Source organism: Arvicanthis niloticus, chromosome 26 (assembly GCF_011762505.2).
Source record: "Arvicanthis niloticus isolate mArvNil1 chromosome 26, mArvNil1.pat.X, whole genome shotgun sequence".
In the NCBI taxonomy this organism is placed as follows: domain Eukaryota; kingdom Metazoa; phylum Chordata; class Mammalia; order Rodentia; family Muridae; genus Arvicanthis; species Arvicanthis niloticus.
Window position 1 is genome coordinate 32,989,005 of NC_133434.1, and position 121,896 is coordinate 33,110,900.

A 121,896-nucleotide genomic window follows, 5' to 3' on the forward strand; every position below is an offset into this window, starting at 1 on the left:
CCAAACCTGCTTTCCAAGTTGTTATGCCAATTTGCACTCCCACCAGAATTGCCTAAGGTTCTCGGTTCTCTAGAGTCCACTAATACTTGGTATTATTAAGGTTTGATTTGGTTTTTTTAACAGGGTCTTTCTAGATAACTGATCTGAAACTTGCTGTACTGACTGGTGTTGTGTGTCAGCCTGACACAAGTTAGAGTCATCAGAGAGAAACGAACCTCAGTTGTGTGGGGAAAAAAATCTATTCACGCAGCTGTCGGTGGGCGGGCCAGCGGCTGCATCAGCAAGGTTCCAGGGTTCCAAAAGCTGGGAATCTGGCGGTGAAACCAGGGGACACGTGAAGTCCGGTTTTCCAAACCTTTATTGTTCATGGCATGTTGAATGGATATAGATGGTATGTGCTTCCCCCGCCAAAAGCCAGGGGAGCCGGACTTTTATAGGGAGGGGAAAAGGGGAGGGAATAATTTAATTAGCTACGCCCCTGGCCTTTTGATGATTCATTAATATTTAAATCTCTGGAGATGGAGACTTGTTAATCACGCCCTCTACCTGTGTGTTACGTAACCGAAGGTGGCAGGTTAAATGGAGTTACCTCATCCAAGGCCCAACACAGTTGAGGAAATGCTTCCATGAAATCCAGCTGGAAGGCATTTTCTCAACTTGTGACCAATGGGGTGGTGCTATCCCTGGGCTGGTAGTTCTGGCTGGGCAAGCTATATATAGAAAGCAAGCCAGTAGTAACCAACAACCTTCCATAGCCTCTCAACAGCCCCCGCTTCCAGGCTCCACCCCTGCTTGCGCTCATGTCTTGAATTCCAGTGATGGATTGCCATCTGGAAAGGGTAAGCCAAATAAACCATTTCCTCCCCAACTTGCTTTCTCGTCATGGTGTTTTGTCACAGCAATAGAAACGCTAACTAAGACACTTCCAATGGAGCCTCAGTGGCATTAAAGTAGCAATTATGCCTCAGCCTCCTAAAATGCTGGGATTGCAAAGATTCCAACAGGTATGAAATACCTGTTGTTTCATTTACATATTCATGATGACTAATCAGCATAGTAACATTTCTTACAAACACTAGGATGCCCCTTTTGTAGACGAAACATCTGTTCATCTAAGATCAGAAGGACAGCTAGGCAGATCCTGAGGCTGACAGCAAGAGATGCTGAATCTGAAAAAGAATGTTGTGTCAGCTTTGACCCAGCCTTGAATTAATGCGGCATGCAGTGCTATTCTGCACTCAATTGAGGCCTCAAACTGATAAGAATTAAGCGGTGGCTTGTATGCATGGCAATGTGTTTGCTCACAGATTCACAGATTATGAGATACCATGAAAACACGAGGACTTCTGCCCTCCTCAGACAGTCATGTCTAGAAAGGAGCTTTTGCAGAAGAATGGAGTCAGAAATTTATGTAAATGAAAGAATGCTGATGGATTAATTCACAAAACACTCTCCCTACAAGAAAACAGCCTAGGGAAGCAATCTAACCAGTGGGTTTCAGAGTACCAGCACAGAAAAGAATAGGGGCAAGCGTCTACATATTTAACAATACAGATAAATCGGTCACAGGATGCGAACAGGACGTGACCTTGGACCAGGGTTTCTGTCTCTCAGCGGTGCTCAGATGAACACTGCCAATGTCACCTCACAGACAGTTCTATTTTCAGCGTTTCCAGACCTGAATGTAAGCAGCAGGGTCCATAGACTGGGGGTGGGGTGGGTTTGCATGGAATTGAGGTGGACTGGAGAAGGCCAGGCTGCGCTGGCATTCTCGATTCTCTCTGATTGGCTCTTCGGGAGCCCTGGAAACATTCGTTAGTTATCTTTTCACCCTGCTGCCTATCTCACTAGAGAGGTCTCCAATCTCTTTTCAACAAACTGTGCTTTCCCTGTAGGAATCTATACTGCTCCTGGGATAGTTTGTGTGTGGATCTCACCGCACAGGTGAACCCAGGACCACGTGATCCCTTACCTTAAGAACAACTATGAAAAGAACAACACAATATAACGGGACGAAGTGATGAGATGATGTAAGCATTGTGAAGTAGCCCTGAGCTACTACTGTACAAGGATTAGCTGAACACAATCACTGGGGTAACTGGACAGTTTATCTAATAATTAAGATGGCTACTGACTGTTGGGTTGGTAACAGATACAGCATCGGTGAAAGATGATCCGCATCGGGGCAGGATAGACCAAGACAGTGTCGGATCTCATCTCTCTTGGAACTTACGAACTGCTCGTTGCATGAAAATGTCCACGTAACGCTTGTGACCAAAGATAACTGTGGGAAACTGAAATTTGGGGAAACAACGCACGGCAAACGCTACTGCGTTTCCCCTCGTGGTTCCTGTTAAACGCCCATAGCTTAGGTCTTTACGCTAAGGGTTGAAACCAGAGCCTTGCTCATGGTCAGCTGGGCCCTACCACGGACCCTCGAGTTCCCATGTGATTTAAAATAACAATGGGCTTTTTCTTTACTCTCTGGAACATTTTAAAGCAGTTTTGAAGCTTTTCTGGTGAATCAACGTGGCCTGGGGATTTTCTGAGGGATAATTGTTTTAGTCTTCTAGGTCTATTTTGGTCAGTTTTGGTAAAAAGTGTTTTCCTAGGAAATTATGTTTTTCTGATATGCTTCTCTAGACTTAAGAAAAGTAGTATACTATTTTTATTTAAGTCTTCCACAGTTTCATATATATGTAATGTATTTGATTACATCACCTTCAATATCCTCTCTTATGCCCCTTCTCTTTCAACCCCTTCTTTTTCCCAAGTCTCCTTCCTACTCCCATGTCAGAGGCATGTGTGTATGCCCATGCACGCATGCACCCGGTGCATTTAATATGAGCTGCTTACATAGACACCAGTGAGAGTTTATTTATTTTATCAAGGGCAACTTGCCAGTGGCTACACCTTTGTGGAATATGACTCCCCTCTCCTGAGCCTCTATCTTCAGGGAGGGGAGGGGGTTCCTCCCCTGTACTTTTAATTTCTAAATATTTCTTAAATTCTTAAATTTTACATATTTCAATGATTGTGTCCTCACTATTTCTTTCTTTCTTTTTTTAAATTGGCTAGGTATTGAGTTTGAGGCCAGCCTGGGCTACATGAGTTACTATAAAAAGAAGAAGAGGAAGAAGAAGAAGAAGAAGAAGAAGAAGAAGAAGAAGAAGAAGAAGAAGAAGAAGAAGAAGAAGAAGAGGAGGAGGAGGAGGAGGAGGAGGAGGAGGAGGAGGAGGAGGAGGAGGAGGAGGAGGAGGAGGAGGAGGAAGAGGAGGAGGAGGAGGAAGAGGAGGAGGAGGGAAGGAAAGAAGAAAGAACTAATACTATAGGTACAGAAATTTATCAAGACTTGTGAATTATAATCACAGAATTCTATATCTAAACCTTTCTCCTTTTCTATCTTTGTTTTGTTTTGTTTTTTGTTTTTTGTTTTTTTTTCTAGACAGGGTTTCTCTGTGTAGCCCTGGCTGTCCTGGAACTCAAAATCTGCCTGCCTCTGCCTCCCATTAAATTAAAGGCTTTTTTATCTTTTATTATTCTTTTTTTTTTTTTTTTTTTTTTTTTTTGACAAGGTTTCTCTGAGTAGCCCTGGCTATCCTGTAACTTGCCCTGTAAACTAGGCTGGCCCAAACTCAGATCCTTCTGCCTCTGCCCACCAAGTACTAAGGTTAAAGATATGCAGCACCATGCCAGGCTGCAAGCATTCCTCAAAGGAAAGAAAATAATGAAAGCTGTTTTATTCCCTTCTGTCTTTCCTATCTTTCTTTCTTCCTCTTCCTCCTCCAAATTTTTGTGTATGTGCAGTATATATGTGTATGTGCGAATATACGCACCCACATGTGCATATATGAAGGCCATGGTTGGGCATCGATCATTGTCCATCTTTTTTGAAACACATTCTCTCACTGAACCAGATGCTCAGTAAGCCCTTAGTATCCCCCTGACTTCTCCAAGTACGAGACGACAATGCTCAGATAATCTGGCTGCAGCCTCTTCAGTAGCTGGGACCACAGGTGCTGCATGATCAGTCTCACGTCTTTAACTTAGGACAACTTTCCCATACCTGTTCCCTCCTCCCCCCCCCCCCGCCCCCACCCAGTGAATGTACTAACTTTATTTTTAAAAGATAAGTGGGGGCTAGCAAGATTGTTCAGTGGATAACAAGCCAACCTTGCTAAGCAAAGCTGACAGCCTGGGGTCAGTCTCCAGAACCTACAGATAAAAGGAGAAAAATCAGGACCACCACCACAAACCCACAGTGGCATGCACACATGTGCACTCCACAATACACAAATAATAAGGAAAATCACTTAACAAAGATACCTGGGATGGAAAGATGGCTCAGCAGTTCAGAGCACTTACTGCTCTTACAGAGGACCAAGTTCAATTCCTAGCCCCAAAAGCAGGCAGCACACAGGTTACTCCAAAACTTTTTCTGACCTCCACAAAACAACCTGCACTGACATTTACATGCCTACATACAGACATGTGTAAATGTAATTTATTTATTTATTTATTTATTTATTTTTGCTTTTTTGAGACAGGATTTCTCTGTGTAGCCCTGGCTGTCCTGGAACTCACTCTGTAGACCAGGCTGGCCTCGAACTCAGAAATCTGCCTACCTTTGCCTCCCAAGTGCTGGGATTAAAGGCGTGTGCCACCACCGCCCGGCCTTAAATTTTTAAATAAAAATCTTTTTTTAAAGTAACAGAGATGTACACGCCTTTAATCCCAGCACTTGGGAGGCAGAGGCAGGTAGATTTCTGAGTTCGAGACCAGCCTGGTCTACAGAGTGAGTTCCAGGACAGCCAGGGCTACACAGAGAAGCCCTGTCTCGAAAAACCAAAAAAAAAAAAAAAAAAAAAAAAGTAACAGAGATGTAAAGACAGATTGTAAGAATGAGCCTGGGAGCTGAGGCGCAGCATCTGTCCGTCCACTTTCAATGCACCTCTCCTCGCCACCATTTTCCTGCCCATCTTAAACGCCAGGTCCTACCGTCTACAGACCACCCGGTAAATTTGGCCCAGCGTTCCTTGCATACTATCGCGCACATCATTTCTTTTCTCTCTCAGCCATTAAGCCTTTACCTGATCATGTGTTTAATGTGGAGACTCGCAGAGGAGCTTGAGGAGAGGCCTAAAAGCCCTTTCTTCTAGGAAGCGGTGGGAACTTAGCGCACAGCCAACAGCGACATTCTACATGCGATATGCGCTCGGCACGCTCTGTTACAGGAGTTCCTGGCCATAAAAAGCTGGCACTGAGTCCAAGTGACCGCTCACCACCTTAAGAGAGAAGTGCTGCAAACCTAATTCATTTTGGCCAAAAGAGAGGAGAGAGAAATCTTCAACTGGACTTTGTCTTTCCCATAGTAATGGCACAACTTATAGACAGGATAAAAGAGAAGCCAACATTATACAGACAGAGCTCATCTTTGTCCTGGAAGATGTCTAACTTCCAAGTCATGGCTCCTGCAGATGGCCACCTTCACGGTCCATGTTGGCCTTTCTTAGCCACTCCCTAGAGAAGAAAGCACAACACAGGGGTGGCTCTACTCTTCTTCCCCTTGTAGAGAAGAAAGTCCATCCAAACGAGGATTGCAAACTACTAAAAGGTTCCAGCTACCATTTATTTTTGAAAATTACATTTCATTTACATAAATCATTTTAATGTAACTATTCCCTAGGTCATCTTTCTTATTGCTTTCAAGATTTTATTTTCCTGCTACTGTGTGTGGCTTTACTAGTCTGTCTTCTCCAGCCCATGACAGAATTCTAGAATCTTGTGTGGATTTTTGCTTCAAGAAAACAGGGGGAATGCCTTCTCCATCAGAGTGTGTGTGTGTGTGTGTCTAGGAATAAAACCTGGGCTTTGCCCATGCTAGGTAAGTGGCCTACCATTGAGCTACACACTGAAACCTGTCATAGCACATTGTCTACACATCTGGTGAGGTTGTAAGGTTCCTGAAAGCAAGATTTTACGTCAGGCTTTCTAAATTTCTGTGTTCTGTGGACATCCTAAGTCTTCTTATGGACATAGCAGGACGGGGAATTGAGAAACTCCCCTGGAGAAACGGGAGATGTGAATCCAAGACCTTGCACAGCTCTGTGAGCTAGGGTCTAACAATGGGCAATGGGCACAAGTAGGTAGGCACACCTTGTTTGCCTGTACCAAGGGGGCAGGGCAGAGGAAAACAGAGATAACTCGGAGAGGAGGCGAGTGAGCACGCTTCAAGGCTGGTGTGAAGGATGGTGAAGAAGACTGGTGGATGCTGGGACAGAGCAGGGACAGTTTTTCTGCCATGGCCCAAACTTGACATTTGCCCAGACACGTGTGTGTGTGTGTGTGTGTGTGTGTGTGTGTGTGTGTGTGTGTGTGTGTTACTGTTGTTTAATTCATGAGTCTCTGCTTTCTTTTTATCCAGTATCTCACTCTAAAGCACAAGCTGATCTGGAATCCACTGTGAAACTTAAGCTTGCTTCAAACATCATCACCCCCCTGCCTGTTTCTAGGGCTGGGATTGCCAGTGTGTGCAATTTTACTGATGCAGTATTTGTCGTCGGTGTATTTCTTTCTTCTTTATTTTCTTAAACATTTTTAAAGATTTGTTTTTTTTTTTTTAATTTTATGTGTACACTTGTGAACCTCATGCATGCCTGATGCCCATGGAGCCAGAAAAGGATGCCAGAATCCCTGGGACAGGAGCTATAAACCACTGTAAGGGGCATTGTGGGTAATGGAAACAAAACCCCTGGTTCTGTAAGAGCTGCTTTGCAAGAGCAGCAAGCATTCTTTTTTTCCCCCTTCCTAATAAAAGTAGAAAATCATATGAGCTTAGATTTTCTATGTATCTTTTTACTGCTTATTTAAAGTGTTATTTTAACTTTCCTGAAAGATAGTTGTAACCAATAAAAAAAGTTTTTCTAGTCATATGAAATATAAAGCTTTCTCTTTTCTTAGAGTTACCATCGTGATCTAGAAGCTTTTGTAAAAACAGAATGCTATTATTTGATCTTCTGTGTCTTTATATCATTAACCATTTGATTCAGTAATAAACAAAGAACCTGCTGTCTCTATGTCACCCAATGCCCCAACAATTGCTGCATTTAAAAGATCACAGTGTTCTTGTGTGACAGTACAAGTGATTTCTAGGAAAGATATTACAGTGTCAAGTGTCACAATGTCCTCCTCAGTGTGTCAATATGGAGGAGACCCACAGGTACTGGGCCTCTGCAGTACCTGAGTCTGCCTTCAGAGACTTGACACTTCACTTTCTCCTGATGTCTTTCCCAGTCTCTGCTTTCCCAGAAATGTCTGTTATTTTTGCCTCTCTGTCTTTGCTCAATTTAGTTAACCATACCCAATTCATTGCTTTGAGGTTTGTTTGGGTTTTTAAAAACTTTTTTATTGAAAACAAATATATACAATGTATTTTTATCATAGTTCCCCTCCCTCACCCCTCCCAGACACCCCTACTGTGGGGAGCCAACAGAAGGCAGTTATCATCCTTGCAGCCATCTTGAGCCATATACCCTGATTACAACAGCCTACAACAGCTGAGCACACTCTGATAACATCTTGTTTTAGATACCCAGGATCTTCCCTTGAGTGTGTGAGACTTAAAGGTGTGATTTAGAGCCAGACTTAAGGTGTGATTTAGAGATAATACCTAAGGGCCTGACTTAGAGGCATAGCTTAGAAGTGAGACATATAAAAGGTGAGAGGCAGACAGAAGAAATTATTATTAGGCATTATTATTAGGTATTAGGCACTTAGCACTTGGAAGAAGTAACTTGGAATTTGGAGGCACTAGGGACTAGGAACTAGGGACTAGGAACTCAAGACTTGGGACTTTGACTAGGAAAAGAGACTGAAGAATAAATGGGATTGAATCACACTCTGTCTGGTCTCCATTCCTCGAGTCCGTCCTCACTCTCTCTCTTGCTGAACCCTGATTCTCCGACCGGAGCAGCCTGGGGCAGTGCGGGCTCTAACAATTTAGCCCCCAAGGCTTTTGGCAGTGTGGGTTCCAACATTGACAGAGTGGTCCCTGACATTTTGGCGCCCAACGTGGGGCAGCTTGAACCGAAACACCCTACCTCCCTGCTTACCCAATTTTATGTTCTCTCTCTCTCTCTCTCTCTCTTTCTCTCTCTCTGTCTCAACACACACAAAACCCAAAAGAACACAAAAACATAAGCCAAAACAAATAGCTCAAAGACCAATGAGACAGCAATGTCAAAACAAAGAAAAACAAAATGTCTACAAAAATATCATTAGTTTGTTTTGTCTTGGCCAACTACTCCTGAGCATAGGACCTACCCTGAGATGTATTTAATATACCCAGTAAGACTCACTGGAGAAAGCTGATTTTATTTTATTTTATTTTATTTTATTCTATTCTATTCTATTCTATTCTATTCTATTCTATTCTATTTTATTTTTGCCAGCAGGTATGAATTACAGGGAGCTTCTTGATTAGGGGTGTGAGCCCATGTTCACTTCTCCCTCTCAGTGTTGTCTTGAATCTATGCAGGCCTTGTGCATGCTGCCATAGTCTCTGTGGGTCAGTCCTGGTGTTTCTGGAAGAAGGTTGGTCGGGGTCATCTATCACCTCTGGTTTTTACAATCCTTCTGCCTCCTCCTCCACATAGATCCCAGCCTTGAAAGGAAGGTTTTGATGAAGACACCTCATTTAGGACTGGGGGTTCTTAAGTTTATCACTCTCTGCACGTTTTCCAGTTGTGGGTCTGTGTTCCCGTCCATTACAAGAAGAAGCTTCTTAAATGAGGACTGAGCAAGGCACTGACCTACAGGCAAAGCAGTTTGTCATTAGGAATCATTTTATTGCTATGTTCCGCTAGCAAAACAATAGTATCACTCCCCCTTAGGCCCATGGCCTATCAAGTCAGGTTCTTGGCCTCTTTGGCTGTGTTAGGTATGGGTTCTCTCTCATGGACTGGACCTTAAATCCAATCCGAAGGTGGCTGGTTACTCCACAACATTTGTGCTGCTGCTGTGCCAGTGTATCTTGCAGGCAGGTCTTCGTAGGTCAAAGAGAATGTAACTGGAAGATGTTATTATCTTTCTCCTCCAGTAGTGTGCAAAGTACTTTCCAGGGCCATGAGCTCGGGTCAGTAAGGTCATCAGTTCAGCTTCTCGGTGTTCAATGACATACCTAAGTGTTGTCTTCAGAGCAGGGCCTTAGCATCAAGTAGTTAAGAATAGCCTGTGATGCTTGTGGGTTTCCATGAGGCCTCTCTGACCAACAACTCAACATGATGTAACCCATTCCTGACCCTGGGGGTTGTCGGTGGTGGCATAAGATACCTAGTTGAGGCATTCTCTCCCCTATTATTTGGTGACTTTACTTAGTTTCCTCTCATACATGTATATATTTTAGGAAGTAAACCTACAGTAATGTTTACATGTAGTCAGTCTCTTTCCCTCTCTCACACCCTCTCCCTACCTCCCTCCCTCTCTCTCTTTCTTATTTATTTTATTTAATTTATTTATTTATTTATTTATTTATTTATTTATTTATTTATTGGAAACAGAGTTTCTCTATGTAGCCCTGGATGTTTTGGAGCTTACTCTGTAGATCAGGATGGCCTCAAACTCAGAAATCCACCTGTCTCTGTCTTCAGAGTGCCGGGATTAAAGGTGTGCCCCCACCACCTCATGAATATATGTTCTTTTCCCCCTCCTTAGGGGGTCCTCTCCTTCTCTAAAGTCCCTTACTTACTAGGTACCTCACCTCTATGGTTATTCAGAGTGTAGCACACATATCAATGGCTTGAAAGTTACCATCCACATATAAGAGAAAACTGTTTCAGACCGCTCTGCCCCACGCTCGGGGGCTATCAGTGTTGGAACCCGCACTGCCAAAAAGCCTTGGGGGCTAAGTTGTTAGAGCCCACACTGCCCCAAGCTGCTCCAGTCCATGGGTCGGGGTTCAGCAAGAGAGAGAGTGAGGACAGACATGAAGAATGGAGACCAGACAGAGTGTGGTCTGAACACTCTGAATAAACAGGATTCAATCCCGTTTATTCTTCAGTCTCTCTTCTTCTCTCCAAGTCCCAAGTTCCAGTCCCTAGTTCCTAGCACCAAGTCTCAAGTCCTATTCCCTAGTTCCAGCTATAATAAGTCTCAAGTCCTTATCCTAGTTCTAAGTGGCTAGTCTCTTTCCCAGTTCCAAGTTGCCTCCAAGTTCCAAGTCTCGAGTTCTTCTGTCACTCTTCTGTCTGCCTCTCGCCTTTTATATGTCTCACTTCTAAGTTATGCCTTTAAGTCTCACACCTTTAAGTCTTAAGTCTTATCTCTAAATCACACCTTTAAGTCATGCCTTTAAGTCTCGCATCTTTAAGTCTCACACACCCAAGGGAAAATCCTGGGTATCTAAAACAAGATGTTATCAGAGTGTGCTCAGCTGTTGTAGGCTCTTGTAAACAAGCCTCTTGTCAGGGTATATGGCTCAAGATGGCTGCAAGGATGATAGCCGCCTTCTGTCGGCTCCCCACAGAAAACATACAATATTTGTTCTTTTGCTTACCTCACTCTGGGTGTTTTTTTTCTAGCTCCACCAATTAACCTGAAAATTTTATAATTTCTTGACAACTGAATAGTATTCCATTGTGTAAGTGAAGCACATTTGAATTATCCACTTACCAGTTAGTAAACAACTAGGCTGTTTCTAATTTCTGACTACTATGAATAGAACAGCAATACACATGGATGAGCAAGTGTCCCTGTGGTATGGTCCAAACTTGAGGTAGACCAGTTCCCAGCTTTTTTGTTTGTTTGTTTGTTTTTGTTTTTGTTTGTTTTGGTTTGGTTTTTGGTTTTTTGAGACAGGGTTTCTCTGTATAGCCCTGGCTGTCCTGGAACTCACTCTGTAGACCAGGCTGGCCTCGAACTCAGAAATCCACCTGCCTCTGCCTCCCAAGTGCTGGGATTAAAGGTGTGCGCCACCACTGTCCGGCATCTTTCCAGCTTTTTAAGAAACTGCCACACCATTTCCATAGTGGCTGTACAAGTTTGCACTCCCACCAGCAATGGATATGTGTTCCCCTTTCCCACATCCTTGTTAGCATGACCGGTCATTCATTTTATTGTTCTTGGCCATTCTGACTGGTTGTATGAGATGTATCTCAGAGTAGTTTTGATTTGCATTCCCTTGATGGCTAAGGATGTTGGACATTTCTTTAAGTGTTTCTCAGTCGTTTACATTTCATCTTTTGAGAAAACCACTTAGTTCTGAACCCCACTTTTTAATTGGATTATTTGTTTGTCTTGATGTTTTACATTTTGTGGGGCTTTGTTTTATTTTTAAGTTCCTTATAAATTGTAGATATTAACCTCTATCAGGTGTATAATTAGTAAAGATCTCCCATTCTGTAACCTGCCACTTTTCCAGAATAATAGTGTCTTTTGTCATTCAGAGGCTTTTCAGTTTCATGAGGCCCCATTTATTAGTTGTTGATTTTAATAGCTGTGCTATCAGTGTCTGGTTCAGGACGTCTTCTCCTGCGCCATTGGGTTCAAGACGATTTCCCACCTTCTCTTCTAGCAGAATGAGGGTATCTGGTGTTCCTTTGAGGTCCTTGATCCACTTAGAGCTGAGTTTTGTGCGGGTGGTGAATGTGGATCTATTTGCAGTCTTCCTCATCCAGATATTTAGTTTGACTAGCGTCATTTGTTGAAGATGCTGTCTTTTCTTCCATGTGTACGTTTGGCTTCTTTGTCAAGAATCAGGTGTCAGTAGGTATGTGAACTTATGCCTGTGTCTTCAGTTCGATTCTACTGGTCACCATGCTTGCTTTTATACCGATATCATGCTATCTTTATGACTGCAGCTCTGTAGTACAGCTTGGACTTCAGGATGGTGACTTCTCCAGCAGTTCCTGTAGTACTTTAGCTGTTAAAACAATTTTGTGTTTATGTATGAAGTTAAGTTTTTTTTTTTTTTCAATTTCTGTGAAGAATTGTGTTGAGATTTTTGATGGGGATTGGGTTCAGACTATAGATTACTTTTGGTAGAATAGCCATTTTACAAAATTAATCCTTCTGATCCATGGGCATGAGAGAGCTTGCCACAATCTGGAAATTTCTTCCTCAATTTCTTTCTTCAATGTCTTTTTTTTTTTTTTTTTTTTTTTTTTTTTACAGGGTTTCTCTGGCTGTCCTGGAACTCACTCTGTAGACCAGGCTAGCCTTGAACTCAGAAATCTACCTGCCTCTGCCTCCCAAGTGCTGGGATTAAAGGTGTGTGCCACCACTGCCCGGCTCAATGTCTTTTTTTTTTTAGGAAAATTTGTTTTTGGTTTTTCAAGAGGAAAAATTAATCATTTTTTTTTCTTTCTTCAATGTCTTAACATTTTATTATACAAGTCTTTCACTTGCTTGATTAGAGTTATCCAAAGATATTTTATTTTTTGAGGCTATTATGAAAAGTACTTTTTCCTTGATTTTTTTTTCTCTCTCAGTTGTATACAGGAAGGCTACTGACTTCCGTGTGTTAATTTTGTAGCCTGCTACTTGTATTGGCTGTAGAAGTTTTCTGGTGGAGTTTTTAGGGCTGTATCATCTGCAAATAAAGATGCTTTGGCTTCTCCTTTTCCTTTTCATATCCCCTTGATCTCTACCAGTTGTCTTATGTTATAGCATTTCAAGCACTATATTGAACAGGTACGGAGAGAGAGAGTGGACATCCTTGTCTTGTTTCTGATTTTAGTTGAAATGCTTTGAGTTCCCTCTGTTTAGGTTGATGTTAGCTGTGGCTTGCTGTGAATTGCCTATATTATGTTGAAGTTCATCCCTCCTTCGTACCCCTAGACGATACAGATCTTTTATCATGAAGGGATATTTTGGATTTGGACAAAAGCCTTTTCTGTATCTAAGGAGATGATCGTGTGTTTTGTGTCTATCAGTCTGCTTACGTGGTGGATTATGTTTATTGATTTACATATGTCATCATCCCTGAAACTCTGGGATGAAGAAAACTTGATTATTGTGGATAATCTTTGTTGTATTTTTGGATTTGGTTCTCAAGTATTTTGTCGTGCCCACTTGTCCAGCAAGGAAGACGCGAACAACCGGATCCTTCTCAACAGCCTTTATTGTAGAAGTGCTCTTTTAGTTTTCAGGGAGAGACCTCGAATGCCCAGGGCGAGCTGCTTATATACCTGAGGGGGGGGGGAATAGCGCGTGGAGGTGTGCGATTGGTCAGATTGCAGTGCCTCATAGCATACCATATCTGCATACCCTGCCCGGGAGGGGGTGATTGATCAGGATCGTGGTACCCTATTGGTACCTCATTAGCATACCCCGTTCGGGAGGGGCTGCCGCCAAACTGAGTTGCGCATGCGCAGTGCACTGGTAGCTGATACCAGAGGCCTAGGCCAGCGCCATCTTGGCCAGCGGAGTTGGGTCAGCGGCCTACAGTATTTATTGAGAATTTTTACATATTACAGGGATATCAGGGGTTTTTTTTGTTTGTTTGTTGTTGTTTTGTTGTTGTTGTTGTTGGGCCTTTGTGTGGTTTAGGTATCAGGCTAATAGTGGCCTCCTAAAAGGAATTAGAAAATGTTCCTTCAGTTTCTATTTTGTGAAATAATTTTAGGAGTGTTAGTGTTAATTCTTCTCTGAAGATAAGGTAAGGCAGAATTCTGTTCTGAATCTATCTGTCCGTTGGCTTGTTTGTTTGTTTGTTTGTTTGTTTTGTTTTTCGAGACAGGGTTTCTCTGTGTAGTCCTGGCTGTCCTGGAACTCACTCTGTAGACCAGGCTGGCCTCGAACTCAGAAATCCACCTGCCTCTGCCCCCCCAAGTGCTGGGATTAAAGGCGTGTGCCACCACCGCCCAGCCTTTTTTTTTTTTTTTTTTTTTAAATAACCGCTTTTATTTCACTATGGTTTATGGGTCTGTTTAAATTCCTTATTTGATCCTTACTGAACTTTTGCAGGTTGTGTATGACTAGAAATTTAACCACTTCTTCTGTGTTTTTCAGTTTAGTAGAGTACAGATTTTTAAAGCATGTTCTTATGGTTCTCTCACTTTCCTTGGTGTCTGTTCTAATACTCTTTTCATCTCTAATTTTATTCATTTGGATCTCTGGCTACGGCTTTGTCTTGTGGATTTTCTCAAAGAACTAACTCTTTGTTTCACCGACTCTTTGTATGGTTTTGTTGTTTTTAGTTTCAATGTATTAATTTCATCCCTGACTTTGATTGTTTCTTGCCATACAATCTTTTTGGGGTGTTATTTCTTTTTGTTCTAGAGCTTTCAGGTGTATTGCAATCTCTCCAATTTCCTGATGTAGGCACTTAGTGCAGTGTGTGTGCCTCTTAGAACTGCTGTCACTGTGTCCCACAGATTCCCGCATGCTGTGTTTGCATTCCTTCTAATACTTTTTGTTTTGTTTTGTTTCTCGTTTTGGTTGGTTTGGTTTAGTTTTGAGTCAGTTTCTCTGTCTAGCCCTGGCTGTCCTGGAACTCATTCTGTAGACTGGGCTTGCCTCAAATTCATAGAGATCTGCCTGCCTCTGCCTCCTGAATGCTGAGATTAAATGCATGCACCACCACTGCCCAGTTCATCCAATTCTTTTTTTTTTTTTAAATGTCTTTAATGTTAATATGAGCCACAGACAGCTATACAAACCCCTACTGCTGCAGGGCCATGGTCCCAGATGTGGTCCCTGAAGGCAGCACAGTCTGAGCCTCACCATGGCCTCAGGTGGCAGCCCAGGCTACTCCCATCAGACTGTCACCATCCTCTCATCTCCAGTTCCTCCTCTCTTCATCGTGCACAGATCATTTTTCTTCTCTTCCTCTCCCATCTCTCCACCACATACTTGCTCAGTGTAGCGGCAACCACTCACCAGCAGTGACACATCAGCCATGGCCTCTTCTTTTGAAAGATAAGATGATTAAATGTTTATCCCACTTTAAGACTCCAAAGGAAATAGATCCCTGGCCAAAGCTAACACTGCACAGAAAGACTGTAATTCAACATTGAGTCGCAGTGTCATGGTTGAGCCTCCACCACAGCCAACTAGAGAGATGAGAAAATTAGGCCAATGATGAGAAGCCAACCCAGCAGGACAAGTCAGTCAGCTGCGTTCTCCACTCTGCAGGTCTGCTCTTCTTCCTGGTCGAGGATGCCCCTCTGGCAGTCACAATGACTCACATAGTTGTTGGTTTTCTCAAAGGAAGAAGTCGTAGGCCCTCTAGCACTTGTGTTTGTTGCTGGCTCATTTGTTTGTTTGTCTTTTTTTTATTTACATCTCAAAGGCTGTCCCCACTTCCAGGTTACTGGCTTTATTGATGGACAGCGTAACTCACCATATCCCAAGAAACAGGAACAGCTACCGCCTTCAAGTCTCCAGTTCCACCTTTCCTCGAAGCACACAAACCTCTCCTCTCCTCCTCTCCCATCTCTCCACCACCAGTTCTGCCTCACCCTCCCTGCAAGGCTCGGTCACTGCCAGCAGTGCCACGGTGCTTCAGCCGCACTCTCGTTTAGTTCTTAAAAGTTTTTCATGTTGCTGGGCAGTGGTGGCGCGTGCCTTTAATCCCAGTACTTGGGAGGCAGAGGCAGGCGGATTTCTGAGTTCGAGGCCAGCCTGGTCTATAGAGTGAGTTCCAGGACAGACAGTTTTACATGTCTTTTATGATTTTTCTGTCTTGACCCATTTTTCATTCAGTAGTGGGTTGTTCACTTTTAATGAGTTTGTATACTTTCTGTTGTTTTTGATGTTGTTGCTGAAGATATCCAGTGAAAGGAGAGGTTCTTGCGTTAAGGTCTTGTTCCCCAATTGGTTCGTGACTTGTCAATAAAGAAGGCTGGGGGCAAGGGGGAGCAATTGCTGGATGCAGGGTACAGGTGGGGCTTCCAGGTCCCAAGAGGGAAAAGGAGATGCAGGGAGAGGGGCTTTTTCTGCCACGCTTTGGAACAGAGAAGAAAGCAGCAGTCATGTAAGGTCTTGTCGGAGTGGGGGGCGGGCGGGGGCGCTAGCTGATGCAAGCTTCTAAATTTAGGGCAGAGGGAGAGATGGAGATAACAAATTGATAAGGGCCGGGCATTTCTAGGCAGGAGGTATCTGTGCCCAGCAATTGTGCCTAGAGGCAAGTTCTAAAGATAACGGAGCAGTGTGTGTGTGTGTTTTATACGAGGATTCAAAGGTCTCGGGAGTGGGCTGGTAACGCGACCCCTCCAGGAACAAAGGCGGGTAGGAAAGAGAAGCTGGGTCGGAGCTGGCAGAGCCGATCTGGAGCTAAGCCAGGAGGAACAAAAGCAGCAGCTCCCGGGCAAAGGCGGTAGCGTGTTTTTAAAACTACTCGCGATTTCCAGCTTCACTACATGGTAATTAGATAGGCTGTAGGGTGTTATTTCAATTCTCTTATATTTTTTTCTTTTCCCCATTAAAACAGAGTTTCTCTGTGTAACCCTGGCTGTCCTGGAACTTGTTCTGTAAACCAGCCCAGCCATGAACTCCAGAGTTACACCTGCTTCTGCCTCCTGAGTGACGGGATTAAAGGCATCTGCCATACCACTGCTTGGCCAGTTTTCTTATATCTGTTGAGACTTGCTTTGTGTCCAAGTATGTGATCAGTTTTGGAGGAAGTTGAGGTGCTAAATAGATAATACTTTTTTTTTTTTTTTTGCTTGGGTATAATTTGATTTATAACGTTATTTAATTCTAGCATTTCTGTTTAGTTTTTGCCTGTATGGCCTGAATATTGGTGAGAGTGGGTACTGAAATCACCCACTAGCAGCGTATGAGAGTCAACATGTAAGCTTAGCTGTAGGAGCGTTTCTTTTATAAACTTGGTGCCCTTGTGTTTGGTACATAAATGTCTAGAATTGCAATAGCCTCTTGGTGGATTTTTCCTTTAATGAGTATTTTCTCAAAGCTTCTGATTAGTTTTGGTTTGAAGTCTGTTTTGCCAGATATTAAGATGGCTCCACCTTTTTTGCTCCTTGGGTCCGTTATCTTGGAATACCTCTTCTCGTCTTGTTACCCTGAGGTGATGTCTATCCTTGATGGGAGTGAGCTTCTTCAATGCTGTTTTCTAATCCAATATGTTAGTCTTCTTATTGGGGAATTGAGACCACTGCTATTGAGTTGTCAGTGAATGGTGTTTGTTCATTCCTGTTACTTTGTTGTTATGGTGTGAGTTCCTCCCCCTTTTCCCTTTTGATGTACTGTTCTGGGATTATTTATTCTGAGTCTTCTTGGGTATAGTTGACCTCCTCAGACTGAAGGTTTTTTTTTCTAGTGCCTTCTATAGAGCTGGATTGGTAGGTAGAAATTACTTAAATTTGATTTTATCATGAAATGCTTTCTTTCTCCATCTCTAGTGATTGGTAGTTGTTTTAGGTATAGTAGTCTAGGCTCCATCTGCGGTCCCTCAGGGGTGAAGAAAATCCATTCCAGCCCTTCTGGCTTTCAGAATCTCCATTGAGAAGTCAAGTGTTATTCTAATGGGCCTGTCTTTATGTTACATGGTCTTTTTTTCTCTTGCAACTTTTAATACACTTTGTTCTGTACATACAGATTATTATGTGACATGGAGAAATTTTTTTTTCTAACTATTTGATAAGCTATATGCTTCTTATACCTTGATAGGCATCTCCTTCTTCAGACTGGGAACTTTTTCTTTTATAATTTTGTTAAAACATATTTCTTCCCTGTCTCGAAAAACCAAAAAACATATTTCTTATTTTTGCACTAGGCGGTGGTGGCACATTCCTCCACTCATGAGGCAGAGGGAGGTGGATCTCTGAGTTCAAGGCCAGCCTGGTCTACAAAGTGAGTTCTGGGACAGCCAGAGCTACACAAAGAAACATTGTCTTAAAAATCAAAACAAAAAAAATTTTTTTTTGCGATGGAGTCAATGCTGGGTATATTAACTACTCCAGAACAGGCCTTATATTAAGGAGCAGTTGCCCAAGATATAATGGACTCCACATGAGTTTTCTGTGTGTATGTGTGTGTGTATGTGTGTGTGTGTGCGCGCGCGTGCACATGCACACACACTTTTATTTTGTTACAGTTTGGTGAAAGGATTTTTTTCCTTTCTATTTCTTTTTGAGTATTGTTTTATTTTGTTTTCTTGCTTTGTTTGGGGGGTTTTATTGCTGTATTAGGCTTTTTGTTTTCTGTGAGGTTTTTTTTGGTTTTTTTTTTGAGAAAGAACTTAAATTTGGGTTAGTAGAGAGGGGGAGAGGATTTGAAAAGACTTGGGGATGGAAAAGAGTACAATGAAAATACATTTAAATTTAAAATTTGTTTTAAATAAGAAATATAAGAAAAAAGAATAAAGAAAACGCCTAACACTATTTTTTTTAATGTTCCTTTGACCTGGGTTTCTTCTCTTTCCTCTATTCCTATTATTTATAGATTTGGTCTTTTCATGGTGTCCCATATTTTCTGGATGTTTTATGTCTGGATTTTTTTTTAAGATTTAGCCATTTTCTCTGACTGATCTAGCCTGTTCTTCTTCGTTGTCATCAACACCTGAGATTCTCTCATCCAAGTTTCGTGATTGGTTGGTGAGACCTATCTCTGAGGTTTTTGTTTGACAACCTAAATTCTTCCTTTCCAGTTTTATTTTAGTTTAGGTTTTCCTTGGCAATTCGATTTCTTTGTTTAATTCTACTTTCGTGTCTTGAATTGTGTTTTCATTATTTCGTTCAGCTGTGTTCTCACAGACTTCGAGGGATTTATTTTTATCCTGCTTAAGGTACTTGAACATTCATAATTGCTATTTTGAGGTCACTGTCCTATGCTTCAGCTTTATTGCATTTTGGGGGGCTCACTGGAATAACGTTACAAGCTTCTGAAAAGATGCACACAGTCCTAGCTGTTCATGTGTGTGGTTTTGCACTGGGATCTAGGTGTCGGCATTATAATGCCTGAGGTGTTTCCCGGTATCGCTATCTGGGCTTGTCTTTGTTGGGTTGGGGTTTCATTCTTTGATTGATGTTGCCCTCTCGGGATCCTGGGATCCTCGGCAGACGTGATGGCTGTGGGGGTTCTTTCTAGAGAGGCTTCTGCAGGTTCTTGGGTGACAGAAAGGAATGGAGATAGACTAGAGAGAAAGGCTGAGATGGGTCCCTGGGGACAGGGATCTGTCACGTGTCCTCAGAGAGTGGAGATAGGTGGAAAAGGGAAACTCCTAGTACGGGACTATGAGTACGTTTGGACTTAATAATGGGGGCAGGAGGATAGAGGAACTGCCTACCTGAGTCTCGGCCCAGTGCGGTTACTGAGAGTCCCTGATAGAAAGTATTTCTGAAGAAAGGTGAAACAAAGGAAAGGGGATTGAGCAGAAGAAAATGCTGAGGCCAGGTCTGTACCAAGAGGTGGAGTATGCAAGCGTTCTTTTTCTGTGTGCTCTTTGCCACTGAGGCATCCTTCTGGCTCCAGGCAAGCATTCTTAACCGCTGAGCCAAATCCCCAGCTTCATTTCTTTTTGACAACCGAGTCCTACAAAAGTGTAAAGATGCTAGTCAACTGTATTGCCACTATTGCTATTTCATGAGGTTCTGCAATTTAGGTTTGTATTACACTTCTGATTCAAGAACTGCTTAACAAAATTTCCGAAAATCCCTAGGTAGAAGGGTGTTTCGCTCTTCATTGTATTATAATCCATTCTTTTACCATACTGTCTTCACAGAATGTTTATACAGTAGCTATTTTTAAGGTAGTTGGGGTCTTAATATGTCATAAGTGTTCACAAATGTTTTCCTCTGTCATCGAGCAGGCAGTGCCCTGAATCACCAGGTCTCAGCGCAAAACTCCTTATGGGACAGTGGAAGCTGATGCTGCCTGATCAATTCTAGCTCCCAGCGGCTCTCTGCACGCTCACCCTTCTAATTTTATTGGGCTGTCTCCTTGAGCTGGCTTCAGACATTTATCTCCCATTTACATGTAAATTGAAGTTCAAGGTATTCTTTCTGTGTCTGATTGATGCTGTAGGTGAAGGCTGGGGTGACTTAATTGGTTTCTGTTGTTGCTCTGTATGGTGTCTGAAGGATTGCTGAGGGATTTAGAAGGCTGATTCTACAGGAATGGGGAAGCTTTGTGGTTTCTTTTTAACATATGCTTTTGCTGTTATTTTTTTCTTATTTTTTGCTCTCTACTGGTTTAATCGGGTTTTCTTTTTGGCCTGTACCTTTGTATGGATGTTGGAGTTGTAGTCTATTTATGTCCTCTTAATAGTAACCCTTAAAGTGCAGTGTGCACCTGTGTTCTTCTATGCCACTGCCTTCTTCCCCAAACAATGTAAAGACCTTGGGATGTGTTGGTGCCAATCATCTCCCAACCACAGAACTATTCTTTCAAGAAGCAGCACATGCCAGGCTGAAAGAGGAGCAAACAAAGGAAATGAGGAATCAGGAACTCTTGTTTGAATGATTTGCATTTTTTTCTGGGGTAGATAGACAAGATACAAATTTTAAACGTGGTATGTTGCTTGGTATAAAGTATTAGGGAACCAAAACTAAAGAACAGTGGGTGCTATCAGTAACTTCTCTGCTGCGGTGACCAAATACCTGACAGGAAAAAAAGTTTTGTTTGATTGTTTTTTTTTTTTTTTTTTTTTTTTTGTTGTTGTTGTTGTTGTTGTTGTTGTTGTTGTTATTCGAGACAGGGTTTCTCTGTATAGCCCTCCCTGTCCTGGAACTCACTCTGTAGACCAGGCTGGCCTCAAACTCAGAAATCCACCTGCCTCTGCCTCCCTAGTGCTGGGATCAAAGGTGTGAGCCACCAAGCCCAGCTTTTATAGCTTTCTGCTCCACTTTCAGAAGGTTGCTGTTTATCTTAGCAGGGAAAGCACCCATGAGGCTCACAGCAGAGTATCTGGCTAAAGGCAGACTGAGAGGCAGAAGAAGCTAGGCTGGAACCAGGATGGGGTATGGTATCCCTTCAAAGGCCCACTGCTTAGGATCTACTTTCACTATTCACACCCTGCCTCCTACAGGCTCAGCAGCTTTGGGAATATCAGCACTACAAATGGAGACCGAGAGTTTGAAACACGAGTCTGTGCCTGACATTTCATATTCAAATCACGTATTAGTCAGGGTTTTCCAGAGGAGTAGAACTTAGAGAATTTATTAGAATGACTTACAAGCCGTGACCCAACTAGTGCGTTAGCTGACTCTACCAATGGGAGGCCCAAGAATCCAGTGATTGTTCAGTTCACAGGGCTGGGTGTCTCAGCTGCTCTTCACTGTACTCCAGAATTCCAAAAGAGTAAGGACTTCTGCCAGGAAAGGAGTGGACTTGTCAGGGAGAACAAGGGCAAGCAGGCAGAGAGACAAGCTTTCTTCTTCCATGTTCTTTATATAGGCTTCCAGAAGAAGGTGTGGCCCAGATTAAAGGTGGATCTTCCCACATCAAAAGATTTAGATTTAAAGATGAATGTTTCCACTTCAAAGGATTTAATCAATGAAAAAAAAAAAAATCCCTCACAGATGTGTCCAGCCACTTGGGTTTTAGTTCATTCCAGACATGGTCAAATTGACAACCAAGAAGAGCCATCACAAACCACACAAGGCCAGGCAGTGGTGGCACACACCTTTAATCCCAGCACTTGAGAGGCAGAGGCAGGCAGATTTCTGAGTTCCAGGCCAGCCTGGTCTACAGAGTGAGTTCCATGACAGCCAGACTACATACACAGCTACACAGAGAAACTTTGTCCAAAAAAAAAAAAACAAAAACAAAAAACAAAACAAAACAAACAAACAAACAAAAACCCTCACAAGTAGGGGAATAAAAATGTGCGGTGTGTTGTTTGTGGGGTAGTGGTGCATACTTTTAATCCCAGCACTCAGCAGTCAAAAGTAGGTGGATCTTTGGCGTTCAAGGCCAGTTTGATCTACATTGAGAGTTCCTGAACAGCCAAAGCTACATAGAAAGACTCTGCCTCAATAAACAAACAAACAAATAATGGCAGTGTTGGAGACATGAAAAGCCACACAGCCACACTAGAAGGATGAATATGAGAGCAAGGAGTGGTGGTGCACACTTTTGGTTTCCTCTCTTAGTAGGTGGGACCAGGAAAAGCAAGAGTTCAAGGCCAGCCTGGCTCTTAAGAGAGTTTGAGACCAACCTGAGCTGAATAGTGTGTCTAAGGCCGTCCTGGGCTATATGAGGCCTTGTCTCAAAAGCAAAACAGAAGGAAAGGAAGGAAGGAAGGAAGGAAGGAAGGAAGGAAGGAAGGAAGGAAGGAAGGAAGGGGAAGGGAAGGGAAGGGAAGGGAAGGGAAGGGAAGGGAAGGGAAGGGAGGAAGGAAAGAAGGAAAGAAGGAAAGAAGAAAGGGAGGGAGGAAGGAAGGAAGGAAGGAAGGAAAGGAGGAAAGGGAAGGGAAGGGAAGAAAGAAGGAAGGAAGGAAGGACAAGAAAGAAAAGAGTAATTTACAATTAAGGCCTAAAGGAACTGAAAGCCCTAGTTATGTTGATATCTAATCAAAAAGAAGAATAGCAGGAGAAGGAATCCCACAGGGCTTTGTGGTGTGTTTGAAGAACTGGGACCCTGCCTGTGAGCTACCATAAAGGGATGAGAGCATCCTGGTCAAATATAAAGCCAATGTAGTAACAAAGAAACAACGCAGAACCTTGTTTTCCACAGAAAAGGTTTTGGCTTTTTTTTTTTTTTTTTTTTTTTCCTGTACCTAGTGCAAGTTACAGAGCCCAGGGAATCACACAGAAGAGGCCATAGCCTAGCCCTAAGAATCTGGCTCTTCTTTAATTTGTTTCTGTTTGTTGTTGTTGTTGTCATCCTCATCGTCGTCTGGTTGGTTTTTAAGACAAAGTCTCAGCACATACCTCTGGCGGGCCTGGAACTCACAATGTAGACTAAGCTGGTCTCAAACTCACAGAAATCCACCTGCCTTTGCTTCCCAAATGCTGGGATTAAAGGCATGTGCCTCCCCATGCAGGCCCCTGTGTAATTTTAAATCCAAAGTTATATACCTGACTCACATTATTGTTTTATTAAAGTGCTGCTGTAAACTGCACTGAATGATTTTAATTTTTTTTTTCCTTTTAGCATTGTGAGTTGAAAACTCTGCATGCCTGTAGGAAAGTAATGTTAGGTAAGGGATCCCTGCTGTGCTCCAGAAACCTGCTTTCTCAGACTACAGAAACACACCAGAGCTGATACATCTAAGCATATAGAAGGAAAGACTAGTGGAGAGACTGGAAGGTCTCCAAAGCAAAGAAACGTGGTGACACGAGGTGGTTACTGATTGATTCTTTGAGGCTGGCACAGCATGGTCCCTCAATATCTAAGAGCAGCAGGGAAGAGAGTGTCCTTACTCTGGTCGGTAGAGCCTGTTAGTACCGCACAGCCCGAACAGGACATACGCAACGCCCTCTAGTGGGCTATGACAACACCTGCACCAGGCCAATTAGAATATTTCATTTCTCACCCTCAACTTCTGCCAAAGCTCTGTGCTCTCTCTCTTCTCCCCTTCCCACAAAAAGGGAAGAGAAGAAGGAGGCGGAGGAGGAGGAGGAAAAGGAGGAAGAAGAGAAGGAGGAGGAGGGGGAGGGGGAGGAGAAAAGGAAAGAAGGAAGGAAGGAAGGAAGGAAGGAAGGAAGGAAGGAAGGAAGGACATTTCCACTCTTGTCTGCCAGCACTGTCCTTGTAGCCTGATGAGACAGTGCCACTTCTATGCTCAAAAACTCTCAAAAACTAAGGATAGAATAACTTCTCTTCTAAGCCAACGTCCTCACAGTGGAATGATGCCATGGCTCTTTCCATGAGACAAGCTTTCTGATTGAGCCTGGGAATAAGTTGGTGGCCGGCCAACTCCAGTAATCCTCCTCTCTCTGCCCGCCTCTCCACCCCTACAGATGCTGTGGTTTGTGGCCACAGGTGCATGCACGGCCACACCCAGCTTCATTTGTTTGTCTATATGTAGGTGAGGTAAGGATTTAGTTAGTTAAAATTCAGGTCCACAAGTTTGTACAGCAAGCACTCTTAACTGCTGAGCCATCTCCCCAACCCTCTCCTGTCTGCCGTCTTCCCCCTATCCCCTTCCTCTCTTCTCAGCTTAGGTTAGGCTGGCTGGCCCAAGGATCCACCTGTCTTTGTCTTCCCCGGCTGAGAAATGAGCACTGCCACACAGGCTCTAAGCCTAACCCTAGGCCTATATGGGCTCTGGGGATTGAACTCAGAGTCTCATGCCTGTACAATAAGCATTTTACCAACAGAACCAACTCCCTGGCTCTCAGCCCCTTACTCTGCTACTCCAGCCAGGCTTGGCTGCTTCCTCTGCCATTTAGGCATACGGAGTATGCTCCAGCCTCTGTATTTGCCATGGATTACTTCCTCCTCCCCTTCACTGCAGCACATCACCTTCTCACCATATTAAACAACAGCAGCCCTCTTTCCGGCACACTGTAACCCCTCAGCTAGAGTCGCTGTGTCCTCTGGTATTTGACGGTTGACATTCTCTGTGTTTATCTCCATATTTATATACAGCCATCCCTCACTACTCAAAGGTGACTGACTTCAAGAGTCCTCAGACTAGCCTCATATAAATCGATATAATATTTACACATATTCTATAAATACACCCTCTTCTTTAGTTACTTAAAATGCCTGACAGCACAAAGGCTGTGTCAGTAGCTCTCATACTGTGTTGTTTAGGAAGTAATGAAAAATTCAGGACAGGTGCATCTTTTGAATATTTGTGATCTGTGATTTGTTGAATCTCCAGATATGGAACTTGTATGTATGTATGTATATATGTATATATGTATGTGTGTGTATGTATGTATGTATGTATGTGTGCATGTATTTATGTGTGTACATGTGTGTATGTATGTATGTATGTATGTGTGCATGTATTTATGTGTGTACATGTGTGTATGTATATATGTGTGTATGTGTGCATGTATATATGCATGTAAATATTATGTACATAGATATTTACACGTGTAATTGCTTATTACCTGTCTCTCCTAGAGGATAAGCTTCAACATGTACACGTGTATTTTATGTATTTTACCTTTTTAATGCGTGTGTGTGTTTGTGTGTGTGCATGTATGTGTACATGGTATGTGTATGCAGGCATGCACACACCATAGTGTATATGTGAAGGTCAGAAGACAAGTCTGTGGAGTCGGTCATTTGTGTCTCCTTTTCCTGGGTTCTCGGGATTGAACTCATGTCACAGTTGTACAACAAATGCTTTATATATTGAGGCATCTGTCCGGCCGCACGAGTGCGTGCGTGTGTGCATGTGTGCGTGTGCGTGTGTGTTGTGAGTGCAATGTTTCACTCAGTAGCTCACTTTGGCTGTCCCGGAGCTCACTGTGTAGCTCAGGTTGACCTTGAATTTATAGCAATCCTCCTGCCTCAGCTTCCCAAATGCCAGGATTACAGATATGAGCCACAATTTTCTGGTTCAGACTTAATTATAATCACATTAAACTATCTTGAATTTTTTTGTGTGTGGAGGGGAATTTCACCTCTAAGAGACTGATAGATATAAGAAGAGTATATTAGTAACCAGATCTGAAAAGACATTATAAAAGCAATTATGTTGATGCAAGAGTAGACAACTCAGCTAGTAGAACAGAATAGATTATATAAGAACTGATGCTGTGCCTCAATTCGTAGGGTTTGCCTGGGTTTAATCCTCAGCACCCAGACATAGTGGCGTCATGGCAGCCTTGGTGACATAGTGAGTTTGAGACTGGCTTAGGCTATATAAGACTTTGTCTCAAAAACAAAACAAAACAAAAATAATAGCACAGACAAGGGAACTTTTAATTCAGTGAGAAAGGGCATTAAATAATAAATGATCCCTGTATAATTTACCAGGAAAATGCTCTCATCTTGTTACCATGTACAAACATAACCTTCATACAGATTAGATGACGAGAGAGCTGGTACTTATTGAATGCCTTTCTAAGCTGAGAATATCATGAATTTGTTCCCCCGCACCTATCAGCGAGATCAAAGATCAATTTCATCATGGCTGTAACTTCTAGTGCATGGTCTTACTCCTCAGACTTTCAAATGTCCATTTCACAACGAGGCTCAGAATGTCAAACTCAGGCAGAAAAAGATGCAAAGAGAGAGACTGGTGGTAGTCAAGACTGAGGTGCTGGGTCTCAGCACAAGGAAGGTTTCCACAGGGAGGTGGGGATAATAGCAGCAGCTACCCAACTGAAAATGCCAGATCCCCAGAAGAAGAGGATACAAACCCCATGGTATTGGATTGAAATAGGAGGGAGATATTAGGGATGGAGTCATTGCTTCGTGTGACGTAAGGTGTGCTGGATAATTTCATGTCAACTCGACACAAACTATAGTTATTTGGGAGGAGGAAACCTCCACTGAAAACTGCCTCTATAAAATAGGGCTGTGGGCTTTTGGATTGTTTGATTGCTTTTGTTTTGTTTTGTTTTGTTTTTGTTTTGTTATTTGTTTTTTGTTTTTGTTTTTGTTTTTGAGACAGAGTTTCTCTGTGGTAGCCCTGGCTGTCCTGGAACTCACTCTGTAGAGCAAGCTAGCCTTGAACTCAGAAATCCCCTTGCCTCTGTCTCTCAAGTGCTGGGATTAAGAGCGTGGGCCACTACCACTCAGCTCCTTTTTTTTTTTTTTTTTTTTTTAAATTAATGATGGATGAGGAGCAAGCCAGTAAGCAGCACTTCTCCATGGCCTCTGCATTAGTTCCTGCCTCCAGGTTCCTGCCCTGCCTGAGTACCTGCCTTAACTTCCTTTGGGTGGACGTGTAAGCCAAACAAGCCCTTTCCTTGCCAAGTTGCTTTTTGTCATGGTGTTTCACCACAGCAATAGTCACCCTAAGACATAGGAGATAAATCGTGTGTGTGTGTGTGTGTGTGTGTGTGTGTGTGTGTGTGTGTGTGTGAGTGCAGGATGTATGTCTCCTGGATAGGTTGTAAAAGGGCAAGCAACAGTGATATCCTGAAGCTTGGGGTCTGCTTAGCACCCACATATTTGAATCTGACTTGTAAGAAACCTGGCTGACGACATCTTCAATAACCCAAGTTCTCAAAGGCAGCCCGAGTAACGTGGACACTAACACTGTGCACTGTCAGGAGGGTACATGGGACGAAGGGAATCACTCCTGTGATGTTTCTGCTACATCAGACAAAGGCAGATCAAGGGATGATGTTTGAAATAGCTGGCCTGCTGTCTTCAAACGTGGCCATGAAGGTCAAGGAGAGAGTGGAAAAGTGTTCCAGACCAAAGGAGACTAAAAAGGGATGAAAACCAAAAGCGGCCAGTGATCCTGGCCTGGGTACTTTTCCCAGAATGTCCTTATGACAATTATCAAACTTGAATGGGGTCTGTGAGTAAAGTGTCATTGTCAATGACCTAGTTTTGATATTATATTGATGTGTGAGAATGCTGTTTCTGGAAAATACACTAATTTATCTGCATGGGAGACAGGGTATGTGGTGATGTATTCTTAAATAGCTCAGAGCAAAACTATTTTTACACTAGCATTGCAGTTTTTCAAAACCATGAAATTATTTCATAATACAAAGAAAAATGGGAAAAAAGTCTTATTTTCACCATCAATCTAGTGGAGGGAAAAAAATCTAAAGTAAACTTGCACAGCTATGGATATTATGTGTATATACTTCAACACAAAGTAATCAATTTTCAGGAGAAGTGATTTGATTATACTTCTAGGGGGGAAATGAGTTAATCTGTTTTCACCCATATCAATAATCTATGTTGCCCAACCTCTTATCACCCATGCCAATAATCCATATTGGCACCCATAAACCCATCCTAGTGTAATTGTGACAGGAGGGTCCATAAGTGAAGACCGCAAGACACATGGGTGTGCTTGTACCACTTACGCTATTTAGATCAATACATACTCTGTAACCTGGAAGTTAGCACACCTGTTTCCCAGAGTGTAGTCTCTGCTTCAGTTGTGTCTTTCCCAACACTATCAAACATCTTCTTTTGTAACATAACTACCTTATGTTAATAGAATAAAGCAGATGGCCAGTGTGGTGGTGCATCCCTTTAATCCCAGCACTCAATAGACAGAGGCAAGTTGAACTCTGTGAGTGCAAGGTCAGACTGGTCTACACATAGAGTTCGAGGCCAGCCATAGCTACATAGTAAGAAAAATACATACCTGCATGCATGCATGCATACATACATACATGCATACATGTAAAAAAATGAAAGAAGGAAAAAAGAAGAAATAAGTTAGAATAAGAAATAAGTTAGAATGCCTGAATGAGACCCTAAAAACATTGGAGCTACTGACATTTCCCTTGCGAAAGAAGGAGGGGACTCAAGCTGACTTTCATGAGTCCTCTCCCCAAGGATATAAGGGTTAAAAATTGCTGGACTGAGCTGAGCCTAATGCCACAGGCATTTAATCACAACACTCAGGAGACAGGAAGATCTCTGTGATTTTGAGGCCAGCCTGGACTGCATAGTGAGTTTCCAGACAGCCAGGAATACATAGTGAAACCCTATCTCTAAAAAAAACCAAACCAAACAAACAAAAGCAAAAAAAAAAAAAAGCTAGACTTGGGGGAGCTGGAGGTTGCTTAGTGGTTTGACCACCCATAAGTTGTTCATTCTCTTATAAGTAAGCCCTCATCCGTGCTGCTACAAATAATCCCAGTTAAACGCATTGGTTCTTTAAGCTAGATCTTAATGGCATTGATTCTTTGGTCCATCATTGATAGGGATGAGTTGACAATTGTTTACATTTCCCCAGGGGGAAAGATATTGTAATGCGTCATTGGTCTCTAGTCTGATATAAACACAGGACGCCATGCCAAAAAACCTCCTATATCCTTGGATAGTGGTGTTGGCTCCAGAACCTGGGCACAGAAAAGGCAAATATAAACCTCAAATATAAATCTTTTCATCTGAGGATGAACCCCTGACTCCAGAACAGATGTGGTCTAGTGTGGTCAGTTCAGGTGGTTTCCCCAAGGAATAGAATCAAAGTCTCAGATTTGAGTTGCTCTCTATTGGCGGAAGGCTTGTATTTGGGTAGTACAGTAGCTAGGTCAGCCTTAGGAAGTGCTGTTGGTCCTATGGGTGGCCCCTTTACTGGGCAGGAATCTCTATAAGAACAGAACCAATTCTAGTACGTACGCTATCATGGAATAGCTTACACAAAAAGGCTGGGTAGTCCAACAGTAATCACCCCTTTGCTGGAGCAGGCAGAGAACTTGATTTCTGCTTAGTCCACAAAGCCAAACGCCTCAGCATCCATTCTGTCACTGAAGGTCTGGAGGATTCCTGGAGAGTGCCACAGTGGCATGCTGAGCCTGATGGCAGCGTGGGAGCAGGGACAAATCGCAGGGAGAATTGAAGGTGATGAGTTGATGCTGTGTTTAAGAAATCTGTGTGTGTGTGTGTGTGTGTGTGTGTGTATGTTCACATGTGTGGGTATGGGCATGTTCATGCCTCAATGCTCATGTGAAGGTGGCTAGAGGACAACCTTGACTGTCAGTCTCAGTCCACCTTGGTTGAGACATGGTCTCTTGTGTGCCACTGTATCAGCCAGGCTAGCTCGCTAGTGAGAGTCAGAGTCTTCTCCTCTTTCCACCTCCCCATCTTGCCACAGGAGCACTAGAGTCACAGATATATGCCACTGTATGTGGCTCTAAGGAGCTGAACACAGGTTCGCAGGTTCCTGGCAAACACTTTACTTACTAAGCCATTTCCCAGCCCCTGTCACTACTTTTTCCCCCTTGGACTTCTTTATACCTGGGCATTCAGTTGGAAGGACCTACTCACTGTGAGGGCCAGGTTGTCCCTTATCAGTTACCCTCTCTGGAAACAGCTTCAACAGGCCAGATTGGGGCTGTGTCTCCTGAGTGATTCTAGATCTTATGAAACTGACTATAAAAATTAACGATCACAGCCTCTGTCACTATGGCCGCTTTACCCATGTGCCCCTTCATGTCAGCAGGGGGTGGTCGACAACAGAGCCTGGCTAAGGTCAACTGGCTTAACTACTTTGTCTTCTTGGGTGTTGTGAGAGTTAATAGTGTTGTTGTACACTAATGTTTGGCTACCCTCTAAGCCAAACAGCCACCATCTCTGTGAGTTCAGCTGTGCCTGATTGCAAAAGATCATCACAGCTGTGTTTGTTGACAGTTGGCATTCCATAAAGAAGAAGAGGCCAAGGAGGATCAACAGGTTACCCCCTTGAATATCCAGCCACTCCTTTCAACAAGTGTTATACAATTCTGCCCCAATTTCATACGGTTTGGGGGCGGGGCTAGAGTATAAAGGCTAGAGATAAATTAAAGAAGAGGATGAGCTCTATGCAGTCATGGGGGAACTGTCATCTTTTCTGGGTACAGCCCTCCCAGTGTGACTGCTTTAAGGTTACCAATGCCCCTGCCTGTAACCACCTTCACCCATAGTTCTGCAAAGAAGCCCCAAAACCATAAAGATTCTCCAGGGTACACTTTGGTGGAATCTAATTCTGGTTTCTCACTGGAATAGTACAAGTGGAAGAGGGGGGCTGTATTTTGTCCCCCATTATAGAGAAAAGTCTCATAATTGTCAACTTGACAAGGGTATTCGTTACTTTTCTATCTCTGTGATAAAATATCATGGCTAAGGAAACTTACAGAAGGAGGGGTTTATTTGGGGCTCACAGTTCCAGAGGGAGAGGATTCCAGCATTACCATGGTGGTAGGGAGCACGGCAGCAGGCAGGCAGGCATGCTGCTGGATCAGAGAGCTCACATCCCAGTCCACAAACAGGAAGCAGAAAGCACATTGGGAATGGCTCAAATCTTTTGAAACTTCAAAGCCAGCGGCCCTTGGTGACACACCTCTTCCAACAAGGCCACACTTTCCAGTCCTTCCTGTGCTGGCTATTTTTATGTCACCTTGATGCCAGCTAGAGAGGAGAGTGCCTCGGTGGAGAAAATGTCTCCATCTGATAGGCTGCAGGCAAGCCACTAAGGCTTTTTTCTTTTTTAATTAGTGACTGATAGGGAGGGCCCAGCCCATTGTGGGTGGTGCCATCCCTTAGGCTGGTGGTCTTGGATTCTGTAAGAAAGCAGGCTGAACAAGCCGTATGAAGCAAGCCAACAAGCAAATTCCTTTATGGTCTCCTTATTGGCTCCGATCTCCAAGTTTTCGCCCTGTTTGAGTTCCTGTTCTGACTTATTTCAGTGATGGACTGACTATGGATGTAAGTCAAATAAATCCTTTCCTCCCTATCTTACTTTTGGTCATAGTGTTTCATCATAATAATAGTAACCAAAACTATGACACTTCCTAAACAGTTCCATCAACTAGGGACCAGGTATTCAAATATATGACCTTATGGGAGCCATCTCATTCAAACCACCGTAACAAGGCCTAGATTTATGTAGTCGAGAAACTACCAAGTATGCAGAGTTAAGGATTACCTAGATTGGGGCTGGAGAGATAGCTCAGTGGTTAAGAGCACTGACTGCTCTTCCAGAGGTCCTGAGTTCAATTCCCAGCAACCACATGGTGGCTCACAACCATCTGCAATTAGATCTGACGCCCTCTTCTGGCTTGCCTGAAGACAACTACATATATGTAAGACTACTCATATATGTAAAATAAATAAATAAAATCTAAAAAAAAAAAAAAAAAAGGATTACCTAGATTAGGTTAACTTCTGGGCATGCCTCTGAGGGGTTATATAGTTAGGTTGATCCAGGTGGGAAGACCCAGCTTAATGATAGACAGTGCTATTTCATGGTTTGTGTTTTTGGGGTTTTTTTTTGGGGGGGGTTGTTTTTTTTTTTAATTTTTGTTTGCTTGTTTTGTTTTTCGAGACAAGGTTTCTCTGTGTAGCAAGGTTTCTCTGTGTAGCCCTGGCTGACCTGGAACTCACTCTGTAGACCAGGCTGGCCTCGAACTCAGAAATCCTCCTGCCTCTGCCTCCCAAGTGCTAGGATTAAAAGCATGCGCCCCTACTGCCCGGCATGGTCTGTGGTTTTTGACCGAATATAAAGAAGAAATCTGAGCACTCTCATTCATCACTCCACCTTCCCAACTGTAGACACAATGTGATCCTTCTAGGGACTGTCATAATTACACAGTGTCTTCCTGTACCTCTGATAATCCCTGGTATTATAAATTCTGCTGAATTGTATGAAGTCTTAACCATAAAACACTGTGCATCCTATAAAAATATAATGCTTTGGGTTTACTTTGGGACTCAGTCAAAGCTGTCAGTCTTTTTGGCACCTGATGGATAGATTGGAGCAGAGTTAGGCTTTAGATCCTGAAGAGACTCGTGTGTGTGTGTGTGTGTGTGTGTGTGTGTGTGTGTGTGTGTGTGTGTTATAACTACAGGATGCAACAACTTATCTTTTACCTTGAAGGGGATATCCCAACATACCTCCAATAAATGGACTCTTGAGATGGATGTAGCCAGCTCCTGACTCTTCAAGGGAAATCCTTCTGAAGTCAATGCATCTTACTAAGGCCTTGATCATGCTGTGCACATCTTTCTCACATGGGTCCTTAAGAAGATCGTGTGAGAACAACAGATCAGTGCGATACTCCATAGTACATCCAGAGGATATGAATCATTCCAGACCATATTATGACGTAGGATAGGACTCGTGACCCTGGGGGGGGGGGGTGGAACTCTAAGGACAGATTTTAGTTCATTTCCTGTAAATACAAATATTATTCTTCCCCTGGTGGGCTACGATTTAACACGTTTTCTAAATCAATGGTAAGATAGATTTGAGGTGAGAATAATCTCTAGGAAATCTGTCACTCCTGGCAGAGCAGCTGAGGTCAGGATAGTAAAGAGCCTGGTTTAATTTATGGTAGTGTGTGGTCATCCTGCAGAGTTTATCTGGTTTCAATAAAGTCAAGAATGTTAAATCTGGGCTGGAAAACGGCTTAGTAGTTATAAGAGCACTGGCTGCTCTTCCAGAGGACCCAGGTTTGATCCTCAGCGCCCACGCGGTGATTCACAGCCAACTGGAGCTGCAGTTCTAAGGAACCAACACACTACCTTTTCCTGGCCTCCACAGGCATCAGGCATACATTTGGTTCACAGACACACTTTTGGGCAAAACATCCATACACACAAAAAAAAAAAAAAAGTTTAAAAATTTAAGCAAGCCAGTGGTGGCGCAGCAGCTAAGGTAGCCGCCTGCAGAGGGCAAGCCCGTGCCCTCTGCTCTCTCTTTCCCGGTTCGAATCCCACTTACCCTGTGTGACTCTGCCCGAGTTTAATGGGGAAAAAAAATTTTAAAGAATGTTAAATCTGACAGATATGGGTAGACCTCACTATTCTGTGTCCTTTGTAGGCCTAAGGTTGGAACTAATCCTGTTATTCCTACTCCTGGCATTTTCTTATATATCAGATATTGGTTCACTTCTGTTCAATCCCTGGTCACACTCAGGGACTAGGAAATGACTCCGTGAGACCTGTGACCCAGTGGACACACCATAGATGAAGCCGAGGCAGAATCCCAGCTGTTACCAGGGCTCCATGTTGTCGCTTAAGTCCTGACAGGGAAAAGCCATGGTGATTCCTCAGGCTGCTAGTGTCAGCTCACCAGTGTGAGCTCACTGCTCCTCAGCATCCCAGCCAGCAGCACTTGACACCCACAGGCACTTCCTCTCCGGCACTTACACTCTCCTAGGTGTGAAGTGGGCTCACTTTGCAGTTATAATTTACATTTCTCCAGTGACTAATAAGATTAAAAAGCTTCTCACATTTACCAACCAGTTGTCTATCTACTTTACAAAGTGCTTGTACATGGCTTTTGCTTTTAACGTAGTTGGTTCCTCTGTCGTATTGTAGTCTGCATATTTTTCAAAGGGTAGCACTCTGCTATAAATGGCACAGACTTTGCTCCAGAGTCAAAAACTGTGAATTTGTTATAATGAATTCAAATAATCGGCCTTTTTAAAAATTGTATTTGTTGTTGTTATTTGTGTGTGTGTGTGTGTGTGTGTGTGATGTGTGTGAGTGCAGGTATATGCATGCTATGGCACACGTATGAAGATCAGAAGATAACTTTTGGCAGTTGGTTCTCTCCTTCCGCTATGGAATTTGAGAATTAAACTCCTGTTTGGGAGTGCTTTTACTAACAAAACAATTTCATTGGCTTACTGATCTCTTTCTTTAAATGTTTTTGTTTTCGTCTCATTACATATTTTAAAGATACATATCATCCTGATCATGTATGTATTAAAATAAAAATATTCTGTGAGCCACTTAAATCACTTGGATAACACCCTTAATCTGTGGTGGCCTACTGGAGGAAGCGCAGACTGCCTAACATGAACCACGTGATCAGGATCCTGAGAGTTCTGCAGCATCTTCTAGCATCTCCCAGCATCTTCCAGCGTCTTCCAGCATCTTCCAGCCCCCTCCTCTGCACTTACACAGCTGGACTTAGACAGTGGCTCTCACAAAGCACAGCATTCTCCCTACCCTTCCTCCTCTAGACAATGGTGTGTCAGTTCCTGTGACAAACTCCTCTTCTCACCTGCCCTGATTTTCTTTAGACAAACCCTTCCTCCGCATAGCTTAGCACTTGGGGAAAACCACTGTGCTCTGAGCTACAAGAAGGCCATTCTGATCACACGATCCAATCACAGTTCTGCCTGTCATGCAAATGGGGACCAGTTCTGGCAAAAGAGTTGTAAGAGGTTCCTAAGAAACTCATCCTTGCTCCTGCCAAAGAAAACAGAAAGATTTCTTACACTGATCTCTCCAAGGACAATTCTGACATACTCAGGACAGTGAGCAAAGAGATCTGTCTGACAGAATATGAGCCTTCGATGCCATGGAGTGCTGACAGTCATCGTACAGGTACAAAGGACAGCTTTGTGTTTGGTCTATACTCTTTAAAAACCTTTACTACATCTTTTTATTGGTGGGGCACATTCAAATTCAATACTTCTTAAGCTTGGGCTGGTAACAACAGTGATTCACATACTCTTATGCCAAAGTAGTTGGTGCCAGTGTCTGATCTCCCAGAGTGATCTCTCTCTTGGTGCAGCAGCCGTGCAGGCATACATTTACATCATGGTGCCATGAGGTGGGTGTAGCCTGGATCCTTAAGTCACCAAGCCCTGAAGAGCTTGCTTGAACATGCACCTTCCCAAGAAATGCCCATCTTTGTGTGACCAGGAACTGAGATTCAAAGTTCTATATGTTAGAACATAATTTAGCCAACCCTAACACAATCCTCCCAGAAACAGGCTTCATACATTTCAATATCAAGGTAGAGTTTTATTATTTACAAATTGGCACATTGTGGAATATTCTAGAATTCCCCTTTGTTATGTAACGAAGTGTCTTTTGAGATTTTCTACATCAATGTATAGCTCACTCTCTTTACAATTTACAAAGTATGTCATGAACGCACTTCAGTAGGAGATACATTTCTTGAATGTTTTTTTAGTAAATATCACATCCATACTGTATAAAATTAAAGGACTTCTAAAGACTGTGTGTGTGTGTGTGTGTGTGTGTGTGTGTGTGTGTCCCTCCCACTGCTATCTTGAGTCAACAAATTCCCTTCCGAAGGTAACTGATATTTTCTGTTCCCTGTATATTTCCAGAGATGTGTCATGCGCAGGATGTTTAAATAAACCCCTTTTTGCTTGCGATCTCAAAATGATAAGGTCACATTTCAAAGTTAAGCACAGGGCCACCAACACAAAATATGCAAAGATTACAGGAAGCCAGTTTTCACTCTTAACTCACCACCCACTCACAGCCTACCAAAGGTAAAGGAAACATAGACAATTCAAAGTTTCTAGAGAAGGCTATTAGTGTGCTGAGTCATTGCCACCACCCCTAACCTCGCCCTTATGGTGTACACAACCTACCTAATAAAAGAAGTCTACTGGGATACGCTAGTAAAACATATATGCCTTCCAGTTTGGTAAGCATAGTGAGCTCGTGTCTTAGTTATGCCTCTGAGATGTGGGTGAAAAAACAAACTCTAATGCAAGTAACCTATGCGTAGAGATAACCATAGTTTAGGATGTAGTAGGATTCACAGTCAAGGACCAGAAACCTATGTTCTCTAACCAAAATAGTAAAAGCATGCCAGCCTTGCTGGGGCTGTATTCAGTCTGTAGGGTACTTGCCTAGTATGCACAAAGCCCATGGCTTAATCACGGCACTGTATAAAATTGGGTGTGATGGTGCCTACCTGTGATCTCAGCACTCCCAGGGTAGAGGCAGGAGGACCATACGTTCAAGGTCATTCTTGGCTATATAGTAAGACTTCTAGCTCATTGTTAATGAGCATTCTCTCCTTTAAAAAAAAAAAAAAAAAAAAAAAAGGCTTATTCCCCACCATCCTTTGCAGTTGCTCTAACCTTCTGACTAATATCTTCACTAGACCTCAGTGTGGATTCAGCTTAGTATGATGGATGCCTAGCCTATCAACACCTATGGGACTCTCTGTGTTTCTATTCTCTTTTGTCACTTTGATGCAAATGGTGAAAAAAATGGAACTAGTGTCAGAAAGAAGGAACCTGAATCCAAGGAGAAGAAGCTGCCCAATCAAGTCATGGGCCTGTCCAGTACTACCGTGTGAGCAGGCATCACACCCCTGGGATGCCGAGACACCGTATTGTGGATTTGTCCCTATCAAAGAGGTGAAGTTGTTTCAGCTCGGGAAAAGCAATGTAGAATCTTGGAAAGGGAGAATCGCAGAACACATAATCTCTATAGACAACATAAAGGATAGCATCTACGTAAGCCATATGGGGAATGTTCATGGTTAGTTTGAGTTTCTGACTGGGAAGAATAACATCTTAAGAGCCAAGGATAATATAGCCGTGCACTGCAAACAAGCTTCCCATTCACAATAGACCACAGTGGCCCCATAAAATTATTATATAATGTCACCGAGGCGTCAGGCATGGTCAGGTTCACCTGCAATCCCAGCACTCAAGAGGTAGAAGCGAGAGGATGGCAAACTTAAGATCAGTCTGGACTACACAAAAAGACATTTCAAATCCAAGGGCAGGGTTGTGTGGTTTAGTGGTAGAATGTTTGCCTACATGCACAAGACCCTGGGTTCAGTACCTAAGAACATGTACATGTGTGGGGCACACACACACACACACATGAGCAAATGAACATACACACATGCAAACATATGTTCATAAGGTGAAAAGTTCCTATGGTGTGGTGACCTTGTAGTCATGAAAACATTGTCATACATGTAATACTCATGTGTCCATAGTGGTGCTGGGGTAAACAAGGCTGCTATGCTGCCAATTGTATCAAAATATACATAAAATTATGTATGGTAAATATAATTCACAATAGCAATTGATCATGTTGTCAGTTTATGTATTTACTATACTTTATAACTCTTAACATACTATGTCTTTTATTTATTTATTTATTTATTTATTTATTTATTAAAGACTTGCTTATTCTTGGGCTGAAGGGTAGGGATGGCTCAACAGTTAAGAGCACTGGCTGTTCTTCTGAAAGACCCGGGTTCAATTCCCAGCACCCACATGGCAGCTCACAACTGTCTGTAACTCCAGTTCCAAGGGATCTGACACCCTCACACAAACACATATGCAGGCAGAACACCAATGTACATATAAAATACAAATAAATATTTTTTAAAAGATTTACTTATTTTATATATATGAGTGTTTTATACCTACATGTGTAGAGGTACATTCATGACTGGTGCCTGCAGAGGCCAGAAGAGGGCATCATATCCCCTGGAATTGGAGTTAAGGGTGGTTTTTAAGCCACCATGTGGGTTCTGGGAACAAACCACTCAGGTCTTTTGCAAGAACAAGTGCCCTTAACTGCTGAGCCGTCTCCCCAGCCTCCTATGCTTGTTTTTGTAAAAGTTCCAAACAGTATGCCATCTGACATTTGTAACAGCCCCAGACATTTCATGTTCAATAGATTTCTTGGTCTCATGAAAAATGTGAGCCCAATGTGGTAACACGGTTATTGGTAGCAAGACTGTATCAGAAAAAGAAAGTTGGATGTGGTGGCTCACACATGTAAACCATGTAAGTGTTCAGATGTGGATCTAGGTGGATGTCTGTTGCTCTGATAAAAGCAGCTTAGGGAAGGAAAGCGTTTATGTCAATTTACAGCCCATCATCAGGGAAAGCCAGGGCAGGAATATGGGGATAGGAACTGAAACAAAGACCATGGAGAGACATTAGCTACTGTCTCTCTTTCCATGGCTTGCTCAGCCTACTTTTGTATACAACCCAGGACGACCTCCCTAGGAATCCTACCACCCACGGTGGGCTTAACCCTCCTGTACCAATCATTCACCAAGAAAATACCCCCAAAGACATGCCTACAAGCCAATCTAACAGAGACATTTTTCTCAGTTGAAGTCACCTCTTCCTAGATGCCTGAAGCTTGTGTCAAGTCAATAAACAAACAAAACAAACCAGAGCTAGTTAGATATGCACTCTATAATATTCAAACAATGATTTAAAAAACCTAAATATTCATCTCTCAGAGCCATACCAAATGTTAAGTGATGTGTGGGAAGTCATGTGTATCTCATAATTTAGCTCATTTAAATTTTTTTTTTTCGAGACAGGGTTTCTCTGTGTAGCCCTGGCTGTCCTAGAACTCACTCTGTAGACCAGGCTGGTCTCGAATTTATAGAAACTTATCCGCCTTTGCCTCCAGAGTACTGGGATTAATTTTAAAAGGCATGCACCACCACCACCCAGCAGCTAATTTAATTTTTAATATCAGTTTTGGTTTTGATTTTCATTTTTTTTTCCTGATGGCTGAGAGGGGTACAAACTGAAACCTCTACATTAAAAAGCTATACTGTACATATTTCCAAAGTTATTGTCCTAGTAAATGTGGTCCTCTATCATTAGACAAGTGAATTGGAATAACCACCATGGGATTCTGAAGTACAGCGCTGTGAGGGTGTGATTATTTGATCATTGCTTCAGTTCATTGAGAAAAGAAATACACTAGGACATTACCATCAATGCATAGCTGTATTAGGCAGGGTTTGCTAGAGGAGCAGAACTGAGTGTGTGTGTGTGTGTGTGTGTGAGAGAGAGAGAGAGAGAGAGAGAGAGAGAGAGAGAGATTTATTAGAGAATGACTTACAGGGTGTGGTCCTGCTAGCCCAACAATAGCTGTCTCCCTCAAAAAGTCCGAGAATCCAACAGTGGTTGAATTCATGAGCCTGGATATCTCGGCTGATCTTCAGTACAGGTTGAAACAGAGAAAAAGTAAGCTCAAATGCGGGTAAGGGAGTGCCTCAGCAGCAGGAGATACAAACTTGCCAGCGAAGGTGGGCGTTCCAACCTCAAATGATCCAAACAAGAAAAAAAAAAAAAAAATCCCTTACAGATAGATATTCCCAGTTGCTTGGGATTTTAGTTAATTCCAGATGTAGTGAAAAATGACAACCAAGAATGGTCATCACAATCTCCATTACTCACACAGGGAAGTCCCTGCACCTCTCTTGGAGGTATTCCAAGGGTCTCTCTTAAGATAAGGTCCAATCTAGGTTTCTCTCTTGGAAGGTTTCTGGTGTTACATTGTTCACAAATGCGCAGGCACGAATGGCTACATCTTCTGCTTGAAAAGTTTTTTGCCAGTGACACCAGTTCTTGAGGAGGAACCCCATTTAAAGTTTACTAGTGCTACTGAGACAGATGGGAGGTACTCACCTCTCCCTTGAACACTGGGGCAGGAGTTCAGCACTTTTAAGCATTGTTAAATACTATCAACTACTGTGAGCTATTAGAATCATTAGTTTCTGAGCCTTTGTTAAGTCTTTACTGTAAACGCCCTTTCAATGCTTTCTGTGAATGGCTAAAACAGTCAAGAGCAGGCTTTTGACAGGCCCCTTCCTTTATGCCTGGTACCCTTGAATGGGGAGCTGTCAACCGTGCCGCCCTTTATTGGCAGCCTGGAGAGTCTGGACACTTTACAATTTCTCTGCGGTTATTTTGCCAGCTGCAGAGGATCGTTATAATGACAACTGAAGGACTCTGCTGGGAACTGCTCCAGACAGCCTTGGAGAGCAGAACTCCAAGCCAGGCAAAGCTTGGCGAATTCTAAGCAACCCTGCAGCCGTTTTCACCTAAGCCAGAAGGGAAGCACTTCCTCAGAACCGAGGCTTGTGCAAACACAGTTCTTCATTTGCTTGAAGGACTATGCCAGGATAGATGCAAATGTCACCCTTCATTTGTGTGTGAGTCTTCTGTGATGGGTGCACATGCCCTTGCCACACTCCCCTTGTGGTTTTGTACGCAGGCTGTGTGGCTCAGTCAGTTCTTCGGCTGGGAAACACCCTCCTGTGCTGCCCTCTGGTGTTAGAACATCAGAATAGTTTTTTTTCTCGGCAACTTTTGCTTATCATTAGGAGAGAGTGCCTAATGATAGTAACACAAGGACCACAGAAGCGGCAGGATGGCAGTGTTGGCAGCTGCAGCAGTAACAACAAGAACTCGGAAGCAACAGGGAGCAGAGGTAATGGAAGCAGAAAGAGTACAAGAAAAAGTGGAGAGACAGAAAGATGTATGAAAACCAAAGAAAGAGACACCATAGGCTTTGGTCACTGGAGTCGATCTGCTTCAAGGGCAAAGAGACACCCTAGAACTGAGAGATCTAACACTCGTCACTATCCAGGACTAAGAGTCCTGGCACTCTAGTCCCAAGACCTGTAATGCTAGCCAGTCAAAACTGAAGTCCATGTCACTGTAAATCAGGACCCCTTTGAGCTGTCAAACAACCCTTTCACCTTGGTAACCTAAGACCATCGGAAAATACAGGTATTTACATTATGATCCATAACCGTAGCAAAATTATAGTTATGAAATAAGAACAAAATAGTTTTGTGGTTGGCAAGTCACTGCAGCATGGGGAACTATATGAAAAGGTCACAGCATTAGGAAGGTTGAGAACCACTGTTGCAGAGCATGAGACAGCTCAAGGGCTGTCATGACAACAGACATCACCTGAGAGGCTGCTGGGGCACACTGCTGCCTCCGCTCGATGCTCCTGGAAGCCAAGGATCACAATAGAAATCAAATGTCAGTGCTTCTAGCAGTTCCGACTTGGGCATCAGGAACTACCCAGTCTAGTTACCAAAACCTGGAACAATAGGCCGCTAACTCTCAGGCTTGTAAAGGAACGTTTCACTGAAGCAGAAACAGGAGAAAGGATGTTCTTCTAAAGCAAGCACGGGAAAGGACATGTGACGAAATATTCTTAGCTAACAACACACATGTATTGGTCTGCCTTAGTTGAGCTGCATTTGTCGGGACTCCATAGAGAGAAATGCACCAAAAAACTTCTGGTGGTATACTATAGTTTGTTGCTGCTTCTGCAGACTCGGGCTGATTGGATGCACGAGAGCTGAGGCAAGCTCTGTGCTGAGGCAGGACGCGTGATGTTTGGATGGTGTAAACAGGAGTCCACAGAGTAATGAAGACAGAGCTTGGCTTGCTGGTACAGCTGGCTGGGCAACACTTGTGGGTCTTGCATCTTTGTTGATTTTTACTTCCCTGAGAAAGGCAGAGCCAAAATCTTCTCCTGGTTTTCCTACTGGTCCCTCCTGCTAACTAGAACCGAGGCTGAGGCCTAGCTGTCTCTCCTAGGTCCTGTCACCACTGTTACATACCCAACTCTACCAAACTGGACAGCTGGTATATTTGTGAAGTGTTTGCGAGTGGATCGAGCTGCCACTGCTGACCTGTGAACTGAACTGCTGGTTTCCAGACAACACAGAAGGGAGTTGCTCCAAAGAACTGTCCTAAACAGGTCCACTTCCTCCGTATCCTTTCTTTCCCACGACCTCTGATGGGTGGTGGGCTACAAGGGAGATTAAAGCATTGAAGAACCATCACTAAAAATAGGAGTTGATACACAGGGAAACCCTGTCTCAAAAAACAAAACAAAACAAAACAAAAAAAAGAATTTGAAATAATTAAAGTTGCAGCAAGTTGAAAAGGTTTTGAGAGACAAAGGTCTGCTAAAATATGGCAACTGATCTGCGGAAATCTGCAGTATTGCAAAGAACAACTAAGGTACAGTTGAAAGAATAGCTAAGCCTGACGTTCCGTACAGCTTCAGAGTAAGTGTCATGAATATAGGAGAGGGGCTTGGAACAGAGAGAAAGATATCAGTGAATGCTGATATGTGTATCTTTTTATTATTATTATTTTATTTATATGAGTACACTGTATATGTGTACTCTTCAGACTCACCAGAAGAGGGCATCGGACCCCATTACAGACGGTTGTGAGCCACCATGTGGTTGCTGGGAATTGAACTCAGGACCTCTGGAAGAGCAGTTAGTGCTCTTAACTGCTTGAGCCATCTCTCCAGCCCTGTGTATCTTTTAAACAGCAACAACTTTTGGCGTTGTTTCCAGTTACAAGGAACAATTTTGGAACGAATAAGTCAATTTCTGAGGGAATTAGATAAAAATAACCATAACCGCACCTGAATGCATAGATAAAAGCCACCCTCAGGAAACTAGGCAGTCAAAGCCTTGTGCTTCATGAGAAGAGCAGGAAAGTCCATGGCTAGGAAGAGACTGCCAGAGAACCAGAGGCAACAAGAACAAGAGAATTTTCCTTCAAGAACAGAGTCTAATCTAGGAACTTCCTCCTGTGGTCAGGAGTGGTAGCTTGGTAATATGATTAGTAGTAATTCGCTAGTAGCAGTTCACACATACTTGAGGTAGCACGGCTGAGGCTGTCTTGTTTACCCTTCTTTAGACAGGTGTCTTTATTGCTATTTTCCTGGCCTTGCACCAACAATGCATGGTGGGTGGGTTTATTAACGGTAGTAAGACAATCGCTGCAATCTGGCCCTTAGTTCAAAGGAAACTCAGTCAGATCAATTAGGAAAAATCAGGGTCTCTCTGGGGATGGGCGTAGACTTGGGATTGAACTCAGAGCCTCACACATGCAAGACAAGAGCTGTACCACCAAGCTGCTTTTCTGGATCTGCTTTCTAGATTGTTGAAACACATGCCATCATTGAAAGGATTTTTCTGCATCTCCCTTAAAGAAGGGTGAGTATTTCTGAGGGATGGGCCGGCTGTAGCACAGAGCCTTCCTCATCTATCAAAGCCACTCTTCCTGTTATGTTAGGCACAAGAAGACTTTCCATGAGGTCTCAATGTAGCTAAGTTTTATAACGACGTGATGTGTGCACTCTTTGGTGAAGATATGGCAGATCTCGAGACGAGAGGAGTAGAAGCTAAAACTGTGACAGTTAATTTTTCTTTTCTTTTCTTTTTTTTTTATATATATGCATTGGTGTTTTGTCTACACATATGTCTGGGTGAGAGTTGACATTAAGTTAACTATTACGTTAACATAGTTAAGACATTCCACATAGAGACTCCCTCGCTTTGCAGTGGGCGAAAGGAGGAAGTTGTAGAAGCACAGACGTAAATGCCATTCTTCTAGCACTTGGATTTCAGAAGTGAAACTGTCTGGCAGCAATGCCCATATTAGGAAATGGCTGGTTGTTAGATGGCTGCAGTGTTAAACTAAATAATTTGCCCCCTTTTATGATGTGTGTGAAGGGAATTAATCAGAATGATTTTTTAACAGTTCCTCTGTAACCACCCAATTCTCTTTCACATCAGATCTCAGTGTAGTTATAAGTTCATAGAAATCAAACTTCACAGTGAGTATGATTTACGTGTGTAAAACTAAATTGAAAAAGAATTAAATTAAAACTTGCCTTCAGCTAAGCAAACTGAAATCCCAGTTCAGTTTTGTTTTTTTTTTTAAAACTTGGACTTCTGACTCAGGTTCCCAAATGAGCTTATCCGTTTCTCTCTGGAATTGGGTTAAAAGTCTGTATTGTTGATTTGTGTGAACCTTATTCAATATGTCTTCTTTCCGTAGAACAGCAAGCAAAGGCCCGGAGGACAGACAACTTTTTAATTTCTGTGGTATTGAATAAATTTTATTTTAATAGGATTTTAGTGGCTCAAGATCAAAAACACAAGCTCATGCTGGTGAGAATGGGGAGCAAAGGGAACACTCCTCCATTGCTGGTACAAACTTGTGTAGCCACTTGGAAATCAGTATGGTGGTTTCTCAGAAAACTGGGAATTGATGTACCTCAAGCCACAGCTAATCACTCCTGGGCAGGAGGTAGCTCAGACCCAGAAAGACAAACATGACTGGCCCAATTGTCATCAGAGAGGCCTCATCCAGCAACTGATGGAAACAGATGCAGAGACCCACAGCCAAACATTAGGCAGAGATTGGGGAATCCTACAAAGATTGGGGAAGATGAGGGAAAAAGGACTGTAGGAGCCAGAGGGGTTAAGGACACCACAAGAAAACCCACAAAAATCAACTTGGCTCACAGAGACTGAACCAACAACCAGAGAGCCTGCATGGAACTGCCCTAGGCCTATGTTATAGCTGCGTAACTTGGTTTTCTTATGGGACTCCTAACGCTGAGATAGCAGAGGCTATCTCTGACTGTTTTACTGACTTTTGGGATGTTTCTCATCCTGGATTGCCTCTTCCAGTCTTAATAGGAAGGGAGGTGGCAAGTCTTACTGCAACCTGATATGGCATGCTTAGTTGATATCCCTGGGAGGTCTGCCCTTTTCTGAGGAGAAACAAAGGAGGAATGGATGGGGGTGGGGAAGAGTGCAGAAGAGAAGTGAGGGGGAGAGACTAGGAGGAGAGGAGACAGAGGAAACTGCAGTTGAGATGTAAAAAAAAAAAAAAAAAAAAAAAAAAAAAAAAAAAAAAAACCCAAAAACAAACAAAACAAAAAAAACTTTTAAAAATTAAAAAAAAATTGTATTGTTCATATTATGTGTAGCTTCCTTTAGCAAAACCCTAGGAATAAAACAGCATTAATTTTGCAAAAGGTGCATATGTGCTGTGTACAATAATGGAGACAATGAATTAGTCCACAGAAGCACAGCAAACCAAAGCAAGCCCTTCCATTCTGTAATTGGGGGGGGGGGTCTTTCCACTGAACTTTCTACATAGTAACCTGCACTCTCTGATATCAGGGTTCTAAAACATCCACCTCAGGAGCATTGTGATTTTTGAGATTAGCCTGGGCTACCTAATGAGATTATGTTTCAAAAACCACATTATGGGCCAGAGAGCTGACTCAGCAGTTAAACCCTAGCTGCCCTTCCAAATTCCCAGCACCCACATGGCAGCTCACAGATGCACACACATACCATTTAGTGTTGGTTCTTGAAAATAAAGATTTCTTGTTTTAAAGACTTGTTTTTATTAATTTTGTGTAGGGGTGGGTGGGTGTGCACGTAGGTATGTGTACATGCGTGCAGATGCCCATGGCTCTGACCTTGGATCCCCTGGAGCTGGACTTATAGACAGTTATGAGGCACCACGTGGTCACTGGGAATTGAATTTCTGATCCTCTAGAAGAGCACCAAGTCCTCTTAACCTCTCAGCCATCTCTCTATCTTTGAAAATAAAAAGATATGGTGACCGGAAAGCTCAAGCCCATGTAGGTATCTGTGGACACAGTTACACCAGTTGGTTAAACCCGAGATAGTCCCACCCAACCAGTCAGCCTCACTGCCAGGCTGCCCTCAGTGAATACCTCTTCCCTTTACCCTCAATAACAAACACTTCATTGGCCTCCGTTTTTACCAGGGCTCCATTGGTTTGGAGGGACAGTTCTATAACCAGCTATTCTGTTCTAGGACAGATGGTTTGAATTGCTTCCTAGTTCCTTTTGGCTCTGACAATCTGTGGGACCACCTTGCTCCAGGCAACACGGAAATCTAGATGAATGTTACAAAGACAGCTTTCAATTAAATATCAAGGAAAGCGAAACAATACGTTGTCACTATAAAAAAAAATTTTTTTTATCCCATTTTATTTACTTATTTGAAAGTGAAGCTGTGGTTCACCTCTTACTTGTGGAGTTCAGAAGACAACCTGCACGAGTTGGTTCTCTCCTTCTACAATATGGGTTCCGGAGATCAAATTCAGGTCATCAGGCTTGACAACAAAAGTCTTTACTGGCTGGGCCATTTCTCCAGCCCTAACACAGCACAATGTTTTAAAGGAAGGCTGTTTCGTGTTAGGATTTGCCTTTCATTTGTCCTGTAGGTCTGACTTTTTCTATTCCCAGATAGAAGAGAATAAGGTCAAACTCCATCAGAATGTTGGCAAACCTCAGACTAAAGCTTGGAAAGGACCTTGGCAGGGAAGAATGTGCTGGGGGTGGGGGTGGGGGTTGCTTGTTTGCTCATGCTCAGGGTTCATCACGGACATCAGGACCATCACTAACACACACACATACAAACACACACACACACACACACACACACACACACACACACGCGCATGCACGCACTTTTGAAACAGGGTCTCATTCTGTACCCTAACAAAGCTGGACTGGAAGTTACTATGTAGCACACCCAAGCCTCAAACTCATAGCAATTCCCTTGCCTTAGCTTCTTAAGCCCCTAAGCCTGACGGGAGTTGTCACTTGGAAACACTTTTCAAAGGTTAGCTTTGGCTCTCAGTAGGCACCAGTATTTTCCCAAAACTGATTGGCTAATGCCTGCATTATCACACAGGCAGATCACCAGACACCAAATACCAAATGTCTAATTTAAAGTCCAAACAGTTCTTTGAAAGAGAAGACTCCAAGAGAAGGCCTGATGGGACATCCCCTTCCTGTAGGGTGACATTTTGGAAGCCCACTGAAGCTGCATTTAATATTATTGAGACTCCACCCCACACAAGGATGCCTTCCTTGCTGAATGTGTTAACTTGATACAAACTTTCAGGAACCCCTAGTCACATTCTTTCTCTGCACAGGTTACTATTAATACTACTTACTCAACAGAGGCTTAACACATGCCAGCAGAGGCTCCTGAGGGCATCCCTTGATCTCATGACCGGAGGAAACCTTTATACTTTACTTATCGTTTTAAGTTTCCATGATGGTTAAAGGTCCAGCAACTTCGCAACAGTCTTTTCCAGTCTCATCAGGGCAATTAATCCCAGAAATATCCTTTGAGGACCAACTCAAACTGAAGAGGCAATAACTATTCATTTCAAAGGCAACGCATTGTGTATGTCTCTTTGTTTCTTAGTTCTCTAATTGTTTCTTGACTACGTCAATGAAGACGGCAGAAGGCAATCGCTGGGTGAACGGAAAGAGGTGGGTTTTCCAGGTCCCAGGAGAAAGAGAAGGGAAAGAAATAGAGAAGGGTTTTTCGGCCAGGCTTTGGAGAGAGGAGCACGAGCCATGTAAGGTCTGGGGGCTACTAGAACCGGTGGTGCCCCCCCCCCCGCCCCCACCACTGGCAGAATTCTAACAGGATAGTTGATGAGTTTAGAGCAATAGATTCTTCGCACAGCAGTTGTGTTATCTGGCTGGTTTTAAAATAATAAAACTGTCTGGCATTTTCTATCTGCTACGATTCAGGTGGGCAGGAGAGAGGGCACAGCCACGGGGCAGTCGTTAGAGGTTTGGCGGAGCCAGCCCCGTGAAGGGTTGCAGGAGCTATTGCAACACCCAGGGGTCAGAGAACCAGCTGACCATTGGTGAAGCCATGTCGTGTGTGGGACTAGAGGCAGCTTGTTCTCGGAGCCAAGCTGAGAGCGCGGTAATAGCATGGCTTTTTAAAACTACATGCTAGTCCGGGCAGTGGTCACGCTAGCCTTTAATCCCAGCACTTGGGAGGCAGAGGCAAGTGGATTTCTGAGTTCGAGGCCAGCCTGGTCTACAGAGTGAGTACAAGACAGCCAAGGCTATACAGAGAAACCCTTTAAAAAAAAAAAAAAAAAAAAAAAAAAAACCTACATGCTACAGGTCCCCAAATTAACACCCACTCATATTGTACTTTTGTCTTAACTACTGCACTAGGACAGTAGATCTAATAACTAGATGGTTACTAAGTGTGCAACGTGGATACTCTTTTAACAAAAGAGATGATTCCTATCCTGGATAGGAAGGGGCAAGATCCTGCAAGAACTCATGTCATTCAAACGAATAGTGTAAAACCTCCATTTCTAAAATTTCCCCTTTATAATTTTGGGTCCAGACTGATTGGTAACAACTAAAACTATGGGCTGAAGAGATGGCTCGGCAGTTAAGATGGTTGCTCTTCCAGAGGTCCTGAGTTCAATTCCCAGCAACCACATTGTGACTCACAGCTGTCTGATGCCCTCTTTTGGTGGGTCTGAAGACATTGACATATACATAAAATATATAAAATCTTAAAAAAAAAAAAAAACCCACACAAATAAAACCACAAATATGAAAGTCACAGATGAAAAGAACAGCTGTAATAAAATCAATGAAAATTATTCAACTGACATGTGAGAGACACGATGTGTAAAATTTTCCTTCGTATGTAACCACTATGCTTTTTTTTTTTTTTCCAAATAGATAGAACTGTAATTAGATTGGATGGGAGGCAGTCTGAGAATGGAGTCCTATAAGGGAATTTCTGAGTTCTTGTTTTAAAAAAAAAAAATGCAAGAAAACAAGGGTCTTGTGATCTCAGTTTCTTCAGAAACACGGAATTATTTTGGGGATGTGTTTTAGTGCTGATCCCAGATGTAATGGGTAAGAGTAAGTTTACTTCAGTTTATTCATTAAGACAAGCTATTGTTATTTGCTTACATGCCTCTGTGGAAAAACGTGGTTTTGCCTTGTGTAGTTTATCCTTGTAATTATACTCTCAGTGGAGTTTCTTAAGCCTCGGGGTGTAAACTGTCTGATGCTCTGAATAAAGATAGCTTATTGTGTGAGACTTTAGTCTGCCTCATTTTCTAGGCTCCATTCTCTCAAGTTCCACAGCCTTTAGAGTGGCAAACAGAAGGGAAAAAATTGAACATTTAATGGGGGAAATTAATGTTACTGGGCCAAAGGTATGAGCGTGAAAGGATGTCAGCCGCTCAGTTCCTTCAGTGTTTAAGGAGTTCCAAGAAGTGAATCAACCATCTATCTTGACCAATTTTTTTCTTTGCTGCAGAATGACCCATCTCAAAAGGTTCTGGTTTAATCATAAGACAATAAATGGCTTTTATGAGGCTGGAGAGATGGCTCAGCGGTAAAGAGGTCCTGAGTTCAATTCCCAGTAACCACATGGTGGCTCACAACCATTTTAATGAATCTGATGCCCTCTTCTGGTGTGTCTGAAGACAGTGACAGTATACTCATATACATAAAATGAATAAAATCTAAAATAAATAAATAAATAAGTAAATAAATAAATAAATGGCTTTTACGTTTTCATTAGCCTGGGAGTTTGGTGGGGAATTCTGGTCTCAGCTCAATCAAGCCTAGATGGTCTAGAACGGCATAACTCTTGTGTCTAGAGGTTTGCAAGCCATTTGTTCTAAGGGACCACACTTGATTATCAGCAACTAATTAATATCAAATGGAGTTATATTCTTGTATTTGTCAGTTGGAAGTTATATGACAGTAGGAAAATGCCCAGTAACATGAAAGGGTTAGCTTCTGTTATCATGGTTCAAGCATCTTTTCACATCACATTTGTTAATACCCATTTAATGTGAATACACTTTCACTTTCTTCACACACACCAGAAGAGGGCATCAGATCCCATTACAGATGGTTGTGAGCCACCATGTGGTTGCTGGGAATTGAACTCAGGACCTCTGGAAGTGCAGTCAGTGCTCTTAACCACTGAGCCATCTCTCCAGCCCTTCTCCCCTATTTCTAAGAGAGGGAAAAAGAACACTTTTCTGTCTCAGCTGCAATAGAGAAGTTTTAATCCAGCAAACAGGACTAAGTCTGTGTGATCCAGATGGAATACAGACAAACCCTTAGCACACAACTTTAATCCCTCTGGCTGGAATCTTTTAGTACACACCTTTAATCCCAAACAGTGATGTTTAATTGAGGGGCAGACAAAATAAGTCTGAGAAAGATTTGACAGAGTGAATCAGAGTTAGGATAGGACCAACTTTCAGGAGGAAAGCTATTTAAGAGCAGAAGAGAGAGAGAGAGAGAGAGAGAGAGAGAGAGAGAGAGAGAGAGAGAAAGAAGAAGAAGGAGGAGGAGGAGGAAGAGGAAGAGGAAGAGGAGGAGGAAGAGGAAGAGGAAGAAGAGGAGGAAGAGGAAGAGGAAGAGGAGGAGGAGGAAGAGGAGGAAGAGGAGGAAGAGGAGGAAGAGGATGAGGAGGAGGAGGAGGAGGAAGAGGAGGAAGAGGAGGAGGAGGAAGAAGGGAGGGAGGTAAGGAGGGAGGGAGGGAAGAAGGGAGGGAAGGGGGGAGAGAGAGAGGGGAGGGAGGAGAAGGAGAGGGAGCGATCAGATCATTGAGTTGGGAGCTGAGGAAATGGGGAGCCAGTGCAATGAATGCAGTGCAGTGGAGCTGAGCTCTTTTGTGAGTTCATGCAGTAGAACATGCAGAGGCAGTGGAAGCTAGAGAATGAGAAGGAGCCAGATGATTAGAACAAATTGCCAGAGTTAGTTTGAGGCCAAGTAGAGCAATTCATCGAGAAGCTGAGAGAAGCCAGATTGAATCAGCCAGCTTGGAGAGGAGTTTTGAGCCAGAACAGATGATTTGAACCAGTCACCCAGAGTTCAGAACTAGAAATGGTGAGCATATTCAGCAGTAAGCCTCTGAGGCGACAATTATTACATCAGGCAAATAAAGGTTACATTTACAAGGTAGTCACATCATCCAGGTTGCTTTGGGAGTCCACTACTATAACCTGAAGAGGAGCTAAAATCAAAAGGATCGGCAAGACATTAGATCTTCCTAGGGTCCTGCAGACTATGTGATGGAATCTAAGTCTTCAGCTCGAGAGCAATGGGAAGCCATAAGATGCTTTAGAAGGAAAAAGATCAAGCATTTTGGTTGAGAAGACAACAGCAATACTTCTAGTTTTTTTGTTTTGTTTGTTTTGTTTTTTGTTTTTGTTTTTTAACTTTCTATTGATTCCTTGTTGAGTTTCATGTCATGAACCCCAGTCCGGTTCATCTCCCCATTGCCTCATATCCACCCTTCACCCTTGTAACCTTCCACCCCCACAATAAAAACACACAAAACAAATAAAACCTCCCAGAATAAATTAATAAAAGTAAAAACAAAGTACAGAGAGCGTCTCATTGTGGAAGCTATAGTATGTCACAGTGTGTCCCACAGTAAACTTCTGTCCACACATCTTCACTTACAAATGTTCATTTCAGACAATCATTGGTCTGGTTTGAGATTTCTTTCTTTTCTTTCTTTTTTTTTTTTTTTTTTGTTTTTTTTTTGTTTTTTGTTTTTTTTTGTTGTTGTTGTTTTTGTTTTGTTTTTCGAGACAGGATTTCTCTGTGTAGCCCTGGCTGTCCTGGAACTCACTCTGTAGACCAGGCTGGCCTTGAACTAAGAAATCCGCCTGCCTCTGCCTCCCAAGTGCTGGGACTAAAGTCGTGCACCACCACCGCCCGGCTGGTTCGAGATTTCTAGCTTCTATGACACCATCAACACTGGATTCTCTCCAAGACTCCTCTTGGTTATCCTGTTGTTGCCCTGTGTCATGGAGGTCCTGAAGTTTTGGATCAGTAGGACTGGCCCTTTCATGAGCCCCAACCGTTCACAGATTGTTGGGGTCCAGGAGTCACCCCACAAACTACGCAAACACCAATCTCAGTCAGATAGGAATAGTTTATTGAAAGAACACCCTAAGAGTGATTGATCAGGGCCATAGCTCAGAATTCAGGGCTTGAGGCTATGACCCAGAACAGTTTTCTATGTCAGCTTCTAAAGGCTAAAACCACAATGAGCTCATACACAGGTGCTGGAAGTTCTGCCCAGAAGCCAAGCCATTCTAGACATAACAGCTCATATTGACCTTTATTTTTTTGTTGTTGTTTGTTTTTTGTTTTGTTTGTTTTGTTTGTTTGTTTTTTTTTTGAGACAGGGTTTCTCTGTGTAGCTCTGGCTGTCCTGGAACTCACTCTGTAGACCAGGCTGGCCTTGAACTAAGAAATCTGCCTGCCTCTGCCTCCCAAGTGCTGGGACTAAAGTCGTGCACCACCACCGCCCGGCTCATATTGACCTTTAATTCGAGGGGTCCTACATAAAGCTTTGTGGGATTTCCTGAGATTAACAAACCTCATAGAGAACATAACAGTGTATGCATGCGGTCAACATGACCCTACTCTGAGTCAATTTATATTTCCGTGTCAATGACTAGCAGGGATATTACAGCAACAATATGAAATAGCTGGCGGGCACGGAACAAAATGGCTACAGCTATGCTGGGGGGGGGGGGGGGGGAGGCCTCAACAGATAATATATTTTGGAGCATGCCAATTCATAGGTCTGGATCTGGGCCTGGGTGGTAGCTGCACTGATCAGCCTACCAGGCCTCCCTTATCCTCACCACCAAGGTGAGCTCCCAGGCTCTGCTCCAGCTAGGCCACCCAGTAGTGCCATCAGCAGGAGACAGGGCCAGCTCGCCTGCACTCATGCCTCCAGAGCCAGCTCCACTGTGCTACCTAGTCAAGGCAGGAAGTCCAGGCTCCCAAGTAAGTGCTGCAGCCTGCAAGGGGCTGAGACTGTTCCCTCACTCTCACATCCTCTGGGGTGGCTCACGAGTGCCTTTGCCACCAGGGTCATCTCCACTGTGTTGCCAAGGTAAGGTGCAAGGCCCGCTCTCCAGAGTGCTCCTGCTAGTGAGGGGCAGGGATAACTCTCCTTCTTCCATGTGCTTGAGGCCAGCTCTCCTGATTACCACAGGTGTGGGGTGGCATCACCACCAGCCCTCCCTACCCCGACCCTACTCCACTCCACCCTCACACCAGGTCACAGCAGACAAGTGGCAGGGCCAGGTTCCCTTTGATCATGCCCTCAGGGCTGGCTCACCTGTGCCCCCATGTGACCAGGGACAGCACTACTCTGTTGTCCAAGTGAGGTGCAGTGCCTGATCTCCCCGGGGCTGCAGCTGGTAAAGGGCAGGGATAGTTCTCTGCATTCATGACCCTGTGGGCAGTGGGAAGGGGAGGGACATCACCTCTGTGACTGTGCCACTCCAAGGCAGATGAAAGGTGAGGCCAGCTCTCCCACACTCACGCCCTCAGGGCTAGCTCACCCACACTCAGGACCGGCTCCATTGTGCTGCCTGGGCAAGGCCCAAGCCCACTTTCCTGAGTGCTGGCGCTCCCTAGTGAGAGGTAGGACAGGGGTCTCCAGAGCACTGTAGCCAGTGATGGGTGATATCAGCTTTTTACAGCCCCTGGACATCCACACCCCCAACCAGGGACGTCCTCATGTTGTCTAGTGATAATATGAGCCACAGACACTAACACTGACCCCTGCTACTGTGTAGTAGCCTTGGATCTAGACGTGGCCCTCAGTGGCAGTTGGAGCTGGAACCTCACCACGACCCCAGGTGGCAGGGCTAGCCACTCACAACAGGCTCCTCCTCTCCACCCTTAAGTCTCCAGCTTCATCTCTCCTCTCAATGCTCAGGCTGCTTCTCTCTCTCTCTCTCTCTCTCTCTCTCTCTCTCTCTCTCTCTCTCTCCTGTCTGACTACCACACACTCAAACACTGTGGTGGCTCCCACTGCAGGCTGGTCACGCGGCTGGTGAGCCCCTTCAGTGACATTCTCCATCCTCTGTGAGTGTCTATGGCCTGCCTATGCCATGGCTAGAGGGCAGGTCTGTAGGTGGCATGGTGGTCCGGAGGTCTCTGCCAGGATATGCTTGTAGTGAGAAATTTTCCCTGATTGTTGGGGGGAGCTAAGGTGGGAGGAGTAAGGAGAGTAAGAGGAGGAGGAAGGAGAATAAGAGGAGGAGGAAGGAGAGTAAGAGGAGGAGGAAGGAGAGTAAGAGGAGGAATAAGGAGAGTAAGAGAAGAAGGAAGGAGGAGGAGCTGGAAGGGGACAGTTGTAGGCACCATGGATGACCATGCATGTACCAAGAGCAGTCCTGGGTAACAACTTATATCTAGGTTAGTTAATTGGGAAACACCTCCAATTGTGTGGGCATCTTGTTATTGAGCATTACCAAACATATAAAGCCTTTGGATAAGGAGACCACATGGAAGATTGGCAGAGCCATCTCCCATGCTGCCGTCTTGTGGGTGCCAGGGCCGGTGGCCATTTTGAGCTATGGCATGCGAGTGGCCTCTGGCCGCTTCCAGCTGGGGAGAGCTTGGCTTCAGGCCGTGGCACATGGCGGCCTGAGCTAAGCAGAGCTGCCGCCACATAGATAGTCAGCCAGTCCATCAGCCTTCTTTAAATACACAACATATGCTGTGTGGTGATAGGCAGGGCCCTGTGTGTCTGTGGCCTACCTGTGCTGTGGGGCAGAGAGCAGGCCTGTGGATGGTTTTCCCTACCCATACCGTGTGGCATGACTGAACACAGGTCTGTCTTCCTCCTCTCACGCTGTGCTGCTTGTATTTGGTTTGATTTTTATGATTCCTAGGCAAAACCCAGCTTTGGCCACCAAGCTAGGCCATCAAACTAGGATGAACCACACCACCACCCAAAGTGCTTCTTCGCCCATTGCCAGAGGAGAAGACGTTTAAGTTTTGGCAGGAAGAATAATGAAATATAATGCTTTAATCACAGAGTGTTAGGTTAAGGAAAAGGCTTTTTTTTTTTTTTTTTTTAAGTGGACACAGTTTTTTTTTTTAATGTATTCCTGTAAGTTCATGAACTGGACATTGATCATCAATGCAATTGTGTTAGTAGGTGAGGATATTACATCATGATGGCTCTGCCTCTGTGAACAGATTAATGTTACTGCATTGAAAGAATAGGTAGGAGCTGGGCAGTGGTGGCGCACGCCTTTAATCCCAGCACTTGGGAGGCAGAGGCAGGTGGATTTCTGAGTTCGAGGCCAGCCTGGTCTACAGAGTGAGTTCCAGGACAGCCAGGGCTACACAGAGAAACCTTGTCTAAAAAAAAAAGAAAGAAAGAAAGAAAGAAAGAAAGAAAGAAAGAAAGAAAGAAAGAAAGAGAGAATAGGTAGGCTTCTTACAGAACCACGTTTGTGCCTTTCTTGCTTTTTTTTGCTCTTCTTTTTACCACGGGATAATGAAGCATGAAGGCCCTAGAAAGGACCGGTCAATCTTAAGATGTCTTCACATGTGTACATACACAAATATATGTGGAGGTCAGAAGACAACCTCAGGTATCCTTTTCCCTCTGTGCTCTCCATCTTGTTTTTGGATCTAGGGTCTCTCACTGGCTGGGGACTAGAATTTGGCTTAGGTTCACTGGCCCACAGCCCCTGGGATGTACGTATCTCTCCTCTCCAGCACTATGATTACAGGCACACACCACTGTTCCTAGCCTTCCCCTGACCCCCATGGGTTCTGGAAATGGAACTAAGGTTCTGCTTGTGCACCAAGGACTTTAAAGATAGCACTTAGCTATTTTCCCAGCACCCTGTGTATTTTCTTTGTTGTTTGTGGTTTTGGTTTTTCAAGACAGGGTTTCTCTGTGTAGCTCTGGCTGTCCTGGAACTCACTCTGTAGACCAGGCTGCTATCAAACTCACAGAGATTTACCTGTCACTTCCTCCTGAGTGCTGGGATTAAAAGCACGGGCCAACAATTAAACTGCCTGGCAGTTTGTTGTTTTTTAGTGAAGCACCCAGCCTCGGGGATTCTGTTACAAAGCAGAGTAAGGGGCTGGAAGTAAAGTTTAGAAGCAAAATGTTTGCCTTGCAAGGATGAGGCCTAGGTTCAATCCTCAAGACAAAAACAAAGCAAAACAAGATATACTAAGAAAGTGGGTGACACATTAATTTGTTTGAATATTGAAAGATCCAATATTGTAAGAGGCTAAAGGGAGGTTTCTGCGAATTAAGAAGAGGAACTTAAGACTATACAAAAACATTTTGCTTTGAAGAAGGAGAAGGAGGAGAAAGAGAAGAAGTAGAAAACAAAACAAACTTCAGACTGGAGATGGGTTGACAGTCTGTGCAAGCATGGGGCCTGGAGTCCAAATTCATAAAAGCTCAGTGCTGTGACACGGCAGAGGCAGGAAGCTCTCTGGGGCTTGCTGGCCACCAGCCTACTTGCAGATTCAGTGAAAGACTCTGTCTCAAGGCAATAAGGCAGAGAAGGATAAAACATCACATCCAAGGTCCTCTTTCTGGCCTCCATGCATATAATATTCCCCCAACACAAAATTAAAAACCCTAACAACTAAAACGTTTTCCTTTTTGTTACTCTTTTTAATCACCTCTCCAGATTTTTCTACTTTCAAGGGTCTAATTTTGTGATTGACTTGTTTCACTCATCAGAATGTCTTTATTATGTTGTAATACCTAATGCCAAGTTGTTACATATATCAATTCAGCATTCCTTTTTCTTGCTAATCATAGATCTGGTAACATCCCTCAGGTGCACGGTGCAGTTCTACCAGTTAGTTAGTTGGGCTCCAAACCTGATATCTTTCTTGACTCTCCTCTAACCTACACAATCAGAATACCAGCAAAATCCTGGCGGCTTTACTTTCAAAATAGACCTGAAATCTGACCTCTTCTCACCATCTCTAATGACATCATCTATTTCAAGACACCATCATCTTTCTTTAGGATTATTGCTTTTATTTCTCTCTCTCTCTCTCTAGCCTTATACTCTATTCTCTGTGCCACAGCCATAGTGGTTCTTTTAGAGATTGAAATAAGATCAAATGACCTTTTGGTTCAAAACTTAGTAGAGACTGGCAAATTGTTTCTATAGGCTATAATAGTCTGCATGGTTGAATCTCTGGCTTCTATCTTATGGAATCTCTACTACTTACCTCTCGGCCATAAAAGTCTGTTTGCTATGAGTTTGTGTTTCCTTGTTATTCTTAGTATCTCCCTTCCTATTAACCTGTCACATTTGTGTTTTTACCTCAGAGCATTCTAATATGCTATCTCCTCTGCTCGAACGTTCTTTCTTTAGCTTTCCACTAGATATGGCTCACCCCTCTCAAGTCAGCCCCATTTTGGTTTAAGAGCTCCTTATCAATGAGTTCTTCTCCAGCATCTAAAAATAGAAGTAGCCTGACACCATTGTTTAATCTTTCCCCTGCTTTGTTCTGCATAGCACTTATGTGACACAATGTATGTTGCTTTCTTTCTCCAGAACCAGTAAAGATCACTGAAGGCAGGAAATCAGTTTTGTTTACTGATCAACAAATACTCAACCGAGGGCCTGATCAGGCATGTACAAGGAATTTGGTATTTTTGATTGCATAATTTTAAAAAGGGAAAGACAGAATGGGAACACATCAGAGCAGTTTTCTAGATCTCAGGGCATTCTACATTTTCTGTACTTATATGGTAAGGTAATCAGGGGAAGTGGTGTGTGAATACAGAGTCAGGGATTCACAGAGACAGTGAGGATCATACTGAGCAGAATGAACTTTGAAGCCATTGCTTAGAATTCATTTTAAATGGACAATGTAATTTCAGTCTGTTCAATCAGATCATTTTCTATGACAAGATACAAGAATAAAAATGATGTAAGTCTCTTCTGGGTCTCTAGAGGAAAAGGAACATTAGGGTGGGATTGAAAGATTGGGGTTGTAATGATGTGCCATTGAATCCTGAATAAGAAGGAAGGAAAGGAGGTTCAGATGTAAGAGATAAGGTAGAGGCTCTCAGCAGATCAGAGTTTCTGATAAAGTTGAGGAAGTGTTATGTTACAATTCTTCAGCCAGGAGGGAGGAAGTGGCTCAGTGTGTCACACACTAGAAAAAAAAAAGAGTCATTACAAGTCTTCAGGAACTGAGGAGATGGATTAGTGAGTTAGAGCTTGGCACCAAAGAATAAGGGTCTAAATTTGTATATCTAACACCTAAGTATTAAGCTAGGTGTGGTGGGCACCTAGCATTTCGGAAGTAGAGACAGGGTTCCTGGAGTTTAACGGTCAACTATTCTCGCTAAATAGGTGAGCTACCTTTTATCAAAAAAGAAAAGAAAGACAGACCTGGCAATAAGGTCTAGGTTTTGGCTGGGACTGGAAAACTGGTTTAAGACCCAAAATTAAAGCAGGCTGTACTCTGGATCAAGGGCAATGGTCGGTGAGGAGAAAGTTAATTGACAGATGTTCCCTAGAGTCAAGACTCTCAGAAGGTGCCAGCCTGGTCTACAAAGTGAGTTCCAGGACAGCCAAGGCTACACAGAGAAACTCTTGTCTCGAAAAACCAAAAAAAAAAAAAAAAAAAAAAAAAAAAGCCTCAGAAGGCAAGGTTTTGTTGTTGTTTCATTGTATAAGGGGTGCCAAGATTCAGCTCCTACCTTTGGAGCCTGGATAAAGAAAATATTAACCCCTGTGACCAGGGTGGGGTTGGGCATGAATGGAGGTTGTGTTCCAGGACCGAAAAATTAATACAAAAAAGTGCTTTAGAAAAAAAAACTAATAAGAAGCGGGGATGCTTGATGAAGACCGGCTGAAGGAGAACACGCTTTGCTCCTTTCTTTCACTTATTGCCAGCAACTCACAACCAGGGCAGCCAGAAACCACTGTAAGCTGTAGTCAGCCCTGCTCTTTTCAACTCCCCGCGAAAGCGCTCACGCCGGAACTCCTCTGTGTCTGCGCTCTCCCATTGGCTGAAGCCTCCGCCCGTCTTAAATAGCTTCCGCCCACGGCTTCAACCAGAAGGCGGTCTTTAGGAGTTACTTCCGCCTCGCACTACCCACCCCCCACCTCGTTCCCTTTTTAGCTGCTTCCGGCCTCGGGCCCCGCCCCCTTTCCGTGGGGCCCCGCCCCTACCTGCCCCTCCCCCGCCCGGGGCTGACGGCCCGGCCCCGCGGCCCCGCTTCCGGTGCGGGCCCCGCCCCGGCTGTGGCCCCCAGCTGCGGAGGAGTTGGAGGCTCAGCTGCTACTCTGGGGGCTGAGCGGCCGCCTCCTCCCTACCCGCGAGCCCGGAACGCTGCGCATAGGTGAGCGGCGCGGGTCTTCGTTCTTTCTGCCGCGGCGGGAGCGGGGCTGTGGCAGGTGGAGGGGACCGAAATGGGAGCCGAGGCAGGTGTGTAGGGGAGACGCGGGCCAGTGAAGCCGGGGTCCGCTGAGAAAAAGTGAGAGAGCACCGGGAGGAGCCCGATCCTCCCCGTGCCCTGAGGAGTGGTTTGAGATAAAGAGATGGGAAAGGTAAGGGATCCCCCTTGGCAACCGCAGAGCGAGCTTAGATGGGGGGTAATTGGAGAAGAGCCGGGAGATTGGCAGACGGGGTTTGGTGGAAGTAAAAGTGATACGGCTCCATTGGGTGGGAGGTAAAGAATGGAAAGACGGGCTCGAGGGGGGTCGGGGACAGAGCAGCTGGAAACGAAGGTAAGGGGAATGGTCAGCAAGGCCAGGCTCAAGCGGCAAGCAGTCCGTTGCTCTCGGTATGGAGGTCTGGGAAGTTTAGAGAACATGAGCGACGGATGGAAGGATGAAGTGCTTTAGATTTCCCAGACGTAAATTCTCTAGATGTTAGTAGTATTGTTTGACTCATTGGCTGTTTAGGGATTGGGATGAGACTGACTCCGTGCGAGAGTTGTAATTGAGTTGTAAAACGGAGTCATCTCTGTCTTAATAAAGACGCAGTCGGACACCCCCATCCCCTGCTGAGGACAGCGTACCGAGAAGGTGGTGCCAACCAGACCAGAAACAGTTGTACAGTGGCTGGCAGGAGTTGGTTGAAATATTCCAGTTGTGTTGTTTTGACTTTAATGATTATAAGAATATTTCTAAATGACCAGTGAATTGCTTGTTATTCTTTTGTATGCGTTTTGTTTTGGTATTTTTGTCCCCGAAGTGGTTTTTATTTTAAATGAACACTTTTGCCAACTTTCAGGCTTCCCCACAGTATAAGAACTAAAGCAGAAAGAAAGTATTGCTGCAGGCGTAATTTATACTTTCCAAACTGCCGAGAGGAAGTACAGCCAGTGAGAGGCCAATTGGAATTTGAATCTTTTCTCCGCCTGTGAAAGAAAACTAGAACCAAGTGCTTCTAAGAAACAAAATGAGATTTGTCTAATATTGTTTATTGTAGCTCTGGTTGTTTTTTGAACTTGCCCCCCTAGCTTTGAAAATTGTGCTCCTTAAACATGTAAAAATTTATAAATCAAAGCCATTTTTTTTCTTGTTAGAGATTACTTCTCCCATGAATTTTTGAAGATGGCAAAGGTTTCATTTTCCTATCTTCCAGCTCAATCCTAAAACCCTGAGACAATGCAGATATCAAGTCCCAACCTGCGCAGTGCAGCTCCCCCTTTCATGTGGCAACAGAATTGCACACCCTGTTGCCAGTCCTCCTCACCCTAAAATTTGCTCTTAGGAAGATTTGTGAGAAAATATAACTTAAGTGAGGTGTGTTGAAGGGGAAGCCTGGGAAGAGTTAGAAGTGGGAGGGTGTGAAAGGGATTTGTGTTTGGAGACAGATTGGTAAGAACGGAGATAAACCTGCCCCCAGGATACTTTGGGACTGGAAGCCTTTTCTTACTGTACTCATAGAATAAATATAGTAGAAGTGAATCAGAGAGAAAGAGGATGTGAGGAGATTTATTTGTGGTTTATAGAAAAAGAAACATTAACTTGTTTAGACAATATTGACACCTGTTTCAAATTAATTAACTTTAAAATCTCCAGAGGAATTTCCCCCCTGTTTGTTTTTGAGGGAAGCTTGCAATTTGAGACTCGCCTCCTCCTCCTCCTCCTTGCATGTTTCTTTCTTTCATGTTGTTGAAACCGGATTCTTTTGGAGGCTATAATGTCCACTTAGCCTGGTTCAGTCCACTCAACAAGCTGCCCTGCAATTTGATCTGGGAAATTTGTGAAGTTTAAACCGAGAGCACTTTGCTTGGTCTTGCTTTTTCCATCAGAAGAGTCATTCTGTCTGCTTGCTAGGACTCTGTCTACCCAGAGTAGTAATCTTCTCCAGAAGGCCTGGGCATATAAGCCATATTCTTTCTTTCGCAGCCTGGCCATTCTTTGCAATTTTCATAGTTATTGCCAGTTTCACAGTTCAAACCCCTGTACAGTGCAAGCCTGGTAGTTAAATGTTTGATGATGTAGAGAGTAAGAGAGGAGAACCCAGTTATTAGCGGACTTAAATTTATCTTCTGGATTTTCTTAGGAAAAAAAATTAAATCTGCCGCTACTGAGATTTGTACACACCCTGCTTCCCCGCTTAGATCTTGTTCTCTCTATAACTTTCCCTCCCCACCCTCCAAACCCATATGACTTACTCATCCTGAAAGTCAGGTTTAGGAGCATTTAGTATTCAGAACTTTACTGAAGAAAAAAAAAAATCTTTTATACCTGTTTTACATAGTATTTTCCCCTCCGCTTCCTTCCTTGTGGTTTTGGTTACTCACTTAAAATATAGACCCAGTGTGCCTGCTGGGCTGTGCCCAGGTTGAGAGCCATGCCAGTCTGTGGGTGAAGCCTGAGACAGTGATGGAGCCTCTGCAGCAGCAGCAAAAGCAGCCACAGCAGGCTCCTCTACAGATGGATGCCAGAGAGAAGCAGGGACCACAGACAAGAGAAGCACCGTTCCTGTATGCCCCCAAACTAGGCACGCAGCCTGCTCTCCTTTCCGTCACACCCGGGAGACCTTCTGGTAGTCCTGCTCTGGGCCCCTTAGCCAGAGTTCCATCAGCCACACTGGTGGCTCGAGTATCTGAGCAGAGCAACGTGAACTCCGAGCCTGAGGAAGAGGAAGGAGGTCCAGAAGACGAAGATGGAGATGATGATGTTGCAGAGGTGGCTGAAAAAGAGGCCCAGGCTGCTTCCAAATATTTCCACGTGCAAAAAGCAATTCGCCAAGAACCCAGAGCAGCACCCACGTCCAGCCTGCTTCCAGCACCTGGACTTCCACCACAGGGACAACAACCTAAAGAAGACCATACCAAAGATGCTTCCAAGGCCCCACCCCCGTCTGTCCCCACAGCTGGGCAGCCGAGCTGGAACCTGAATGAGCAGCTTCAGCAGGTCAGTCCTTCTGCTGTGAGAATCCCTTTGTTCTACCTGTAGGTCAGCTCCAGAGGGTGCAGGATGACCATGCCTTCTCACCCCGCATCACTGACCTAGGTATGAAAAAAAGGAAGGTTTTCTCAGCATTTGTTTGCTTGAACTGAGGGTGTTGCTCCAGTGAGAGTGGAAGGCCCTGCATATAGTTTCTAGGTCCACAGAACGTTAAGAGACAGTTCTTTTTCATTAAAGGAGAGTGTATAAGTTACTCTTAGTGTAGTTTGTTCCAGTTCTGAAGACTCTCTCCTTTATTTTTTTTTTTTTTAAGGAAGAATGAGGTGGTAACTGTTTCATTAGAACTATATAAAAATCAAAGTCATTAGCTCACACCTATAATTCCAGCATTCTGGAGGTGGAGGAAGAAGAGGCTCACCATGAGTTTTAGAGTGAACTCTGTCTCAAAAACTAGAGATGATAACAGTAATAGTAATAATAAAATTAAAAAAAAATAAAGGAGTTGGGTGTAGTAGTATACATTTTTAATCTCAGTACTCAGTAGGCAGAGGCAAACAGATCTAGGTTTGAGTTCAAGGCCAGACTGATGTGTATACTGAGTTCCAGGCCGACAAGGGCTTTATAGTGAGATCTTGTCTAAAAGAATTTAAATAATGAAGTTCATGGTTCTAATTAGTTTTCTAGTGGAAATGTAGAGTGATTTTTTTCTCTAAGAGTTCCATGTTCTTTTGTTGTTTTGAAGTTGAAGATGACTGCTTAAAAGCGCTTATGTATACTTCTCAGGAGCCTTGTAGAAGTGATTTTGTTTTATCTTTACATTATCTGATTAGAAGGAGGAAAGGGAGACCCCAGAATTCCCTTTTTACCCAAAGAAAGTTGAAATTAGTTCCAAACATGATTGCACTATCAGAGTCAAGTGTGGTGAGTTTAGTTGTTTCTTTAGCCGGGTGTGGCTAGAGGTGCTGGGGACAAGGGCCTCCAGCATGCTAGTAGGAAGCTTTTTATATAGGCGGGCAGTGGAGTCCTGATAATCATTTTGGAGGGTGGGGCATGAGGATTCTCTTCTCAACTGAGTCTTTGTCTTCGTAATTTCTTTGTGACCTACACTGCAGTTTTTCACTCTTCAAAGTATGAGAGTAATGACAAATTGTTCCAGGGTGACTTGTTGGCACTATAGACAGGACATTCATGATAAGGGGGTTAGTACCTAGATATCCTGAGCTCACACTTCCACTGTGTGGTCCAGTGGTGATCTCATCCCTTCCGTGTCTATTCAGGGATCTTTTGGTAGCATTCTAAATTGTTTTGAGCTTGTGTTTTGTCAACTGTAGATTGCAAATAATGAGACTAAGTATGCCTTATATTCACAAACTCCAGATTTGTAAGGCTGAGACAATTATCATGAGTTTGAGGCCATCCAGGGGTGCAGAGTAAGTACTAGGCCCTCCTGGGGTATAATGTTAAAAAAACAGTACTGCTTTTAAGAGAGTAAGTGAGCCATGTGAATGCCCATCTGGTGCCAAGCACATGGCGGATGTGCTGTCGGAGTTGTGTTATAGGCTGTTGCGCCTGCCTTATCCACATCATAAGAGGCATACCTCTGAAGCAGAGGGGGTACTGGGCGACACAGATCACCGAGATAGCAGCAGAGCTAAAACGAGAATCAGGATCCCGGCTTCCACGACAGCAGCACCCTGGCCACCAGCCCAGATCTGCCTCCTGGCTGATTTCTTTGGTTTAGTAAAACATCTGTGAGTTGCCGGCAGCCCCTGCACTGCTGTGGGCTTGGCACAGATCCATGGTGGCCGCTGAGTCAGCTCATAGCGGGAACCGCCCTGACAGCGCTGGGAAAGTTCAGGCCCGAGGCTGCTGCTGGCCCCGCCTTGGCAGCTGGCCAGCCTCTGTGTGTGCGGTCATTCCTAGAAAGTGCAGCCGTGTGTGTGAGGAACAAGTGGAGCTCCAGAGCCTGTCTGTCTTCAGGAAGTGCAGCAGGTGTTGAGGTCAAGCCATTAGAGCTTTGAAAAAAGAGACTCTTCAGGACCGGCGTGTGCGTGCACACGTGTATGCTGTGGCAGGGCGCCCGGCCCTGCGTTCTGTATGGCGGCTGCCCCGTGCCTGCACAGCTCAGTGCTCTGGAGGCTGGCTGTTGGCAGCTCAAACGCTTTGAGTTCATTTAAGTTTCTGAGGCATACATACTAAATATAGACTGTTTGGCAGAACACCTGCCAAAACTGTTTTCACAAATGCCACAGTAGCTAAGGCCTAATATTTCATTCTATATTTACCTTCCTTCTGAATATAGAGAAGAACTCTGTTGGGACAGAAGGTAAGACAATGGGTAACAGTGTCTTACAGCCTGTGAGGCCGTTCCTTGTTTCTCTTGTAGATTGAGTTTTTCAGTTTGGTCTGCGAGCTTCTCTTTTGGTTGTTTTTGTTGTTGTTTTGTGTAAGTGCTAAAATTTTACTACATTCTGGGGTGTGTGTGTGTGTGTGTGTATGTGTGTATACGTGGTCATATACATGCCATAGTGGTACATGACAGTCAGAGGGAACTTGTTGGAGTCATTTTCCCTTTCACACTGTGGGGCTCAGGGATAGAACCCAAGCTGCTTAGAGGCAGGCAGGTACCTTTACCAGATGAGTCGTCTTCCCCATCCTCCTCCCTTGTTTTAACGTTGCTTTAATTAATTAACTTTAAATTGTGTGTGTGTGGGGGGGTGTATGTGTGGGTGTGCATGCCAGAATGCTCACGTAGAGGTCAGAGAACAGAGGAGTTGTCATCAGTTCTCTCTGTCCACCAGGATCAAACTCAGGTTAGGAGGCATGGTGGTAGGTGCCTTTACCAACCCTTAAACTTGTTTCTTAAGGACTAAGTAATGTGCTTGAGACTTTTTTTTTTTTTTTAATGTTTTTTAGTTTTGCTTTGGATAGAAGACTGAAAGCATAGCTTGGAGAGAGAGCCTGTAAAACCTGTCGGCCCTGGAGACAGGCTGGTTGAGACCGGCTGGTTTTGTTCTTTGGCCTTTTGTTCTTTAAGTAATTAACTTTTGGAGGGAAGTTAAGTAGCACTGGCTCCAGCAACAATTCAAAGACCTTTTCCAGTTGACACTAGATCTTAATTGTTAATGACTTATAGTATCCTTTGTTCTAAACAATATATTTGGGCAGAGTCTTTGTACCATGACTCCCTCAGGGAGCCAGATGTCTACTGTGGTGCTGCAGCAACCTTAAGGTAGGGTTGGAAATGGGGTGTAATAACTCCTCCCTGCGTCAGCTCAAACCCTGCCCAGTCAGCTCTGTGATGTGAATACTCTAAAACAAGATTATTTTCCAAACATTCATATACATACCAAAGTAGAAGAGGTGAGGGCCCCCACATACCCCCACACACCCCCACACACCTCCCATAGTGGAGAATTCTCAAAAAGTGTTTTACAGGAGTCAGTGAGGGTTGTGCAGGCGTTTGCAAACTGAAAAGCCTTAGAGTGGGTACGCTTATCCCCTGTTTCTGAAATCCTGTTCTTATAGCACGTAGAGTCAAAATTACCTCTAAGCAAGCCTTGCAAAATATTTGCTTCTCAAGGTCTGGCTAGTTCTCTGCCACCAGGGTGATGGGAAGATGGTAACACTATGGAACCAAGCATTCTAAACCCGCCAGATTTCTATGGGCAGAGTAAATAATTGTAAAACAAGACAACAAAGAACTGAGTGTCCCTTTTCTCAAAGGAAATCACACAGCCGACTTGGGGAGGTGGGGGGTTGCTGCCTTTAGGGGTGGTCTTCTGCTGCCTGGATAGTGGGTGTTTAGGCAATACAGGCTTTGTCTTGAGCCTGTTAATGGAGCTAGGCTTCCTTCCACAGAACAGGAAGGCAAGGGGTACTTTCGTAGGCATGTGGGGGCTAGAGTGTATACGACTGGTTTTCTGCATCCTTTGCCAGGCACTTTGGTTACTATGTGTAGCTTTGCATTGCCAGCCTGGTGCAGAGTACTGAGATTTACTAGGGTTCATTGCTCAGTAAAGATTGGCCCCTCATCAACCCCTTGTGTTGTACAAGGTTTTATTTAGAGTTGCCTTCTAGGATGGAAGAGTCTTATTCCAGAAAAGTTGCAACTGAAAAATTGATGACCCTTCTTAAATTTTCTTGCTCACATGTTAATGAGAACATGGGATCTTCAGCTCTGAACACCTGGAAGCTGTTTGCTGCATGTTCAGCTCCTGACAGCATCTCTCCAGGATAGATGCAGGTGGGAAGGACCGTGAAGTTCTGTGTGCACTGGCAGATAGAAAGGGGTGTTACTTGAGAAGAAGCAACTTGGTTTGGAGTTTGTTTTGTTTTAATAAATCATTGAATTTGTGGGCAGTTAATGGCATAGAAATGGGCTCTAGTGAAGTTCAGCTGGCAGAGTGCTCCAACAGACCCTGAGCTTGATCCACATTGACACATTTCCGCAGGCCAGCATTCAGGAGGAAAAAGAAAGATCAGAATTTCAAATAAAGCCTTGGCTGTGTAGTTGAGTAGTTGAGCGTGAGGGTACACTGTGCTTCATGAGACTCTGTCTCAGAAAATAAGTAAATAAATTGAAAAACAAAAATCAAGATTAGTCTTGTCTTACTATGAGAGATTAATTCCTGCTAGGTAATTAGCTTGGAGTGAGACATCTGTCTTTTTCTTCTAATGCTCTGACATACTGGCCTCCAGGATCTATCCCTCTGGCATATGGACCCACCAGTACGCCTACTGTGCTTGGTGCATACTTGCTAAGTACTTCATGCAAAACATTTGAGGAGTTTTGCAAAACTTGTTTAAGCTGTTACCTAGAAAGAAAAGATGGTAGGATCTCTCTACTTTGTAGTGTCTTCAGGCGCCCAGTATCTGGGATCAAAGTCTGCCTAGATCGGTGCCTTGTCGATAGGAGCTGATCTTTTACTGATCCACCAGCCACTTAGCAGTGTCAGGAAAATGCTGTGGTTCCCACATCTGGAAGCAGGAGTGCTCCTAGTGGCATCTAATGAGAAGAGCCATGAATGTTGCTAAACATCCCACAGACTTGGACAAGCCTTGCTCACGCTCAACAAGGAGTTGTCTGGCTGAAAGTGCTAGGGTTGAGAACCCTGCTGGTGGTGGTTTCATTAGGCAGAATGTAGGCAGTGCTTTTCGAAGGCTGTCATTAGGGCTTCCCTCTTAGTGGCTGAGGAGTTTGACAGCCTTCAGTTCTCTCCTTTTGTGCTGTTACTTGTTTGCTTATTTTGACTTTGCTTTGTTTGATTTTTGAAACAAGGTCTTTCTGTGTATTACTTCTTTGATTTGGGGGTTTTTTGTTTTGTTTTGTTTTGTTTTCAAGACAAGGTTTCTCTGTGTAGCCCTGGGTGTTCTGGAACTCTCTTTCTATAGACTAGGGTAGCCTTGAACACAGAGATCCGCCTACCTCCATCAGCACACCTGGCTTCTTTCTTATCTTTTTGTTTAAAAATGTTTTTATTTGCTTATTTGCTTATTTACTTACTCATTTATGTATTTGGAAACAAGGTCTCACTGTGTAGCTTTGGTTGACCTGGAACTTGCAGAGATCCACCTGCCTCTGCCTTCTGAGTGATGGGATTAAAGGCATATGCTACCACACCCGGCCGTTTTTTTTGTTTTTTGTTTTTGTTTGTTTGTTTGGTTTGTTTTGTTTTGATAGCCGTTTTGAGTTTATGGCCTTTGGTAGTCATCACGGTGAATGTACTATACTAGAGAGAGGATTGGGGTCTAGAATTTGAGGTCTCTTATTTGGCTCTCCAGCCCAGCCCTGTGATATTTATGGTATATGATATTTAGGGCAGTTTATGAAGGAGCTTGTTTGCCCTTCTAGACATTAACCCACAAAGACTAAGGCGGATACTTTACAACCTGCAACTTACTAGCAGATCTGATTATGAGAGGCAGCAAGTGTGGCTCTGGGCACTTACTTATCACTGTGCTTTCAACAAGCACTTAAACCATCTGTACTCAGCCCATGCAGACATCTGCTCCCACCTGCTCCCACCATCCTTGGGGTTGTTGATAGATGCTACAAGGTAGAAGAAAAAGAGAAATGCAAAAGATCTTTGCAAAATGCATATAATGTCCACAGTTAGGTCGAATTGTCAGTAATTCCTAGGTACTTAAGGCTCTAATTTTCAGTCCTTACTGCCTTGGTAAATCCTAGTCCCTGCTTGAGGACAATTCCCTTAGTTTTTCTAGAGCCATGGCCAAGCACAAGTGTTCTAGGGTCCCTGTGACCTTTCAGGCTGCGGAAACAAACCATGGTGCTCTGCTCTGCTTCTCCTGTTAGCATAGGGATCTGTGAGTGTTGCGGAAGTGGTCGCTGTCTTAGTTTGGTTCTTATCCCTCAAAGACTAATCCCTCTGCGTGGGGTTTGGGTCCCACTCTGTCCTAGAGTTGCAGGGCTTGCTCCTTCAGTGAGGTCTTCTGTTTTCTGACTCTTTAGACTCCTCCCCTCTGAATCATTCTCTGCAATTAAACATCTCTCAAACTTAAACATAAGTACTGTAGCCTTCAAATCTACATATCATGTGACTGTTAAGAAGACATGAGTTTGCTTTTTAAAGAACCCTGGACTGTGTGTGTCCCCGATAACGGTTTCTCAGAGGACTTGGACACCTTACTTTTCATTTCATCAGCCTTGCCAACACTCTCCAACAGGAACCCCAGCCCCTTCATTTTTGCTAAGGTTTCTAATGGCCTCCATGTTACCAGTCCAGGCTTCCCTCACCTCATTGGACAGTTGAGAAGAGGACAGTTGAGAAGAAGAGTAACCATTCCCTCCTTGAAATATTCTGTTCTTTCTGCTTATTTTTCTTTACCCCTGTAATCTTTTCACCTTGTTCTCCAGGTCCCACTCCGAGCTGCCTGTGCTTATGTCATCCTTGGGAGGCTCTTTATTTAGGTGTCCAGTATGTTACTTGAACCTGTTTCTATTCTGAGATGAATGTATGTAATCCCAACTGCCTGTTTAACATCTCCATTCATATCCCATTCACAACTGGTGGTGGGTGGTACACATCTTTAATCCCAGCACTTGGGAAGCAGAGGCAGGGGGATCTCTGAGTTTGAGGACAGCCTGGTCTAGAGAGTGAGTTTCAGGACAGCCAGGGTTACACAGAGAAACCCTGTCTCAAAAAAACAAGATAGATGGATGGATGCATGGTGAATGGATGGATGGCTGGATAGATGGATGGTGGATGGATGGATGGATAGATGGATGGATAGATGGATGGGTGGGTGGGTGGATAGATAGATAGATAGATATCCTACTAACATCTTAAATTTAATACATGGAAAACAACTAAAAGCAATTTTTTAAGAAACAGAACTCAAATCTGAAGTGACCCAGGTTGTTCTCCAGCTTGCTATGTAGCTGAGGCCGCCCTTGAACTCAGGATCCTCCGGTATCCACTTCCCAAGTTCTGGTAAAAGTGAATTCTTCTTTTTGTTTTGTTTTGTTTTGTTTTGTTTTTGTTTTTTGAGACAGGGTTTCTCTATGTAGCCCTGACTGTCCTGGAACTCACTCTGTAGACCAGGCTGGCCTCAAACTCAGAAATCCGCCTGCCTCTGCCTCCCAAGTGCTGGGATCAAAGGTGTGCGCCACCACCGCCTGGCAGAATTGAACTCTTAGTTGATACCCTCCCCAGTACTCATTTTCTCTTTGACTTTTCTTGTCAGAGAAATGGCCTTGTTGGGTACTTGGAGCTGGGTTATTTCCTACCTGCCCTCCCTCTGTCACTCCGTGTTTCTAGCCCATCACCAGAGCTCATCAGTCTTCTCATCTAAATATCTAGAGCCCTGCCCTTGTCCACCGTCACCTACCTGCTTCATCCAAGTCTGCTCACCCACTTTAATCCACTCTTCACAGCCTGTAGTGAGCTTCTAAAAACCAAGGCAGGGTGTGCCACTGCTTTAATCCCCTCCACATATGCCGGGTGTCCTAATTATAGAAGTCAGAATCTGCACGATCTAAGGCCCGCTTCACCATCTTTAGCCTTGACTTTAGTCATCTCTGACTGGTCACTCTGTTAGCACTGTGGCCTTTGCTTGTGCTGGTCGCTCTGCTTGAGCAGCCTTGCCCAGGCTCTTTGTCTTCTCCATTCTCCGTCATAGCTCATTTACTCAGACACCTTTTCCTCACCCACCGTGCAGGATCAGGTTCTCTCTGTGCTGCAGTTAGCATTACGCTTTACATATTTCATATTCATGTTCATTTTCTTGGTTGATGTCTAATTCTTCGACTAGAGCAACGGTTCTCAACTTTCCTAATGCTGTGACCCTTTAATGTAGTTAGTTCCTCATATTGTGGTTACCCCCTAACATAAAATTATTTTGTCGTTCCTTCATAACTGTAATTCTGCTGTTGTTATAAATCGCAACGTAAATGTCTGATATGCAGGATATCTGGTATGAGACCCCTGTGAAAGGGTCATTCAACTTTCAATTCAAGACCCACAGGTTGAGAACCACTGGACTCAACTCCAGGGACTCAGGGGCACACTTCCTTTGTGTTCCTGCAGACAATACAGTAACGGCATTAGGCACTTGATACTGTGCTACTTCTGCTTTCTTTTCATTTACTCTGCTTGTGTGTCACTGGCTCCTTTCTGTGCATGGTGAAGGGTGGCGGTGTCAGCCTCAGTTGCTGTAAACCTCTTTAAAAAACTATTAGAATATTTTCTGTGATGGGGGCATGGGCATATGGGGAGACCGTGAGACAGCCTGTGGGAATTCTCACCTTCCACCGTGTACGCTTCAAATACCAAACTCGGGTCATCAAGCCTGTAGTTTACATTAGGGTGAGTACGGGGGTTGGGGGGTGGTGTTCTGAGTGTACATCCCATGGTCAGTAAGTGAAGGTCAGAGGGGATCACTTGGTGCAGTGTGCTTTCACTATATGAGTCCCAGAGATGAGACTCCGTCACTAGGCTTGGTGGTGACCACCTTTACTCTGAGCCATCTTGCCAGCCTTTGGGATGCATTCTTCTTATAAATTCCATGGGTTTAACAGTGACATGTGTCCACCATGATAGCGAGCAGCTCTGCTGCCCTAGAAATCCTGTGTGTTCCCTTGTTTCATCCCTCCCTCCTCCTCTGCCGGCCCCTGGCAACCACTGACCAGCCCTTTTTCTCGAGGTTGATATATATAATCTGCTGATCTTACTTACATTGTCAGGTTTACTTACACAAATTTGTTTTCTTATAAACCATTGTAATTATAACACATCTTCCAGCATTCTTTTTTACAAATACATCTTAGGCTATAAATACTTTTAGTGAATCTATCTTACTTTTGCTATATTCTACAGATTTTCATTACTTGTTACTGATTGATTGATTGGTTTTTATGGCACTGAAGATTGAGCCTAGGACCACTGAACTGTATTTCAGTCCTTGCTAGAAATTATTATATATTATAATTTCAGTTGTAATTGCTTCTTTAACTGAGATTGTATAAAGTGGTTTTTATTTTCATATCTGAGAGTTTTATCTTTTTGGAAAATTAATTTATAGCTTAATTGGATCGAAATTGGAGAGCTAGTGTGTTTGGCTGGCTGGTTGTGACAGGGACTCACATATCACAAGCTAGCCTGCAACTTGCCATGTAACTGAGGATGCTTTGGAACTTTTGACCCTTCTGCCTGTACTTGCTGAGCACGGAGGTCACAGGCAGCATCACTGTGCCCAGTTTTTGTGGTGCTGGGAGTTGAATCCAAACTAGGAATATTTCTCCAACTGAGTTACATCTCTGGCCCTTGAAAACTGGTAGGCTTTTGAGTCTCTGAAACTTAATATGTTCTCTGTCTTAATCTTATGTATGATTAGTTTCTATAAATGTCCTTAAACAATGTGTGTTCTGTACTTGATACGGTGTTACCTGTGTCTATTGGATCGCACTTGTTAATTTGAGTACTTATGTATTCTTTATGATTGTTTTTTGTATGATTGAGTTCTGAGAGAGCTTAATTAAAGTATTCTAAAATAAATAAATTAAGCTTTTTTTTTTTTTTTTAAGGATCTGGCTATTGAGATAGACACATGTAGATTTATGGCTTGTTTCTTTTAAAGTTCAGGGCATTGTGCACACCAGGCAAGTGCTGTCCCGCCAAGCCTCATCCTGAGTCTCACGTGGATCTGCTTCCACTCTGCTTTGGATTTTGATTTAAGCATGCTCCTCTTTTGTTTTTCTCCAATCCTGTCTTCATTTATTTAATTATTGCCTTTATTCATTCTTTATATCTTACATAATTTTAGAGACTATACTTCCAATTTCTATTCTTTTATGGATTACCTTTTTTTTTTTTTTTTTTTTTTTTTTTTTGAGATTCGGCTCTCCCTCTGTCACCTAGATTGGTCTCCAACTCCCAGGCTAGAGTCATGCTCTTGCCTTAGCCACCCGAGTGGCCGAGATGACACACATTTTAAAAATTATACTTATTTAGAGTGTGTGTACAGTTACATCCCACGGTGTGCACATAGAAGTCGAGGTCAACTTACAGGATTCATGTTTCCCACTCCACCAGGTAGATCCTGGGGAATCCAACTTAGATTGTCAGGCTGAACAGCAAGTACCTGTACCCGCTGAGCCTCCGACATGCAGCTGTCCCCAGCACATTCTTATTGGCTACTTCTAGATTGTAATTTGCATCCTTTATCCTTTTATCAAACCGTAGCACCTAAGCAGTTGTGTTTGTGACACTGACGCTCCTGTTCTGGCTCCTGTTCTGCGGAGCCTCTTGGGCTTTACACTTGAGTTCCAGTCTGTTTCCGTTTGCACTGGACAGTCAGCTCTTCACACTGGCTGAGTGAGTTCGTGGATTTTTTCCCCTCACCTCTGTGCTCTCTGCTTTACTTTTCTATCTCGTCACTAAGATTTTACGTTTGTAAAAAATTCAGCTCTGGCAGGTCTGAAATGTCTCTGTCTCTTTCTTTAGCTTTTTTATACTTTGTCCGGAGCTCTTACGATCCTAGGTCCCCATGCAGACCGTTGTTTTCTCTCCCTTCCTCTGTTTTTCTTGTTGAAGCGTGTGTTATGAGTCTGACTGCTTATCTTTGTAAATCTTGCTTTTTAAGATTTTTACTCTACTATTTTGTGCTTGACAGTAATAATCTAGATTTGGGCTTTCTTTTACTTATTTTATTCAAAGCCTGTTCTGGGCCTTAAACTGACTTGTGGTCATTTTCCCTCCTTCCACTATTTTACCCCTTGGCCATTTTTTTTTAAGTAAGTGTGTGTGTGTGTGTGTGTGTGTGTGTGTGTGTGTGTGTGTGTTTCACAGGAATATTAGCCCCAGTTCTCCTATCCCTACCTCCCCAGTGCTGGAAACACAGCATGTGCCACCACACCTGGCATTTGTCTCTGGGTTCCTGGGATCACACTCCAGTTCCCATGCTTTCAAAGCAAGTGCTTGAAATTTTTTATATGTTTGTTTTTCTTTTAAGACAAGGTCTCTACATAGCTCTAGTTGTTCTGGAACTCGGCTTTATATACCAGGCTGGCCTCAAACTCACAGAGCTCTGCGTGCCTCTGCCTCCTGAGTGCTGGGATTAAATGTGTCCACCACCAAGCCTGGTTCTTGGTGAAGATTTTAACAGGTGTTATTTGCACCTTATTGTTCAGCCTAGTGTCTTTTACAACCTTCACTTTTCTAATTTCAAATTCTCTCTTCAGCCCTCTTTATTCCACTTTAAAAATTTAGTGTATTTATAAATTTGGAGCATTTAAAATTTTGCTGGTTTTAATGATTTTGTATCCCTTCTTTTTATACATTAAGATACCTTTACTTTGAGGGCTGGAGAGATGGTTCAGCAGTTAAGAGCACTGGCTGCTCTCCCAGAGGACCCAGGTTCAGTTCCCAGCACACACACGGCAGCTTACATGGTCTTTAACTCCAATTCCAGAGGATCTGACACTCTCACACAGACACACATGTAGGCAAACCACCAATGCACATAAGATAAAATAAAATAAATCATTGGCTAGGCAGTGATGGTGCATGCCTTTAATTCCCAGCACTTGGAAGGGCTGGAGAGATGGCTCTGTGGTTAAGAGTACTGACTGCTCTTCCAGAGGTCCTGAGTTCAATTCCCAGACAGTTCACAAATGCATATAACTCCGTTCCTCAGGATCTGACACTGTCTTCTGGCTTCCAAGAAGTATCTGTATACATACATGAACACACACACACACACACACCATCCCTACCCATATATGTGTGACACACACCTAAATTAAAAAGAAATAAGTAATTAATTTAAAAAAGAGAGACTTTTAAGTTTTCAAACTATGAGTCATGGGTTTGTTAAAACTTTGCTATGGAAGCTTCAAGAATAAAAAAAGCAGGAAGACTTTCTCCCATGTTCTTTTTAAGTATCCAAATCTGGCCATTCTTTTGATACATGGTTTTGAATCTGAGTGCATGTCTTTCCTTTGTCCTGCCCTCGCCTGTGTGTAATGTTGGTTTCCTCCTGTGCTGCTTTGCTCTGTCTTCTTTGTAAACTCGTTTTGTAGGGATTTATTTGTAAACGACAGGCTACTTAAGGCTGTTTTGTTTTCACCTCTGCTGGGCTCCTGCTTAGCAGCTCAGAAGTGTGCATTTGTGCCTACTCAGAGCCTGACTTGCAGTGGGCACTCGGGGATGATGGCAAAGCGTGTGCTGCCTCTGACCTGGCGAGCAGTTTTATGTAGTTACTTCAGTTCTGGTTCTTGACCTGAGACCTGCACCTTGAAGTCTAGGGGGTGGGGAAAATGATTAAATCCCCAGTCCTCACCCCTGTTAAGAACTGTAGCTGCCCTTTCTTCCCCCTTAACCCTCAGCATGGTAGCACATGCTTTTAATCCCAGCATTCAACAGGCAGAGGCAGGCAGGTCTCTTTGTGTGTTCTAGGCAGCCAACAGAGGATACCCAGTAAGACCCTGTCTCAAAAAAGAAAAGGTAAAGTAAGAAACAAAGAGGTAGAGCTTGGGAAGGGGGCTGCTCAGCAGGCAGAGGTGCTAGTCGCCTGGTGACCGACGTCTGGCCCCCAGGACCCATGCAGTGGGAGGAGACAAGGCTCACAGGCCCCTCCTAATAAACACATTAAAAAGTAATAATTAAAACTAAGTTTAAAAAACTAGTTGGGCGCCGGGCGGTGGTGGCGCACGCCTTTAATCCCAGCACTTGGGAGGCAGAGGCAGGTGGATTTCTGAGTTCGAGGCCAGCCTGGTCTACAGAGTGAGTTCCAGGACAGCCAGGACTACACAGAGAAACCCTGTCTCGAAAAACCAAAAAAAAAAAAAAACTAGTTGGGCGACAGTAGGAGTCAGGGCAAGTGTTCAGCTGAGCTAGAGCTTGGTGAGAAGTAACACTGACGCGTAGTTTAACATGTGTGAAGTAGAAGTCACTTCGGGGTGGTTTCTTGGTAAGTCTGTACCTTTTAGATGTTTTAAATCACATATTTTGTTTAACAAAAACAGGAGACCCATGCGTTGTACTTCAGCTTGCGTTTTTCTCATGAGTGTTCATGAAGCTGTGTTTGTGAGTGGTTTCTTGTTTGTCTCTTTTATAGTGCTGAAGATTGATTGGACCTACGTTCTGGTACGTGCTGGGCTCTGGTACGTGCTGGGCTCTGGTACGTGCTGGGCTCTGGTACGTGCTGGGCTCTGGTACGTGCTGGGCTCTGGTACGTGCTGGGCTCTGGTACGTGCTGGGCTCTGGTACACGTTAGGCTCTGGTAACGTTAGGCTCTGGTACACGTTGGGCTCTGGTACACGTTGGGCTCTGGTACACGTTGGGCTCTGGTACACGTTGGGCTCTGGTACGTGCTAGGCTCTGGTACACGTTAGGCTCTGGTACACGTTGGGCTCTGGTACACGTTGGGCTCTGGTACACGTTGGGCTCTGGTACACGTTGGGCTCTGGTACACGTTAGGCTCTGGTACGTGCTAGGCTCTGGTACGTGCTGGGCTCTGGTACACGTTAGGCTCTGGTACACGTTGGGCTCTGGTACACGTTAGGCTCTGGTACACGTTGGGCTCTGGTACACGTTGGGCTCTGGTACGTGCTAGGCTCTGGTACACGTTGGGCTCTGGTACACGTTGGGCTCTGGTACGTGCTGGGCTCTGGTATGTGCTAGGCTCTGGTACATGTTGGGCTCTGGTACACGTTGGGCTCTGGTACGTGCTGGGCTCTGGTACGTGCTGGGCTCTGGTACACGTTAGGCTCTGGTACGTGCTAGGCTCTGGTACACGTTAGGCTCTGGTACGTGCTAGGCTCTGATACACGTTGGGCTCTGGTACGTGCTAGGCTCTGGTACACGTTAGGCTCTGGTAACGTTAGGCTCTGGTACACGTTGGGCTCTGGTACACGTTGGGCTCTGGTACACACGCTAGGCTCTGGTACACGCTAGGCAGGCTCTTTAGCCCTCAGCTTTAACACTTGCTCCTATTTCTCTTTGTTTCTTGACTTCATGCTTAGCTCTGTGTAGGAGGCATAGACTAGAATTTTTATAGGTTTTGTTCAGAATTGAGAGAAGTCAGTAGTTTTCCTTGCGAGTGGTTTTTTTGTTTGTTTGTTTCTTTTTTTTTCCCCCTATGTGTTTTTAACAGCCAGGACTTTTGTCCTCTGACAATGACTGGCTCTAGCTCATTGAGGCAGTACCTCCCATTATTCATTTTAATGGCAGATTATTTATTCATTCTGTCTTAATGGCAGATGAGGAAGGAGGGAAGTGGCCTGTATGTGGTCTCAGCAGGAAGAGGCTGGGCAGTGAACCCAGGCAAGTCTGGCTTGCAGCCCTGTGCTTCCTTCTGCTTCATTGCAGACAGAACAGGGAAGAGGGAGAGTCTCTCAATGCTTTCATTACTTTAAAAATAACTTTATGGTCTGGAGCTCAATAGAGCGCTTGTCTAGGACTCGCAGAGCTTTGGGTTCGATCCCCAGCACCACATGGGCTGGGTGTGTGGTGTCTTCGATTCTGCAGAGCATAGAGGGCCAGTGGTTCAGTGCCATCCTCGGCTATATACTCTGGCCCATGGCCTACACTGCCTAAGACCCTGTCTCAATAACCAATCGGTCTGTATAACTTCTGGGTTTTTTCTCTCTGATTGTAGGTGTCATTTAGAAAATACGGAAAATATACAAATTTATAAGGAAAAGATAGCAATCAACCACAGTCATACAATTTAGCTATAATTATAAACATTTGTGGTATGTCCTTTGTATTTTAAAGGAAAATGCCTACTATAGGTTTTTTATTTGATTTGATATACAATTTTGTGCTCTGCTTTCCTTACCTAATAGTCTGGAATTTCTTTTTATTATTTAAATAAATGCTAAAGTGTCATTTGTAAAATTTAATTCATGGTGGTATGCACTTTTAGTTCAGTACTTAGAAGTCCGAGGCAGGTAGATCTCTGTGAGTTCAAGGCTGGGCTGTTCTATGTAGCAAATTCCAGGCCAGCCAGGGTTGTGTAGTGAGACTCTGTCTCAATAAAATAAAATATAATTTTCAAAAATTTGAGAAAAGATATCATTCTAGCCTTTGCTGGCCACAAACTTAGAATCCTCCTGCCTCTGCCTCCCAAGTACTGGGATTACAAATTTGATTCATCATGTCTGTCAAGTGTATTCTAAAATATTTGAGAAGTAAAAATGACATATAGTTTAAAATGTATGAAGTAAAAGCAGGACTTTGGGGTGGTTTATTGGTAAGTCTGCATTTTCAGATTTTTAAAAACCACATATTTTGTTTATATTTTTAACAAAAACAGGAGCCCCATGTATTGTACTTCAATTTGCTTTTCTCTCATGAGTGTTCATGAAGGTGTGTTCGTTCGTGGTTTCTTGTTCGCTTCTTTTGTAGTGCTGAAGATCGATTGGACCTAGGCTCTGGTACACACTAGGCAGGCTCTTTAACCACAAAGCTACACGTCACCCTTTATTTGTGTTTTTATAGTCACTTACTTCAGAATTAAGAAAAGTACAAAAGGGCTTATGAACAGGCACTTATGAAAACAACTATAGATAAATTCAGAGTGCAAACTTAGAGTCTAAAAAGTAAGCTTGAAGGGCTAGAGAGATGGCTCCGTGTTAAGAGCACATGCGGCCGTTGTAAGGACTGTGTTGGTGGCTCACAGCCCCCTTAGCTCCAGCTTCTGGATCTGATACCCTCTGTGAGTACCTGCACGGTACCCACATGTACCCCACACACACACACACACACACACACACACACACACACACACGTAAGTAAATAGTAAAGTGAAACATTAACCTGGGCCTGGTAGGTCGAAACAGGAAGGTCGAAGGTTCTAGCCCATTTGGCTACACAAGAACCGAACAAAACAAACCACAAACAAGAGTAGTTTTTAAAAAACATTTATAAGCTGATGCATGATAGGTTTCTTTCTCTCTCTCTCTCTCTCTCTCTCTCTCTCTCTCCCTCCCTCCCTCCCTCCCTCTGTCTCTCTTTCTTTCTTTCTTTCTTTCTTTCTTTCTTTCTTTCTTTCTTTCTTTCTTTCTTTTGGTTTTTCAAGACAGGGTTTCTCTGTGTAGCCCTGGCTGTCCTGGAACTCACTCTGTAGACCAGGCTGGCCTCGAACTCAGAAATCCACCTGCCTCTGCCTCCCAAGGCGTGCACCACCGGTTCTGTGGGCTCTGCAGCTCTGAAAAAGCTCTTGTGGCCAAATCAGCAGTTTGTTGGGAAGGGCTGTAGTGCTTGTTTCCACAGAGAGGAGCTGCCTGGTGTCTGGTCTTCTCATCTCTTTATTTTCCTGTTTCTCCTTGTTTCGTGAGAACACCTCATTTCTGGCCAGTATGCTTGGTTGTGTGATGTGATTTTGGCCTACATGAGAATGTAGGATCATGTCCTCTCTTTTCCTCACCCTGCCCCCCTTTCTGCTGCTTAATCAGAAAAAGTGTCACTTGGCTCTTTTTCCAAGCCAGTGAGTTTGAATGATCTCTGTGGCTCAGGAGGTGGGCAAGCTCTTCTGGTTCCTGCTGAAGTTACCTGACAGCGGAAGGTAAGCATCTGATAGTTATAATTCCAGTGCTCCCAGGGCTGGATGCTTTAGTTAAGAGCAGTAATCCTGATCTTATCTGTCTGTGTACTTCTAACAGTATCTGTTTTACTTCCTGGGGCTCCCCTCTCCCTTTCGGAGTTCCCTGCAACCCTGCCCCTTACCTTCTCCTGCAGTCAGTTAAAGTGGGCCGAGATCAGGAGTGGTTTTTTTTTCCCCTCATGCTAAGACCTAGGAAATAGATTTTTAACATCACACCACCAGCCAGGTCATCAGTAAAGCTGTCACATATATGGCATATATAATATTGAGCCGTGGATCTGGACAAAAGTAGTTATGTGTGCTTATTGTAGAAAGAAAGAGAAAAAAAAAAACCAGCCATACTCAGCCTCAGTGCTTCAGATAGGGACTCTATTTCAGAACAGTCCATTGGCACCTTTGAAGCCTGGTGATTTTGCTGATGACTGCTTTGAGAGTCAGTTCCTAGGGATTTGCCTACATCCTTGCCTTTGGAGCCTGTATCTTCCAGGTTATAGAGAACAGACGGAGTTTATTACCGCTGTGTTGTTTCAGAGAATTCTCAAGATGCAGGACTTACTAGTTTGCACAAAGGTGTTTAAGGAAAGTTTTTCTCCTTTCTTTCTTCCTTTCTTTCTCTAATGACATTTCTTACAGGTGTGAGACTGTAGAGAAGAGTTAGTGGCAGCTTCACCCCTGTGCGTAACCCCAGGGAAAGGGTTAATTTTTGCCTTGAGAGGTGAGGGATGGGAAGTAAGATTGCTGCGGACATCTGAGCTGTGCTTGAATAAGACATTCCAGGTGGTCAGGGAGTAATCCTAAAATAGCCTAGATACTTAACTGCTTTAAAGTCAGGCTCCGGGCTCCAGGGAGGGAGGGCTCTGAGGAATGCAGTGCTGGCTCCTGAGGTCTTAGAGGCGTGGCCTTCGGGGGTTAGTCCCACCACCCCCAACCCAAGGGAAAACAAAAGCCAAGCCTTGGGTCTGGAGGCCTTTGCTAATATTAGACCTTTCCCCCCACTTGGCAATAGTAAAGCCTCTGGCTTCTGCTTCTCTAACCTGGCTTTCTTCCTAGCTGTGGGACTGGTATTGTCACCCTATCCCCTAGACAGTGGTCTGTTTTCATTAGCGCTCAAAGGCTTCCTGCTTGATCCCCTGCCTGGCTTCTCTCTGTTTGCACAGGAGCATACTTCTCTCCATAAGAAGTCAGTCATCCTCTCTTTCATTCTCTCAGCCCAATCCAACTGATTCTCTGAGTTGCCTGTTCTTTAGAAGAGTCATTTCCCCTGGTTCTGCTGCCCAACCCCCACCCAACCCAGGTTCTCAGTTGGCAAAGCCAACCACCCATCGTTATTTATATAGACACTTTATTGGCACTATAAATCACCACTGGGGGGCATTAAAAAGATATTTAATAAATGAAGCCGGACTGTTCCTTTGCCTGAAAGACTAGCTGCTGTAAAGGAGTTGTCTCTGTGGTGGGCTACTCTGTCCCTTCAGTGCTGTCTAAGTACTGGTCTTCGTCACTAGGGTGAGGGACAGGGAATATACAGTAGGTCAGAAGTTAATGTAGGAACCAGTGAGATGGGTCAATGGTTAAGAGCGCTGGCTTCCCAGCACCCACATGGCTCAGTGCCACCTGTAACTCTAGTTCCAAGGGATCTGCTGCCCTCTTCTCAGCTCCCAGGGCTCCTGCATGCACATGGTCCACACAAACACACACATACATATAAGATAAAAAAGTTAATGCATGGCTGGGTGTGGTAGTACATTCCTTTAATCCCAGTACTTAGGAGGCAAAGACCGACAGTTGTTTCGTGGATTTGAGGCCAGCCTGGCCTACGTGGCACATTCCAGGCCAGCCTGTAACTGATAAGACCCTGTTTCAAAAAAAAAAGGAAAAAAAGGTAATGTAGAAAAAAAACAATGCTTAAAGAAACCATAGAAGAGCTAGAGCCCTGGAGTTCGCAGTTAATAACACTAGCTGCTCTTCATAGAGCAGCTATGAAGTTGATTCCCAGCACCCACATGGGAGCTAACAACCATTTCCAGGGTACATGACGATCTTTTGTGGCCTCCAGGGATACCAGGCATGCATGTGGTGGACAGACATACATATAGGCAAAATACCCATACACATAAAATTTAAAAATCAACCTTTTTAAAAACTCAGACATAAATGGAATTTATTTTGTTTCATTTCCTCCCAGTGTTGGGAATTGACCTAGCAGTGAGCACTGCCATCAGGCTACATCCTTAGTACAGATATTATTTAAAATTGTTTATCTCCCTCCACTCAGCTTCACTAAGCTGGAGACTTTGATCTGTCTTCTGTTTCTTCCCCTCAGGACCTCTTAGAAAGTCTAGTATAGCCTAGGAGATCGGAAGTTCGTGTATGAATGACTAGAACAGGAAAAACCCTGCAAAGTGAAAGACGCTGTACATCCATATGTATAGATTAGTTTTCCAACCAACATAGTTGGTTAAAGCTATGGAGTCTATTGATTTCTTCTTTTCATTTCAGAAATGGCCTGTTGCCTCCCCCCTGCTCACGGCTCAGAGTTTACACTTCCTCCTGGTATTCAAGGCATTTCACAGCCTGTTTCCACTTTAAACACTAGACTTGACATACTTACATCCTCCTGCCAAAACATGCCTTGTTTATCCCCCACCCCATGCTCATTTGAACTATAAATCTCCCTCAGCCCAATTCCTCCAGGCCACTCTAACCTCTAGCTCTGAGCCTCAACCTTCTACCTCCCAAGCACTTGGTGGTTGGGAATTTGTAGCCTGGCTCTATGTATGTATGTCATCTTGTTTTCTGACTCTCAGAAACCCTCCTGGTGGTGGTGTAGAGTGAAAAATTATAAAGGCCATTTTATGAAATATGTGTAAATTTTTCGCCTTAGACCTTGGGCAGAAAAGCACCTGCCAGCAGGTTGGGTCCATCTAATTAGTTACAGAGGAGGGGGAGTTACAGGACAAAGGCCTGTTAAGAACATCCCAGAAGCTGACTGGCCAAGAGAGGAACTACACCCTGCCCCCATGGTAAGGCCTACTAGTGTTCAAAAAAAAAAAAAAGTAAAACAACCAATCCTGTGCACCCACGCGAAAGTTCGCTTTTTCCCCACCCCGCCCATATATAAGTGCTAGATCACTGAGCCACGAGGTCAGTCCCTCTATCCCCTATGTGAGATATGGGGATATGGGCTGGCCCAGAGCTCTGATGTAATAAACCACCTCATGTGCTTTACAGCAAGATGGTCTCTCGTGTGTCCTTTGGGTGCGTGCTATCCTGTGACTTAAGTGGACCTCCTTTCTGGGGAGTCCCGGACCTTTCAGTGGGGGCCACTTTTGTTTTGGAAAGCTTTTCCTCAGTAGCTTGTCTTACCTGGTGCGTTCTTAAACCTGGACTAAGTGAGTTTATCACCACATTTTTGCTTCCCAAAAGAGAAAAAAGTAAAGCCACGTGGTCCCAACCCACCTTGTGTGGGATTCCAAACCGTGAGATTCCAGATAGATAGTCATCCGGAACCAAGCAGCTGCTTGCTTCCTAAGAAGGCTTTCTCCCTTGCCAGGCAGTTCTGTTAGAAGAAGGCCTTCATCCTAGAGCAGAGATCTTCCTGGCCAGTTCTGCCCAGCTGTTGCAGTGTTGCAGGCTAGAACTCAGAACCTGGCTCCTCTTCCACTGGCAACTTTTTAGATTTTCAGAGAGCGATCTGTTCACTTTCCTCTGCTTTGTTGATCTGCTAGGACTGAGAAATTAGGGGTTCAGGGTTTTAATTTTGAATAGCAGTCATTTAAGAGTGACTTATTTTATTTTGAAACCTTTATATGTGCATATCACGGTGTTAAGTGTCAACGTTCCTCTGGCCCCTTAAGAAGTCTAATCTCCTCTCTCTTCCTCCACTTCCCTTCCTCCTGATCTCCTTTCTCCCTGTGGGAAAGCGGGTCATCCTAGAGTAGACAGTCTGTTTTGGAGGTAGAGGTTGAAAGAGAATCCCCTTTTTGGTGTCCCTTGACAACTCCTAGGGCAAGAAAGGCCTATTTTCATTTGGCTGAAATCACCAGATGAAGCCAGTGAGAAGAATCAGGAATAAAAGATTCTCTCATTAGTGGACCACTCAGGCCACGGTTTGGCCGTTCTGTAGACAGATTTCTCCCTTTCTCTCTCTCTCCTTTGCTACTCAATTCCCCTGTGCAGAGCACAGTATGCATTCCTTGCAGCCTAGGAGAGAGCAAGCAGTCTGGCACCAAGCAAGCCAGGCAACCCAGTTAGGAGCTAGGAGACCCACAGCAAGAGGCTTTTTAGTCCCCTGACCCATGTTTTCTCCAACTCAGACCATTTCCATATGGAGGATTAAGTAGGAAAAATCATCTAAGGTGCTGTACACTCTGGCAGATGCTACAGGGCACACGCCCCTTTCTCTCCTCCCAGTCTTCTTTCACTACCTTTTTGAAGGCGTTTAAAGGCAAATAGTCTGGTTCCCCTGGGAGAAAGGAGTTGAATGTGGGTATGGCAGCTAAAACTAGTCTTCGGTGGGTATTTGGAGACAAACTGTCAGCTTCCTGTGAGCTCCTGGTGAGATCAAAGATGTTACAAGGGCTTTCTGAAGTACGAGGAGGCTGTAAATGGCAATCAGTAACCATTGGCTACTGTTGACATCAATCCTTAGTTCCCCTTACCCCAGTTCTGGGCTCTGTAATGCTGCTGCCTGTGACAGAGGCTTCAAAGCCTGTTGCTGGCAGGCAGTGACTCTTCTCCTTACAGACCCCTCGTAATCACAGAGGTTGAGGTGTCTCTTGGCATGTGTTTTACCCATTCTCTGTCTGCTTCTACTTTTCCATATATATTTTTCCCACTACTGCAGTCTGTCAGCCACACTTGATATCTAAGAAAAATTATCTTAGGGCTGGTAACTTTTTAGTTAATCATGTCCACATCCTGGTGGTAGGTCAAGAAAACTTGAATTGCATAAGTGAGATATTTATAGCATTCATTTATAGCATCCAGTCCAAATTGAGAAAAGAGCTATAATCAACCCTTTCATTGCAGGCAGAAGGGGTGAGAGAGGAGAGTGAGTCCCAGGGAAACTGACCGTGTCTCTCAGCAGGTAGCAGTGCTATCTCTGTGCTGGAGGCTAAGAATCCCCTCAAGATGCTTAAGATTTGAGATGAAGGGGCACAGATGACCAGAACATGAGGTGATAGCCCAGAAGGGAAACTGACAGGCTTCATGAAGAAACTGTCATCCCAGCTGGACTGTGATGTAGCCGGCAGGATGTAGGATTAGCCTCACTATAGCTAAAAAACAAAACAAACAAACAAACACCCCCAACCCTGTAAGGCTAAGTAAAGTTTAGCTGCCTCAAGATGAAATAATAATATGAGAAATGTCTGCATAGGCCCCAACCTAATATTTTAAAGTAAGAGATGGACTGCTGCCGGGCAGTGGGGCTCACTCTGTCAATCCCAGCACATGGGGGCCAGCATAGTCTACAGAGCAAGCTCCAAAACAGTTAGGTTTACACAGAGAAACCCTGTCTTGAACCCCTCCCCCAAAAGGCTATCTTTGCCTTGGGACAGGAGAAGGAAGACTCACATCCAGACACCCTTTTGGCCTTGCATTTAAACATTAATAATAATAAAGTTGAGAGCGTCTCATTTCTGTCCTGTGGCCAGTGTGCTCTGTGGTCACTCGCTGGGTTAGATTATGGCTAAAACCCTGTCACTATAGCAGACATTGGCATGCACTTTATGGTGGTGTTCACACTTCCTCCTCCACTCTCCCCACTGAACCCCTGCAGCTGACTCCTCCCTCGACCAAGCACATTCTAAGCTGTTTCCTACAAATGGCTATAGCCAATGCTTAGAATTCCTTGCAGTCAGGGTAGAGCAGGAGAAAGTGGTGGAGCTGTGGTGGATGCCAGCCTCTCTCCCACCCTTCCCTACCCCCTCCTCACCCCCAGTGTCCTTCTCTTTGCTGTGGTGGAGCTCTGCTGGCACTTGGGTGTTTATTTTCACACATAGCCTAAGGTGGCCACACTGGCATGCTTGTTCTCGCACCCCTCCCCCACTGCTGAAAGCCCCACTCATTCAAGGTTGTGGATTAGGTCCTTCCCCTCCAACTGAGCATGACACAGTTCCTGAGCCTTTGGAATGCCTGCAAGTTACTGTAATTAGCAAAAACCCAGTGTTTTCATCTTGGGGACTGATAAAGAATTGTCCTGTGAGCATCAGCCTCAGATCTCTAGCTGCCGAGTTGGAAATTGAGCTGCCACAGTAAACAGCTGACATAACAGAAGCACAGTGACCCCCCATTAAATGTCTTTCAGCCAATAGGAGCTCCCAGGATAATTGACTTTCCAGCAGGAATTACTGGCTAAACAAAATCATTGGGCATTAGGGCAACCTACTGAAACCCTTTGAAAGGGGTTCAGATGTAACTGTCTGGTTTTGCTGACCTGACAGACATAATTCATCTTGATCATTCATTGTGCTGGTTGCCACCAGATGATACTAGATTTCTGGTGACTATAATTACAGTGTGGGGTTGAATTTAACAACAGAAAGAAAAAAACAAAAACCCACAATGCTCTGCTTGGTTATTGGCTTGGAAGGACACTGGTGCCAGTGTCTCCCTCTGGGCTTGTTATGTGCAGTCCCTGACCAAGCACTTCCTTACACACGTCACAGATGAGATAAGCAGGAAAACAATTTGGCCTAGCCTGTTTCATTTCAACTGACAAGGGGTCACTTCTCTGTCAGACTTACCTCACTGTGTGCCTCCACCAGGACAGGGTGAACGGAGAAGGACACAGGGAGAGTCTCTATACTTGCCACCGGCACAGAGGTGGCTGGGCCATCTCTATGGTATATGCACTTGTGTATTTGTTGAAGAGATTTTTTTAGTTCAAATGCAAATTGATTATGTAGCAGGCAGCATGGTGTTGTGCTGGGACAAAGAAGAAAGGGGAATTGATTTTCTATCAAGGAACATTCCTTTCTAATGAAGATGACCAAATTCCAGAAGACTGAAATTCTGAAGTAGCAGCAGAGAGACTGCTTCTGGAATTGTTAATGTAGCTGGGGTGCAGGGTGGGTTTCCTACAGAGGAGGAGTAAGCCGCCTGGCTGAATAAGGGACATGAGTACTCCCCTTCCCTACTCAACTGAATGGCATTGCTTTGATCTAACCATAGCTTGGGTGTTTGCTTATTGTTTTGTTTTTCAATTCTAAATTAGCTTTGTACCTAGTCTGCACCTCAGGCATAGTCAGGCATTCTCCTCACCAGGCTGGGGGCTGATGCTGCTCTGAGAGTCTGCGGCTTATGGCTCTTTGCCCACTCACTCACTCGCTCACTCATTCTGAACACTCACAGTGCAGTGCTGGGAACAGAGCTGAGCGTGTTTGCCCCGCTGCTCAGTGAATGTGTCTCAGAATGACAGCGCCCAGGACGCTTGTGTCCTTCTCAGCACTATCGAGCGTGGACAATATCCATCAGCAAAGGGAGAAGATTCTTTTGAAACCCACCCACAGACCCAACCACACGCCATATTTTGAAATGATCCTCAAAAGCAACACAGAAGGTTCCCAAAGGGTAGTGGAGGGTCCTGACTAGACACTAAGCCTTTCTAGTGGGAGGCAGGCGAGCGGAAGTGCTGAGGGTGGTCATATCTCCCTGAATGAAGGCCTCGCCTTTCCACTCCTCACAGGGCCCCACTCCCCTCCACCCCTGTCACTGCTGTGTTTTGTCTCCTTCAGAATGGGGCTTTGGCCTGGAGTGATGACGCCGATGGAGGCCGGGGAAGAGAGATCTCTCGAGATTTTGCCAAGGTCTGTAATGTCTTGAGCTAAAGATAGAGGCAGCTCTGCAGTGGGCTGTCTTACCCCCTCACATCCCCATAGGAGTGGCACATTTACTCAGACACCTATAGGAGCCCTGGGATGGCCCCTGGAGGGAGATGGGGTGTTTTACTGTGGTTTTTTTCTTGGGGTCTGGCCTGCAGCTGTATGAACTGGACGGTGACCCTGAAAGGAAAGAGTTTCTGGATGACCTCTTCATCTTCATGCAGAAGAGAGGTGAGTGTGGTGACTGCTGTGTCACTGTCACCCGTCCTGCTGTCTACGAGTTATTTAAATAACTGGCACCCAGCTTGAAGGAAGCAGAGAGGACCTTAGCAAACGATGGGTTTGCTTCTGCCTTATGTTTACCCCTCTTCTAATTAATTGGTCTCTGGAGACATTTTAAATCCAAATGTTCTTATTGCAACCTTATAGCTGCCTCAGATTTCATTTAAATCAGATGTGCCATGTACTGTTGGTGTAGTTAGTCCCGTGTGAACTGAGAAAGGTAAGTAAAACCACAGGGAACCCCTGGGTTGTTCTGGAGACCCTGAGATGTGCCATGAAGAGGAATGGCCAGCGTTACCTACTGGATCTCTCTGACATAGATGGGATATCCCTGCAGGTTAGCTGCCCAGGATATAGATACCCATTCCTCATCTACTTCTCAGTTCTTTGTCCTGCTCACCCTCTGCCCTGCCCCCTATAGCTGGCTCCACTCTGGACCATGTCGTGACTGAGTCTTGAGCCCAGTGACTCAGCTTCCTGGCTTTATATCCTGTCATAGCAATGGGTTCACCAGCTAGGTCAGGCCTCAGGAAGCATGGCCAGGACTTCAGCTGCTCTATGAGGAGACACATAGCAGTTTACGTAGCTCCACCTTCATCACCCTCAGGATCTAGCCACTGGGTCCCACCAGACCCTTCCCTGGGACCCTGCTAATACCTGAGCACACATCCCTTGAGGTCTGTCAGTAACTTAAGATCTCGGAAGGGTGTTGTTGTTGTTGTAGGTTGAGCTACTGCTCCTGTTCTCAAGTTCTCTCTCTCTCTCTCTCTCTCTCTCTCTCTTTCTCTCTCTCTCTTTCTTTCTCTTTCTCTCTCTCTCCTATTCTCCCCACTTTCCTCTTCCCCACCCCTAACTCTCCACCCCTTCTTCCCTTTTCCTCCTCCTTTTTTCAAAAGCCTTCTGCCCTCCTGCTAGTGAGTTATCACTGCTGGTTTGCTTTAAAAGGCATAGACAGGCTGGAGGCTTTGTTCCTCTGTCTCTGAGCTAACCGAGCAGCATAAGCAGCCCGAATTAGTTTACTCCTCCAGCAGTTATCTGGAGCCAGTGTGTGTAAGTAAAAAACAAAAATACAGCCCCGAAAGATAATGTGACTGGCAGCAGGGAGACTCTCTGTACCCTGAGAGAGAGAAATCCACTTAATACTTCGGTCTCACCTTCCAATTGCCTTTTAATTATTTACAAGCTCCGCCAGCCCAGCTGGTGCAAAGCCAGGCGCTGCCCCTGTCTCAGAGGGGCTGCCATGGCAGTACAGGCTTCAGTCGGCAGCGGCGGCCCTCGCTTTATTTTTCTACTTCATTGTTTTTCCTTCTTCCCAGAAGGATCTTTAAAAGAAAATGTAAACTAGATCATCCTACTCATGAGTGAGGGTGGGTGACTGTCCTCCTGTGTCTCCTGAAGGATTGTCACTTTGTCACACCTCTATTTCTGGAGCCAGGCAGGTCGGTGCTCAGAGTGTTTGCTGTCTGCATCTTGTTGGTTCTCCTGACTCGGCTTGCCCTGCCGGTGGCTAAGCTGCTTGGATGGTTGTATATCTGCTTCCTTTCCATAAAAGGACTGTAGTTTAGGACAGTGGCCCTCCTGTCCTGGGCCCGCCCCAAGAGAGGAAACATAACGGAGCTTGTTAGTTACTCTAATGCAGATTTTCTTGGTCTTAACAGCTGTTGACTTTAGGGACGGGACGGGATTACCCTTTTTTTATGGAAGCAAACTTGTGCACTATAGAATATCAGCAATACGATGGCCTCTTCCCATCAAATACCAATAGCGGTGCTCAGTCCTGATAACCAAGAATGTCTCTAGAAGCCAAGTGTAAGGCATATACCTGTAATCTCTCCACTTGGGAGCTAGAAGCAGGAGGATTAGAGTTCAAGGCTAGCCTCAGCTACATGGTGTGTTAGAAGCCAGCCTGTACTACAAGAAATCCTGTCTCAAAGAAGTCCTGCCTGTAGATATTGGAAGTGGCCTGCAAGGACAAATTGTCCTCTAGAAAAAGCCACTGCCTTGTCATGGAAAAGAGTAAGTAGAAAGTTTTCAGTGCAGAAAAAAAACCAAACCAAACAAACAAAAATGACCTTCATGGGAATCATATTACATGGTTTTAGAATTGGCTATGTCAGGTAGTGAGTGTCTGGAGCTCTAGGAGCCCACCCCATGCTGGAGCACGGAGACAGCCGCCGAGGCAGACCCAGGACCTCCTTCCTGGAGCACTGTTGGCTCCTAGCCTAGGTTAGGATGTAGTTCTGGTGACCTGGGAAGCAGGTTACATCTTTGATTTTGTGACACAAGCTGTCTTTGTTATTGGTTATTCAAGGTGTAGGTCTCCTTAGTCTCCTTAGTGGAGATCTCTGCAGCAAGTTAGCTGCTGCCCGCCCCCAGCACATTCGAAGGATAAGCAGTCGGTTCCATGGCATCTACTGTACAACCTGAATTTAGAAGTCCTGGTGATGTCCACCTGGGCTGGGAGCCAGCCAGGGCAGCTTCCATATAGCAGGCACCTCAGAGGAAGTGGCCGGGCTCTGAGAGAGGCAGTCCACAGCAGGCCTCCCCAAATGACTGCAGCTGCAGGTGATAAAAACAGCCTTCATGTGGGAGGGGCACAGGTTGTAACTGCTGCTTTGTGCTGTCTCCCGCCTGTTAACACATTTGGGTGAATTAACTGCAACAGATGGGCCTTTCAGCCTTCGGCCTTTAGTTTCTATCAACTCAGTTACTTGCACCCTGGTGGCCCCTCCCCACCCAATAGGTCAGTCTGCCAGTAGACTAGCCTAAGATCACAGTGGGCTGAGCTCCTGCTGGCCTAAGGAAATGAGGCCCTTGGCTGTACAAAGCCAGGCAAACACCCATCCTTCTCCACCATCTGGAGCAAAGCCCTTTCCTTTGCCACACCTTCCTTATCTGTGAGATGAAGTTTCTCTCTGGCAGTATGGAACTTTCAGTGTTCTGCCTCATGATGCCTCTGCTAAAGCTCCCTGCAGTCGTTCACCCCTGGGGAGAAACAACGAGAAGAGAAGCCCTGTTAGCCATCTCTTAGCAAAATAATGCTACACCCAGAGATTCTCTAAGACCAAATGTTTCTTCCCTCTTCTTGCTAAATAACACCTTCTTCTTTTGCAGACTGAAGCCAAGCAGAGGTACACACATTGTGTTGCACCCAGAGTCTCTTTGCTGAGAACATTGTTCTCAGAACGATGCTTAGATTTTAGAGCTCTGGTATCGTTTTTTAGCTGCACATATATTCAGGCGCGCGCGTGCATGTGTGTGTGTGGGTGTGTGTGTTGCAAAAAAATAAAGCCAAACGTGTAAATACAATTGTGTGCTAATTTAACTCACTGTGGGTAGTTTCTGAGCTTCTGTTCCCTGACACGGTTCATTTTCCAGTGCCCAAAGGGAGGGGCCAATTTGTAGTCTGGTAAACAGGGGCCGTGTACAGATAGTTGGTGTTGCTGCTGCTGCGATTTTACAGTTATCTTTAATATTATCCCAGGTACTTTGCAGAACATTTTCAATCTATTGAGTGATCTTTTCCCACCAAGAGTTCCAGCTCTGGGGTGGAAAGAACTAAACGTTAAAACATGACAATGAAGAGTCAGCCCCTAGGTTAGGAGACTTTCTAGGCAGAGAGCAGATTCAGTATTGATCTCCTCAGGCCTCGGCCACTGCTCTTTCCCTCTTCTTTGCACTGTTCCTAACAGCATCAGCCTCGTGCTGGCTTGGTCTGGTTTTAGAGACATGCAAGCCCTGTCCCTCCTGTAGCATAGGGTGCCCACCCCACTGGCCTCTGTGTAGCAGAGGATTTGCTTACCACAGAGTGAAGCTTTGCATACAAGGGGAAATCCTCATCTCTAGGCCAGCTGTGTCCCTTGGAAGGACAGATGTGACAGCTCAGCAGAGGGAAGAAGGCTGCTCTTTGTTGAGGCAGGATGAGGTAGTGGACGTAGGAAAAAACACCCAGAGTACCCTCTAGCAAGTTATTCTTTCTTGGCTCTACATCCCTGCCCCCACCCTTCACAATGCCAGGGTAAGCCACTGCATGGTCACAAGGAAGACCTTACTCAAAGGTCTGCCCTCCCACCAGTTCTGTGAGGCTACAAACTGCCCCTGCTTTCCCCCAGTGGATTGTTAGATCTGTTTTTGATGTGCATATACAAAGAATTTACTGTGGGAAAAGGGCTTGGTCTGCCTCAAAGTGCAGTTTGAGTGTTTTTCCTTCTGTTGTGTGCTTATCTATCCATCTCAGGCAAGGAAGTGTTCCTGACATATATTGCTTTGCCTTTTGGTGGAGGTGGTTTCTCTTGTGCTCTGGGTATGGTGTGGTAAATACTCTGCCCAGGACACACTTTCTAATAGACTAAGATGTTTGTCAGATGAAATGGGTTTGGAAGCTAATCTTCAAAGTTTATCCACAAGTGAGAGCTTGAAATGTAAATCTGTGTCTCAGGGCTGGTCTTTGTCTGAGTTAGAGCCTTCTCTCTCCCCAGGTGACCCAGCTGCTGCTGTTGAGAGCACTGGTTTTCTTCCATCTCTGATTGTCATTTAAGATCCTGTAACCACCCAGCTATCCATAGTAATGGAAAAGGGAGTCTGTTGGTTTTTTTTTTTTTTTTTTAAATGTACAATTATTTTGAATTCCTTGCTTTTATAAAATTCACCTGCTTTTCCTTCAAAATCTTGCATAAGTGAACCAGCACACAGTAATTAAGTTATTCATACTGTTGCGTCCCTCTGTTGCAGTGTGAGTCAGTATCTTAAGGGCCGGCCTATGGAAAGACTGGGCTGAGGTTTTGGCCCACTTCACCATTAGGTGAAGATCTAGGAGGTTCTTGCCACAGATGGTAGAGGAAGCAGATAGCCATGTGTGTCCCGGCCTGACTACTGTCCTTCTCCTCTGAACTTTGGCAGGACATGATCCACTAACAAACAGGAGGACCACAGCCTACCTCCTTCAAACTCTTTGTTAACCTTTGAACTTAGGGATTTGTGCATGCTGAGCTGGCACTCAGATGTAAAGTAAGAGGAGGTATGGTCATAGTCAAGACTTCATTATTAACCACAGCAGAATGTAAAGTCACCTAAAGCAGACCCAAGCTGCCGTGTCAAAAAGGCATATTTAGAATTAGCTTCCTTGTTGTAGAGCCACCAGCATCTTACTCATTTCTGATGACTCCAAATGGGATGACAAGATATATAACATACATACACACACATACACACACACACACAACCATAAGAGTGAGCTGCGGCTGGCACACCAACGTCGATTCTGATAGACCTAGTGTGGAACAAAGCCAGACACAAGGATTATGCTATGGATGGCTTCAGTCTTATAAAGTTTAAGAAATCACACACTAGAATGACAGACACCGCCAGCCCTGGTGCAGGGTGGGAGGGTGAGTGTTACTGGGAGGGAAGGGCTTCAAGAGAGCGATCTGACACTGGAAGTGTTTTATGTTCTGACCTGAGGGTTAATTCCACCCGTGCTTGTGAAAAGTCCAGTCTAGTCAGATTAGTGTACTACGTCACATGTAAGTTCATGTTGCAGGCAGTTCGTCACATGTAAGTTCCATGTCTGTGTTGCAGGCATTTAGAGGCAGAGGGCTTAAGTATCCTTGTCTTTCTAATAATGGGATATTGGCATGCCTTTTTTTTTCCTTGTGGAACCCCGTGGCGCAGAATGCTGTCGCCTGCCAGACACTGCTACTCAGGCTCCTGTTTGGAGATAAGTTCTACATAAACAAGTCAGGGGAAGAAATCACCAGCTAGTGATTCCTGTGCCTGAGGAGCAGGCCAAAGATTACTATACAGAGGAATGGCGAGGGTGTCTGCCTGCCTGCCTGCCTGCCTGCCTGCACACATTCCCGGGTCTAACATGGATTTTAATTCTTCCAGACTCATCATTGATTGTCTCATTTGAGCTATGGGTATGATTAATGATCTTTCTTAAAGCCAGTAAAAAAAGCAGCAAGGGTTCCTGGCAGGGCCACTTCCTAGGTCCGAGGCGCTCACCCCCCAACCCCCTGTGGAAAGTACCCTTTGAGTCTTCTTTGACCAGTCTTCATTGGAATGGGTCATTCTCTGTGGTGGAAAGGGTGGGGCTTCCCTCAGCATTCTCCTAGGTGCCCATCTTTGTGTCTAGAGGCAGCTGTCTCTTCTGCCTTACCCCTGCTCTAGCTACATCTGTATCCCCTGAGTGATAGACGGACGCAGAGGTCCCAGGCTGGGGAGCAGCTTGTACCTAGCCACATCTACCCTGGAAGCTTTTGATGACAGGCTCTAGCCTGTTAGTGCTAGTGTCCAGCAGCATGTCCACCAACAAGGGTTAAAGCCCCTGGAGTCTAGGAGGCTTTGCTTGGGTCCCTAGCCCTCATAAAAGCCTTTTTACATTGTCCCTGGGGCTGCCTCAGGCTCCCTGGCTGAAATCTGATAAGGGCCCTCTTTGTTGCAACTGTCAGTCTCCTTTATTGAGGAGGGAACTAGAGACCAGTGGCATTTCTTGGGGTACAGATAAGGCCTTGGATTCCTGTCAGAGTGAGCATGATTAATTACCCTCAATCCTAGCTCTTGCTTTGATAGCAGTGACTGACAGTCTGCAGGCTTCCCCGTCAGGTCCACCCTCCCCCCCCAGCACACACACACACACACACCCTTCCCTCTTGGAGTAGAGTCCTCTCCTGCAGGGCCCACACAGCCACCCACAAGAGTTCTTTACCATGGGTGTTGGTGGGTCCTTCTGCAGCTCTGCGGTTACTCCTGCAGGGCCCTCTCAAGCAGAGAGCCTACTTGCCACAGAGGAGGACCTAACAAAGCCTACAGAGCAGCCAGAGCCCCTTTCCCCTTCTCCAAAAGTCTGGAGATGCGGCCATTGGTTGTGGATTTCAACTTCATAGACTGGATCTTAAGCCTCATGGTGGTCCTTCAAAAGAGAAGACTCCCAGTCATCCATTTTCAAGATCATTGGCCAGTATTAGTCCCTAATTCATTAATTCATGCAGTTCCTAAAACCAAGCCTTCCCCCGCACACTTACAGTAAGAAGCTGCTGTCTCCCATGTGTACACACACCCTGATACCAGCACAGTACCCTAACAGATTTCCTCTGTCTTCATAGTAGCATCTCCTTTGGACAAGGGAAACGGCTTCCAGGTCCACTCAGTGCAAAGCAAACTGCCAAGAGACCAGCCTGAGGATTCCAGTTGGTTCTCCTATTTGTCAGGAAAACCCAAGGCAAGGCAGATTTTTGAGTCTGGTTTATCTGGATAATGTAAGAAACGCATACTGTGTTTCTGAGGGTGCTCAGGGGCCACCCTGCTTTGGGAGCCATCTTAACACTCTAACAGAGGGCTAGCCTCAAACCAAACAGACAGTACCAGTCCTCTTGTGGTACTAGAAATCTCCTCTGGAACCCAGGGTGCCTGAGCAGTGGGAGGCCGCAGAGTGAAGGGAAGCAGAACCCTGGCTTGCCCATGCACACGGCTGCAGCTTCTGATGTGAATAGATGTTGTCAGCCATGTCTGCTCTCCCTGTATGGAGCTGGTAAAGTTCCTGGTAAGGGTACAGCCTTGACTTCAAATACTGCTCTGGCCTTTCTTACTTTCTCTGATCTGGCTTTCTTCCCTAAGAAGTTCCCAGACTCATACCTGAGCCTTCCCTGACGATAGGTTACAGTTCCTACATCTGCCATACTGTTTGCTTCTATGGACCTCCAGTGGTCAGAGCCTAGCCTAGTGACTACTTCAAGTGAACGTGGAAATTCTTTCTGAGAAACTGCCTGCAGAGGCAGTAGCATCTGTCATGGTTTGTGTCCACGCCTCATTTTCAGTCAGAAAACAGGATAAGCCAGGTGGTAGTGGCACATGCCTTTAATCCCGGCACTCAAGCAGCAGAGGCAGGCAGATCTCTGTGGGTTCAAGTCCAGCCTGGTCTATAGATTGAGTTCTAGAACAGCCCTGGCTCAAAAAACCAACAACAAAAACAGGATAAGCTGCCTGGCCCCTTTGTCTTGAACACCTGGCTTGTCTCCAGATAAATTATAACCATTTCAAAAGGTAGAATGCATTCTTTCTTTTGGAAGTTGTATTACTGTTGAAGTAGTCCAAAAGAAGATCGTGCCATTCAGACATGGCGATCTGAAGGATATCTAGTTCTCCACAGACCTTCTGAGGAACAGTGTGTCTCTGGCTGGTAAGCCCTGCTGTGCTGGTTAAATGCTCAGCTCCAGATGACCTGTGTATTCCACATCCTTCTACTTCTCTCTGACAGTTCTTTCTCTTCCCACTCCTCCCACCGATGGAGTGGCAGTTAGTTGTTCTGCCTTGCCAAGACCCTTCCTCTGCATCCACTCTTCGGTAGCCTTCTTACTGGGAGCTTGCTCATTCTAAGTTTCTGTTCCCCAGGCTCTTCAGTAGTATCTGTGATCCGAATGATCCATGACAGGACTTGAGGAAGGACAGTCTGCTCAGGACTGTCACCATTAGACATTCAAAGCTAGTGATGGGTCTAATTGAGTGGTTCTCATGTTGCCCCAGGCTGGCCTATGAGGTAGGAAATGAACTGCAGACCCTCCTGCCTCCACTTCCCATGTGCGGGGATAACAGCAATTTAGCCACAAGTGCATGGAGGAAAACTAGTCCTTGCTTTTACCGAGCTGACAGTTCTGGGAAAGTGTGTGGACAGATAAGAAGAAACGGTGAGCATGGTCTGCTGCATTAGGAAGGGTATCACAGAAATCCTGAGAGGGAGCAAGTCTGTGTGAACTGTAGTAGTTAGAACCAGAGAACAGACAGAATTGGATGGAGACAGGTATTCTAGATCTGAGAAGAGGGAGGAGAGGCAAAAGTGAGCTTGGCTTGAGGGTGTTGTGGAGGCGGCTTGGCTGACCAGAGTTGCTGGGATCAACTGGAAACAGACCGTTTTTCATGGAATGTTCATGAATGTGGGTCACATGACCTAGTCATGTCTGGTGGGATAAGCAGTGAGGTTTGTGGGCTTTTAAATAAGTGAAATACCTAGTAAAAGTAGAAGGTGACCTGGCTGCAGTGTGCACATCATAGGTGGGAGTCCAGGCTGCTACGGGTGAGCCAATGACTTGACATAGATTGGTGGCCCAGACCAAAAAGGAAAGGTGCTTGTGAGGGATGCCTCAGAGGAAGAGGCAGAGGAACTTGCTAACAGCCTGAGAGTGGCTGATGAGAACAGCCAGGGCTGATCCAGAAGTTCCTCTTGTAAGGACTATGGTGTTGCTGGGTGGAGAGGGGGGCACAAAGGAAGAGGGGGGCATGGAGCAAGTTAAGGAAGTGAAGGTGAGGTCCGTGTGCACATCTCTGACTTGGAAGTGGACAAGTTAGCCATGTGAAGATGCCTTGGAAGCTTCTGGAGGATGGGCCTCCAAAAGAAGATGGTACCAACCCTAAGCACAACTCTACCAGCTTAGGCATTTTGTCGTGGTAGGAATGGGTTCATTATTCAGAGCAGCACAGAAAAAGTGTCAACCTGGAATGTAAGTCAGTGGTCTGGTGTTCTCTGTATTCATTTGTTTGGGTTTCCTATCTTTTTATTTAGAGACAGTGGTCTGTGCAGCAGAGACTAGCCTCGAACTTGAGATTCTCTTGTCACATGTTTCTCAGTACCTGGTGTTAGAAGCATATGTCCTTGTCTTTGGGTTACCTGTGTATTTTTAAACCAAACTCTATGACCAGTTGTCAAAGGGCTCAGAAAACAGCTGGTCAAGACAAAGCTCAGTAGTCTCCTCCTATCCACATGAAAAAGCTCTGGTTCTCCCAGGGCAGTCCCTCATAGCTGTGTTTACACTGCTTTCTCTGCAGGCGTGGGGATGTGGTAGAGACATTCCTGGGGATGACACACAAAACTGTCTCTGGTCTCCATATGCACATACACAAAAACCTGTACATATACAAATACAGATAATTTTTTTGAGACAGTATATTAACATGTAACCCTGAATGGACTGGAACTCTCTATGTAGACCATGCTGGCCTTGAACTCACAGATCATAGAAATCTACCTGGTTCTCCTTCCCGGGTGCTAGAATTATAAGCATGTGCCACCATGTCCACATATTTTGTGTTTTGCTATGTGTGTCTGTGTACCATGTACATGGCACTTCTCACAGAGGCCAAAAGAGGACATGAGATCGTTGTGGGACTAGAGTTATAGATGGTTGTGAACTTCCATGTGGGTGCTGGGAATCGAACCCAGGTCTTAACTGCTGAGCCATCTTTTCAGCCCCTGCATAAGATTTTTTTTTTAAGGGAGGGAGCCCTTCATTCCATTCTCCTGCTTGGATTATCTTGTGAAACAGCAGAGGAACTGGATGTGTTGTCACATCTCAGAAGGCCAGCACTTGGGAGCCGGAGGCCAGCCTGGTCAACTTAGCTAGATCCTGTATCCCTCCTTCCTCCCCACCCCCCAACTGTGGTGAGGCCACCATGTTCAGCTGGGGAGTAAAGCAGCAGCACTGGACAGGAGCAGCCTCTAGTCAGACTGGCTTGCCATTATGAGGCAACTCGGTAAGATGGGGGGCAGGGAAGGGGTGGGGCCGGAGCAGAGCCCAGTACAGTAAGAGTTTGCCATCAAAAGGCAACAAGTCTCATTCTCTGCCCCGGATGCTGACCCTTCCCTGTGGAATTCTCTCCTCTGACCTCCAGATCATTAATCCCGAGCTGCCAAATGACAGTCATCCATCACGCCTCCTGACCAGCATCCCAGCCTCCTGTGAAAGGACCTGGGCCCCTCCCTCACTCCTGTCCCCCGGTGCTCATTAGTAGCCCTTCCTGCCCAGTGCCAGGTTTCCTAATCAAGTCCCTGGCTCCTCTCACTTCCCCTCTGGGCCAGTGGGCGGAAGCTGCTCTGACCCTCCTTCTTTAAGAGGCCGGGGGGGGGGGGGGGGGGGGGGGGGGGGGGAGTGATTAGTGAGTGGAGAAAGAATTGTTGAGCGGCTTTTTATTCCCTGGGAGACCTCTATGTCCAGTAGCTACTTTGACGTGTCTAGTCATAAGAGAAAAAGAAAACGTGTCTCTCCATCCTGTCTCTCGGGAGAGAAGGCAGGCAGTCTGTCTACACAGGAGCATGTCCAGCCGCTCTCTCACCAGCGGGGATGTAGGCAGGTGGATGCTCTAACAGCCTGGGCAGAAATTGATTCGAAAGGCTCCAGGAGTATAAATTGCCAAACTATTAGAAATATCTGAGATTATACTTCTGACAACAAACCCTCTATGTTGGGCCTGCCTTGCCTATTCCAGAGAGATCAGACAGTGAGTCTAATTGCTGTTGGATCCAGGGCCTCTGGGGTCAGATCACGCTTCTGAAATTCACAAGCATTGTGTCCCTCGTGCTAATGATGAGTGTGCACAAATTTGATGTCTTCTTGCTCAGCTTGACTGACCCAGCCTTTTCTCTTGTTGGACAATCACAGGCACCCCAATCAATCGGATTCCCATCATGGCCAAGCAGATCCTGGACCTGTATATGCTCTATAAACTGGTCACAGAGAAAGGGGGCTTGGTGGAGATCATCAACAAGAAAATCTGGAGGGAGATCACCAAAGGCCTGAACCTGCCCACATCCATCACCAGTGCTGCCTTCACCCTCAGGACCCAGTGAGTGGTCAGGGCTAAGAAGGAAGCCAAGCAGCGTTAGGTGTTCCTAAGGGAGGAAGGAAATGAGGAGCCTTTGAGATGAATCCCTCAGACCTGAAAAGCTGTCCTCACCATGGCTCCTGAATGCCAGTATTTTACTGTTCTGTGTGACTTAAACCTCACAATCTGTCCTGGCAAGTAGATACTGTCCCATTTTGTAGATTATGAAAACTGAGCCTAATCAATTTAGTCAGTGCCATACTGGGCCAGAAGGCCTGAAATTCAAACTAGGCTTCTGTCTCTGCAAGCTGTGCTCTTTAGAGAATATAACCGCCCAAGTGGCCCACCCTCTTAAAATATCCTCAAGCCTCAGGTCAGTCCAGACTCATTGGTTGCTGACCTGTTTGGCCACTGATTAACTAGTTACAAGGGTTGACAGAAACAGTAAATCTGAGAGTAGCCATGTAGAACGAAAGCCAAAGTGGCGAGTATTTTTCTGGAATGTTCTAGTTGCTCTGTGAATGAACAATTGACATATCTTCAGGTAGTATGCCCTGGTCTTGTTGAGAGAGGGTAAGGTTTTGGGGGCCAGAAAGATGGCTCAGCGGGTTGATGTTTGCTGCCAAACCTGACGATCCATATTCAGTCCCTGGGACCCAACTGACATGGTAGAAGAGGACTCCTGCAAGTTGTTCTCTGGCCTCCATACCAGGACCATGGCATGTTCTGCATGTACACATGTACACAAATCCACACACAATCAGTGAATGTCAGCACAGCGCTTTCACCCATCAGCGGCATTCTAGTAGAAACAGACAGGTATAACCAGAATGGCAATGTTGTTGTGGAAAGAATGGCCCCATGAACAGACGTTGCACACAAAGAAGGGCAGCCCTCCTGGGTCCGATACAGCAGGGAAACCAGCCTGATGGAATCAGAAGGAGCAAAGGTGGCATAGTGAAACACAGGCCTCATTTCCCTAACAATATTCCAGAGGTTTGAGTCCAGAGGGAAGATGTCAGTTAAGGCTGTAAGGTTCTCTTTATGACTGATGCTTCAGAGTCGAGCAGTGTGTATGCCTGGGCATCTGTAGAGAAGCCTGGAGGGACGTGTCCTGGGGGCCTAGATCTCCTTAAACTGGACAGTCTGTGTCTGGCACTGTGTTCTGGATCCCTCTCCCTCCTCCCCTGCAGGTACATGAAGTATCTGTATGCCTATGAGTGTGAGAAGAAAGCCTTGAGCTCTCCAGCTGAACTACAGGCAGCCATCGATGGCAACCGTAGGGAGGGTCGGAGGCCCAGCTACAGCTCCTCCCTCTTTGGCTATTCACCTGCTGCCGCCGCCGCCGCTGCTGCTGCCGCTGCTGCTGCTGCTAGCGCTGCCTCTGCTGGGGCCCCTGCCCTTCTCTCGCCCCCCAAGATCCGCTTCTCCATCCTTGGGCTTGGCTCCAGCAGTGGCACCAGTGCCAGTAGCCCTCGGATACCCCCAACATCTACTCTCAGGAAAGGTGAGTTGGGCCTTTGAAGGAGGGAAGGGATAGAGAAAGGAAGCCCAGTTTCCCTTTGCCCAGGATGGGCATCGTGGTGAAGGCAGTAAGTCATAGTGGATTGATCTAGCTCCAATTCCTTCACAGGTGATGGAGTCCCAGTGCCTGTGCCAAATCGCCTGTCTGTGTCAGGGACTTTGGCAGGCCAGCAGGCTGGCAACCGGACTGGCACACTGGAGCAGCTCCGAGAGCGTCTGGACTCAGGGGAGCCCCCTGAGAAGAAGGCATCAAGGTTGTCGGAGGAGGAGCAGCGCCTGGTACAACAGGCTTTCCAGCGCAACCTCTTTAGCATGGCGAGACAGCTCCCCATGAAGATCAGAATCAACGGCAGGGGTAAGCATCAGGGTATGACTCCATCTTCCCTTCATACTGCCTGTCACACCCCAGCTCCACTCAGGCCCGAGGCTTAGTGGCAGCAGGTACCTCCTGACCTCCTGGCCTGGGAAACATCCTCTCCAGCCCTCCTTCCCATTGCCTTCACTGCCCTAGAAGAGTCCAGAGAAGAGCCACTGGAGGTGGCTGCTGGCTGAGATCTCACCACCTTAATGTTTTCTAAGTCAGAAGTTGCTTCAGGCACAGATGCTGTGCTCCCTCAACCCTGCCTAGCCTTTTGATCTGTCTAAATTACAAGGTTTGCATCCACTCCAGGACCTTACCGGATATAAGTTGTAATCAGGTCTGTCATTCCTGAGAAATAATGGAGCCAGCCACCAGTAGCCTCGGGAATAAGAAGTAGGCAATGCAAATTTAGCAGAATCTGTGACATTTTTGCCTTCCCCCTCCTCATTTTTCTACTTTCCACCTTCTCAAAACACACATCCCATTCCCTCGTTTTTCCTCCCCACAGTCCCCTTCAGCCCCCTTCTATGTCATTGTTGCTGTAGTTCCCTGTCACGAAAACATGGGCAGTTGGGTGTTGAGAAGGGAGGCAGTGTAGGAGGAGCCCTCAGATCCCTCGGCAGAGGGAACCATTTAGAGGCCAGTAGAAAAGGTAACTTGTGTGGAAGAGTGTTTGACTCTGTGGAGGGAGAAGTCCCATGTGCCAGCCTCCCCACGGGGCAGGGAGGGCTAGGTACTGGGGGCAAAAGATCCTTGTCCCTGAGATCCTCACAGTTCAAGTGCACCGGGGCAGTTTGAGGCCAGGGCTGCCTTTCAGATTCACTGTAGTGGGTACGCCATTAGGGTTGGCCTGCTGTCCCTTTACTCTGTGAGTCAGGGAACTAAATTGACAAAAAGTTGGTTAGCCTGGCTCTGCTGCGGGACCCATGATCAGAGGTAGTAGAGACGGTGTTAGACCATGGATGAGCTTGACTGAGCAGCACCAGATGATGGCAGGGAACTTGACCATGTCTGATTTCTGTCCGATTCCACAGAAGACAGAACCGAGCCTTCAGCTGCAGCCCTGAACCTGACCACAAGCAACATCGGGAGCATCAATATGTCTGTGGATATTGACGGCACCACCTACACAGGTAGGCCTCTGGAGCCTCGGGCGGCCCGCGCTGCCTGGGAGTGGGGTGATGTGGCGTGGCTTTTTATAGTGACTTAGTATTCCTAAGGTAAAACCCTGGACCATAGGTACCAGTCTTCCACAGTGACAAAGAACAAGAATCCTTTCCCTGACTGCAAAAAAAACTCATTAAATGGTCTATTGTTCCATGTCTTTTTTTTCTTTCGTGGTTTGGTGCCAGGAAGTGGGGTGGGGTGGGGGTTGTCAAGACAGGGTTTCTCTGTGTAGCCCTGGCTGTCCTAGAATTCATTCTATTGTTACAATGATTTTAAAAGTGATAATTTTTCTCTATCCCAGCTATCTCCCAAATAAACAAGGCTGTAAGATTTATTTATAAGCTTTACAGCACAGTAGCGGAGCGGTTACTAGTCCATTTCATTCCTCTGAGCTAATCTAACTGCCTCCCAGCCAAAATCCCCACGATCCGTGCCTTTTAGTACTGGTCTGGCCCTCTGCCCCAGCTGTGTTCCAGGGTATCTCTCCAATCCTCTTTTCGTGGCAAACCCTCCTCTTCCCTCACCTTTCTCTTCCTCCTTCCCGACCCCTGTACTACAGAAAGAGACCCTGTCAGAAACAAATGAAACAGGCCAGCAGTGAATCTGCGTGCTGCAGAAGCCAGCCTTGACCCCGGGCATTGCCAGTTTTCAGTTGGAGCTTATAACCTAATTGCCTACAGTATTTTGGTGGGTAGTTGGCTTTGCATCTGTAATGAACAGAAAGATTTCTCAGAGGTGTTCAACATAGAATTCACAAAGGCAACAAACCCCACCCCTGAATCTGGCTATTCCATGTGTTTAGGGACAGGCTTGGGAATAAGGTCAGCTGAGTCTTGTTAAGCACCATTTGATGAGTGGGAGCTCCAAGCTCGAGCTGGTGACATCTGCCTGTTTTCCCAAGGCGTGGTACGGCAGCTGCCTGGTGAGCACTCACATGCAGGCCAGCAAAACCTTACTTTCAAACCAAAACATTTCCCTAGGGATAGCTCCTGGTCACCTGCAAGGACACCAGCTAAAACATCAAAGTTCAGCCAGGAGAAGAACAGCTTCCTAGAAGCAGCCATGCTGATATGCCTTGCCAGTCTCTTGTACCCTCCTGGTGCCACTCATAGTGTGGCTTGGGACATGGGGAGCTGGGTTGAGTCCTGAAGAGAACAGAAACTAGGAGCTATAGCCAGATCTCAGCATCCTCCTGTCATCTTGGGAGGCAACCTCCTTTCCTCAGAATAGGGAGGGTCAGGAGTTGAGGCTCCCAGCACTCTGAAAATGAACCACTCACTTGTCTTGACCTTGTCCGCCCTAGGCTTTCCCTGTTGGACTGTGGTACCCAGGAACCTCAGGGTAGTCTAGAGGTTCAAGGCCACTCTCCCCCATCAGCTCCCTTCTAATGCTGCTTCTCACACCTGTGCTTGCCACCACAGCCAGGCCTGCTGCTCTGCAGGCCTCCTGGAACTTGTCCATCTTGAATTCCAAATGTCTTGGTGTCTTTCTACTGCTTAGAGCTTCCAGAGCTTCCAGAGCCTCCAGACAGGTTCCTAGAGCTGTGCGAGGCCCGACCTGCCTCCTCAGCACCAGTGGACCAGCCCATCTCGCTGCTGTGTCTCCGGTTCTCTAGCCACTGTGTCTTCAGTTTACTACTTTTTCCCTTTCAAGCAATCTAGACACTATTCACCACCAAAACCTTTCTGGTCTATACTTACGCTCCTCTCTCCAGAACCCTTATGATGTGCCCAACAGCAGAGGTACACCTGTCCCAGAGCATTTTAGCAAAGATAATGTTTGTGTGTTTGTCCTTCGGCAGTCTGTGAACCTTTGGTGGCAGGACAGTTGTCTGGGCTTCCACTGACATCCGGCATGGTAGGAGAGTGAAACACACAGGGTTAGCCCAGCAGTCATGCCCTGTTTAATTGACCTGAGCTACAGTCTTTCCTCTTTAGCCCATATTGCTTTTCCTCCCACCCCAGGTGTGCTGTTTGCCCAGAAACCAGTGGTCCACCTCATTGCGGGCTCTGCTCCCCAGAGCATTGGCAGCGGCAGCGGCGGCAGCAGCAGCAGCGGCTCTCACTGCTCACCAAGTCCTACCTCATCCCGGGGCACCCCCAGTGCAGAGCCCCCCACCAGCTGGTCCCTCTGAGCAGCACTCGGCACCCACTCCCTACTCTCCTGCCAAGATAAAAGGAGGTTGATGCACAGAATTTACCTCACCTCATGGAGCCTGCATCAGACACCATCTGGCCAGATGTTAAATCTGGAAGTGTCCATCTGGCCAGGCTCCATTCAGGTTCTGCTGTATTCTGGGGGGCAGGGCAGAGTAGCGTTGTCCAATCAGGGATTGTCTTGGAGAACTGGGTGGGGCATCTGGGCATCCAGCTTCCCCAGGATTCCCCAATCACCTCCCATCCCAGAGTGGTATATCGACAATCTGTAAGGCGACACGGGGCTGGAGGCTTTTCACTTCCCTTCCCCTTAATTTATTTCCCTTCTGCTGCCTTCTGCCTTCACCCCAGGGTCACCAGACTCTTAGTCTGCCCAGTCCCCGCTGTTTAAATCCCATTTGGGGCTCTAGGAGTCGGGGACTTGTCTTCCTTGCTCCTGTCAGCTGAGCGTGGGATGGGGATGGGTCTTCCCAGGCCTCCTTTATTCTGTGGGCGTGGCTCTTCCATATCCAAGTCTTAAATTCCTTCCTCAGGGCCCTGGAATTTCTTTTTATTGTTCCTAAGAAAAAAGCATGTTAGGGTGGGCTTTGGGTTCAGGGTCCCTCTGTGTATGGAGAGGAGGAAGTACTCATGGTACCCAGGCCCTGATACCTATCTGACAAGACTCCATTCTGATCTCCAAACCTCAGCTCCCTGCCTGCCTCTGTTGGCCAACTTTCCCAAGATACCACTGGTCCCCGGCCCCTAACGTCGTCTCTTGGGGCCATTTTAGCCCCACCAGCCCAAGACATGCTGATGTCAGGCTCACTGAAATACCTCAGATTTGTAATTGTTGATATTTGATTCTTCAGGAAGTATTTGCATCTCTGTAATATTTTTTTTAATATGTGTTTTGCTGACTTTAATTTGTAAATTTTTATTGTTGCTGTTGTAGCACCAAAGAAATGAAAGCAGATCACCCTAGCCAGGTGCAGTTTGCAGCCACCTCCCTCCAACCTGCCCCTGCCCTGGCCAGGAAGCGTAGCAGGTAGGGTGACTCAGGGATCACCACAGCAGGAGGATGGGATGGAGGGGCCCATGCTTGCTGGTGGATCCTGAAACCACACTGGTTCTTTCCACCACCCCCACCCCAGCGATCAGGGTGGGACAGAGTATCTTCCTGCCCTTAGAACCCTCACCTTGGGGCGTAGGCAAATGGCTGTGTGCCCTGCCTGAGGCTGAGCTTCAGGGACAAGGGGATGCTAAGAGCTCTGTCTCCTGTTGGCATGCAGCTGGAACAGGCCACTGTGGTAGAGAAAGGGTGGTCCTTACCCAGGGCTCCATCCTCATCCCGGTGCGCCTCGCTCTGTTACCTAAAGCATCATCACTCATACCCACCAGGGCTGTGCGGGTTGTAGCAGTGGAGCCCACGGCGCGGCCCAGCGGTCCTGTCAGGACAAGAAAGGGAAAAGTTTATGCACAGACATACCTCAGCCTGGCAAGCACAGCACTGCTGACCGCTGGCTCTTAGCCCTGCCCCAGGACACGCACACTCAGCTCTGACACTGGGGTCTGACCCTCTTCCGGTCTCAGAAGCCTTATCCATGAGGCACATGCAGGGTTTGGCAAAGGACATCTGGGATCAGGTGCTGTGAGAAGCCGATTTGGCCAGCGTGTCTCAGGATTTAGTCATGAAGGATAGACCCTTCCTACCCAGGGGTGACAGGGACAGTGCTATAAGACTTTCTGGTCATCAGATACTCTTTCCTCAGGCAGCTTGTCTACCTGTCCCTCTCAGTGCTCCTCACTGCCCTCAAGCCAGCAGCAGGCTTCCAGCCAGAAAATGCAAGAGCTGGGTACCTTGTGTGCCCAGCATTAGGGCTTTGGCCCAAGTGGCGCTTCCCCTGCAGGTGTAGTCCTGATGGCCATGTGGCCATGTGGTTGGCCAGGACAGTATCCTCCCCTTCCATGTCTTGTATGTATTCTAACCAGAAAAAAATGTGATAGCACATGGTAGCCTAGGCCGTGAATAAAATACCTCAGATTTCCTCTCACAGCAAGTGTCTATATATGTCGTGGTTATTTTCTGTCTTACATGTTCTCGAATGTTTATATTTCAATAAATCTCTACCTCTTCACATGAGCCGGTCTGGGATCCTTTCTCTGACTTGAACTGCACAAGGACCTTCAGAGTGCAGAGTGAACTGTGCCTCAGGTCTCCAGCTCCTCCTGAACCTTCTCTCCCTTCACTGTCTGCTTCCACAGAGGGCTGGACCCCCCATTTCTCAGCCATGCTGTCAGAATCTCCTGACAATACTAGTCACCATGGCAGTGCTATGGAATACCTGACTAGCAGGGGGCCACCTCTGTGGCTTAGCGGTCCCTTGCTTGAACTTTCACTGGGTCACATTCAGAAGAGATGTGTGTGGGCTCTGGAAGGGCCTCAGGCTAATGGGTTTGTGTGTCATCTGGATTTTAGAGAATGTTCTAACCAGGGCATGGACTTAGAAGGGTGACCTAGAACCAGATATCAGTCTGAGTGTAGGTCTTCTCTGCCAGGCTGCTCACTCCTAACAGCGCAGTAGGAGGGAAAACTGCAGGGCAAGGCCTGCATGGGATGATACTGTCCCTCCATCGAGGACCATGAACACCTGTCTGCAGACCCCCTTTCACACCACTCAGGGGCGCTAGAACTTCAGGAAGAGATTCCTACTTCTCGATAGCCAGTGTGGTTCACACTTGTATTTAGGCTTCGCACAAGGAGCTGGAGTTTCAGGCCTCCATGAGATACGTAGTGTGATCCTGTCCCCCCAGAAGGGGAAAAAAGAAAGGCCCCAGCAGGATGTCTGGGCAGCTGAAGGTGCTTGCTGCCAAGCCTGATAACCCAAGTGAGTCCTCTGAGGAAAACCGACTCCCACCACCACGCAAAGTACAATTGTCTTAACAGGGCCAAGGAAATGCCGGGCGGTGGTGGCGCACACCTTTAATTCCAGCACTTGGGAGGCAGAGGCAGGTGGGTTTCTGAGTTTGAGGCCAGCCTTGTCTACAGAGTGAGTTCCAGGACAGCCAGGGCTACACAGAGAAACCCTGTCTCGAAAAACCAAAAAAAAAAAAAAAAGCAAAAAAAAAAAAAAAAAAAACAGGGCCAAGGAAGCTTGGTGACTGGAACACACCTGTGATGCCAGCTAGCACCTGGCACATAGAAGCAAGATGGCTTAGCAGGTAGAAGCTCTTGTCCCATGAGCTGACACTAGTTTGAGCTGGCAGGAGAGCACCACTCTCAGAGTTGTCCTCTGACCTTCATACACGTGCTGTGGCACAAACAGATCATACAAAACCTTTTTCCAAACAGGGTTTCTCTAGCCCTGGCTCTTGTGGCACTAACTGTAGACCAGGCTGTCCTTAAACACAGAGATCCACCTGCCTCTGCCTCCCAAGACCTGGGATTAACGACATGTTCTACCTATACCACCATCTGGCCAATTTTTAAATTTTTTAAAAAGATCTATCTAGTCAGAGTGGCACACCTTTAATCCTAGCACTCAAGCAGAAGCCAGCCTGGCTGAGACTGAGACACTGAGTTACAGGCCTACTGGGCCTATAATAGGCTACATACGTTCATGTGAGAGCATGAATACACTTCTAACCCAGACCTTTGAGGTAGGAAGACAACTCTGATCTGGATCTTGAGGCAGGAAGACATCTTTAATCCAGGCCACACTTTCTGCTGGAAGTCTATATAAGGACATGGAAGAAGGAAAGGTTTTGTCCCTTACCTGCTTGTTCTCACATTGCTAGCACATCACATTATGTATGTATGTATATATGTATGTATGTATGTATGTATGTACGTACATATGTATGTATATGTATATAAAGAGATTCATTTCATAAACTCTGAATTTAGAGAACACTAATACAAAAATGGGTCCTATAAAGGAACAAAACTGATTTTTTGAGTTATTCAGAGTGGTTTATAGCTGTAATCTGAGTTGTGGATTGCTAAAACCCTTTGGGAGGGAGGTCAAACCCTTTCACAGGAGACACGGATATCCTGTATGTCAGATATCATTTATGATTCATAATAGAAGCAAAATTGTAGCTATGAAGTAGCGATAAAGGTAACGTTATGGTCGGGGATCACCCCGACATGAACTGTATTAAAGGGCCCCAGCTTTAGGAAGGTTAAGAACTGCTGGAGTAGCCCAGCAGTGGCCGAGGGTCCAGCAGTTGTTCCAGATACAACATGAATCCCAGGGAAGTCACAGAAGAGCTGCCAGTTTTCAGTCTACATTGGAATCCCAAAGAAATAGGTTCTAGTAGCAGGAACAGGACAGATGAACTTGTCAGTGAGGGTGAGGTCAAGCAGGAAAAAAGCAAAAGCTTCCTTCTACCGGAAGTGTGGCCAATTCAAGAAGAATCTCTCACAGCTGTACCCAGCTGCTTGGGTTTTAGTTCATTCCAGATGTACTCAAGTTGACAACCAAGATTAACCATCACAGCTACCTAGGGAATTCCAGGCCCACCTAGGCTACATGAGACCCTTTTTAAAAAAAAATAAAAGAATGACCAGCACTTTAATCACTAGTCACCAGTCATGTGTATCACACCTAGAGCCGGCTTCAGGGCTAAGAGGAAAGAGTGACACTGTGTAGGGGTGTTGGAGGCTCTTAGTTACTGTTTCTGTTGCTGTGAACAGACAATAACCAAGACCGACTCATAAGAGAAAACATTTAATTCTGGGCTTGCTTGTGATAGTAAAGGATTAGTTCATCATGATGGGAAGCAGACTGACATGGTGCCGGAGCTCCACACAGGCATCCTCACACAGGCGGGAGGAAGGGAGACACAGTTGGTCTGGTATGGACTTTTCAAAGCACAAAGCCCATCCCCAGTGATACACCTCCCCCAATAAGGTCACACCCACTCCGTAAGACTACACCTCCCAGTCCTTCCCAAATAATTTATCAACTGAGTCTGAGAACCACACCAGGCCACTGTAGTTCCTTCTATTTCAAGATGCCAGAGAAAATTAGAGGAAATATTATCAAACTTCACACCCCACCAGTTACCATACACACACACACACAATGATCATGGAAACATAAAATAATAGCTATTAGGAACATTTTCTGCTCCTCCAGAGGACCCTGATCTGATTCTGGATCCTTGCATGGTAATCACACCATCTGTAATTCCAGTTCTAGGGGATACAGTGCCCTCTTCTGGTCTCCCGGGGCACCAAGCACACATGTGGTACACATGCATACACACAAGCAAAATACAGACAGAAAATAAAAAAGCCAGACGTGGTGGCATATGCCTTGAATCCCAGTTACTCAGAAAGAAACAGTTATCTGTGAAATAGAATCCAGCCTGGTCCAGGCCAGCCAACGCTACATAATGAGAGACCCTGTTTCAAAAACAAACAAAAAAGACAAACTGGGAAAGGATGCTGCAAAGGTAGTAGTGAGATGGAGTGTTGGAAGCTTATTAATTACTAAAACAGAAGCTAAACGGAGAGCAGGAAACCTGGATGTAGAGATGGAGGCTCCTCAGCACTTGGGAAGTAGAGGCAGGATAATCAGAAGTTCAAGGACAGCACTGGCTACATACCCTGGGCTGCATGGGACCCAGTCTCAAGAAAAAGGAGGTAGGAGCCACAGACAACTGTATTTCAGAAGATGCAGATAGAGCTTGGGAGGTAGCTTGGTGGTGGAATTTGTGCCTGGCACTAGAAGAGCTCAGAAGACAAAACACAGCCAACCTCACTAAGAATCAAAGTGCACACACTGGCATAGCTCTGAGGTTGCACAGCAACACCAGGTCCTAAGTGGTAGGGATTTCCTGCAGGGGGCGGGGGGAGACATGGTCTGACAGATTTGCAGACCTGTTTCTGTGGAAATGGAACATACACTTGCCCCAGGACTGTGAAAGCTCACCCTGGGTGTGTGTCATGGCAGTGAGCACTGATGGTATCAGCAGCCACTGTACCTGGTGTGGGCTGGGGTTTCTTCTCTGGCTTTTTCATGGATTAATTCCTTTCATTTTTGTGGTGGTTTGAATGAGAATGGTCCCCATAAGCTCATATATTTGAATACTTGGTTCCCAGTTTGTGGATATTTGGGGGGAGGATTAGGGGGTGTGGCCTTGTTGGAGGAGATGTGACACGGGCTTTCAGGTTTCAAAAAGCCCATGCCTGTGCCCATCCTGGTGCCACCTAGAGGTCCTAGCACCTTGAGGTAAAATCTCTGCTGCTATCCATGTGTCTTGGTTAGGGTTTCTATTGCTTTGACAAAACACCATGACCATAAAGTAAAAATTGGGGAGAAAAGAGTTTAGGAAGTGGAAACTTTTAAGGGTTCTTTGGAAAGTCACTTGTGTTGTATGGTGTTTTGCTGGGGCAAACACATGAAGGAGTGTTCTCCTGAAGTAGACACGGGCGAAAGACTAAGGCAGACTCGTGAAGGAATGTTTTGATGAAGCAGACACAAGAGAAAAGATGTTCTGCTAAAACAAGCATGTGAAGGGACACGCGATGAAGGATTGCTCGCTAACAACACGTATGTATTTGTCCACCTTACATTGTATAGTTGAGCTGCATGTGTCAGGACTCCATAGAGAGAAATGCACCAAAAAAAACTCTAGTGGCGTGCTACAGTTTCCTGCCACTTCTGAGGACTCAGGCTGATTGGCAGAGTGATGTCAGGTGAGACAGAAGCATGTCCCGAGGCAAGACCCATGGAGGACACGAGATGTTTGGAGGGAGTATAAATAGAACTCGATGGGCAGTGACTGAGGCTGCACTTGGCTTGCTGGTGTAGCTGGCTGTGCAATGCTTGTTGGTCTCGAGTCTTCACTGATCTTTGCTTCACTGAAAGAGGCACAGCTGCCTCTTCTCCTGGTCCCTCCTAGTTCCTCCTGCTGACTGGAGCAGAGGCTGAGGCCTGGCCGTCTCTCCTAGGTAGTGCCACCAGTTCTGATTCATGTTTAATATCCCAACTCTACCGACCTGGACAGCTGCTGTATCTGTGAAGTGTTTGCAAGTGGATCGAGCCGCCGCTGCTGACCTGTGAACTGAACTGCTGATTTCCAGACAACACAGAAGTTGCTCCAAAGAACCTTTCTAAACAGGTCCACTTCCCCCATATCCTTTCTTTCCCACTACCTCTGGTGGGTGGTGGGCTACAAGGGAGGTTAAAGCGTTTAAGAACCATCATTAAAAATAGGACTTGAAATAATTAAGGTTACAGGCTTATTGGGTTTATGCTTCCGTATTGCTGTTCATTATTGAAGGAAGTCAGGACAGGAACTCAAAACAGGGTACACAGGCGGCAGGAGCGGATGCAGAAGCCATGGAGGGGTGCTGCTTACTGGCTTGCTTCCCCTTGGTTTGCTCAGCCTGCTTTCTTGTTGATACCTGCCCCACTAACACAGCTGTAGCCGTTTTGTTCCATGCCTGCCAGATGTTTCATACCGTCGCTGTAACATGCCTGTTAGTCATTGACAGAGAAAAACAACTTGACTCAGAGCTGGATCATGCTGACCACATCCCCCGTCATGTTGTACATGTTATGAGATTTGTTAATCTTAGGAAATTCTACAACCATACGCTTCACTTAGGACCCACCAAATTAAAGGTCAATATGAACTGTTGTGTCTAAAATAGCTCGAGTCAGAGCTAACCACCCGGCAGCACTGCCAGCACCTGCATATGATCTGACTGTGGTTTTTGTGGTTTTAACTTTTATAAGCTGGGCCTGAGAAATGCTCGGGGTCATAGCTTCTGCTCTTAAAGTCCTGGCTATGTCTATGATCGATGGATAAGTCTTAGGTGTGCATTCAATAAACTATCTCTGTCTGACTGAGATCTGTGTTCATGTGGTTTGTGGGGGGACCTCTGAACCCCAACACTTACCACTAGTTGACAAAATGCCTTCCAGCTGGATCTCATGGAGGCATTTCCTCAACTCCTACTTCTCTGATGACTCGAGCTTGTGTTCAGTTGACACAAACCCAGCAAATACACCATGACTGGCCACCTCTCCTCTGCTGGAATTCCCCAGAGCCAGTGGAAGCAGAGCATGGGTGGGGTGCCTACCCACCCTGCACAGAGTCAAAGACCACAAACACAAACACACCTCTGGAGGTGTGATAGTTGTCAACTAGACTACATCTGGAATGAACTATAACCCAGAAATGGAGGGGGGGGGGGCACACCTGTGATCCAGATCTTGAGGTATAATGGCATGAAAAGCTTAGGCCCAGGCAATGTAAGTACATGCCTTTAATGTGAGGAGAGAGAGGCAAGAAGTTCCCCGAGTTCAAGGCCATCCTGGGACAGAGCAAGTTCCAAATCCAAGCATGGTGGTACACACCTTTAATCTGGGCCATACCTTTTGCTGGAGGTTTTTTATGTATGTCCTACATAAAGACGATGGGAAAAGGGAGGGTTCGTTCTTCTTTGCCTGCTTGCACTGACTTGCCAGCACGTCTGTTGGAACCTACTTCTTCAGGATTCCAGCTTATCCAGAAGACCAGCTGAAACACCTAACCTCATGGACTGAGTCACTACTAGATTTTCGGACTTTTCCCTCACAGCTGCCCGTTGTTGGGTTGTTGGACTGCAGGCTGTAAGTCACCCCAGTAATTTCCCTTAATATCGAGTGGCATTCCCTAAGTTCTGTGACTCTAGAGAACCCCAACTAACACAGAAGGAGACCCATTATATTCTCTGAAGGAACAGAGGTCATCATTAGAAGGAAAGGGAGAAGAGATTAAGGGACTTGGCAAGGATTTTGAGTCATGGCTGCATAGAAGGAACTGGTAAAGAATGACATGCAGGCCGGGCAGTGGTGGCGCACGCCTTTCATCTCAGCACTTGGGAATCAGAGGCAGCCAGATCTCTGAGTTCGAGGACAGCCTGGTCTACAGAGTGAGTTCTAGGACAGCCAGGGCTACACAGAGAAACCCTGCCTTGAAAAACAAAGAAAGAAAGAAAGAAAGAAAGAAAGAAAGAAAGAAAGAAAGAAAGAAAGGAAGGAAGGAAGAAAGAAAGGAAAGGAAGGAAGGAAGGAAGGAAGGAAGGAAGAAAGAAAGGAAGGAAGGAAAGAAGGAAGGAAGAAAGAAAGAAAGAAAGAAAGAAAGAAAGAAAGGAAAGAAAGAAAGAAAGGAAGGAAGAAAGATGGCTGGAGTGGGAAGGGTGGGGTGTGGTTGCTGAGCTTGGGGACATGGAAGTACAAACCCAAACAGTGTCTAAGACACATGGAGAAGGGGAGCCAGGCATATGGCATGTGTCTGTGGTGTCAGCAGTTGAAAGGGCTCGAGCAAGAGGATCATTTAAGCCCAGGAACTTGAGAGCATCCCAGGCTACAGAACAAGGCCCCACATCTCAAAAGACCAGAAGGCAGAGATGGTGAGAGGCGGCAGTTTTAACACGCGAGTGGCCCTCCTTACACTGGAGCCACCGAGATGCGTAGGAGCTGGGGTTGTAAGAAAGCGAGAGGCTGGGGCAAGGGGAGGGGGAGGCCTGGAACCCTTCGTCTATGGATGGTAGCCCCCTGCTATAGATCACCCCCAAGGTCAACTTGCTGTCCTCTCAATGTGAGAGACCCTCCTGGACCTGTCTAATCTCGCCATCCAATCTATTTCCTGAGAAATAATCTGCTCTCACCAAAATCCAGCTCACTCCATGTAGGGAAGTGGGGCAGTTGGCAGATTCCCAATTTTTACTCTAACTGCACATCCAACAAGTCAGGAGGGGTCCACAGTCAGGTAGACCGCATAGAGGAGCTACCGGGGCAATTCTAAAAAGCTTGGTTAGAGTCTCAGGAGACTTGGCAGAGAAGCACGCAGGTGCCATGGCTGACTCTGTATACCCCTGCTAATACAGCTGGAGGGGAAATCCCATGGCGGGGGGTGGGGGGGGTGGGAAAGGATGTCCAGGAAAAGAATGGCTTGAGACGACTGAGTTAGCCAGACCCAGGCTGACTCCATGACAGGCTGCAAACTGGCAGTTTGGGAGACTAGGTCTAAGTTTCTGTTTCCCAGAAATGAGAACCCAGAGGCAGGAACCTGTGGGCAGCCAATCTGAAGACACCTTGTCACCTGGCCTAATGTAAAAATAGGGAGCTAGAATGAGTAAGCAACCCCCTGGGAAGTCTCCAGAGCCTAACCAATTGTAGAGGCAGTCAGACCCTGGAGACAGAGCTAAATCAAGGGAAAAGGGCACACACCCCTCCCCAGAATTCCCCTAACTGACAATAAAAGCTGGGCCTGGGAGTCTACCCAGAGGTCTCCAATCCCAAATGGGGAGACCCCTGCATGTAGGAAATTCAGCTGAAGGGTTTAGCTCTTTGCTTTTGCATACTACTTGAGTCTGGGTTATCATTCTTTGCGGTTCTTGAACCCTAAGAGTCTTAGGGATTCTATTGCCGAGATGAAGCACCATGACCCAAAGCTAATTGGAGAGGGAAGAGTTTTCTCACCTTCCACTTCCACTTCGCTGTTCATCATGAAAGGAAGTCAGGGAAGGAACTCAAACTGGGCAGGAACCTGAAGGCAGGAGCTGATGCGGAGACCAATGGTCCTCACTGGCTTGTTCCTCATGGCTTGCTCAGCCTGCTTTCTTATAGAACTCAGGACCACCAGCCCGGGGATGGCACCACCCACAGACTGGATCCTCCCTTGATCAATCACTAATTAAGAAAATGCCCTCCAGGCTTGCCTACAGCCTGATCTTATGGAGGCTTTTTCTTAACTGGGGCTCCTTCCTGCTGATGACTCTAGCTTGTGGCAAGTTGAAATAAAACTAGCCAGGCCAACTGACCCCTTGTCAGCTTGACACACAAACACATCATTGTTAAGTCATGACTTTCCCTTTCTCGTTCCCCCCAAGAGCACACATTAATATGAATGTCACTATATAAAATATTGCAAGTCTCAAAAGTCTGACAGTCGTCACAAATTCAAACACTTTAAAATTCTATTTAAAAATCCAAAGTCTCCTTTAAAGATCTAAAATATCTTTTAAAATTCAATCTCTCTTAGGGCTGGGGAGATGGGTCAGCAGTTATGTGTACTGACTGCTCTTCCAGAGGATCTGGGTTCAATTCCCAGCACGAACATGGCAGCTCACAACTGTCTGTAACTCCAGCTCCAGTTGATCTGACACCCTCACATAGACATACGTGCAGGCAAAACACCAATGCGCATAAATAAGTCATTAAAAAATTTTCAGTCTCTCAAACTGGGGGGCTCCTATAAAATCAAATAAATATTTTCTCCCTTTGAGAGGGAAGACTCAGGACACAGACACAATCAGATCAAAGCAAAACCAAGCTCCAACTGTGTAAGTGACTCAGTGTCTAATGTCTGGGATCTAGTCACAATCTTCTGGACTCCTCCAAAGGGCTTGGGTCACATCTCTGACTCCGCCCTCCGCAGTATACAGAGCATGTCCCTCTAGGCTTCGGTGGGCTCTGCTGTCCACTGCTACTGCTTTTGATCATCATCCCATGGTGCTAGCATCTCCAGAATGCTGGGATCTGCTACAACTGGGCTGCACTTTCTCCTATAGCTCCTCCTGGGCTCTCTTGATGGTCCCAAGCCTTAATTTCTCTGCACGGCCCCTTCAATCCTGGTATGCCAACTGCTACCGAGGCTGCACCTTCACCAATGACCTCTCCTGACCTCTGCCAGTACCAAGCCTCAGCTGCTTCCCATGCCTTCAAAACCAGTACCACCTGTTGGCTCTTACACTACCAAGTTTGGTTGCCGGTGTGAAGTACATCCTTAGCAACCTTGAAACACGGGTTCTGAGGGTTGACCCTCAGGAAACACTTCCCAGAGGTTTCACCTCAGGGATGCTGGTCTCAATCATGATTTTCTCAGCTCTGGCTTATCAGCATCCATTTCCTCAGTAAAGCAAAGGTTTCACTTCTACGATGCCAGCGTCTTGTTAATCACTCTTCAGCCCCAGCTGACCAGACACCATAGACTTCACAGAAATGGCCCAGGAGTCTTTGCTTCCCTCTGAAACCTCACAAACCAGGCCTCCCTCCATCGTCCGAATGATCAACATTCTTCTCTTCCAAGCTCCTGAAGAAGAGCCCACTAAGCTCTCAACACTTCAGTTGATTCTCCAGCCCAAACATTCCCAAGCCCTTCCATTATCCTCCCCCAAACACGGCCAGATCTGTTACACTCATACCTATCATCCTGGTACCAGTTCATTCTGGTGCTAGTTTATCCTGGTACCAGTCTTAGTTAGGGTTACTATTGCTGATGAAACACCATAACCAAAAGCAGCTTGGGAAGGAAAGGGTTAATTCAGCTTCCACTTCCACTTCGCTGTTCATCACTGAAAGAAATCAGGACAGAAACTCAAACAGGGCAGAAACCTGGAGGTAGGAGCCAATCCAGAAGCCATGGAGGAGTGCGGCTCAGTGGCTTGTTTTTCATGACTTGCTTGTGGCCTGCTTTCGTACAGAACCCAGGACCTCCAGCCCAGGGCTGTCACCACTCACAATGGGCTGGCCATCCTCCCATCAATCGCCATTTAAGAAAATGTCCTATGTACTTGCGTACAGCCCGGTCTTAGGAAGACATTTTCTCAATTGAAGGTCCTTCCTTTCTGATGACCACACACTGTTTCGTGCGGACATAAAACTAAGCCAGCTCGGCCAGATACGCTGAGGGAGATGCAAATCCCAAACTTACCTTGCCTGTGGCTGTTGAGGATGCTGGTGCCAACGAGCTGAGAGCAAACACCTTTCTGAGACAGAAGAGGAGAGCAGGGGCTTAGTGGTTCTTCAGCTGTGTGATCTGGGGCAAGCTCGCCTCCTAGCAGTCTTCCTGCCTAGAAGGGGGATTACGCAGCTGCACCGAGAAACAGTACTGACTCTCTAAAGCCGGGACTTCCCCAGCAGGACACAGGGTCACTGCTGGCATCCCATGGCAGCAGGCACATGAAGCCATTATAAGGATCTTGGCACCTCTAACTGATAAGTCGGCCCCTAGCTTTCCTGGCCACAAGATCCACCTGGAGAGAGGCTCGCACGTGGCCTCACCCACCGGGAGTCGGCAGTTAGGTCAGTGCAGGCATTTTTAGGCCCCATTGACAAGGACAGGGTTTTAACAGAGGGATCTCTGACTGTAGCTAGCTCCCACACCATAACCATAAAGCGTGCTCCTCCTGGTCCCCCAAGGAGTCCTTGTTCCTCTGTGTGTCCAGGTCCCTATGCCAGGTCCACCAATTTCCTAAAAGTGGGCAGGGCTAACCTGGGTCTCTGGAGCTGCAAGAGCACAGCTGTTACAGTCCCCAGTGCTCAGGGCTGGTTTTACCAGCCTGGGCATGTCCCCTGGCTCTCAGTTGTCTTCAGGTGCTTTCCTGGTCTCCAGGGCTGGGATTGGAACCTAGGAGCGGATGAGCAGAGGCTGACACCAAGAGACCAAGAGACACACAGTTACCTAGACATGAGGCAGAAAGGGGACTCAGATGGCGAACCTTCTGAGAACGAGCTGAGGCCCCAGCTGAGAATACCCTTTGAATCTTTTCTTTCCCTTCAGTTTGCAGGTGAGAGACTAGGGCACAGAACAGATCTGCACTCGGGCTATTCAGGGAGGCAGTCACTCTGCTCACCCTTCCCAGAGGCTCTCCTCAGAGGCCCACAGTGAAACCCTAAAGCCCTTAGTGTTGAGACTGGCATCAGTCCTACTCCCTGAGAACACAGTTGTCCTAAGTCCCAGAATGCCAAGATCCTTTCAGAGATGCTGATCTCCTCTCTGAAGTCCCCAAGAGAAGCTAGGACAAAGGACAGGAGTCCTGGTTCATAGAGCTCCTCTCCTCAGGATCCCAGTGAGAGTAAGATGTCTGAGCACAAGTGGGCCAGTGCTGTCATTCAGTGGGTGTCACGTCAGTGACTACTGGTGGTCTCTCATACATGTTTCTCGGGTTGTGTCTGTCAGTGAAACCTTGTCCACCGGACATCTGATAAACAGACTGTGACTGGAGCGCATGTGCAATGGGCCCCAGCACACGATGTACTTCCTGACTTCAGTCTAACAGGATCTCAGCTCCAGGGAGAATCTAGGGGGGTAGGGGGGATCAGAAAGACAGCACTGACTGATGTCACCCTCAGCCCTGTACAGCCAGGGCTGCCATTGCCTTCATTCTATAGACACATAGGTTTGGGGAAGGCAAGCCTGGCTCCTACTTTGAGTGCTCAATGGTCCAGTGTGAGCCCAGGGCTTCTGGGCTTGGAGGGCCACTCCTCTCCCATCCATCATCCAGGCACGCCAACATCCAGAGTCCTGGCCCTAGCCCCTCCTCCTCCTCCCTGGATCCCCTGGCCAGGGAGAAAAGGCTAATCAGGAGGTACACTGGTTCAGCCCTTGCACCTCCCCAACTTCACCCCCCTCTTGAAGGCTCACGTCCCCAGATGGCCAGCTCCACACCAGGGATTAGGCCTCCCAGGGGCCTGGCAGACAGAGTTGGAGGTGGGTGCTGATTGGCTGCTCCTATGTGGCCTCCAGAGTTCACACAAACCCCACAACTAGGAGGCACTTGCTTCTTCCCACACATCCTAGGCCCTTTCTTGATCGGCCCATTGCTTCACCAGCTCCCAGCCCATCTCTTGTGGGACAGAGAGGGGCAGAAACTGTCCTTCCTCACAGTCACTGGCAGGACTCGGGGCCCCACCCTCACTGGGGCCCTTCTATGGCTGTGATGCATCTAGAGAAGAGGTCTCCCTGGCACCGGACGTAAGGTTGACGGCGAGCACTGGGGGAGAGGGCGAAATGGTTCGCTCTTCTCTCCACACTGCACATACAACCTTGCAGTTGTGGAGACACAGGATGTTCAGTGGAACATGACTCACTCAAAGCTTCCCTTTTACTAAAGTCCCAGAATAGCCACAAATAGACACCTAATAACAGCCAGGAGCCCCTGAAGTCAGTCCAGGGTAGTTCTGTTCCACATGCTTACGTCCCTTCATCCCTTTCCACAGGCGCCCACACAGCCTCTGGTAACCCTGCTTCTTATGGCCCCTCCAGGGCCCCTGAGGAGGTGTGAGGGCAGAGCAGATTGTCTCTGGGGTCTGGAAAGGATGTGTGGCCCTGTGAGGAGACCCCACTATTTACTCTGTATACCTTGCCAACCTCTGTGGCTTGCCTCCAGCCTGAACCCTACCTAAACTTCCGGTGTCCTCAGGATTAGCACCTGCAGTTTCCTAGAAACAAGGGCCCAGTGTGGCCTTAGAGGACTCATTCCACACGGCTGAGGGAGATCAGGGCTGTATCCTGTACCCGGGAGGTCCTACTCCTAGGCCCTGCCCCCAGCTTGGGGTTTAGGAGAGTCTGTTTAGAAAACCTGGGGTCAACTCTCATCTGTAAAGGTGATTGTGGCCTCTGCCGGAGCCTAGCTTGTTAGACTCCAGCTCCTCTACAGGCATTGTGTGCTGGGATGCAAAGCAACTACTGATGGGGTGGCCTGTCCCCCTGTCTCCATTCCATTCTGACTACCACTAGGTTCAACCATAGCTAGTAGCCCACTCTAGTGAGACACAGGCCCTATTGTATGAAGTTAAGGAGACTACTGGATCTCCAAGTGCCCCAGCTCTTTGAAGTCTCTTGAGTGCTGTTTCCAGTGACCCCACAGTAGGTATATGAGCCCTGGAGACAACATGGGCCCCAGCCAGCAGTAGAACTGAGACCAGGAGTTTATGGAATCCCTGCTGTCTAGTGGACCCGAGGAAGAGTCCATGGTGGTTACCAAAGGCTGAGGCAGTGGGCCACAGCTAGTGCCCACATGAGGGAAACACCTGTGTGATCTCTAAAGCGAAGCCAAACTGGGGTCCACCATTCTGCAGGATTCCAGGAGTTGGCCTGGAACCTCTGCAGAGGTCTACTTCTAGGAAGGGGCTAAGAACACAGGAACACCTGGGCTGCTGCAGGAAATGTTGCCTTCCCTTCTAATTGGCTAATTGTTTAGGTTCTCATGTCCCTGTCCTTGGGTGTGAGCTCAGGCTACACTGACCAAGGGACCAATTCTCAATCTTAGCAGTTGACACTAGGTTCTGGTACCAACAGCAGTCAAACCCTGGCCCTGCCCTCATACATGTCGTCACCACAGCCCATGCCTGGGGTCTGCTCTTGGAATAGCTACTGCAATGATAGAAGCCCTATATACACTTGGGTCTGAATGCCCAGGAACTTCAGATGCCTGGACAGGGAGTTTGGGACCCATTATACAGAAAGAAGAGGCTCCATAAGGAAAGGGGTGCTAGTGACTGGCAGCGCCTGTACCTCTTGCTGTTTTGCAAGAGCTTTGAGGGTCCTCAGGAAGGGTCCACTGAGGGTTCTGATCTCATGCAGGGCTATCCTCCTAGCTCCTCTAAGTTTCAGCATCCATCTGATTGTCCCCCATCCCCAGATCCTATGTCCTGCTCCTGTTGACCTCCCGGGAAGGCCTGGGAGGAGCAAACTGCATCCTTATCCCAGGCCCACATCTCTCCCTTGAGGTTGAACAGGGCCCCACTGCAAATGGCCCTACTCTGAAGCTTAGCCTTGCCTGCCCTCATGGCTCATCTGTGGAGGAGGTAGGTATCCTGGGCTCTGCCCTCCACCATCCTCTGAACACGGGGCCTCTTGGCAGCTGTGATCCTCCCTGGGTCACGTAAGGAGACAAATGAAACAGAGTAGCTGGTTCCTGAGATGCTAAGTCACACCCGCCCACCCAACAAGAAAGTAGCAGGAAGCAAGGTGGGGGAGTTGTGTGAGCTGTGTCCCCAAAAAAAGGATTTTTGCAGTCTCCTGCATCTCAAGATATGACCATATTTGGAGATTATAATCAGATTACAAGGAGGCTCCTGAACTAAGTCCTAATCCCATGTGACTGTGGTCTTTACAGAAGAGAAAGGTATGCTTCCTTTCTTCTTCAGATCCAGGTATGGCCTGGGGGCCCATGGATGTGCAGGCAGGGACCCAGGTGACAGCAATGGCAGAGGCTGGAGGAGCCAATAGAGCCTACAGCTAGGAGCCCACAGTAGTCACCCTGCAGCAGAATCTGCCACTGGAACTCCAGCCTGCAGAACTGTCTCAGCCTGAGGCTGCCAGGAGGCAGGTACTGAGCTGGGACTGGAGTCGTGGGGATGTCAGCGCCTAAGGCACCTAAGGTAACCCCTCACCAACTCCACTTGACACTTAGGACAGGTTTTTTTTTTTTTTTTTTCTGCATGTATGTGCACATGTAGAGGTCAGAGGACAACTTTATGAAGTCCACTCTCTCCTCTCACCTTTAAGTTGGTTCCAGGGATGGAACTAGGTCGCCAGGCTTGTTTAGGTGCTGTTCCCTTCTGAGCCATCTTCCAGTTGTTACGTAGCAATTTCCCTGGAGATAAAACATTCCATCTTAGAGGAATCTCATTAAGACTCAGGAAGTTCTAAAGGGGGGTTTGTAAAAGTTAGGGCTCCATGCTCCCAGAAATAAGAGTCAGACTCAAAATATATTTACATATACCTTGGCCATATAGCTAGGCTCGTCTCTGACTAGATCTAACTTAAAATATCCCATTTATTTTAACCTACATTCTGCCACATGGCTGGTTACCTGTGCTCAGGTACCATGTGTCTATCCCCTCACATCTTCCTGGGCAGCTCTCTCCCAGAATTCTCCCTCCTCCCGGATGTCATTCCTCCTATTTCCTGCTAAGCAATAGGCCACCAGATTTATTTTTTTTTTTTTTATTTTATTTATTTATTATGTATAGTGTTCTGCCTGCATGTATGCCTGCAAGCCAGAAGAGGGCACCAGATCTCATTACAGATGGCTGTGAGCCACCATGTAGTTGCTGGGATTTGAATTCAGGACCTTTGGAAGAGCTGCCAGTGCTCTTATTCTCTGAGCCATCTCTCCAGCTCCAGATTTATTGTTGACAAGTGCCACATCCGTACAGATATAAGATATTCTTTCTACAGAGGTTAAGACTCAGGAAGTCCCTGAAACAGGGACTCTGTGTCCCTGTGTAGTCTCTGTGTAGCCCTGG

General features: G+C 45.6%; 1 protein-coding gene and 2 long non-coding RNA genes across 4 annotated transcripts; 1 reads left to right on the forward strand and 2 right to left on the reverse strand.

Annotated features, from left to right (window-relative positions):
* The first annotated feature begins 58,722 nt into the window (after positions 1–58,722).
* Arid3b (AT-rich interaction domain 3B) lies at positions 58,723–105,995 on the forward strand. 2 transcript variants are annotated; one of them, XM_076925576.1, is made up of 9 exons: positions 58,723–58,870; positions 61,300–61,904; positions 86,708–86,779; positions 86,953–87,025; positions 98,503–98,686; positions 99,859–100,172; positions 100,299–100,544; positions 101,585–101,683; positions 103,682–105,995. In XM_076925576.1, the coding sequence occupies exons 2-9, from the start codon at positions 61,371–61,373 to the stop codon at positions 103,849–103,851; spliced, it is 1,692 nt and encodes a 563-aa protein (XP_076781691.1). In that variant the 5' UTR covers positions 58,723–58,870; positions 61,300–61,370; the 3' UTR covers positions 103,852–105,995. The 2 variants fall into 2 exon arrangements, with proteins under 2 accessions (XP_076781691.1, XP_076781692.1); XM_076925577.1 differs by having other exon boundaries at positions 58,865–59,078.
* LOC143439336 (uncharacterized) lies at positions 65,941–67,931 on the reverse strand. The gene is made up of 2 exons (XR_013107621.1): positions 67,850–67,931; positions 65,941–66,173 (listed from the first exon to the last, which is right to left on the reverse strand). It is a non-coding gene; the product is annotated as an uncharacterized LOC143439336 (long non-coding RNA).
* A 10,581-nt stretch (positions 105,996–116,576) lies between the features above and the next one.
* On the reverse strand, positions 116,577–121,518 carry LOC143438899 (uncharacterized). The gene is made up of 3 exons (XR_013107447.1): positions 121,461–121,518; positions 121,147–121,241; positions 116,577–116,627 (listed from the first exon to the last, which is right to left on the reverse strand). It is a non-coding gene; the product is annotated as an uncharacterized LOC143438899 (long non-coding RNA).
* Between the last annotated feature and the right edge of the window lie 378 nt (positions 121,519–121,896).

Coding starts and splice junctions, on each gene's coding strand:
- Arid3b (XM_076925576.1), top strand. CDS start 61,371: ATGGAGCCTCTGCAGCAGCAGCAAAAGCAGCCACAGCAGGCTCCTCTA. Junction 98,687..99,858: donor GCCTTCACCCTCAGGACCCA/GTGAGTGGTCAG, acceptor CCTCCCCTGCAG/GTACATGAAGTATCTGTATG. Junction 101,684..103,681: donor TGACGGCACCACCTACACAG/GTAGGCCTCTGG, acceptor CTCCCACCCCAG/GTGTGCTGTTTGCCCAGAAA.